Genomic DNA, 144,179 nt, shown 5'->3' with positions numbered 1-144,179 from the left:
AATTGTTCTGCAAAATGATAAAACAATTCTTTTTCCTACCCTTTGCTGAATGAAATCTCTTTGGAAATTCCATTAAACAGATCTGTATGAGCTTTCTTTAATCAGACAAATTGTGGTGGATGCCAAGATGTATTTTTCCATTGACTGCGCTCAGTTTAAAGGTAGAATCACTTTGCCCGGCACCGTACCAAAACAGAAGACGCTGTTACATAAGAAACATGAGGGAGTGGAGTGATGAAAGGAGGATAGAATTCATTCCTGCTCTTTTTAAAACTTATTTGCTTAACTTTGTGAACTAATATTTCAAATCCACTTTGCGAACTAATATTTCAAAGCAGCTTGCATTAAGAAGAAGACTTGAAACATATAGTAATAAAACAGAAAGGTAAGAGCAACAATAAAGTCTTCTGGGAGGAAAATATTTTCAAACAACAAAGGAAGACAGAGGGCTTCCCAGAGACGAAATTCTCTCAATGTGGTTCCACATCTAAGAAGGTCCTGACCTTAATGCCCAGGGATCAGGCCTTTGCTAAGTAAAGACCACAGAACCCAATCTAGTTGAATTGTATGTGTTCTGAACTATGATCAAGGCATCTTCCAATACTCTGAATTCACATATTGTGCTAAGTATTATTGTGGGTTGGTTTTGGTTTAATGTATTGTGTAAACCTAGTCCTAAACCATACTTTACTTGTATTTTAGTGTAATGTACTGTATACAGTATATAGTATAATGACTTTGTCAGTTAAACATAACTAAATCACCCACAGTCTATAACAGTTATAGGAATGTTAACACAGTGAAAGTAATTATGGTTATCTACCTTCTTTACAGTTATGATCAGAAGACATCCTTAATCATATTTTTCTCAATTAACAAAACTTTCTGATACGTGATGCTGAACTGTCAACTAACCAGGTGGACTGGCTTCACACAATACACTAAACTAAAATATTGATTAGTTTAAGGCTCAGTGTATTTATTCTGAATAGAATATCTGATGTTATGTTTCAATGTGATTTATTTTTACAATCAGAGAGTGTCACTGATTGAGACTTAGATCAAATTCATTCAATTTATGGCTGTGTGGGAATTTGGAATTCTGAAATTCCTGAATCTATAATGTCAGAGACTTTTGTTTATTTTTATTAACATGTCTTTGTATGGCTTTAAATGCATGTTGGGTGAAGAAATAACACCTAATGTTAACTTTTTCACTCTATACAGTTCAAGATATTTACAGACAAAACTTTCTAAAGGAAAAATCAGATGAACACAGGACTATGATGGCAATTGTGATACCTCCCCTCCAATGTAAAAGTACAGATTTGATCAATGCTCATATTTCTTCTTAGATATCAGAGCATGATTTTATAGCAAATCAAGTAACTCTGAGATCCTGTCATCTAGTCCAGCGATGGAGGGTCCATACAGACCACGTCTGAACTCTTCAGTCACTCTACCTTGTTCAAAGAAAGTTTCAAAGGACTCTATTAGCATCTTCCATTTGCAACCCTCCAATATTTCCTGTATTTTTCATATTCTTTTTTTACTGAATAGCATCCATTAAAGAAGAAAAAGCAGGTAGTTGTGAAATTCCTACCGATTAGATGCCAGTCCTGGATTCACACATCATCCTAAATTGGAGTGTATGTTAATAACTGCTTGCTGAATCAATCAGAATATGTGGGCTCACAACATACAAAACCAAAAATAAATTAATCATCTCATACTTTTTCTGTAAAAAAATATATTATGTAAATGCACCTGCCCACTGGAATTAACCAGGTTTTGCATATGTGGTTCAGTAGCTTCAATTTGTGATGGGTTCATACAACTTGCTAAATCACAAGGAAATCACAAAATGTTATATGATTTAGTCTTCTGTAAACCCATTCAGTATGGTTTTAAATCATGATTTGTGACTTAGCATCATGTGGGAGTCTAGACCTCTGAAGTTGAGAAATAAACCATTGCTAAATAAACCATGGCTTAACATGCCGTGTGAATAAAATATTGCAGAGAAGAAATGTTAATGCTGGTCCACAAAACCTATCTGAGATCATTCATGAAATGTTAAAACTCTCTTTCCAGCTCATTTATAAAATGAAAACAATAATCAACTTACTTCCAATGTCTGAGTGAGATTAAGAAGAAATTGGTCAACCAAATCAACTTCCATCCCTGAGGCATCTGATAGAAGAGTCACAGAAAGCATCACTCAGTCAGCAACAGGACTGCAATAGCAGCACATTTTGAGGTGAACAGCAGTGTCAGCTGGAAATGACTCTGAATTCTTATGGAGAAAAAAAAATCTTCAAAATAAAAATGGGTTGCTTCAAGCATGATCTGTAAAAATAGTACATTTAATAAATTGTTTTGCCCATGTCTATTTCCATGGCCCAATACTCAGACAGGCCTTTATCCCCTTTTTTTTCTTTTTCAGAGAATTGTAACTTCTGGAAAAAAAAGGTGTGTGTGTGGGGGGGGAGGAAGTTATTATAATATGGCCCAGTCTTTAAAAGGATTTTAATGGAAATTGTATGCTGCATTTTGGAACTTTCCTAATGATTTGTCTCTGGCAGTAAGCAAGAGTTCATTAGAAATGGTAACCATTAAACCAGGGAGATACACATATTATACGCTGAACTCTACCTCCCATCCTTACTTAGATAACTGAAAGATGATAGGAGCTGCAGTCGAAGCAATGGAATGCTTTTCATCAAATAGTCATAGATATTTTCATATGATTAATGTTGGCCATGTTAATAATGTAGGTCATCTTAATAGTGGCACTGGATCTCTTTTCCTCCTTCTCATCTGGATGATCCACACAATCAGATCTGACAACACTAATCATCTGGCTGACATCCACTGCTTAGAAGAACTAATTATGTGTTTTTCTTTCCTTTGCTGAGTACAAGATCCCATTTCTCATCTTTTCTGAATGGGAAGGCAGGAGTGTTTTTAGGGGCAACATAGATTTCCAGGGTTCTGTCATGATTGTGGGAAGGAGCAACTTGATAAGAGTCCATCAGCTAGCAAGCCAGAAATGTCTGCTTTCTGATCTTGTCATTACTAAGAAAGAAAGGGGGGGAAACATTTAAAGGATTTTTTTTAGTAGAAATGTCATAATTTATTTGGTTTGTATAAAAGGCATAATTATTACAAAACCTGTCTTCTTTTGTAAGAAGAAAATATATTATTTCACATCATAAATAAATTCAGCAAGCATACAACCGCTAGCAACCAAAAAACCCTCACAACACTTCTTTGTGCTTTCCATGTCAGTGCTTTGGAAACAGTTTTAAGATGTTTTTGTAGGATTACAGTACCAAAAAAACCCACCTGAGGTATTTTGTTTCTTTAAAAAAAAAAAAGACAAGAAAATGAAAATTCAGACTTGAAGACGAACACTCATTGCAATTACACGAGAAAAAATAAATAAATACAAAGATGTTCTTGTACAAGGGGACAGCATACCGAGAGAATGAGAATTCTGTTGGATTTGCTACTGAAACAGCAAAGGGAAAAAGACAGTAATGGGAATTTTTCAGGAGTAGGAAGCAAAGTCCTTTGTGCTTTGTCTACTTTGTGGGCATCCAAACATTGGTCAAAAATGCCTCTCTGTCAAGATCATCTATCAGAAAGAACCTCGCTTTCTGGAGTCAGAAATGTTGATCTGCTGGTGATTCTGTATTGCTTTGTAGATGTAACAAGAGGAGCCCCATATAAACTAATAGATCTCCTCCTAAAGTTATTGCACTTTTCAGGTAACAAAATGTCAAGTCTTTGTACAGAGTCAGTTGGCACCTGCCTTTCAACAGCTTGGAGATGTGGTGATGGGGCTCTGAAGATAGTTAAGTGCATTGGAAGCAGGATGAACAGGGATGGAAACAGGGAAATTGAAGACAGTTGTAGTGGATGTTCCTCTGTCCAGTGCAGACATAGCTGGGCTTCCAGCCTCTGCTGAGCAATTAGGAGCAAGGACTTGGGACTCAAACTGCAACAGCTGGCCCATGAAGCTAAAGTTAGGGGAGATGATGCTTCTTCTCTGTTTCACAAACTCAAAGGCTTCATCCAGTTTGACTTGGTTGGTCCTCATAAGATAAGCAAGACAAATGGTTGCGGAGCGGGAGATTCCAGCTTGGCAGTGGACAAATACTCGTCCGCCATTGTTTTTGATGGAGTCTGAAACAATGAAGAAAACATAAAGCTTAGCACATCTTTTTCCAAGATGCTTTGGCCTGAAGGGAGAATCTTTCCTAGGAAGGGAGACAGCAATGATAGGTTGGGGATGCATTGTCTGAACATGCAAGTAATTTATTCTAATTGGCCACTTAATTTTTGCTGAAAAGGCTACCTTGAAAATGCTGTCAGCGTGAGAAGGGATCAGATTACTAGCGACTCTTTACAACACTCTCATCACTGAATTCAGTGACGTCACGCATGAAACTCTCAATGTTCTTTGCATGTACAGAACTATTGTCCAAAGAAACTCAAAGCATCAGCAGAAGTAAAGATATATTTTAATTTTTGCTGTCTTAATCCTCCCTAGATATCTACCAAAGAAGACTCCTAAAAAACTGGCACGCGGGACATTATAAATTTGGAATCCAAATGGGACAGCTGCAGAAAGAAAAAGCATTTACCTATGAAGTCAATAGCTTCATTAAACCAGCAACTGATGTCAGCTTTGTGGTTGTCTTCCACAGGGATGCTTTTGTACTGATAATGCCCTTCAAAATGGTTAGGGCAGTTTGCAGAGACATTGATCAAGGCGGTGATCCCCAAAGTATCCAACATGTCTTTTCTGGAAGCATGATAGGCGCTGCCTAAATACAGGAAAGGTAGGATTTCCACTGGACCACCCTGAAAGAGAGAAGAACAGGATCTGTTAAGCCCCAGTTAAAAATTGCCACTATTCCATAATGATTGTTCTCATCATTACGTGCCCTTGTCAAATACAAAACTGAAACAACTTTTACATGGGCCAATGTAACTACTCCACCTACCACCAATACACCCACACCCACACCTCTATGGCCACCTAGCCTCCTTTGAAGGATGTCAACTGACCTGATCATAGAGAGGAGTTCCACAGGAGCTGCAGCTGGAATCGGCACTGCCAGGGGCAACGGTGGTGTTGAGCGGCAAAGTGAGGCCTTTAGGGGCCGAGGGCTTGGTGCACAGCTCAGGGAAGGTGGAAGAGAAGGCTTCGTAACCTCCTGGAAGAAAATAAAAAGAGAAAACCGGGCTGTTAATATATTTGGAGAAACAAAGCCGGTTCCTGGGGCAGGCTTCAGAAGACGGGAATGTGGTGGCAGTGACCAAGTAGTCCCTCCGGAGTCGGGCGTCCAAAGAGGGAGCCGCTGTTAAGTCACAGCTTATCAGCCGTTCTTCTGAAAACTATGGCTTTCCTTTAACTCCAAATTCCATTCGGGTTAGTTCCCCCTCTGTAAACCCGAGGGTCGGGGCCGGGGGAACCCAGAGAGAAGGCGATCTGACTCCGGAGCGAAAACTCACCCTTGAGGAAGCAGATACGGGCGTCCCGGGCTTCCCTGCAGAGGGTGTTAAGAGCCAGCTGGAGAGTGCTGTCCCGTTTGGGCGCCTGGAGATCGGCGCTGCGCTCATCCAGCAGCACCACGGCGCTGTAGAGGCGCTTGTGCAGGCGGGCGCGGGCTTCCTCGTTGGGGAGAATGTGCTCCAAGCCCACGGCGCCCTTCGCCCTCCGCCGCACGATGGTGCTGAGGCGGACATTGCAAGAGCCTCGGACGTGCGAGGAGTTGAAGGCGAAAAAGGATCGGCAGTCCAGCACCAGGCATTGTAAGCCGCGGTCTTGGAGCAGGTCGCGCAGCGTCTCGCAATCCAGGGCGCACACTTGCATGTTGACCATCGCTCGAGTCAGGGCGGACAGCGCGGAAGGGCAAAAGACCCCCTTTGTCCTTTCGGTCTCCCTCCTCGGCGCCTTTTTTAACACTCCTCCGCTTGGCTGGGTTTCTTGGCAAAGCAGCCTGGGATGATTTATTCCGTTCGGGTAATTTCTGTATTTCCCCCTCCCCAATGAGCTGGATCTGAGCCGGGAGGTGAAGCTTTTTTTATCCGGTCTTCGCTGGTCTGATTCGCGCGCTGGTAGCTGGTTGGCGCGTTTTGCTGGCTGAAGTGCTGCTGTTCTGAGGAAGCTTGCTTGCTGTTTGCTTGCTCAGCCGACCGGCGTGGCTTTTATAGGATGGGTGAGGCGCTTCTTTCTTTCTTTCCTCTTTTTTTTTTTTTTTAAAATGAATGGAGCTCTGTCACGTGACCCGCCTTTCGCAGAAGACGTCACCGGCAGACACTCCCAGCTCCGAAGCACTCGCGTCATCGAGCCGCCTGAAGAGCAAAGTCATTTAGAGTGCCAATCCACAAAAGCCCTCCTGCCTCCCTCCCTCGGGAAGGAAACCGACTGATGCAAGCGCGCTCGCGACCTCGCCCCTCCGCTGCCTGACCCCTCCGCGGTTTTTAGAGGGCGCAGCGTGTACAACAAGCGCATAATAACTCGAACAAAAGGCAGGAGCTTTCAAGCCTCTCTGCTTCCCTCTGCGGGTTGAAATTGCAGGAGCCAAACTCCGGAATCTCTCTAATAATAACTATAATGCTGAGGCTAGAAGATCCTCTGACATTAGCGAAGGATCAGCCAGCGATGGTAAACCAGCCTGCTACCTAATATTTTATCTATTTTATTGCACGCCGCGTGGAGTCATGTAAGGGAGAGATGGGAGGCTATATACATCCAATAAATAAGGTCCCCTCCTCAGCATTCTTTATCTTCCACCCCTCTCCCTTCCTCTAATTTATTCTATTTTATAATTTTTGTATCACCAAGTAACATTCCTGCCTTCAGGAGCATTGGATCCTTAAGACTAAGGGTAACATTCATTACCTAGTGGCGTTATTAATACAGACTGATTCTATAAAATTTTAGATTGTCAAGAAAGAAAAGGTGGATGCAGGAAGGGTAGTCCTTGACTTACGACCTTAATTGAGCCACAAAGTTATGTTGCTAAGTAAGACGGTTGCTAAGTGAAGTTTCATTCCAATTTATGATCTTTCTTGCCACAGTTAAATGAATTGCTGCAGTTGTTAAGTGAATCGTTCGGTCATTAACAAATCTGAGTTCCCCCATTGACTTTGCTTGTCAGAAGTCAGCTGGGAAGCTTACAAATGGTGATCACATGACCCCGGGAGACAGCAAATATCATAAAAACATACCAGTTGCCAAGTGCCCGTGCACATGGCGATGGTCCAAAAGTCTGAAAACCAAATCACTTTTTTCAGTGGTGTTGTAACTTTGAACAGTCATTAAATGATTAAATGATTGGCTATAAGTCTAGGGCTACCTGTAGTTACTTTCACAAGACTGGAGCTTTAAAATTAATGATGGGCAGTCTTCATTATGCCTTCTGGGTGCTCAGTCTGAACAATATAAAGCTGCTGCACAATGTGGAGTTTTGTTCTACTAAAGGTGTACTAGAGTTCAAAGCGGATTGTTTTCTAAAAGCATCACAGGACATTCTGGTTTGGACCTGCGTATAAAAGTCACAGTTAAGTAACATCAGAAGTTTGATTTGGTGCAAGGTTTTTATTGTTTTTAATGTTTTTTTTAATGTGTTTAGCTTAATACATTTAAAATGGTTTTGGGTGTTGTTTCAAGTGTTGAACAGAAGGTGCCCAGAGTTGGTTATAAGATGAGCAGCTAATAAATCTTAAATACATAAATAAAATAATAAGTGGATAGCAACTGGATTGTTGAAGGAGAAATTATTTTTCAGTTGACAAATTATTAATAAATATATTCATTTGGGAGCTATGATATGTCATATTAAAGCATTATTTATTTTTAAAGTAGCAACTGATTTTTGAAATAACTGTTATAGATGTGTATTTTTTCTGCAAGAGACAGCAAAAAAAAATTCAAGCATGTTTATGCTGTGATTAAATGGGAATATAGATGCAGCCAACTGAAGTTAGGTTAACTGTAATTAATTTATAGTCTACTTATTTCAGTGAAATTTAAGAAACTTAACTGCATTTGCAATGGAGAGATTATGATTTCTTGGGTTCTCAGAAGACATACTTAAGGAGTAAGATTTCTGGGCATTATTCTTCCTTTCAGAAAAGCATATGCAACTGTAACTAGATTGTTTATGTAATACAAATGGATTGCAACAAATAGATTTCATGTTAGCCAAACTATGTTGGTTGGGGATAATGGGGATTGTAGACCATTCAAAGTTGAAGTCCACACATTTAAAATTGCTGAGATTGAGAAACACCATTTTAGAAGATTGGAATCTGCTAATAAAGTTATCTCTATGCACGAGACCTAGCTTTCCTTGGGTAATGATTTCTGTGTACATCACTATACATTCTAGTTTTCAAAAGACAGGTATTTCCCAATATCTCCCACTTAATCATAGTCAGCAAACCTGGGACAAACCCATGCAGGTTTCCATGAAGTTATTCTGTAATAGCATGTTGTATAATCCACTTCCCCCAATTCCATTGTCATAGCAGTTCTTATGAGACGGAAGTGACAATCTACCAAGCCACCTTTCCACTTGAAAACCTGGCACACAGAAATCATTATTTATTTGATTACTTATATTCCACATTTATTATTTTTAAAAATAATTCAAGGCAGCAAACATACCCAACATATCTTTCTTCCCCACAACAATCCTGTGAAGTGAATTGGGCTAAGAGAGAGTGACTGGCCTAAGGTCACTCAACTGGCTTTCATGGCTAAGGCGGGACTTGAACTCATGGTTTCTTGATTTCTAGCCTGGTGTCTTAGCCATTAGACTAAGGAGACAAAAGTTTATACAAATGGGAAAACAGACTGTCAATGATGTCCACAGCACTTTAGCAAGGAAGGAAAGGAAGAGTTTTACTTAACATTTACTTAACAAATATACTACACCTGAGCCAAAAATAAATCAACCCAGATCTCAAATGCTACTGACATCCTAAAATCCCAGAAGTATGGAACTGTTGAGAAATTAGTAACTTTCTCACAAGGAAGTGTCTTGAGAGACACATTTGAATGCCCTCATCTATCTTTTTTTTTTTTTTGCTCCGTCTTGATTCTGACATTCCCAACATCAATGGCTGCTTGCCAGTCTTCTCTTAGGAAAGAGTCTCGCAACCTTGGCAACTTTTAAGATGTGTGGATTTAATTGAGAATTCCACAGCCAACATGCCAGCTGGAGAATTCTGGGAGCTGAAATCCACAGTCTTAAAAGCTGTGAAACTTTTTTTAAAAAGCGACTTAGGGAATGTAATCCTGAAGTGAAAAATGTCTCCCATGCTACCTTGGATGTCTTAGGACTTTAGCTGTAGTACTTAGAAACATATAGCAAACATATGGCTCTTTCATCCAAATTCAGCACCAGGGTTCAGTACAAAGGGGACCTGGGGGCCCCTTAATATTTTAGGCACTAAAATCCCTTTGTAGTTTTCTACCTGAGCAGGCTGTTCTGTATGCAGCTACTGATTAGAAGACATTGTCTACCAGGTTTATAAAATATTTGTGCATTTCAGAGCATGATGAATATATGGTAAAAGTAGACAGAACTTGTAGAACTTGTAGTATTAGGCATGTTTATTTGTGTTTAAAAATAAAATAAAAAAATAAGCTAAGAGATATTGTACATTACTATAGTTATAAGGAAAATATGAGACCATGCTGCTATTTTAAAAAAATAAAATAAAATATCATGTATGCTATTTGCTTAACAGTATAGAGCACATAAAAAAGCATTTAAAATAATAAACAAATAAACCCTACGTCTTCCTGCCTGGAAAATTCCCTTATCTGGAGATCAAAGGGGAGAGTACATTGAAAAACAGGTTTTAACCACTCCCACTGCAAGCATCATAGCACTAAAAGCTTCTTCCTGTAGACTTTGACTCTTAGTGACTTCATGGCAACACATGACCACATAGTTTTCTACACAACAGTGCGGAAGTGGTTTGCCATAGCTTTCTTGCAGGAGATAGATATAACTTCCTGGTCTACTCCACAATTTAGGGATTTATTTCCCTGTGGTCTCCTATCTGGTCCTAATAGAATCTGACACTTATCGGGTATTTTTTTTAATTGAATTATAACTACTATATCATGATCAAGTAACTACATAACATAGATTCATAGATTCACAAAAAAGTTACAGAAAATATTTAAAAGTCCACTAAATACTTAAGTAAAAACACAGGCATTATATGCATATATATTTACTACATATTTAAAAAATTAATACTAGTATTTTTTTGCTATTGAGATAAATGATACAATGCATCCAAATTTGATAGAATTGCAGTTCCTTCTTTGATATCTTATTAACTGTGCTGTAATTTATTTTTAGTGTAGTAATTGAAGAGGCCTTATTAATATCTCAGTTGATTAATTTGGATTTTTCCAATATTTGGCGATTATTATTTTAGCTGCTAAAATTAAGTATGTAGTAAATTCCTTATCTTTAGCTTGAGATTCAATCCTGTAAATAAATGTAATAAGCCTAACTGAAGAACAGTCAACTCTGCTTATTAATAGTTCTTATCTCCCCCAAATTTTTACTAATTGGTGTTTTAATCCTATGTATACAATGCAAAGTAGCAAAGTAGCAATTAGCTCAATTTTTGACTTTTTTTCAAGAATACAATATAAATGAAGAATAAAGTAAGATGACATGAAGGCAGTATTAAGACAATGCATACATCAGTTGAGCGTGATTTTAAAAAGATAATCACAAATAGCAAGTAAACTTTATTCAGATATTAACTAGCAAAACACAACAGAACTGGATCAACTAGTATTTATAAACAACAAGAAAACAGAAGAGAGTTAGATTATTTGAGAGGTAGATAAAATTTCCTCTCAAATTGTTAAGCAATGATATTACAAATAAGATAATTCTAGAATGCTTCCAAATAAATTGAAAAAATCTAAAGGAAGAAATAGTATTAGTGCAATTAAAGATAATAATGCACAAACAATGACTAAAACCAAAGATATAAATAACAATTTGATTTTTTTAGCAATTATATTCTTTAAATAACCCATCACTGACAAAAATTAATCAATATTTTTAATAGATTAATGTCCCCAGAATTAGCTCCAGAGGAATCTCCTTTCTCTCTTCCCAAAATTTCTGACATTACAGGCTATCCTTGACTTACAACCATTCGTTTAGTGACTGTTCAAAGTTATGATGGCATTGGTAAAAGTGACTTATGATTGTTTTTTATACTTAGGGCCGTTACATGCCTGGTCATATGATCAAAATTCAGACACTTGGCAACTGGCATGCATTTATGAAGGTTGCAATGTCCCAGGATTATGTGATTACCTTTTGCAACTTTCTGACAAGCAAAGACAATGGGGAAGCCAGATTTACTTAACCATGTCACTAACTTAACAGCTGCAGTGATTCACTTAACAACTGTGGCAAGGAAGGTTGTAAATTGGGGCAAAATTCACTTAACTGTTTTGCTTAACAATGGAAATTTTTGGCTTAGTTCTGATCAAAAGTTGAGGAAAAGCTGTACAGAATATGCAACTTGGATTCAGTTAAGCATTTTTCAGTGAAGAAACCTATGTGACCCTCCATTTTCTACTGCTGTACTTGATAAGGTAAATGCCTACATACACTTATTAACATTTCCAGCCTCTGATAGGAAACATCAAGAACCTTTGTTTTTTCATAGGTTTAGAGGTCTTGGTTAGTGATTAACAGAGAGCAGAAGGTTCAGATCCTTCCTCTGAGACTTTTAAATAAGCAATTTATGCAGATAATTCGATTAGGTATTCACCTCTGCTTTTATTTCATATTAACAAGCCTTGACTGCAGATTTGTTTTCTTCCACATTTTTCCAGAATGTTCCAGAACATTCTCAGCTTCATGAGTCTTTCTTCATTTATAATCCTTATACTCTTTATAAAGAGTAAACAAGAATAATCTATTTAAAAGTACTTTATACCCTACACTAAATGAAAACAAGACTTTCATGGCTTCTTTCCAGATTTTATCTTATCAAAAACACTACAAATTTCCAATGAGTAATTTTAATTTATAGTATTTACATTTTACTTTTGAACTTCCAACACACTTCAGTTACAAATATGTCTGTTGAATCATGATGACTAAAATATATCTTTCAGTTTCTACAACATATTTTCTCAGTTGATTTTCTCACATCAAAATTTAAAAAAATGAGTGGAACTTAGTTCTATCATGCAAAGTAAGAATATTTTCTAACTGGCTATGTAATTGTTTCCATTCAGAAACTTTAGTGCCAAAAGTCTAGAAGCGTAACTGATCCAGATTATTTTTTGAAAAATAAACGTGGGCAGGCAAACACAATTTGTTTCTATTTATTTAGCATCATTCTTACTTATAATAACACAGAATTAATACAGACTATGGACCAAAAAAATCATATGCTTTTATTGTATTCTATTCCCATTTTAGCAAAACCATTAGGAAAAAAGCACTAGGCAATTTAGGGGACAAATAGAATCCCTCAACAAGAGCTTTCTGAGATTAACTCAGAGGATATTCAGGCACTACACAAATGTTTCTTTAAAAAAAATAAATCACATGTTGAATGAGCCCCAACTGCTGGATTCACACATCACATCATACTGTAAACAACAATGCTGAAATCATAACAGCTGGGTGTTTTGGAAGAGTTTACTGTGAATACATTCACAATATTGGACTTAATATTGGATTTAAATGTTATTCCCTCACCCACCCACCCCAACTCAGGAATGGGTAGTCCAAAAGTGAAAAACTCAACCTAAAGTAGGGTCATTCTCTTCTTCCCCCAAATCACAGCATAAACATCCCTGGGCAGCTTCTTTTTTCTGCCCCGGCTTGTCAAGTTTTCATCATTTCATCCCCAGCTTCTAAGATAGCCTGAAGTTATCCTTAGCTGTCTAGATTCTAGTAGCATTTTCCTCCTTACTGTGACACTGTCCAAGGGAAAGACATGCACAGTCTGTAAGGCTTTCTCATCATTACAGGGTAGCAACCAATTACTGCAGCAACTTAGATGCTGTCATTGATTGCTGCCTACAAGGCTGGTGGGTGGCACTTGTTCAGTGGTGGGGAAAGATTTGTATCTTGTAACTGGCACTCTTAATTGATAAAGAAAAGTTAAAATGGTCCTGTGGAGTAAGGAAAAAATAAACTGATTTTTTTTATTGAATCTCTACACTTGCTGAATAACTAAAGACTTGTGAAACCTCCCTTCTTAAAATACTGTTTTCTTTTTGTATTCAAACCCACTAGTACTTATTTTGGCATTGTAGTTTACTTCCATTTTGCTCTTTACTTGATATTGGACTGTTCATTTTCCCCATAAAAATGACAAAAAAGATGTGATCAAAAAGCCAGATGTACTAAAGGATTAGAAATTAAAATATGTATTGAATAGAAATAATGAGCCATGTTCCATATTCAGATAAATATTTCCTTCACAAATGAAATGTTTCTTTTTGTATTTTGTTCCATCTTCACTTGCTAGTGCCACCATTTTGTAAATGGCTGACTTTAGGGATCTTTAGTCCTCTCAAAAAGGTCTTGGGTGAAGAATGCTTAAGAATCCATTATTTAATCTAATTGTAATGAACAGCAGAATAAGTACGGTATGTATGATAGCAATTGTAATGAGTTTTCAGCAAGTTGTTACCCTTTATTGCACCATAGATCAGTGTTTCTCAACCTTGACAATTTTAAGGCATGTGGACTTCAACTCCCAGAATTCCACATTGTTGCTGGCTGTGGAATTCTGGGAATTGAAGTCCACATGCCTTAAAAATGTCAAGGTTGAGAAACACTGCCATAGATAGTGCAGTAACATTGGAGTGGTGGAGTGGGGAGGAATACACAGGAATCAGATTGATACAAGACTCAACTCTTTTCTACAGGTATCACAAAGGGGCAAAACTTGCAGTAGGATGTCACAATACTGCTTTTTTCATTCTGAGAAAAGCAAGAATCTGCCAATGTCACTGATTAGGTAAAACAGGGTTTTCTAAAGCCATATTTTTACTTTATGATTTTATGAGCACCATAAAATCCAAAGTCATAGGACCAACAACTAATACAATGATAATATGCATGCCTTTTGAAATAATAGACATGCTTTTTATTTCATATGAAAAATGTGTCATCCTAATTAATCCATTCAAAATAGCTGAGCTTTAGGCTAAATATTGTTTAATAGACTATTTAATGGAAATGTTGATTTCTGAAACTTATCTAATGAACCTGGATACTTATGTATACTTCTTTAGAAAATTTTTCTCAGAATTAATTCTTTTCAGTGGATGATTAGTATCAATTGACTGATATCTTTGGAACAATTGTGATTGCAATGAAGAAGCAATCTGAAGATGACACAATTGACTTTCCAACATTTTTGTATTTAAGAAAGATGCCATCAGACACCTGGACATGCATCATTCTTTAGATTTCATCATGCCTCTGTAGACCTTTTGGGGGCAATGAATGACAGGGATAAAGATTCTTAACTATCTGCTAATAATGAATTGGATCCCAAACCAAATTTAAACAGCAGACTTAAGCTACCACACATTGTTTATTGTCTTAACTGTGGAAAACTTCCCACTTATTAACTTTCTGTGAAGGTTGGTTTATGTAACCTTTAGAAATATGGCCAAGTTATTTTCAGTTCTGGCCAAAATCCCAGTCAAAAGTATGGGTGGGGCAAAGCAGCTGTCAGAAAGATCCATTGTATATTTAATACAGCCAACCATCATCAGTGAGGAAAAACAAACCTTGGCAAAACTGTTCCAAGGTTGGAAGGCCCAGGGTCAGACACAGAGCCTGAGACCAGACTGATCTGATGAAATAACCATGGACAGATGTCAGCTAGTCCTCCCACAAATGTCCAGCTCCCAGTTCATTAGGACACACAGATGGGAGAAAAAAACTATTTGAGGGAGAGGGAAGGGGGGAGAGAGGGAGCCAGCAGGAGGTTTATGGCTGGCAGCTGCTGGTTTTGTGCTCTAAATACAGTTTTTCTACTGTCTGTAATAAAACTTGCTTATTCAACAACAATATTTTGGAATCTTTCCCTGCTAGCCTTTAAGTTTGACTAACAGTCTGGTGAAGCCTGACAACAAGGTCACACATATCACATTGACTGAGCCAAACCCAAGTACATCATAGTATATTTTAGTGTGGTGGCACTTGGTTGCTGGTTTGGGTACCACATTATAGGAAAGTAAAAATTTGAAAATGAGGGTATTATAATTCTTTCTAAGGATATTCTATATATTCAGGGAATCCTGTATGTGCAGATGGTTTTATATTTAAGTATTATCCTCAATCACAGTGACTCAATGATCCAAGTGATCCAGTTTCAGTGGCACAGGGCAGAATGTATGTGTTCCTTAGTACTAGCAAACTTGTTATAAGATGGTCTTCTCAAGCCTTGGGCTACCCCATTATATAGAACTGTTTTTCCTTGCACTTCTGCTGGAAACTGTGAATGATGGGATTTGCAGTTGTAGGAGAAAATATTTCTGGGAAGGCTGCTATTGAATTAAACAGTAACATCTTTCACTTGGGAGCAAAGACTCATTCATAATTACCCCTCTAACAGCTACAAGTTGGATTGGTGGGCTGCTTGCATCACTGAAAATATACTGGGACCTGGTCTTTATTGCAAATATTTAGACTTTGTTTCACAGTCCTTTGAAAAATGATTGCCACTGCCAAAATAAATTCCCAGGAGGTAGGAATTTAAATGCTGTGATGCAGAGCACACTTGCTCTTTGTACAGATTCTTATGCAGCTTCATATGATTGAACAGATCAAATGTGCACTCCACAATAGTTGCAGGGAACTAAATTCATTCACTTATCTTTGGCAACTACTGTTTCTACTTATCTAATATTAGCATTATGTGACATACAGCTTTGCTACTAAAAAATGAGGGACAGGAATTTGGGAATGTACCCCCAAATTTCTCATTCCTATCACTCAACCCCCAAATTCTTAATATTGAGGGAAAACTTCTACTCTTCCATGTTTGAAAGCAGGTGAAGCATGTGGTGTAATAGCTCAGTTTTCTTCATTTTTTTTTTACTGTTCCTTGTTTTTAAAACATCTTGTCTGGGAAAAGTTCTGGAAAATTTAAAAGATTTACTTTTGTCTTGTTTTGAATGATCCTAACAAAGACATTGCCATCTGTGGATGTTGATGAAAGCTGGATTAGCCCAACATCTGAACCGGAATATGTCCTTCAGAACTCCCTGCTCATTATGTGAAGGTTGCAGACTGAAAGGACAGGGTTCAGGATATTGGTGGCAAGCTGCTTTCTTCACTGCTAAACTGAAATGCTCTTCATTCATTTTGGAGTGGACGAATAACAAATTTGTTGCCCCCATTGCCAATATTTATCTTGTTATTATTGCCTCTGTTCCCAATTAACACAGACATTTTGCTTCCCCTCAAGATAAGTGTCAACAGATTTTATAACCTTGTGGCTACCTTTGGACAGAGTCAGTCTTAAAGGAGAAGACACTACTTTAACACAAGTATAGCTTAGAAATTATTTAAGCCGGTCTCACTCATGGGTTTGGGAAGGAGAGGAAGGCAAAATTAATGGAACATAGCAGGAAAAAGATGTTGCCAGATCACATTAGCAATAGGAGGGGAATAACTAAAAATATTCCCACACAAACTCCCCCCCCCCAATACTTCCATCTGCCATTGTAGCAAAAGGTGTTAACAAAAAGAATCTTGGTCTAGTAATAACTTCACTGCTATTTAATGAAGTTATTACTACTCTACTATTTAGTGGAGATTTAAATAATAAGAAATGGGATTTTAGCTAAAGATTAATGGTATCTGTGTTGAATTGAACAGAGCTGACTGAAATACTGTCTTAACAAGTGACGGGCTCTCTTTTCCTGAAATAATTTTAGTCAGCAATGAATGTTTACAAGGGATACATGATGAAGCATCGTCTACTAGGAACTTCCCAAATCTGCAATTGTATCAGTATAGGTTGATGTAAATGAGAAAAAGAGAGGAGGTAACAATGATAGGAAAGAGGAAACATTCTCGTGTCATTTCTAGTTTTTATTTTAAAAATAATTCCTTTAAAATGTTGCAAGACAAAGGCGTGAAACAAAATGTAAGAAAAACCACATTTAAATAATTCCAATGAGTTACAGTAGTGGCCAAGATTGTGGAAGCCTTTTGGGAAAAGTGTATATTTGAGATTTGATGGCTAACTTTTTTTTTGGAGTAGTACCATAAAATTATATATCAATGGAAAGATAATTTAATCAAGAATGTAATGCAATAACTTTTATGAAGGATTTGCTATTAGAAGAGCAGTTATAAAGAAGAAAAGTGAAACACGTAGAAAAAACGAGATATACAAAAATTATCACCATGTCAGCTAATACTTAGTTGGATAACCTTTAGCATAAATTACAGCCTTACAATGTCTTCCCATGGAGTGAACCAAGTCCTTTAGTTCTGCAGCTGTTATAATGTGAAACCAAGATTGAATGATTGCTTTTATTAACTGGGTTTTATTGCTGGGTCGCTTCTGACTAACAAGTTTCTTTAGTCGGCTCCATAGATTTTCAATTGGGTTAAGGTCTGGGCTATTCCCAGGCCATTCCAGCAATGGAATATGATTATCTTGAAACCACTTTTTGCACGCAGCAGCAACATGACATGGAATTGAATCTTGTTGAGATATAAATGCTTCATTGTGTTGGAAAAGATCATGTGTGGAAGGCTTCAGTTTGGGCTCAAGTATTTCATTAATGTATTTTTGGCCATTTATATTCCCATTAATCACACAAATTTCTGCCCACACCTTTTGATGTCATACAACCCCAGATCATAACACTGACTGGGTGTTTCACGGTGCGTTTAATGCAATCAGGATGCAAATCTTCTCCGATTCTTCTCCTTATGTATTTTATGCCATCACTACCAAACAGGGAGATCTTGGTCTCATCACTGCAAATAACACTGTTGTCAATGCTGCTAACATCGGATGTTCTTGCTTTGACAACAGATGGAAATGTAGCCATCTTTTCTCTTTCACTTTTAGAGTTAAATAATGCTGGGAGTGGGGATGTGGATGAGAGTCCAGTTAGTCATAACAACAATAACTCAGCCATGGGAATCAAGGTTATTGGGCCCAGAGCTGATAAAGATTTGGTGGGCTGGAGAGCTGGAGAGAAAGCCTGAGCTTCAAGCTAATTGGGGAATGTGATTTATGACTGTTAATTGGAGGAGGGAATTGTGTTTTGCTACTTTGTGCCAGGGGAGGGGAATGTAGTGCCAATACTTTGTTTCTCGAATAAAAGATTCTTTAAGGTAAACAATGCCTCAAAGTTCTTTTAAAGAGTTTCATCTGTCAGAACCATGAGAACTGTCCCATTGTTCCTCTGTCCAGGTAATATGGGTTTTAGCCCAGTTTAGTCTTTTCAACCTTTGATTGAGAGATAAAAGTGGCTTTTTTGTGAAATTCTAGATTTTAGGCCAAATTCCTGCAGTCTGCGCCGAACAGTCCTTGCACTCAACTTCACATTGCATTGTATCATTTCATCTTGTATACACCCAGATGATTTTCTTCTGTCACGTAGGCACAGTCTCTTAATTCTTCTATCATCACTTGCTGTTGTGCACCTTTTCCTGCCTTTATCAATGTGATTTTATAGTGACTGAGTCTCCTTATACCTCTTCAAAAGCTTAGAAATGCCACTTTTGGTTAAGTTTCCACCAATTTTTCTTGTAATTTCTTTATAACTGTAGCCTTGTTCACTTAATAATACTATTTTACATCGCTTTCTGGGTGACCAGTCAACTCTTTGTACCATTAGTTTAATTTTATTACGTTTTACATGCTCACTAAATGAAAGAACAGAAGAAAACCCAACCAATTTGATAGCGATCACATAACACACTGACAAATGTCCTCCTCTCAGCTTCAATACATGACACCAATAACTGAATCCTACTGTGATTTGATTGGCTCATTGCCAAAACAAAATGACACCTGATTGGCTCTCTAAACACTCATGCTCATTGGCTACAATCAAATGAAGGAAAGCTACCTGATATCAACCTAAGCAAGTTGTGCTTTTTCTGGTTATTTGGCTATAATTTTTCTGGTTATTTGGCTATAATTTTTTCTGGTTATTTGGCTACAATACAGATAATTGAACAAACTTTGTTGCATTACATTCTTGATTAAATTATATTTCCATTGATATATAATTTTATGGTACTACTCCAAAACAAATGGTGTTATTAGCCATCAAATCTCAAATGTACATTTTCCCCAAAAGGTTTCCACAATTTTGGCCACTACTGTAAGCTAGGGTTGGACTTCCTTCCTGACTTAACAAAAGCCAGGAAATGCAAAGCTGACCTGTAATATCTCAAAGAATCAGCCTCTTTCATTTTTTATTCAAACAAGAATGGCACAATTGCAGAATAATTAATCTGAACTAGGTCTAATGTATGAAATATGGAAAGAGCAGTTACAATCACTTTCTCTTCTTCTGAGTGGTAATTATAATAACAATAATGAGAAATAAGATATCCCACCTTAACTATTAGGGTTCAAGAGATGATAAAAAGCATCCCTCCAATTTTATATCTAAAATAATTTTTTCAGGTAATTTGGACTGAGTAATGGTGAGTGGCCCGAAGTCATTCAGTGAATTTCCATCGCTGAAGATGGCTTTGAATCTAGATCTCCCTGAAGTTTTTAAAAAAATCAAAAGCTGCTTTTTAAAAAAATTAACAGAAATCAAGGTTGTTGGAGGCTATCATTAATAGCCTACAATTTCCTGGCTGCAACAAATGAAGTAAAAAATTATATGTGCAATCTAGATATATGTTTGTAATCTTTCTGTTAAGATTTCAGAGCTTAGATTCTATATTTTGTATGTTACCCCTGTGTTCCTTTTTACTGAAATATGACGTGAATGTGCCATACATACATAAATAAAATAGCCTACAAGAATTCAAAGAAGCAGTTAATGGCAGCCACTCCTGATTAAATCGCTGTTAAGTAAGGAAGAATAAGACATGGTTGAATGCTTGAATATTACCGCTACCACCTCTACCTTAGTTCCACTCCAACACTTTAACTGCTAAAAACATTGACTTTTGTTGACTCTACTCTCTAATTCCACCATTACAATCCCCATGGTTTGGACAAGTTGTTTGGATGAATGTTTTAACATCCCAGCAAAACAGAAATATCATGCTAACTTCCCCCAATGAAATATTCAATCCCATTTCACTGAAAAAGCATAAGAATTTGTTCAAATGTTGAGAGTTTACCGTGGAACATTGGTGAAAGTACAATACACAGACTATATTTCTCATGAGATTGATTTGTGAGAGAAATTTGTAATAAAGAGAAATTCATTGACAGCACTTATTGAGACTGAGAGCTCATGCTCAAGTACTTTAATTTAGATACGTTTACATTTTTATAATTTCATATTTTGTCAAGGAAATAGTCACGGCATTGTGATTTATAGTTCATTTGTACAATACGATGAACAAATTCTTGGTGACAGGAGAACCACATGAGCCTAATTCCTCATCGTGTACTCAGAGAAGAAGACTCATTTCCCAGCAAATCACCATGATTTCACAGCTGCAGTTTTACTTATTGGACCATTTCCTGTATAAATCAGTACTGGTGCGATGAAGAACAACCCGGGATTAATTTTTTCCTTTTCCCTCCCCCCCACCCCAAGAAAAATAAAAGAGGTTTCAAAGGTCACAGAATAGTTCATAAGAGTGTGTAATCAGTAACTGATAATAGTAAACCTGTACTGTGGCCAGCATCAAGGACTGTTTGCTTAATAAACTAGTGCCGTTTACAGGTGGCCTCTAAGTGCCTGACACTACTTTCCTTAAATGGACTGTATCCTCTTCCTTGTTATGTGCAGATTTGAAAGGATTAAATTTCAATCTTTGAAAAGGGCTGTGCCAGAGTATGAGGCCCTACCAGCATGTGGCTGAGACCACACCTAGAAGCAAACTGTTTCCAATACTTAAAGGTCCTACTTACAGGAGTGATTCCAATACTGGTAATGATGTTGGGAAAGGAAGATATAGCCTCCCTCACCATTGAAAGACTGAGAATGTGGTCTCTGAGCCATAATGTTTAGTAGGGGAACTTTGAGACAATCAATATCATTCGGTTTCATCTTTCATAAACCTCATATGAAGATAACATGGATTCAAAGGAAAATCATGGAACCTAAGCTGAAGCCCCATAAAAAAGAACAGAGCATTGTTATAAAGTAAATAAAAGAAGTATACAATCTAGATGTATTCTAGATCAGACTGGTGGTCCCTTCATTGCTCCAAAAGTTTTCTTTCCAATTTTTAAAAGCAGCGAGACCCAGTAGGAAAGAGTTGGCAAGGCCAGCCATGGATAAACTGAGAAAATAATTCCGATTAATTTTCTTAAACTATATATCTATAACAAAAGTATTTTAATATGATAACTATTTAGTTCCTAATAATACAAAACCATTTTTAAAGGAAAATGAGGGATGATATTGATAATAGCAACAGTGTTCATATTATGTGTATTAACAATTTATTGGATATTATGCATTACTAACCCGTAGCAGATTGTAACAGAGACATTATTCAGAGCAGTGGTTCTCAACCTGTGGGTAGGGACCCCATTTGGGGTCGAACAACCATTTCATGGGGGTCGCCAAACAAGGCTGTCCACCATTTTTTCCCTTTTCTTTGGCCACGCCCCTGGCACCCGGTGATATATAAGTGGTTGGGGGTCACCACAACATGGGGAACTGTATTATGGGGTCACGGCATTAGAAAGGTTGAGAACCACTGATTCAGAGAGTCCTCAGTTGCTAATTTATAGCCAGAAGTAGTATGCATTTATTCATTTATTCAATTTGTGTGGTTGTCCATCTCAACCAGTGACTATGGGCAATGAAAACATTAGAAAATAAAATAAGTGCAATTAGAATAATGCCAAAATTAAAATACATACCTGCCAAGAATAAACCGTATCATACTCACTAATATAACCAAGAAATGGGTCTCTGCACACTCAGGACCAAAGCAAGTCACAGAATCAGGTTTTTAAGAACTTGCAAAAATCTAGAACAGTGATTCTCAACCTTTCTAATGCCGTGACCCCATAATACAGTTCCCATGTTGTGGTGACCCCCAAGTGGGTGTGGCCACCAATAAGAGGAAGTAGAACAGCTAGGGAAAAGGGAAAAAATGGTGGACAGCATGGTTTGGTGACCCCCGTGAAATGGTCATTCGACCCCAAATAGGGTCCCGACCCACAGGTTGAGAACCACTGATCTAGAACTTATGGTCTTATGATAAATCAAGATTCTAGGATCTCCCAGCAGCAAAATCAAAACACCATCCCAAAAGCATTGCACATCCTCTGTTAGGACAACCCAGGAACAATATTTTGCATAGTTATTTTCTGATTTTGTTTCTCTTTATGATTCAGGAGACAACTAATTTTTGTCCTATTGCTGCTGCCTAGACTTGTTTAGGAAGGCAGGCTGAAGCCAAGGAGCTATTAAAAAAACAAAGTAGTAGGAGACTTATGTTAGTCTATGGTGGCACAAAATATCAGGAATCTAGTAGCATCTTTTCTGACTAACAAATTTTATTCAAAAATTTTCATGAACAGCAGCTCATTTCAACAGATATGTAAAGTGGCTAGAGTCTAGACTAATGTAGGAAGTAAATTGAGGTGAGGTGGGAAGAAAAAGATAGATTGGTTAAGTAGATGCAGGTTACATGTGGGCAGACTGCAAGTACATTATCAATTAATAATTGTAATGTGTTGAAAACCTTTTGTGTTTGTTGAAAGATTGCCTGAAACCTTTTAATGGGTAGAAATTCAGCAATCTCTCCCTCAGTGGTGCACTTAAAGTCTTGCTTTTTCCAAATAGTGAGTATGTGGTCCTGGGAGGTTGAAGAGTTCTGATATTATGGATGTGTCCTTGTTTTTGAGTCCTGATGTCAAACTTGTACCCATTCATTCTTTTGCACAAAGTTTGTCCTCTGTAGAGTCCAGAGGGGGCATTGCTGGTTGATTATAGCATATATCTTTGCTATGGTGGTGACAGCTAGGAAAGTAAAAAAAGGAGAGGCCAGTCAGCTGGAACTCCCATGGGCATAAAGGAAGCATTTTAAATTATGTACCTCTCTTTTAAGTTAAAGACTACAATAGAAGGATGAGAGGGAAGTGACTTCTAAGTGAGTATACGATTTTAACTAAGTTCTGCTCTGTCTCATCTGGCCTACATGTTTTGTTTTTGTATCTTGAAGTCTCCTTGTGTCGTGCAATTTTCTCAGAGCAACCTGGATGCCCTCAAAATGTATGGTCTCTAAATCCCAGAATTCTCCAGCTAGCTTAGCGTTGCTAGGTATTCTAGGATTTGAGGTTCACACTCTTGGTAGGTATTCAGATTGGGACAGTTTACCCCAGAAAGAGGAGGCATAAACTGAGAATCGATCTGTTAAATACCCAGTACTTCAGACCAACCCGTGTGAGTGTTTTGTTTATGCATATATTGTAATACATTTCCAGCTGCACTTTGGTCTAAATCAGGAGGGGTCCAACCTTGGCAACATTTTAAGACTTGTGGACTCCTGGAATTCTGAGAGTTAAAACCAGAAGTCATAAAGTTACCAAGGTTAGACACCTCTGGTCTAGAAAATCTCAATCTGTAATCTTCAAATAGTATTAATTTAACTGATGAATATTTAGACAGGTTGCTTCTTTTTCCTTCTAACAGGACTAATGTTATAAGCTGATGGGAAATCTTGGCCAGCTGCTCATAACAACCCCAATAACAAAATTAAAACCTAGCCCAGCCTACACCCAGTTCTTATGATATAACAATGTCTGTATCTGCAGAGAAACCTGCCAGTTGTCCTTGAATTCTTTCTAATCAAATGACCACATTCACGCCTCTGTAGTTGTGTGGCAATATCAGACTGTTGTGGTACTGTTAAGTTTTTGTGGGAGAAAAATCAACTGAAATAGAAAACATTCTTTCTACTGTGATCAGGTAGTGTTGATTTTTTTTCCCATGTTGGGAAATGTGAGATTATGTGACTGAAATGCTATACGTGCAGTCCTTGTGAGTTACAAAATGTTGAAAGTATGATCTAGGGATTAAGAACTTTCTTTCTGAGAGAACTTTCACCTCAAAATTTCTGTGGAGATTCTCAGTCATCCAGGTCATAGTTTTGTGTGTGCTTTGGGGACAATTGCCTTTTGAAAAAGAGGCGTTTCACCTCAAAACATGTTGCAGAGAATTTTCTTTTACAGTAATGGCTGAGAAGCAACACTTGGAACTCTGGAGATCTGGCTAACTGCAGACCTTCTTCCTTCCACAAATTTATCTCTGTCCATGGTTTCTTTTCTAAGATGGAGCACCTATTTCAAAGGAAGCCTTAAACTGTGAACTCTAAATAGCTGTAAAATCCATTTCTTTCATCTTGTCTATTATACTATTATACTGCCCGATGTGTATTCAAGATTACTAAAATAGACAGTGGCTTCTCCTTTGATCTAGACAAAGATGAATAAAAAGTATCTTAATTCTTAACAAGAAGACAATCATAGGTAGTCCTCATTTAGGGACCACATCAGCCCTCTTAAACTAGACAGGAAACATGACTACATGAGTTCATTCTACTTTATTGTAAGGCTTATAAAATAGTATCTTGCAAGCTGAAAGTATACACTTTTAACTGCTTGATCAATTATTGCAGGTCCTTCTAAGGTTTTTTTCCTGACTGTTAAGCCACTGGGGGCTCTTCCCTGTATTGTTTGATTGTTTCCAAGGCAGCATCTCTTTCTCTCATTCTTTAAAGTCCTCCACATATTCTGTTACACCACAGATGGGACCAGCAACATGGTCATTAAGCAAAGCGACCACTAAGTGAAACCACCGCTATGCTTAACATCTTACTTTAGCTTTCCTTTGCTTTACAAACCTTGAAGGTTGAAAATGTGAGAATTGGTTTAAAAGTTACTTTTTTATTGTTGTTGTAACTGAAAATGGTTGCTAAATGAGGCAATTGCTAAATGAGGATTAATCGTAAAGTATTTTCAGATATTCTTGTATTTCTCAAATAGGTGCCTTAAAGACACTTAAAAGACAATAAATTTAACTGAGTTTTTTTTTTTAGTTGCCCTTTTTTAGGCAAAAGAAGAAGAAGAGGTGCATATGTGTCAGGATTGACTGGCTAAACTCTCTGTGCAAGAAGCCTCAATACTTGTCTTTGGAAAGGCAGAATCCCTCCAGGTGCTGGAAATATTTGGAAGTCTCACTGCTTCACTGGAAGATAGGAACATGGGAGCCAGGAGGTCATAAAATAAGAGGGAAAAAAGGCGACCTATTACTATTTGTAAAGAAGAAGACAACTTGATTCTCTACCCACCAACTCCAGTACTTTGAGGAATATGATTCACGATCAGGCTTCTTGATAGTCACTTAAAACTACTCCAGGGAGAGTGGTTTGAATCACAGATGGGGAATAGGATTAACTCTTTTTCTAAATTTAAAAGCCTCTCCCTGTTCTGTAATGATGCTGTAATTAACCCACAAGGAAGGGGCTGAGAAGAATCCATTTCCCCCCCCCCTCTGTCTTATGGTTAATTATAGTTGAAGAAACTGCTGTTCTTACCACAGGGTGACATTAATCCAAATTAACTCTTTTCCTGTGGCTACGTTTTACTAAAAGGAAAAGTCTTAGAGAAATTTGAAATCAAACCGCATCGCCTTCCCTTTTCTTTTAAAAAAAAAATTAAGTTCGCCTTCAGTTCTCCTAGATACAGCAAACCTCAAATGTAAAGAAAAGATTTTTGTTCTTCTTTTTTAAAAAAGTGCTGCTATATACTTTTACATTCTGTTAGGAACATTTAAGATATTTACTATTCCAGATCTAATTGCAACTAAATGTTTACTGGGAAGATGAATGAAAATGTAATATGTAGCATGAATTAGCTTAGATGTTTTACAATTATTAATGACAATGTTTTCTAATAAAAATTAAGGATGTTTTCAGACAAAATAGAAGAAAGTACATTTGGGCTTTCTCTGATTTTTGTATACCATGCCTAAAATGTGTTTCTATGAGAGGACATCTAGAAAGATATTATGCTTCTTGCCTAGGTAATTTGTTAATATATTTTCAGATGAGAACATTCTCAGGAAAAAAACTATCACTGGCACCATTTACATACTGCAACCATATGAGTCTTTTATTATGCATTATATTGCATTTATGAGGTGTAGAGGGAAATGGCTCAAGATAACATGGTTTTCAATTTGTTTTTCTTATAACTTCTTCTAACCATGTACAAATACACACTCAACCACCTGAGAAGGAAACTCAGACTGCAGTTTGAATAGTGCTTTAACATCCTTCCAGATGTGAACACCCTCCTCCCATTTTTCTTCCAGAATCTAATACATTCCACTATGTGACCTAGAAATATTTTGTCATTCTCTATTTATAAAGGTACCCCAGTATCAGTAAACACAGAGATGCTTATTCATTTTTTCTGTAGCGTAAGGACATTAAAATGTTTGTAAAAGGACATGACTGGTTCATGTGACTGATGAGGTGAGGCCTGGGTTTCATAATGAGAGGCAAGCAAAAATACAGCATTAGTCATGAAAAAAGGGGAACAATGCTTGGCTGTTCTGAATCTGAAAGGCCTGAGGCTGTGGAAAGTCAAACCTTGTCCCACTGTGTCAGTTCCAGAAGTACATCACAGGGTATATGGACTGACTGACTCATACAGTGTGGAGCTACATGTACTGAAACAGCGTAATGCCTCTCCTGCAAATGGGAGGATTTGCTCATAAGATATACCAACAGTGTTTCTGTCACCTGTCAACTATCAATGCTACTTGGGGACTGTTCACACATTTCAGTTTCAGACTCACCATGACTTAGGTTTTTAAGTTATCAGCAAGAACTGGCAGTGTGATTAGTAATTATGATTAATGTCAATATCAGAAAAAGGTCCTGTAATCTGTATCAGTATTGTATCTGTTCAATGCTGGGCTTCAGGGAAACTAAGGTGTTGCCTTAGGCATGGGAGCCAGATGGGTGCCTTGGACTTTTCCTTTCAGTTGCTTACCTGTCGCAAATATACAAAGACTGAAAACAAAGAATTATGACTTGCTGTTACAAATCAAGTCCAATGAGAAGAAACTGGAGAAAATCACAAAATATAAAGACCTGGAAACAGAAATAGAACAATTGTGATAAAAGAAAAGAAAGAGAATATCAAGAGTAATAGGTGTCATGGGTGCAGTGAAACATCTGGGGCACCACTTGAACACCACTGGAATTGACAAACTTGCCATAAATCAATTGGAAAAAGCAGCTTTACTTAGAACAGCTTATAACCTGTGACAATATGCCTAATATTATTTTTAAAGATCTGCCTACTCCAAGTCCTTAGGAAAAACTCAATATATTAGTGAAAAGGAAGAAGTGGTGAACATTACGAAAGGCCCAAGCAGATTCTGAAACTAAATAAAAAAAGCACATGAATCATCCTTGTCCAGAAATGACGAGGAAGACAAAAAAGATAGCAATTTCTGAGACAAAACCGTTCTTCTATTCAGTAGCAGGAGTTCTGTGGACTTAAAATGACTCATTAGAACATCATAACCACATTACCAGCATAAGCCCTAGAAAAGTCCCACAGTACGAAAATTCTGCTGTTATGAAACAAAGATGGTAGAAGGTGAGATAGCTTCCAAAACACAATGTCTTAACTAATTAGACCATGTTCCAGATAGGAAAACATGACTGTAATAACAACACACTATTATGGAGAGAAATGAGCCTAGTTTTAATCACAACAAAGATATGATTCGAGGTAAAGAATTAAACTTACTTTTGGAGTCACAGTGTGAACTTGCTGAACTATCTATGTATCCTTGATAAAATGTTACATTTTTTCTACGATTTGTCATTTATTAAAAATTATTCCTATATGAAAATGCTGATACATTCAGTCTTATCAGAGCTCAGTCATTAGTGCATAGAAAAGTCAGAGCTCAGTTTATAAGTCTACCAGTCAAAAGATACTGGGCAACTATTCTAACATTCTCTCCTTCGTAGAATTTTGTCATAAGAATAAGTATGGGGAAAGCTAGGAGGACATAGGAGACATTTCAAATGGAAAAATATAATTATCTGCATCCCCTATAAAAGTTTGTATTTCAGCCAAGAGGAATGCATAATAAATGTCTCCTCTGGAAATGCTTTTCCATGAGAAAAAAGAGAGAGCCAGTTTGTTCTAGTGGTTAAGGTGCTAGCCTAAAAACCAGGAGATTGTGAGTTCTAGTCCAATTTTAGGCATGAAAGCTGGATGGGTGACTTTGGGCCAGATACCCTTTATTAGCCCAACTCATCTTGTTATTGTTGTTATTGTGGGGAAAAATAGGAGGAGCAAGGAATGTTAAGCATGTTCACCACCTGACATTACTTATAAAAATAATAAAGGTGTGAAACAGACAAACAAAAAGAAGGGCAATTTATCTAACTTGCTACTCTCCAAGTATGTCTACTGCAAATTCCATTGTTCCCAGCCCCATGGTCATCAGCTACATTGGCTTGGAATGGTGCCTAAATAGCCAAAGGCATCTGAAGAGTACCAGATTTATTGAGGCTGTTTTAGTATAACAGCTCTAAGATAATAGCCCATTGTTCATTGTATAAATAAGACCTTAGTATATTACTTGGTCTCTGTCCAGAAAAAGTTAGCTCACCCCTCTGAATATAAAGAAGATGAAGTTAATCATTGCCAACTTTTCCCATTGATTTCAATCATGAATGAATATATTCCTTGGAATTATTCGGATCCTTCTGTCCTATGATGTCTTTAGAAAAAAGGATAAATTAAAAAGAGAGCAATCTGGGTCAGTCACGGGCATCTTTAAAAATAGTTTTAAAAGATGGCTTAGCAAAAAAATGAGTCAGAGTGGATAACTAATCGGCAAGAGTTTTTTTCTCTCTCTCTTCCCAGCAGGTAAGAGGAACAAGCACTGTGCAAGCAGTTTGTGCTGCCTTTTCAACTTACTGGTAAACTTTGCTCGTTTGAGCCAAACTATGAATCATTTTTGCTACCTCAGATCTCCTGCTAGTCTATGTTGGCTTAAAATTCCTCCCCTGCTCTCCTACTTCCTATTTTTTAATTCAAATCATCTAGTCCAGATGGAGAGAAAAGTCATTTCCAACACTTGGTCCACCTACACTCAAAACGTAACTGCGTTGTGGGCACAAAAGGATAGTTTGGTTGCAAAGTGGGCATTTCACAACTGCTGGCCTCCCTCTTAATCCCATCTTAATCATTATCAGAGCAACCAGGCTAGCCAACCAGTTGAAAAAGCACAAAAAAGTAATACATACCATTAATAATAATGACAACGTAATAGAAAATCAAAATGCTCTGGCACTTTAGAATACAAACAGACAACATAACACCCCAGATCTAATAATTGACAATTGATAAGAAAGACAAAAAAAAAAGTCTGTATAGTGGACCTGGCAGTACCTGGGTACAATCCCAAAACAACTGCAGGACCACTTGGAACACCATTGGCATTAACAAGCTCACCATCAGTTAAGGCTGAAGAAAATAAAGGTTTTGATTTATTAGAGGGGATTTCATATTACTAATTAGAGGATTGAATATGGTGGAAAATAGATATTTTTTAGAAAATAAAGTAACATTATAATTGAATAGGTAAGATGTGTAACAAGACTAATAGACTTTGGTATGAAAAGGGAAAAAGGGAGAAGTTGAGATAAGGGAAATTTTGGTCACCTAAGATAAAATATTTGGAAACCAATTGAAAGTAAGAATTCTGTTTGCCCATTATGAGATAATAAGATATTACTAGAAAAAGAGAGGGAGTATTTGAGCTTTTAAAAATTAGACCTAAATGATATGTATGTATGTATGTATGTATGTATGTGTGTGTGTGTGTGTGTGTGTGTGTATGTGTATATATATATATGTATATATATATATATATATATATATATATATATATATATATATATATATATATTATTAAGAATATTAAAAACAAAACAGTGATTCCTGGGTAGACTCATATTAAACAATAAAATATACGAACACCAGGAAGTTATAAAACTATAAAAAGTTTTAATAAAACCAGAATAAAACCAAGCTTTCGCTGGCATCTGCCAGCATCATCAGGGTGGTCTCCAGTCGATGGGAGAAGCTATTTATAAGTGTGGCGTTCTTTGCACCCGGCTTCTTGACCTCGTCATGGGTCCCAGCCAATCCACCTGCGTTTTGATCGTAGTTTCTGTGTTGCAAGCTGTAATTCCGTCACTTTCCTTACTTGTGCTGGTACGGCAGCTCTTCCTCCCTTCTTTGCATAACTTCTTTGCAGATGCCAGCGAAAGCTTGGTTTTATTCTGGTTTTATTAAAACTTTTTATAGTTTTATAACTTCCTGGTGTTCGTATATTTTATTGTTTAATATATATATATATATATATATATATATATATATATATATATATATTACTGATTTATTGGTTAACTCAGACAATACATATAATTTACTGTATTATTAATTAGATGGTCTAATATGGTGGAAAATATATAACTTTTAGAAAACAGAACAGGACTATATTCAAATAGATAAGATGTGTATTTAGAATATTAGATTTTGTTATGAAAAGGGAAAAAGGAAGAAGTTGAGATAAGGGAAACTTTGGTTACCTAAAGCTTGGAAATTATAAATACCAAATATTAATTTGAATATTGATGGGAAATTAAAGCTTGGGAAAAAAGCAATAACAGAACATTGATTGTATTTAAGGATTGAATGCAAACACAATTAAGATATATATAAACTAAAAATTATTGATATATGTAACAAAGATGTTTTTACTTAGTTAATAATAAGAACTGTATTAGCTTAATATAAGATAGTAGATATTAAGGGGAAAAGAGAGGAAATATCTGATGTTGTAACTTGAGATTTATACTAAAGATTTATGTATGTTATTAAACTATTGATTAACCCAGTCACCACACTGCTTTTTAAATACTTAATTGTAAAATTAGAAAACTAATAAAATATTATAAAAAAAACAAAAACAAACTTACCATCAGTCAATTGCAAAAGGCAGCTTTACTTGGAACAGCTTACATCCTGTGACAATACTTATAACATTATCAAAGAACAACATCTGCCTATCCCAGATCTTTGATAGGTGGATAAAAATGCCAAATGCAGTCTATGCATCTAACTGACTGTGCAACAAGCCATAATAATATGTTACTCTTCAAACTCAGAATTTTTAAGGGTGGATTACAAGAAGCTAAAAACAGAACAAATTGAAAACTATTAAGCTAAAGAAAACAGAAAAATTAGAATGCACATTAAAACAATTGTGCAGCAGTCTACTATACAGTATCTTAAAAATTAACACATGAATTGATTCAAATGCTTATGACAATAAAATATATATTTGCCTCATGTCAACATGAAAATAAACTTGGTACTTGGCATTCTTAATAAAGGGTAAGGTGTTCTAGTGACGGGGGAGGCAGATTTACATAAAAAAGACCTATCCCTTTTTGGATGCCTCCGTACCTCAATTTGGAAGGGCATCCAAAAAGGTTGTCTGAAACACATCTAAAGGAATATGCAAAAAAAGAGCATTATTTCAGATACAGTAATTCCACATTATCAGACTTTATTTAAGGATTGGGATGGGAGGGAGAAATTTGCATATATTTGACAACCTAACTGGTTTGACAAAACACTTCAGATTTTTTTCCTCGTCTTTTTACACTGAACACATAACTTTGCTGTATTTATGAGGAGATATCAAACAAAAATTCCTGCAAATTCACTTAGGCCACTGCTTCACTTTTTGCCATTTGCTTTATAATATTCCAGGGACAGATCCCTGAACTTTGTTGAGAATCTTCTTTACAAGGACCCAATAAACATACATACATACATACAGCTTTGCACCTGTATATGCCAATGCAGTCATTATGACTATCTTATAATATTTATATATTATAAGGGCACACAAGGGCTTGTGTGAGGAGGAAGGAGATATTCAAGGGATTCAGTCTGCCATGGAGTCCGAGAACATTGATAATGGGGTGAAAGAGCAAGTAGATGTCAGACGGAATGGCAACGACAGAAACGGAGTTTATGCAGCCAAAGAGAGGGAAATGGAAAGCAAGGGATGGGGAGAAAGGCTGAGAGTGAGCCCCCATAGAATGAGGGATGACAATTGGGGAGCAAGTAAAGATCAGAAGAAGGAGGAAGGTATGAGACATGGAGGTGTGAAGAGGGAACAACTTAGAGATACGAATGACCAAAAAAGGGGAGGAAAGAACCTCCCTAATTCAAGACAGTGGGAGGTAGAGAGGAATAATGACACACCCACAAGCAGTAAAAGCAAGAAAAGAGGAGTCATCAGTATGGAAGCGGTAATTAAAAAGCAGTTAAATCAATTAGGACCTACAACAAGATCTAGGAGCCATGTGCAAATGACGGCTCACCTATAAAGGCCCTCTCCCACAGACCAGCATTAACCCTGACGATGTCAGAAGTATCTGACGAAAGCTTGGTGATCGGTGATGGTATTAAACTTTTATAGTTTATTATATTCCTGGTGTTCACGCTTTATTGGTAATTGACTATATATATATATATATATATATATATATATATATATATATATATATATATATATAATGTTTATACTGTTATTTACCATATAGGAATAAAAGAGAGCCAAGTCTTATTCAGTGGGTTTTTAGATGAGATGGCAGTCTATTTGCACCATAACAAAAAAACAAGCAAGAGGAAAACATGGAAAGAAAAGTAGGATATATGTGTTAACTTAGAATTGGAACACCAATTGAATTATGCTGAAATTTGCTGATGCTGATTAGTTGAGTAACTTTGCTCCATTTAATTTAATAACTAAAGTATGTCCTATGTCCTTGCCAAGCTAGCTAAATTTTCAAGGAAAAGACACTTGCAAAACAGTATGATATACAGTCTGTAATGTGCACATATATACATCACAGATGAACTGAAGGTTTAAGATACAGCAAAGGCAAAAAAATAAAGTTAAGAAGCATTTCAAGAACTACCTCCAGCTGTTGGAACACACTACAGTGAAGTCATATATTAAGAATGCAGCCCATCCCAAGCTGCAGAAGGTTCCTATTAGTGATTCGAAGACCACCAAAGCTAAAAATATTCCAGTAGTGTTTTGAAAAGAATAGGACAGAGGCATTTTTGTTTGTTTAACTTTATAATTTGTTATGCCTTGCATAATTCTGTAACATAAACATCATTTGCATGGGATGACTTTGGGGGTAATGGTTGGATTCCATGGCAAAAGAGTAAAGCTGATGGAAGTAGAACACATATGGAAAACATTGGGAAAGTCTGAAATAAGTCATGTTTATTTCAAACATTTGTATCCTGTCACTCTATGAATGGAGCCCAGTATTCTTACGACTCATTTAAATAGTTCAGAAAGGGGAATATATCAAAAAAAAGAATAATCAAAATATCAAGACATCTGTATCAATGTGTCTGTTTGGCTGATTTGCTCAGGAGTTCCAGTGGCATTACAAGGCAGAAAAGAATCCTAGGCAGATTTTATATATGTATAGGTTTATGTATTTTCTCAATCATTTGTGGGGTGATAGGCAGTTGAATACAAGTACAGTTTCTCAAATAGTTTATAGAACAATAAGCAGCTTGAGAGAAATCCAATTCAAATGTCAAGTATATTTCCTTTTCATCCATTTTAGTATTAAATAAGAAAGTAAAAAGCAAAATTCTCCTATATTTAGTTTGATCTTACTTTACCACCAGTCCTCTCTTGGAGCACTCCATTTTATATTTTAAAAGTGAAGCACACTGTTTTTGTGATTAAGGTACCCCTAATTAATTTAATCATGGGTCATTCAATGAATTTAACTCTCTCAGTCTATACAACATACAAGGCCATAAACTAAGTCATGAGTCATGTTCTTATTATACCCTACAAGTTTAAATGTAAGTGCCTGTATTGTGGTTTAATGGGTTGCATGAACTTGGTCATTAGAATCACTTTTTAAAAAAAAATAGAACTATTTCCATCTAATGTGCATCATATTCAGTATATAACTTCTATATTTTCTTCAGCTGTCTTAACAATATGGTGGGAAGTTCCTAAGACATTGCTTGAAATAACAGTGTGAAAAACAATCCAGAAGGCAAGGGGGGAGGGAAAACAAGTATGAGATAACTCAGTGATGGCGAGCCTTTTAGAGACCGAGTGCCCAAAAATTGGCCCTGCCCCTGCTCCACTCCCCTTGCCCTGCCCCCGTTCTGCCCCCATACCCCACCCCACCTGCCCACAGGACCACTCACCGCCTTCAGGGCCCACCGCAGATCGCCCAGGCAGCCCAGCAGCACTATGGCAGCCACACCCTCTGCCTGCCTGCAACATCAACTGCATGATGGAGTGTGAGGGCAGAGTCTTGTCTACGCTGCCTGGCTGTGATGTCCTTGGCTGCGCTGCTCCGTGTGGGCCATGCTTGGGGGGCGACTCTCCTTCAGGGGGGCTGCTGGAGAGGAGGTGGTCACGGGGGGAGGCAAGGCTGGGGCAATGGCACGTGTGCCCACAGAGAGGGCTCCGAGTGCCACCTCTGGCACCCGTGCCATAGGTTCACCACCACTGAGATAACCTCTTCATCTAAAGCTCTTGGAAACTTGCATGTGCAGAGTTTTTTATACTGTCTCTCTCCAACTCGCTGACTTTAAAGTAGGAGGGAATTAACTCCAAAGCAGCCTGGAGGCCTTGTTTTCTGTACATTTCAGGAAAATGAAATGTTCGGGACACAGGAGAGATCTAGCATTGCTTTCATCCTGTCTACGACTTCAGTCCTGTAATGTTAAACCCCTGTGGATATTTCTGTGGGCTCCCTAGGCATTTCTGTGGTAAACACTATTTTCCTTTGCCAGCTGAAGCCTTTCAAGACATTGACTCAGAAGCTTAGAATTTGTTCAATAGCTTTATTTTATTTGTTTAAAATATTTACAGTCATCCATCTTATGATTCACTATCCTGGGCCTCTCACAAAACAATAAAAAAGTTTTTTTTTTAAAAAAAACACCTTCAACCACAATGAAACTTCTACCACTCCTTTTAAACTTTTTGTTTTGAGTAGTGTTTGAGAGCTAGAATGGGCACAGAGAGAAGCAATGAAATAAACAGGTCCATTATAGTAACTATACAGATATCTCCTGTTTCTCCCATAAACAAACTGTCAGCTGTCAGTATATTAGAGGACACACACAAATATATGGAATCTTAGTTTGCAGCAGCTGGTTTTCGGTTTTCTGTTCTAATTATGACTTTTAAATATCTGTATTAAAACTAGCTTATCAAGAACTGTGGCTTGTCAACCTTCCATGGTCTATTTCCCAGATGTTAACAGTCACTTCCCTTTCATAATTTTGGACCATTTTGCAATGTTAATCAGAGTAGTGTTCTGAGCTGTAGCAGTAAATAGCAATTGATGGCATTTATGGAGAACTGTCTTCCTTCAAATGTTCTGAAATATAACTTTCAGAAGCAGAAGCAGAGATTATAGCTGAGCTACAGATGTAACAGGAATGGTGGGAACCATAAGCACACTTCACTGTCTGTTGTTGATTCATGTCCAACTAAATTAAGCATCCTTTCCTTATCTCCTATCCTTGAGACAGCACTGGATCTCACCATCCCTGTCAAACAGCAGCCATTTTAGAAGAGGGGTCTTGAAGAACACTAAGGATGCCTTCTATAGTCTGGTATTTTGCTAAATAAGAAGTCTTTTGGCTGATGCAGCTTCTTTATTTGTCAGTTCTAATCTGTCAGTCATCAGGGATCATTCATACAACTATTTCCAGCTGATATATGATCTGCTTTTACAAAGTTATAGGAATAAGTAACAAGATTTATTTTGGCATTATAGTTTGTTTTTCCTACTAGGGCTGAACACTATAAGGCACAGGAGTCGTTTTGAAAGGAGATACTTACTCTTTCAAGATGAAAGGAATTAATATTAGTTGGATTTATCTTAACCACCTCTTGACCCTTCATATACAGGTAGTCCTTGACTTACAACCATTTTTAGTGACCATTTGAAGTTACCATGGCACTGAAAAAAGTGACTTGTGTCCATTTTTGAACATATCCATGGTCATATGATCAAAATTTGAAAGCTTGGCAACTGGCATGTATTTATGACAGTTGCAGTGTCCCAGGGTCATGTGATCCCCTTTTGCCACCTTCTGACAAACAAAGTCAGTGGGGAAGTCAGTTACAGTATACTTAACTTAAAACTGCAGTGATTCACTTAACAACTGTGATAAAAAAGGTTGTAAAATGGGGCAAAACTCACTTAACAACTGTCTTGTTTAGCAGTGGAAATTGGGGCTCAATTTAGAACTACCAGTAGTTGGGTTTCTGATAGCAGGCTACAAAGGATATAATGGTCAGAAGGCTGTAAAGCTTCCAGGTGAAGGGATGAAGTTAAATTTGGGTTGTTATATTTTCACCCTAACTGGCAAGCCTTCCGTCCCCTGCTTCAGCCTGTGTAATATATATGAGCTGGAAAGCTACAGGACAGCTCTAATATCTGGTACGAAGTAAGGAAATGAGGTAAGCCAAGACTGTGCAAAGCCACATATTTGGGTATGACTTCACTGACAACCCATATGCAAAGCCATTTTTGAAGGAGAGAAAAATTTAACTCCAAAGAAATATTTTTTCTTGTTGAGTCTTGTACTATTCAGATTCTTTTGATAGCCCTCAACTGAGGACTCTGTTTTTTTACGTCCAAATTCATAGTTGGAAACTTGAAGTGGAAGCCAGAAACTTCCTAGTTTATACTTCGACTTCAGGATAAAAACCGTCTTTGAATAATGCCAAGGATATAGGTCAATGTGGTTTGTCTAATATTTATGGAAAACTTTACACTTACTTTCAGAAATTGAGAAAAATCTACCTGCATATTTTATACCACAAAGCTTGAAGCATATTGGCAATAGGCATGAAATAAAGAACCTTGAGCAAAATCTTGAATATAACTATAACATTTTCCTACTTGATACCTATAGGGATAAGATAAACTTCCATTAATCCCATCTATACATAATGTCCAAAATGCATTACGTATTCAAGATGCAGAGGTTAACAATATATCATTATGTAACATCAGTTTGGGTTTTCCCTAAGACTAGCTGTAAACCAAAAAGATTATTTGTACAAATTATCATGACAGACCTACCGTACGTTAATTATTCAAACAGTTAGCACTAGTATTTGCTCTCTGGACACTAGCCAAGGCGCAGCACCCTGTCAGGGTCTAATGCTGAACATTTGCCCTCATCTATTTTGGGATTGTAGAGCTAGGTTTGTATGAAAATAGATCTTGGCCTCTCTCTACCCTTCTCTCTTCCCTATATATATAGCTGCAGTTCATGTGGTAATGACTGAGATCTAGTTCATGCTCACTATCTAAGACAAAGCATATAGAGAAAATTATATAATGAAGGACAGAGAGAGAAAAAGGATATGAAGGGAAGGGACGTGGTAGAGAGAGAAAAAAGATATGTGTTGTATGAAGATCTCTGATCCAGTTGTAAAATACAAGATGATGTTTTTTTTCTTATGTTATTTTAAATTATGGAGATAATCCTGGCTTCTGTATCAAATGGGGTTAATAGCCTTCAAGATATCTGAACATAGAGAGGGATCCCAGAATAATAGGAACTATGGCATGATGCTAAGAATATTACAGGTTTTGCTGGTGAGCAGTTGTGACAATGCTGTCTTCACCTTTTGATAATACATTTTGGAAAAGTTGTGGGTTCAAAATAGAAAATTTATCCCATTTCACAATGATTAACTTTTATGTCCAATTCATTTTTTAAATACTATATGTTTATTTATAATATGCATTGCTTCTCAAATTACATTAGAAACTAGGCAGTGTTTACGTATTCAATATTCCAGGAAAACGGGCATCTAAAATGCTTAACATCAGGGTCATAATTAAATTCCATAGCAAAATGAAAGTATTTCTTCCTGTTTTGATTTTTTTAACAATATACGTCAAATGTATTTTTGAAGCCATCACTAAATCAAGCCAGGGGCTGAATGAAGATGAAGCCAGGGCTTCTGCCACATTTGACTATATTTCCAAAGAAATGTCATTTCCACTCTGAACTCCAGAAGTACATGCTTTTTTAAAGGACACTGTCAATATAATAAATGGTCAAATTTTCCTGGTATGTGCTGTGAAAGAACACAGCATCCAAACCCTTGTGAAAGAATTCAGAAAACATGCAAATTCTGTTCTATCAGTAGCTCTTAGTCATTCTGCTAGAGGAAATTGCTCTTGCAGGGCCATTGCTTCAGTACATCATGTACATTGGCAGTTCTACATTCTTCACCTCTTTCAAGCCAGAAGAATGTTCAAAACTTTGTCTCTTTTTTTTTTTAAAAAGGGGGGTGACTTAGCATAGCTGGAAGCAAGCATTTCCATTCCCTTCTACTCAGCACATTGCAATACTCCATATGAGCTCACTGCATTCAACTTGCCTAACAGTTGAGATAGCAGAGTAGAGGAATTTACTTTCGATCAGTAGTACTCCGCTAATTAAGCCTATATGCCTTTTGGACAAGGAGATAGCAAAATTGGCTTGGAAGGGAGGTGGAAGAACCTGTGATCCCCCCAAATGCCCAACCAATTTACCAAGGGAAGCAGGTTTATAATATGAAGAAAGGCAACCTTTCCCTTCGGTTAGCTGTTCTTTTTCCAAACCCAATCCTTATTTCTCTGTGAGATGCTGCACACTCATACTACTACTACTAGCAATCATTGTGCTTCTATGGAGATTTTCATTATTCTTTCTCTAATATGGAAAGGATCCAGTTCTTACTGACATCAGTTTGCATAGTCTTTACTGTCATGGTTCCGATAGATGAGACCAATTAAAGCAGAACTCCGGGGCTTGAATTTTCCTCTAAGAAGATGTTTACTGGCTATAAAGTATCGGCACGTTCAAAAGTGAAACCAAGACTAAAGTTCCCTCCAAAACGTAACAATATTACAAAGATAAACTTCACACCCCAGAAACTATACAATCAACTACATTTTCCAATAGAATTGTTTGGCAGGCTTTCTAACATTAGGCTCAACGCCCAGTCTAACAAACAGAATTGACCTTGGTTCCCACGGGACAGAGAATTGTTTAGACTAGCATAAAACTCTCCATCCCTCTCCCCAATCTTGTGGCAACCGAAAATGAGCAAGATGGCTTCAGCCAGGTTTGTTGCAAGGTGACATTTACGTTTTCTTACTAGTGTTTTTATCTTCCCTTCTTCCTTCTCAAAATCCTAGAGCATAGAAATAATAGGGTTGGAAGGGATCTTGGAAGTTTTCTAGGCCAACCGCTTGCCCATGGCTGGAGATTCTATATGATTCCAGATAAATGGCTGCCCAGTCTCATCTTGAAAACCTCCAGTGATGGAGCACCCACAATTCTGCAAACAAGCCATTCCACTGATTAATTGTTCTCACTGACAGGAAATTTCTCCTTAGTTGTAGGCTGGATCGCTCTCAAATAATCTTCCACTTGATACTCTAAGGACAAAACGTGGAACACTGGTTATCAACAGCTCTGTGGGCAGAATCGCCCTTATTTCTTTCATTCTGTAGAAGCATAATACATATATTTAATGTGATTTCTATAATACATAAATATACAATTGTACCTGGATATGTTGTAATATATTTTCTTCAGGAAATTAAACATCTTTTAAAATCCCTCCATTTTTATCAGATCAATATTAATATTATTCCTTCCAACCTTCAAAAAGATGTAACTTTTGGGCACATATTAGCTGCAAAGGCAAGACTGATCAAAATCAGTATAATATGCATATTGTTACTTTTTAGTGTAAACTAGAAATGGCATTAAATTCTTTTCTCTCCTTACTGGTCACTTTTTGAAAATCACACTCTAACTCCAAAGTGATGAATGCACAGATTGATTTTTTTTAATAAGTCTGTCCTCCTTATCAATGTCATTTTTATTTAAATTTTTAATAGATTGACTGCAAACACATTCCAATTAAACAATGGATTTGACTCGCCTGGTTTAGAACTGGAATAGAATTTACATGTAGGTTTACTTGACATACTTGGCCAATTCTGGCATAAATTGTAGATTACTGTTCATCCACTTTGTGACAGAGCAGTATAACAAAGCACTTTCATGACCACCAGCATTTTCAGCCTCAACTTCTTTACAAAACAGTCTGAAACTAACCCACAATAATCTTCACTTCAGCCTGCCTCACCATGCATCGATCTGCATCATCTTTTTTTTATCTTGTTGTCAAATAGGAAATAGAAGGCCATTCACTATACAATTAGTCTCCTGATCCTTTGAATATCATCAGCTTTTCACACATATTCCATACCAAAAGAAATTAAATAAAATGCTAGAACACTGTCCTCTGTATAATTTTCAGTAGGGCTTTTTTGTGGCACATTGTCTGATGGTTTACCAAAAGATGTGAGAGCTTACTATGTGATGGAACATCAGTGGTAAAAAAAAAAATACAAAAATTTACAAAAACAAACAAGCAAAGCACTTGAAATCATCCAGAACAGTGTTTCTCAACCCTGACAATTTTAAGGCATGTGGACTTCAACTCCCAGAATTCCACAGCCAGCATTCTGGGAGTTGAAATCCACATGCCTTAAAATTGTCAAGGTTGAGAAACACTGATCCAGAACAATGTTTCTGAATCTCAGTAACCTTAAGATGCATGGACCTCAACTCTCAGAATTCATGCTGTTTGGGGAATTCTGGGAGCTGAAGTCCACACATCTTAAAGTTGCAGAGGTTGAGAAACACTTCTGTTTCTAAAAGCTCCCAGCAGCCTTGCTGCTATTTCTTTATGGCATTTAAAGCCCTGACAGTTGTGATGGTGAAATGCCAGCATGCTAGCAATTTGGGAACTAGGTAGTCTTTCCAAGGTGTGAGATGACAGATAGTTCTTGACTTATCACCATTTGTTTAACAATGTTTGCAGTTACACTAGTGTGAAAAAAAAGTCAGTTATGATCTATCCCAGGGGTCTTCAAACTTGGCCCTTTTATGACTTGTGGACTTCAACTCCCAGAATTCCTCAGCCAGCATGCCTGGCTGGAATTCTGGGAGTTGAAGTCCACAAGTCAAAAAAGGGCCAAGTTTGAAGACCCCTGATCTATCCTCAGTGTTGTGATCATTGTACTACCTCCAGGATCATGTGATTGCAATTTGGGATCTTGGCAACTGGCTCACATTTATGATGGTTGTGCCATGCTGCTGTCATGTGATTGCGATTTGTAACCTTCCCAGCTGGTTTCCAGCAAGCAAAATAAATGGCAGAAACGAAATTTGCTTAACAAACGGGGTAAAAATGATCATAAAATCAGGTTCACTCACATGATGACTTGTTTAATGATAATATTATTTAGCAACCGAAATTCCAGTCCCATTTATGGTTCATAAGTCAAAGACTGTCTATAGAGGAGCATGTTGCTACAAGAGAAATGTTCTAAACTTAAAGGATGCATTTTTAAAAAAATATAAAAATGATCTCTCACTGGATAGAAAAGTAAGTTTTTTAACAAAAAAAATCCTAGATAAAACTTGAAAATGTGGCCCTACAGTCTATATGCTTGTGGCTGAGCATAGCTAAAATGTATTTTTAACTTTTAGAGCTATTTGTTTTAGTTTATAAACTCTGTAAATGTATTCTAATCTAATGTTTGATAAACATTTGTAATCTTTAGTGCCCTTGTCACAAGATTTCATCCAGAATGTGTTGCTCCACTAATAAACATTTCTCAAGAACTTTTAAGGTTTATTTCTTCTATTTTTGGTTACTCCATGAGCTTTTCCCCCAGTCATGTAAAAGAGCAATTTGATGTGCACAGAAGCCATTTATAGTGGTGAAACAAATCAGGAGAAATTGTTTAATTCCCCCTTTTTGAGCCTCGTTCTTCATTTCCCTTTTTTAAAAAAATGAAAACAAATAAATTGTAGGTTCAGTTTATGGAACTTTATGTATCGTCTAGTTTGATCCTTAGTTATACTATCTCAGCTTTCTGTTATAGCGTACATAGGAATTATCCACTTTGATTACCCATAGCATGAATAATGCCTACATGTTTTACATCAGTTCTAAAGAAAAACAAACTGATAGTGCTTAAAGATTGTATGAGTAGTGTTTTATACACTTGCATAGACCACAAATACTGGGTTCTGTTTGTTTAGCAGGAACATGAAGCGGTTCTTATCTGAATAGTATTATTTGCATTTCAGCTGAACTTTTCTTTCCTTCACTGCTCGTTCTTTACGTGACACAATGTTCTTTGTCAGCAATAGGAGATCTAGTTTCATACACTCTGGAGTGTTCTATATGTTTCAGTTACCTTAACAGGAATGAATCCTTTCTAAATAAAAGCTCGTCTCATTGGGATAATGGCTTTTTTTCCGTTTCACAGACTTGGCTCTAAGCCTGTTTATGTGAACCTATCCTGGCTGTCTCTGGGGGAAAAAAAATTCTTCACTGTTGAAAAAAAGAAGGTGCCTTTATCTGTATAATATAACTGCTACAAGAATAAAGCATTTGTAAGTTTTATGTGAGCTTTTAGTCTGAGGTAAAAATTGTAGGTTTTATAATGAGGGCAAGTGTAATTTCTTAGACTCTGGAATTAAAACTCCATTCACCTATCTTTAAGTTGGCAACAAACAAACAAACCCCAAAACCTACTGGCATAAAATTAGTTGTCCCCACTGCTGATCCCTATTTTGTTTCTCTTGCATCTGATCTGAATCCCCGCTGAGTGGTCCTAATTTGAGAGTGGGTCATTCATAAAGTAAAGTAAAAGGGTTGGTTTTCTCCTCTCCTCTGATTTTGTGCTGTGCCTTTCCGTCACAGAGAAAACATTTGCTAATCAGGGCCCTGCAGCAGGACTGAGGCAGGTCTCTCTCTCTTTCTAAACCAGTGGTTCTCAACCTTTTTAATGCCGTGACCCCCCAACCGGTCGTAAATCGAGGACTAAACTGGTCATAAGTTGAGGACTAAACCGGTCGTAAGTAGAGGACTACCCAACCGGTCGTAAGTCAAGGACTTTCCCTGCCCGGGAGCGCCACGCATGCGTGGTGCCGCTCCCTGCGCCGGTCGAGGTGTAGCTGGCAAGCGGCAGAGACGGAGCAGGCCGACCACCGGCTGGGCCCCAGCTGGCCCAGCCCAAGGGAGGTAAGGCACCCACCGGAAAAGGGGAAAAAATGGTGGACAGCCTTGCTTGGCCACCCCCGTGAAATGGTCGATCAACCCCAAATGGGGTCACGACCCATAGGTTGAGAACCGCTGCTCTAAACTGACTGACTCTTCTTCCTCTCATGCCACATTTTGGCATTTAAAATTGCACAAAGTCAATCTCAGGGCAGAAGGAGCCCCAGGGGCCAGACAGGCAGACCCTACCCAGGATTATGTAGTTCACTAGGTCCTCCATGGCTAGAACCTGTTGTGGGCAGCAGTGATTTAAACTGACAAATATAGGGAGAGTAGCAAATAAGGGATATGCACTACTTCAGTAAAGTACCGAAGTTTTGCTGTGCTGCCCCTACCTGCTGAGAACCTGGTGTCAAAGAGGAAGGGAGAGAGGGAGGGAGGAAAGGAGAGACAGAGAGAGGGGTATGTGGAGGGATGGAGGGAGGGAGGGAAGAGGTGATAAATCTGAAAGTTATTGAGAAGAACATGGAGAACGCAAAGGCTAGGAAAGCAATAGCTGAGGTGGAAGTCAGCTATTGATCACAGGGAAAAAACTTCTCCAAATTATGCCTACTACTGGGCTGGAGACAATATAAGGATAGCATAATGGGGAGTTTTGTTAGCATTGATTGTCTGGGGCATTCTTGAGGTACATAAAATCCATACAGATTTAGACACCATTACCTTTCAAGGAAATAAGAGGCTCCTTAGAGAAAAGAATGATATAATGATAAGTAATCCTGGCATTATGTCAAATAAAAAAAATGTCTGATTAGCACTATAAGTCAGGGAAAGGCCCTTTCCTGAGCCTCACTATGTCTGGTTCAAAGTTTCCAAATAAGAATGTGAATCTCAGAAAAAAACATCCTTATTTAAAAATGCACCCATAGAAACCGTTGCAGAAAAAGAAATGAGGAAGTTTAATTTTCTGTTGACTCAGGCATGGATGAATAGCATTTCATCTGAGTTATAGAAAAAGACCCAGTAGCAAAATATGTTTATGTTATAGTGAAGTAGAAATGAACTAAGAGCCCTAATGAGGCAGTGGTTAGAATGCGGTATTGCCAGCAAACTGTCCCCATAGCCTGGATTTTGATCCTGATGGACTCAAGGTTGACTTAGCCTTCCATCCTTCTGAGGGTTGGGGAAATGAAGACCCTTATTGTTGGGGGCAATATGCTGGTATTTGTAAACTGCTCAGAGAGTGCTGTAAAGCAGTGGTTCTTAACCTTTTTGAACAAATCGCCCCCTTGAGCCAACGAATTGCCCCCTTGAGCCAATCGCCCCCTCCCCCAATGTAACCTCTCAATCACAACATAGGAAATAATTCTTCAATTTATGCAAACACTTTTTTTGTTTAGTTTTTTTTTCTTTTTGTATATGTGGTTTTTTGTTATTGTATTGTTTTGTTCTTTTTGTAAAATTTATAAAACTTTTTAATAAAAAAAAACATAGGAAATAATTCTTCAATTTATGCAAACACTTTTTTTGTTTTCTTTAAAATGGTCATCAGGACATATCGATGCAAATAATTTATTTCCAGTCTTTTTCCCATATCTCCCATATTCTGGCCAATGGCACGCCACTGTATGGGTAGAGGCTGCTGCGCAACGCACATGAAGATAAGCGATGCATATTCACATATGTACGGCGTTCTGTACTGAAGCTAGCTGGAGGAACATTTGAAAACACAATTCAATCCACTAATAGCGATCATCTGATGTTTTTGTATGAGAGATATACAGCGATTCACTGTACGAAAAAGTCTCAAAAGTGTCCCCAAAACTTCTCGCTTCATTGCCCCAATATCGCCCCCTTTTCGTTCCTTTGCCCCCGCGTCGCCCCTTTTCGTTCCATCACCCCTCTGAAAAATGAAATTGCCCCCTGGGGGGCAATATTGCCCAGGTTAAGAACCACTGCTGTAAAGCACTATGAGGCAGCATATAAGTGCCATTGCTATTGCTAAATGAGGAAAGAGTTTTAGGCAGATTCATTACCACCATGGTGATAGCTAATTTCATGTATCACAATAAATGTACGTTTCTTTTAATTCTGGGGTTGGGGTTTTTTTGTTTTGGTTTTTGGACAAAGAATCCAGAAATGAACCAAAATCACACAAATTTTGCATGGCTGGTTATTTTTCCCTTGCTTTTCAGCTAATATTGTTTTCCAATTCTATAAAACTGTCACTGCTTCAGCAGAGCTAAAATCAAAAAATAAAGTTGGGAGATTATTATAATCTTGTTCACATTCCACACTAAGGCTAGCAATGAACCATAGTTTCAAATCATATTTTACTATTCTAAAATCAATCATGTTTTCAGGTATAAATCCAAGTTGCATCTCTCACTAACTAAGAAGCAATCTCTTCAGTATAATGTGCAAATGATGTGGACAGATAAAGGACACAGAAGTCTTCAGAGAGATTGAAAGTTTTAGTTCCAAATTACCTTGCTTTGTTTTGTATCACCCTGACAGTTTCGTTCCACTTGTTTTTTTAATGCCATTTGTTAGATAAAGGAAAATGTGTGTTCCCCTGCTTCCATATAAATAAAGTTTGCTCCAAACACAATACCTCTCATCACACCTGTATCCCTCACTAATTGTTTTGGTCTTTCATCATAAACAATCACAAAGCAACTGAAGGCAGAACGAGAAGCAACGGATGGAAACTAATCAAGGAGAGAACTAAAGAGAAAATTCCTGACAGTTAAAACAATTATTCAGTGGAATAACTTGCCTCCAAAAGTTGTGAGTGCTCCAACACTGGAGGTTTTTAAGAAGCGATTGGACAACCATTTTTCTGAAATTGTATAAGGCATCCTGTTTGAGCAGGGTATTGGACTAGAAGACCTCTAAGGTCCCTTCCAACTCTGTTATTCTGTTGTGTTATATTCATTAATTTGCCATGAATATGAATAGAGTTCTGCTTAAACCATGTGTTTAAAAGAAAAAGAGCAAGCTTACTTATGCTTACTTCATTCTATGCAGCCTAGGAATTCTACAGTAATCTAGAAATCATAGGCTGGTATCAACTAGAATGCACTGAGGTGTATTGCCATATAGTCCAGAAAGAAGTGTTCATGTAAAGATTACTATGTGCAAAAGGAAGCAGATCTATTCTTGCTAAAACTGAAAAAGGATTGAATTTAAAACAAAAGGGCATAAGGCTGAGAATTATGAAATTTTTCTCAAGGTAAAAGTTATTAAGTAGTAGAAAAATCCACTTAGTAAAGTAACAGACTCCCATTTGATTGAGTTTTTTAAAAAGAGATTGGGAACTGAATAGCACACAAATTAAATAGTAATAACAAAAATTGCTTAGTGTACGCATATATGTGTGTGTGCATGTATGCATAATCAATTGTATATATTTTGATTATACATAAAAGACCCATGGTGGTGCAGTGATTAGAATGTAATATTGCAGGCTAACTCTACCGACTGCCAGCAGTTTGATTCTCACCGGCTCAGCCTCTCATCCTTCTGAAGTTGGTAAAATGAGGACCCAGATTATTGGGGCCAATATGCTGACTCTGTAAACTGCTTAGAGAGGACTGTAAAGCACTATGAAGCGATATATAAGTCTAAGTGCTATTTCTATTATGAACACACACACACACGCATAGGTAGTTGTAGTCCTCAACTTACAATCACAATTGAGCCCATAATTTTTGTTGCTGAACAAAAAAAAAATTAAGTTAGTATTTACAACTTTTCTTGCCATGGCTATTAAATGAATCACTGCAATAATTAATTTAGTAACACAGTTGTTAAGTGAATCTGGCTTGTTCACTGACTTTGACCCCCAGATACTGCAGCTGTCATAAATATGAGTCAGTTGCCAAGCATCTGAATTTTGATCTTGTGATCATGGGGTCGTAAGGGTGAAAAACGGTTATAAGTCACTTTTTTCAGTGCCATTATAACTTCGAATGGTCACTAAATGAATTGTTATAAGTTGAGGATTACTTGTATTTATAATAAGCAGAGTATATAAATTGATCATATTATGCTAAACTATAAACCAGAACACTGAAGAAATTGCAACAGAATTTCCTGGTATTTCTCTGGTGACTGAGATAGCATACAAATCAATCAATAAAAATAGATAAAATATTTTTATTTCTATTCCACTGCAATTAATTTAACTTAATTAAAAACTTACCTTTTTACTGGATTGTTCTGATATAATAACATGATGTACAGTGGTGCCATAAGCAGAAAAGTGGGAAGAGGTAGCTGCTAGAAAACAGTTTGAGATTAAGGAAACAGTGGAGGTTAAGTATAGGAGGAGGAAATCCACCAGAAATCTAGATTTAATGCTGAACTTGGGAATGACTATTTGATATTGAACAGTGATATCAAGCAGTGCCCATAGGTAGATCTTGTCTTCACTAGGTAGTATAAGCATATGTTTTCATACACTAAGAATCTGAGCCATAGTGTCTGACTTGACATTTAATTTAAACTTTCAGCCATGCCATATTCACTTCCCTGCCCTCATTCCTGTCCTTATCATGCTCATTCTCTCTTGCATTATCAATGTTAAAGCAGTCCAGTTTGGTGGCTAGTTGCTATAAGCACCCCAAAAATTTCCCTAGAGACCAGAATTCCATAATCATCACCATCATTCAATAAAGATATTTAAAGAATGCCCTATTAAACAATGGAGACCAACCTCTCAAAGTTCTGCCTGAAACAGCATGGGGTTTCTTTGAAACCTGAACAACACGTAATAGCAGCATGATAAGTTCATTTATATTTTTAATTTGCCCAAATCAAATTCATGCCTATGGGAAGACAAAAAATAAACCCTCCTTATTTAGGAAGTATTCTGCTTCAAATAGCTTTCTGGCCTTAATAGATTGTTACAGAGTTATATATTACTCTTGAATTGTGTTAAATACTCCATTCAGTTGCGAATGATGACTCAACATGGCGAAGTTCAACAGCTCTTTATTCCTCTTTTACTCACTACTTCAACAACGAGCAACAGGCGCGCAGGCCTCTTTTAAGTGACCAGAGACCCAGACAAAGACATAACAAAGTAGCAGGCCATTTTTGCGCCTTGCGCATGCGCACAAGGTCGGCGCCACTCAGTCTGGTCCGGGGCAGCTTTTGAAATGCCCGGGACCAATGCAACATCCCGAGCCTGCTTTTGCAGGCTCAGGACACAACAAATTGGATGAATGCTAGTCAGAAATTCACCAATCAAACCTGCAAGAACGTTGGGTCTTGAATGTTTATATATTCCATTTCTGTAATTCTATAATTAATTCTTATTGTATGAGGTAAATACGTTCCCGATTTCTAAGCAGGTGCCTCTCTGGGGTCTGTAAAATTCACTCAACCACAAGTGCTTTAGTTGCTACCCCATATCAGCTGACTAGATGCATAGAACATGAGTCACAGGGATGATGCACATCAAACACAAAAGCAGGAAGAGTGGTCAAAATCTTTCAGCCTGATTTGTCTTGTGTCTGTGCCATGTCAGGGTGACTCTAAAAAGGCGAATAAATGATATGGCATTATGTTATAAAAAGATCTGGCTTTTTGCTTTAGAATTCGTGTCATTTGTTGAAACATTATCATGTGATATGGTGTAATGATTTTGTGTTTCATCCTTCTTAGGATTGGCTAGCTTTCATTCCTTGTGATTATAAAAGCTGCCCTGGATAAACTGTGCTGGGATCATCATAAAGTGACACATAACTTTAAATCATTTTCCAATGAGGCTTTTTTCTTATAATGGTTCAAAGGACAAGACTTTCATAAGCCTTTAAAATAGGGCTCTCCAAACTTGGCAACTTTAAAGCTTGTGGACTTCAACTTCCAGAATTCCCCACTCAGCCAGCTTGTGGAACTGAAGTCCACCCGTCTTAAAGTTGGTACGTTTGGACACTCCTACCTTAAAGTGAGACAAAGAACAGTTTGTTCCCAGGGCATGGCATACTGTAGCTACAACCCACAACTTCCCCTTTTACATTTGTGCTTTAGAATTTCTCAGGAACTTCTGCATTCCTTACCGCTCAAATATAATCCAGTGTCAACTCACAAACTAGCATAATTAATTCAGAGTTCCACATTATTAGATTTTCTTGCTTCTCAGAGTTTGGGATGTGACAGAATGGCTGAAAAAAACCAAGCCACATTTCTGTTGTGAAGAAAGGAAGGACAGTTCTACCTAGAGTAACATATCTCAGAGTAGAGATGTGGGCAAGCAGAGGAAATAGGAAGTGTCAGAGAAGGTTTCTTATCTATGTATAAACACACTTTCATATTACGTATATACAGCTTGCTACCCTCAAAATCTTCTCAGTGACATGAATATCATGTGTTAATCACATGTTTTTCACCTATCTGACCCCAGCCAGTAGTTTCACTAGTCCAGAGTTCCTATCATGAAAAAATATCTACAATAGGAAACAACAGGAGAAAAAAAAATACTTCATGTGATTTTTGCTATCACTTGGCTTTATTATTCCAGTAGACCCACTATAAGTAGACATCAAAAATCAAGTTATATATGTATTTTACTATGTGTTGATTCGGAATTTGTGTTATGAGCAGTTCTGAATGATGTAAAAATTGCCAAGAGTATTTCTGTTACACTGCATTTGAATATCCTTATAAAGATTGTTTCTCCAGTGTTAACTTTTCTGAGAACTGGCAGAAAGAACTTGACAAGTTGGTTTGTATAATTGCCTATAAAAGAAGCAGAGTAAGCTTACATTGCAAGTATAACGAGGATTATCTCAGCAAAATTGGAAAGTTCTGTGAGGCAGATATTGCAACAGCCATGTTAGGAGTTATGAGGAAGTGAGAATATTGTAGAAATTAATTACCTACTCCATAACTGAGTCAGAAGCCCTTGCTCAGGTGGGGCAATTTTACTATGCAGCTAAGAGAATAAAGTCATCAAATGTATATTTTTGTCAATATAGGCATTTTGTATGATTTACAGTTGTAGAACATTACAGTCTAAATGTATCCCAGGACATACAAGTTTATTTTGAAGTTCTTTGAGAGATAGGATGACTGCTGTGTTTTAAAATGTTTGGTTTTGATTCTCTTCAGCCAGTAATATCATCGTTGTGCCAATATTTTTGGGGTGCTGAAAGAAAGGCTGATATTTCTTTGTCATTTCAAAAAGAAAGAAATGAGCATAATGGATTAGCAACTGTTCAAAGTTATGACAGACCTCCTCGGGGCTACTTATGACCCAGTTTCAAAGTTAAGACAGCCATCCCCTCCTCTGTCATCACATTATTGCACTGTTTTGTACTCTGCTGTGCATCGACATCTATAGGTACGTAGGGTAAATGTACTGAAGCAGCCATTTGGATAGCACTTTCAATGCATAACATTCTGTCATTCTTTGTGGCAAACAGGGACTCTTTTTGGGAGAGTTGGAAGGCACCATTTCCATCAATGTTATGGCCAAGAAATAGAGAATGGTGTACAAAGCCTGCATTTCCATTCTGCTGGCTGAGAAAAATCAAATTGCACCCTTTCATTGGTGTTCTTTTCATTTCTTTTTTTTTAAATCAGCACTTAGAATCTGATACATGTCACTGTATCTACTTACTATAAGACTTCTAGAGTTATCCTGCCCCATTATTTTTTCTTAGTGTTCATGTTAACTTTTGGAATAATGTACTGTGGGATAGCTGACATTCTGTTCAGTAGGATACACATACATCTTTTCATGTTACATCTGAAGCAGTATTTTTATTTCCTGGGAAGAACACCAACCAATGTTATCTTTTATTTATATTATCATATCTTCTAAGATAAGAGGAATGCATGGTAGGAGTCCTGGCTTTACTAGAAGTTGCTGAAGAATCTTTCCCTTCTCTTCTGATTCATGTGTATATAAACTAATTAGAATAGTGTATAAATTTGCTAATACAACTATAATTATATTAGTATATAAACTAACCAGAGCTTTGAAGAACATTTGGCGCTCTTATAGAATAATTAACAATGCCAGCATGCCCAAAGAAACCTTTCATTTTAAATACATTGTATAGTCCAAGGTGCTTTATGTCATTTTAGAAGAAATTTAGGATTTGTTGTACTTTCATTTTTATTTTTATGTAAAACTCACACTTGTTGACAATTTGGATAAGAAATGTTAAATTCACACAAGCTCAAAATTTGAGAGAAAATTTTTATAAAATGTTCTATAGATGGCACTTAGATCCTAAAAAATTATCTTGTATGTATTCCAATATACAGCCCAAATGTTGGAGATGTGGCAATAATGATGCGACATACTTTCATATTTGGTGGAATTGTAAAAAAGTAAAGGCTTTTTGGATTATGATTTGGTGGAACATTCAAAAGATTTTTAGAAAAAAGATAAAGTTTACTCCTCAACTATTTTTACTTGGTATTTTTGTTGACTTAAATGAAAAAGAAACTACTTTGATGTTGAATTTATTAACTGCAGCAAGGTTACTAGTAGGTTTATATTGGAAGAAAGATTCCTTGCCTACTTTAGAAGAATGGATATTTAAAGTATCTAGTTTTGCAGAAATGGCAAAAATTTCTGCTTATTTAAAGGATCATACACAAGAAAGATATATTATTGTATGGGGAAGGTGGATAGATTATATTCAGAAAAAGTATGGAATTAAAAAGTTTCATTTATTTTATGAATGAATTTTAAATATTATAGAGAATTGTTTTATAGGTTATGGAGTTAAAGGTTAATTATGATATTTTTTTCTCTCTCTCTTTTTTCTTTTTTTTCCTTTTTTCTTAATTATTATATATTTTTTTATTATTAACCCTGTATTCTGCTCTGGGAAGTGAAGGGAGGGGGGGTTGGGTGTGGGAGGGAGGGTAAGGGTTTTTTTTTTCTACTTTAAAATTTTATTGTATTTTTATAAATGATTGTATGTTTTAAAAATTAAAAATTTTCAATAAAAAAAAAACTCACACTTGTTGTATTTACAAAACAATTCTGGATAAGCATTGCCCTCTGAAATGGCACCCTGACCCAGGATTGCATAAAACAGTCTTTCAGGTTGCTGGCACAGGCTGGCTGTAAGAAAACATTGATGATTATATTTATATCGTAATATTACCATTCTTGCTGGAGGGAGAATCCATTTCTCCTAGAAAAGTGACTAAGAGAGAAGAGTTCAGTCTTATCAGATTAATGACTCACAGAATTCATCACTTTGCAAATGTATGACTCTTCCTTTTTGATTCATGGATTTTTCATTCTTTTCCTAGAATGTAATTTGTAACATGTGGCTAGGCAGTGACACATACTGCATATTATGCTATGCGGGCTTAATATGTAAAGAAACACTCCCTGAAAAACAATATAAACTCATATTCTCTGACAGATATTGAAACGCTCCAGTTCAGATAGCATTGGCTTAAAAAGATCAAATGAGACATAACTATAAGATGATTCAATGAATATTAAACTCCATTATATGAGCCTGGTGTTAAATACGTCTCTCCCAGGTGCTTTTATGTATGTATTCAGTCAATGATTGAAAACTCAGTAGTTTGATATATCATCATCCTTTTTTCCTCTGGCAGTGCTTCTGCATGATATACAAAGCAAGTTAAGAAGAATTTTCTAATATGGAGGAGAAGCTATATGAAACACCTTATTACTGAGAATTGGAGTATTTATATAACATGTTCAGATTGTAAATGTTGATGTATAAATTATAGTTATTTACCACTAGATCTTCCACTGTTTTTTTTCTTTTTACCATGGATTATTTTTATGCCTGTAATACATACTGCTTCTTGTACAAAAACATCTTGAAGCTGTTTACTAAACATAAGATGCATAATAAAAACAATACATGAAAAATAATATTCAGTAGAAAAAAAGAGGGAAAGGAAAACAAAATCAGAAAGAAAAACAATTGATCCAACATTAAAACAGAGCAAGCCTGTACCTGGGTTTTCAACAAGGATCTAAAAGATATAACAGTTAGCAACTCATTGATTTCAAGGGAGAAAATAATCCAGAGCAAACTAGCTTATAAGCAATTATTAGATGATGCCCTGCTATTCTAGACACATGTAATAGAATCTTTCTTAATAATCACTTGCATCTATCAGATCTATAACCATGAATGTTATTGATGAAGTATCAGGTCCCAAATTAGTTAGATTCTTATAGATCATAAGCCAAGACTCTGGCTTGGAAGCTAATTAGCATCCTGTACTGTTGCTTCTACTCAGTCCACTCAACAACTTAGACACCTTTTGCAACATCTGTACTAAATACACAGAAGATTACACAAACAGCAGTTTACAATAACCTAGGTATGAAGTTGCAAGTGGATGGGCATTATAAGCTGGACTGTTTCTGTGTAGGAAAGTTTGTAATAGATGTTCCTAGTCATGGGAATGATTGAAGCTTCCAATGGTGCCCATAGGAGGGAGATCAAAACGGTCAGGATCATTGCTCTGACATGTCTCTTCAGATGTTCATGTGACACAACACACACATAAAAGGGATAGGGCTTTGATTGCACAGTTGCAACCATCCTGACTTTTTAAATCTACCCTGCAGACTGCTGTGAATGAACTTAGGTACATTCTCAAACTAGGTATTAGTTGTTTCTGACAGTGGTTAATTCCCTCAAATACAGGCGTATTTCCCAATTTGTGTTCTTGTGAATCAACCATCATAGTTTCTCCATCTTATTGATTCATTCTCAATTCATTGGTTCTCATTCTCCTTACCACTGCATCATTTATAGTTCATTACATCAGTGTCTCTTTAAATGAGTTGAAACACTTCTTCCAAGTTGCTAATCATTTCGGCTAAGTTGCTCTTTATGAAATAGGTTGCCAATTGCCTCTGTTTCTCAGTTGGTGGTATTAACTCTCCTTCCATTCATTTTCCCTTCTCCTCCTGATGGTCTCTTACTTTTACTAAGGTAAAAGTAAGGTAAATAGCATGTTTTATCTAGAGTACTTTCCTTCCACCTCTTTTTATAACTTGTTCATGGGGCCTCTTCATTCTTCTCAACTTTCTCAGATCTCCTGACCTTCTTTTGTTTTCTCAGATTATTTTTTGTCTTCTCCAAGCATTTTAAAAATCATGACAGAGTAAGATAATGCTGTGCCATCACACATCTCAGTCAAGCACTCTAATTTCAGGCAAAAAAGCAGTAGAAATTATGATCAGTTGTATTCATAGTCATGTAATCATATATGAAAGCACAATGTAGGTAGATATCAAAAAGAAAATCTCATTTTATGGCCTTTAAGCCAATGATATATTGTTAAACACAGTGAAGATGCCTTGGAAAAGAATACCTGCATTTTGCTTAAGGCTAGGACAAATTTAAGTAACCACTAAGTGCTATATTTTTATGAGTGAACATTTAAAAATGAAATTATCCATTTGCAACATGAAGCAATACAATCTAGAATACAACTATTTTGTTCCTAGATTGAATCTAACATTTGGAATACTAAACAAGAAAAAAAAAACTTTACACGGGTGATAAATTAAAGTTTGTGGGAAATACCCTGATTCTGGTTTAGAACAGATTATAACTGGCCCATAGACATATACATTAGCTTATGACATATTTAAGATTTTAAAATATGAGAGAGAAATTCAATACTCAGGTGTTTAAAAATAGAAGGTTTTCAGGAATTTAATACATGTGTACATAAATGGAGGCAGAAAAGAGACACTCTGTGACCTAGTTCACACATTGTACCAATCTAAGATATGATTTGTTTTGTTCTCACATTCAGTGTTTGTTAACTTAGCTATTTAGGCTTGTAAACTTGGTTTATGGCTTAGAATTTTGAGCAATTCAGTTAATATTTACTGAGGCAGGCATTTCTCTGCTTCATTTTCTTCATTTGGCAATATCCCTTAAAAGAATGAACATTACTCTATTAATGACTTTCCTGCCTTAATCCTTTTTCCAAGTAGAATTTATCGTCAACTTTAGTTCTAATTATCATTTCCCAATTTCCAGAATACTGATTAGATTTTGCTTACCTCATTTAAACTCTTCTTAATGCTCATTCTGGCACAGTCTGTAATGGTTTAAAGAACTGCACCCGAATGGAATGCAGGCAAATTCCTGTTTCTTATCTCATACTTCCTAGACAACTCATGTTACTAAACAATGTAATGACGGAGGGTCTTATCTCAGAACCTTTTGCTTCAACAGGATAAAAAAGGGAGCCAAATCAGTGTTCTTTTTGTGGACTCATTAGTTTTTGAAGAAAATGACCTTTTATAAACAATCTTTAAACCTCATTATTTTACTTCCTAAAAAAGTTTCCCATATCATAAAATAACTCAACTTGGAGCTCCAAAAATGGGCTGAAAAATGTAGAAGTTGTTTTGAAAACTCATTATTTTTAATCTTTGCTCTGCAATTGGTTTCCTACAAACTCATCCCTACAATCCCATTTTAGAGCTAACTGAATCCAGATTATAGTCAGGTGCATGATCTCTCTCGCTTTTTGGTAACACAGTAGCATTAATTTAAGGTTGGAGATCCTGAAGAAAGATAGTACTGGCATTCTACTGTTACCAGGCAGAATTTTAGCCACATTATATAGTCTTTCAATCAGGAGGATCTGAACATTGAATTTCTTTGATAAATGCGTATTTAACTTTCTTATTCAAATCACTAATAATAAATTATTTACTTTCATGTCAAACCTTGTGCATAGAATTAAAATGAAAACTGAATTTTAATGGTTTTGGTCTGGACAAATGCTAATAATGACCATAATTTTAATAATGTTTAGACCAAATATCCAGCCATTCAGGTCTCCCTCCCCTATTATGTTCCAGATTCCCAAAATTCTGAACCAATATATCCTTTGAACATACCCACCATATCTGGGATAGGTCTTGGAAGACAAATCTATCAGTTTTAAATTCTCCTACTGAAATAAAGGATATTTACATAATACTGTGGTTCTACTGTAGTCCTACTGTATCTGCTACCTTGGCATCTCATTCAAAGACTTACCAGTTTTACAAAGGCAAAGTGGAAATCCGGGGGGGGGGGACAGCATTTTTCCTTCCTTCCTTCCTTCCTTCCTTCCTTCCTTCCTTCCTTCCTTCCTTCCTTCCTTCCTTCCTTCCTTCCTTCCTTCCTTCCTTCCTATTCTGCTATTGCCTTTCATGGTAAACATTATTATACAGAGTGCAGAAAAGAAGTCAGATTAGAGTAATCTTAAACCAAAGAGTAATATTAAGCCAAAGAACTTAAGACATGAATATCTAGGTCTGAGTCACACTATTGCCATTATTGTTCCATGCCGTTCTGTCCTTGGAAATCATCCTTGTTTCCATCTCATTCAAACAATGCTTCATTGTTTACATTTTGCTCTTTAAACTCACCTCATTCTTTTTGAGAATCTGATCAACTCTATGCCAAGATTGAATTGCTATGAGACCTGCTAACTTTTATTGCTAATCAACTTGCCATAGAAAAGGAGGGAGCAGTAGAAAACACAGGGAGGAAACGGGATTCTAAGAACCCATTCATGGACCGTGAGAGCCTGCAGGAATGCAGGTACTTGATGGAGAAGTGAACTGTTCTGTGACTGAAGTTCTGTGACTGAACAATGGGAGCATCTGGTGGGTGGGGGGCAAGGGAAGCTATTGCTTAACTAAGCAATCTTTTGCACGGGAAAACCAGAGCTTGTTTTGCTTCTTCAGTTCTGAGATGTGTATTCAATAAAGTTTATCTTTTATGGCACTGCAAAGCCTTGAAGATTCCTTTTCTTTTCTTTTCTAGTCAGACAGGTGACACTCTGTCCAGCCATGATACTCTTAGTTTTTCCCTTTAACCCACAACTCTTTCCTCACATACTGTACTTTTTTGCAATTTGATTCTTATTCACTCTTTTTCTATAAAATAATCACCTCAACATTTGAGTTAGTGACGGTTGTTCTCTTTTGTATTCAATTCACATTCTTTCAGCAACCATACATTTTTTACTTATTTCTTCCTATTTTTACCAAAGGTACTTTTAGACATCCAATTCCAACTGCTTTTAATTCACTTGTATGTATCTCCTAATATTCCTAATTCTCACTTAAGTATAACATAAGCAAAATAGAGCTGACATAGTAGCATCATTTCTTCTTCTTCGATAAGTCTTCATTTCCCACAACAAACTACGTGGCATCTTTTCCTTTCTATTGGCAGTTCCAGAGCCTAAAATTTCTTCAGTCATTTCCCATATTTAATAAATATTATGACAACATTATGACACTATAGCTCTATGGCATTTTTGGCAAAAATATAGAAGTTTTAATCTATAATGCTCCATTTCCCTATCAAACAGAGCCACCTAGTTCTTTGATACAGTGAGGAATATGAATCTGATTAATCTGTCATACAATCTATCTCACATTTGCTGCAAATCATTTGAGTTCTCAGCTAACAACTATGGCGTCATCTGCACACATAGATGCACGTACATTTTATCTCCAATCACATCTCTATCATCACAAACATTTCTTAGATAATCTAACTAGAAATACATTCAATAATCAAAGGGACATCGCACATCGCTGCTTTATTTCCTGCTCAACATCGAGTCATTTCCTAAATGGTTGCACTGTGAGAGTGCATTTAGGCTGCACTCTCTGTTGTCTTTTTTCTTATTGTAGATTTTAATTGTATTTTTCAATTGGTTTTCATGGCTGAATTTAGTGATTTTTAACTTCTGACACTGAGTGTCACATGCAAGTGAGAATGGCAGCTATATAAATTAAATAAACAAATAAGCATTCTTTTTATTAATCATTATAAAATAATGATTTTATTTAATCATTTACTCCCTTATTATACCACTCTCACTGCATTCAGCAACCAGTCTTCAATTCCATGTTTGTTCCATAATTCAAATTTATTCACTTTGTCATATACTTCCTCTAAACAAAAAAATGTACTTTTTTTTCCTCACATTGAATAACCTGCTGAAGATCAAAAATTTGGGTACTTCCTCTGCCAGGTATAAAACTGTATTGTACTTCCCAATTTTGCATACGGTCATCCCTCCTCCCTTTTCAATTTACTTGTTTAACAAAGTAATCCCTTGTAGCTTCTGCTTTCACTCTTGCCACATCCCAATAATTAGGAGATGCAAGCAGTACACTGACAAATATTCAGTAAACTGGTGGCTGCTGTGTAACAAAATATGGTGTAACAAAAAAATAACTGTCATCTGTTAAATATCATGAATAATTTGCATATTCACAAAGGTATTCCCAGAATACTTTTGTAAATTTAATTGTTGATGGTTTGTAGTTGGACCAATAAAGAATAGAATAATAATATGATATGCAATGCATACATTTGAAATGTGTTGCTTAATATTCTTAATTGGGCCACAGGAAAATGTTTTATATTGCTGAGTGACTTTGGGCCAGTCATTTTCTTTCAATCCAGCCCACAGGGTTGTTCTTTTGGGAAAAACAAGAAGGAATCATAGATATGTTTGTCAGTCTGTGGGGCCCTTGGTGCTCTCTGAGCTTGGTTGTTTTCTTGCAGATACAGTATTTCATTAGCAAACTAGGTAACATCATCAATCTAGAAGAGAGTGAAATTGTCTCATATATTAGTGGCTGGCCCTCTCAGTATTGGTGTGAATGATCTTGGTCATTCCTTGATTTGACTGTTTACTGTTAGCTTGTTTGTCTGAGTTGGTAGTTCCTTGATTGGAGTATTATTTACTTCTTGATTGTTGGTCTAGTATTAATTTTGGTGTTAATGTTTGCTCATCTGCTGATTGCTGGTGAGAATGGGTTTTGGTCTTTTTGTTTCCTTTTTTACTTTTTCGATTGTCTCTTTTAATTAATAGATAGGTGTTATTTATCTCTATGTGCCTGTTGATGGCCTACTTGTCTGACTGCCAGACTTCCATAAATTCTCTCAATATTTTTTAGACTTGTCTTGGTCTAGGATGCTCATTGTTTCCCAACTGAAACTATGGTTAAGTCTGTCCATGTGTTGCCAAATTAAGGAGTTTTCTGACTGCTAGGTGGTGTTCATGAATGCTCGTTGCAAGTCTTCTGCCCATTTCTCCTACATGGTGGGTATTGCAGTCCTTATGCTGTAGATGACTCCTGTTCGTTTCTTTGGGCACTGCTGGGTTTTTTGGTGTATATTTTGGAAGGCTTTAGTTGGTTTGTATGCTACAATGATGCCATGAGGTTATAATAGTCTGTTGGTGGTTTGAGGGATTTTTTAATGTATGATATTGTTGTCCTTTTCCCAGCTTGTGTTGGTTGTGCTATATCAGGTTAAGTGGTTTAGGCACTTTTTGATGAAGTTGTGTAGATATCCATGTTGTATCAATGATGTTTCCTCTTTTGATGTTCAGGGTTGCTGCAATGTGTTTGTGCACATCTAAATAGGGTTACACAGCTTCTCTTGTGGGAGGTTAGGTCGTTAGAGCTGGTAATGGGTTGGCATGGGTAGTTTTATGATAGACTTTTGTTTTTCATTTGCCATCACTGCCTCTGCTGATGAGGCTATCCAGGAAGGGTAGCATATTGTTTTCTAATTCTCTTGTGAATTTTATTCCTTTGAAGATGTTGACAGCAATGGATATATAGACAGACAGACAGAATAAACATATGCTATCCTAGAGAAGCCTATGCTAAGCAATTTTCAAGGAACATATAATATGCTAAATCACAGATTAATTAAATCCGAATGTAAAGAACAAAAATGTGGTTGGCTAGCTTGTGGCTGAGTATGTTGTGCAAAGCCCCAAAATGTGGTTGAGTAAAATTATAGGTACTTTAACTAGCTTAAGGGATCTTGCAGATACAGCCATGCAACTAAGCGTAAAACTGCACTCTTGTGAAAAATAAAGTTATTGTTTGCCACCATTTTCCCAGTGTGCATTTTTGTGTGAAAAGCCAGGTTAAACACTAGATGCTCTAGTGTTATTTCAAATGTGCACACCAAGTTTATGAACGAGCAAAAGAAATTACTGAAGGGTCTTTGGTGCTCTCTGTGCTTGTTTTCTTGCAGATGTTTCAAAGTAGGTAACATCATCAGTGGTCACCAGCACTGATGATGTTACCTAGTTTGGCTAATGAAACATCAGCCTGACCTCAATACCTGGGAAGATCCTGGAGAAGATAATCAAACAACGAATCAACGAACACCTAGAGGCAAACAAAGTCATTACTAAAGAGTGCTTGCACTCAAAGCGGTATACAAGTCTCATAAATAAATAAAAGCCAACATGGGTTTGTCAAAAATAGATCATGCCAGACAAATCTTATTGCGTTCTTTGACCAAGTGACAAAATTAGTGGATCAGAGGAATGCTGTGGACATAATTTACTTGGACTTCAGTAAGGCATTTGATAAAGTAGATCACAACCTACTACTCGATAAGATAGAAAAATGTGGGGTAGACAGAACCACCACCAGATGGATCCGTAGCTGGCTGACCGGCCGTACTCAGCGAGTGGTCCTCAATGGAACTGCATCTATATGGAGGGAAGTGTGTAGTGGGGTGCCCCAGGGCTCTGTTCTGGGCCCAGTACTCTTCAACATCTTCATCAACGATTTGGATGAAGGGATAGATGGGGAACTCATCAAATTTGCATACGACACCAAGCTGGCAGGAATAGCCAACACTCCAGAAGACAGGCTTAAGATACAGAAGGATCTGGACAGACTTGAACACTGGGCACTAACTAACAAAATTAAATTCAATGGTGAAAAAAGCAAGGTTCTACATTTAGGCAAGAAAAATGCACAAGTACAGCATAGGTGGCACCATGCTCAATAGTAGTAACTGTGAGAGGGACCTCGGAGTCCTAGTAGACAATCACCTAAATATGAGCCAGCAGTGTGCTGCAGCTGTCAAAAAGGCCAACACAGTGCTAGGCTGCATTAACAGAGGGATAGAATCAAGATCACGTGAAGTATTAATACCACTCTTCAATGCCTTGGTAAGGCCACACTTGGAATACTGCATCCAGTTTTGGTCACCATGATGTAAAAAAAGATGTTGAGATTCTAGAAAGAGTACAGAGAAGAGCAACAAAGATGATGAGGGGACTGGAGGCTAAAACATATAAGGAACGGTTGCTAGAATTGGGTATGTCTAGTTTAACGAAGAGAAGGACAAGGGTGGACATGATAGCAGTATTCCAATATCTCAGGGGCTGCCATAAAGAAGAGGGAATTAAGCTATTTTCCAAAGCACCTGAAGGCAGGACAAGAAGCAACGGGTGGAAACTCATCAAGGAGAGAAGCAACCTAGAACTAAGGAGAACCTTCCTGACAGTGAGAACAATTAATCAGTGGAACAGCTTGCCTCCAGAAGCAGTAAATGCTCCAACACTGGAAGTTTTTAAGAAGAGACTGGACAGCCATTTGTCCAAAATGGTGTAGGGTTTCCTGCCTGAGCAGGGGGTTGGACTAGATGACCTCCAAGGTCCCTTCCAACTTTACTATTACTAATACATTTGCAAGAAAACAAGAAAGCTCAGAGAGCACTAAGGGCCTCTCATTTCAACCCTGAACTACAAATATTCTTTGTTAGAAATTACTGATTTAGTGGGAGCTATATTAGTGTTAATGCACACACATACACACAGAGGGAAAGGGAGAAAAACAGAAACCCAGCCTTATTTCTGAAATTCGTGCACATGGTTCCACAGCCATATAATCTTCTAAAACAGTTTATTTTCAGGTTCTGTCTTCAGTAGATGACACCAGCCATCTATTAACAAACTCAAAGAAATAGTGCAAGATTGAAAGATGTGGAGACATCTTGCCCATAGAATCGACTTAATCATCATCTGCAGATGAAAAGTCGCCTATATCCTTTTTCCAACAACGAAAGTTTATTTAAGTACCAGTCATTCCCCTTATATCTTTTAAATTATATTTTTAAAACTCCCCTTTTAAGTTTAATTCCCCGCCTCCCCCCCAAACCCTTCCAACGTATGGAGACAGGACTCATTTAGCAACGCTGCAAGTTCTCTGCGGAACCCCTTGCAAAGCACCAGCAACCCTCTTCCCGCGCGCCCCTCGCCCGTCTCCTTTAACTCGGCGGCGGAAGCAGCGCGGTGCGCGGGTCCGCCGTCCAATGAGTTTGTGCAGCGCATCCTCCGGCTTAGCTGAGTTGGGTCCGTCACTTCCTGCCCTAGGAGCCGGCACGGCTGAAGCCGAAATTTTGGGCAAAAGGGGGGTGGGGACGTTGCGTTGCGTCTGCCACCAACATGCCCTTTGATTTCAGGAGGTGAGTGCGGCGACCCCTGGAAAGGGGTATGTGTGAGTGAGACCCAAATGAATGAAGGGCTCCCCGACGCCCGGGCAGCGTCCGTAGACTCTCCTCCCATCACGCCTCTTCAAAGCTGCTTAAAGCGGTGACCTTTCCCAGTGGTGGGTATAGCCCCGGTGCCCGGGATGAAACGTGCTTCTCAGCACAGAGAGGATGTAAGAAGAAGCGGGGTGTGTGAGCAAGCCTAGTAACTGATGGTTAGGATCGAGCGGGTGCCTCGGGGAAGAAAAGAGGCACGTCGCGTAGGTAGCTAGCTGACCTTTAGCATCCCTACCCCAGGGCTGCCCCCGTGGTTTGCCTTCCACCCGCAAACATTGTGATGAAATGGGAGTAGCGGCGGGCGGATCCAGGTGTGGATTTGCCTTGAAGAAACCTGTGCTTTCGAGCGCGATCACCAGCCTGAAGACAGTAGCTATAGGAAAACCTGGGCAGTCACTAGAAATATTAGAAGTGGCCCATTTGTGCCCGAGTCTCTCCTTGGAGTTTTATTAAAACTTTTGGTTATTTAGGATTTTGAAGGATGTGTTATACTATCAAGTGTCATATTTCTATGCATACGCTTGCATCTAGAACAATATGGGTATGGGTTGAAAGGGAAAGCTGAATGAGTAAAAACCTCATAACTCCAAGATATAACGGCATGCATTTGTATTCCATGCTAAGCCCCCATAAATAAATTGGAGAGCTAATATGGTGTACTGGTTAAGAGTTAAATTAGCGCTTCCCACCCAATTTTCTTTTGCTGCTATTTTTCATTTTCTTCTGATTCTATGTCCTTCATTCCTGCCTCCTCCCATTTTGTTTGTCTTACCATTATTGTTACTTGATTTTTATTACACTCCTTTTTATTGTGCTGTGATTCTTATACTTTGTTAAAAAATGGTTCTACTATGGCCAATTTCTTTTATTGTTACAATTTGATCAGTGATACAGTCATAAAAGATTCTCATTGTACTGTGAAAGACGCAAGGGTACAGCTTGTTACAATAAATAACAATTTCTTCCCTGGTAGGCGGTAGAATTCTGAATTATTCCGTTTATTGTAGGAAAGTGAGCTGAAGCATTGAGGTTCCCAGATGTTCTATGGTAATAGAAGTCTCTTTTTGGAGAGCAGCTTCTGGTTGCTTCTCTCTGTGAGTTAAAATGGTCCACAACCAAACTTGAAGCCTCAGTTGTCCTTCTATCATGATAGTATATTTCCCAGAGTATATTCTTTAATTTACTGTATTTTTATCTCATCCTGAAGGAGAGAAAACTTCTGAAATTGCCCTTCTAGAAAGAAATCTGCTTTTATTATGTAATAACAGGCGTGTCAGCTGTATTGTGAAGTGTGACATAACCAAACTCAGAAACAGCAAGGCTGAAAGGAGGGAGGGTGAGGTGGACCCAGAATGGTGGCATAAAAGGTGTGTAGAATTTGGACATAATTCTAAACCTATTATTATTATATAATTTTATGTTACCCTTCCCTGGAGGTGTGGGAAAGAGAAATCAGAGGGTTTTCTTGAATAATTTGTGCTGCCTGCAATAAATTGAAATGAGAAATCACTCTGCAAGAAGAATAAAGAAAGCAGAGTTGGAAGGGATCTTGGAGGTCTTCTAGTCCAATCTTCTGCTCAAGCTGGAAACCCTGTACTATTTTAGACAATAGTTCAGAAGATGTATGCATATATGTAGGAAGCATACCACAGTAGTAATGGGAGACTTCAACTATCCAGATATCAACTGGGAAACAAACTCTGCAGAGAGCGGGAGATCACACATATTCCTAACCAACCTAGCCAACAACTTTGTCACCTAAAAGGTGGAGGTGGGAACTAGACGTAAAGCTATATTGGACTTAATCCTTATTAATAGAGAAGAAGTGATAGAGAGAATTGAAATTGCCAGAACCTTGGGTGAAAGTGACCACGTCATACTGGAATTTAACATAATGCAAACACTAGCAATAGAAAACAATCCAACCAGTGTCTTAAACTTCAAAAGAGCTGACTTTAACAATCTCAGAGAGAACCTAGGAAAGATCTCATGAATGAAAATCCTAAAGGGGAAAACAACCCAAGAAACATGGGAAACTCTGAAAAATGCGATCATAAAAGCCCAGACCACTGAAAAAGAAAAACAAATTCAAGAAGAAGCCAGCATGGCTGTACAAAGATCTCTCTGACAAACTAAAAGACAAAAAGGACAAATTCAAAAAATGGAAAGAGGGCCACATAACTAAGGCCAATTATCAGCGGACAGCCAGAACATGCAAAGATGAAGTCAGGAAAGCAAAGGCTCAGAACGGATGAAGACTTGCTACAGAAATCAAGGATAAAAAAAAAAAAGTTTCTTCCAACACATTAACAACAAGAAAAAAGTCAAGGAAACTGTAGGTCCACTAAAGAGAGACGATGGCAAGGAAATAACAGGCAACAGGGAGGAGATGGCAGAACAGGAGACAGCAGAACTGCTTAACTCATACTTTGCATCAGTCTTCACACAAAAAACAAAACTATAGCCCAACATACCCAAAAAATCCACTGCAAAAGACATACTAGAAACAAAAATTAAAATAAGCAAGAAAATGGTAAGAGAACACCTATCCGACCTTGATGAGTATAAATCACTGGGGCCTGACAGATTACATCACAGAGTTCTGAAGGAGCTGGCAGATATTATCTCAGAACCATTACACCACATCTTTCATAAATCCTGAAGCACCGGGGAAGTACCTGAGGATTGGAAAAGGGCTGATATGGTTCCCATCTTCAAGAAATGGAAAAAAAATGGACCCAGGAAACTACAGACCAATCAGTTTAACATCAATACCTGGGAAGATCCTAGAAAAGATAATCAAAAAAACAGATCTGCGAACAACTAGAAGCAAACAAAGTTATAACTAGTAGCCAGCACAGGTTTGTTAAAAACAGATCATGCCAAACCAATCTTATTTCATTCTTTGATAAAGTGACTAAACTAGTAGACTCAGCAAAATGCTGTGGACATAATATACTTAGATTTCAGTAAGGCATTTGATAAAGCAGACCACAACCTACTCCATGGTAAGCTAGAAAAAGTGCAAAAGACAACATCACCACTAGATGGATATATAGCTGGCTGGCAAACCGTACTCAACAAGTAGTCCTAATGGCACCACATCCACATGGAGAGTAGTAAGCAGCGGGATACCACAAGGTTCTGTCATAGGCCCAGTACTCTTCAATATCTTCATCAATGACTTAAATGAGGGAATTGAAGGGGAACTCATCAAATTTGCAGATGACACCAAATTGACAGGAGTAGCCAACACCTCAGAAGACAAACTCAGGATCCAAAAAGATATTGACAAACTTGAACAATGGGCCCTATCCAACAAAATGAGTTTCAATGTGGAGAAAAGCAAAGTTTTACATTTAGGCAGGAAAAATCAAAGGTACAAGTACAGATTGGGTGAAACCTGGCTCAAAAACAATAACTGTGAGAGGGACCTTGGAGTCCTAGTGGACGATCACTTGACTATGAGCCAGCAGTGTGCAGCAGCAGCTAAAAAAGCTAATACAATCCTGGGTTTTATAAACAGAGGCATAGAATCAAGATCATGTGAGGTATTAGTACCGCTTTATAAAACCCTAGTAAGACCACACCTTGGAATACTGCAGCCAATTTTGATCACCATATCACATAAAAGATAATGAGAGTCTGGAAAAAATTCAGAGAAGAGCAATTAAGATGATCAAAGATCTGGAGACTAAAACATATGAAGAATGGCTGCGGGACTTGGGTTTGGCTAGACTAAAGAAAAGAAGAAATAGCAGTATTCCAGTATTTGAGGGGCTGCCACAAAGAGCAAGTCACATTATTCACCAAAGTACCAGAGGGAAAGACAAGAAAAAATGGTTGGAAACTGATCAAAGAGAGAAGCAACCTAGAATTAAGGAGAAACCTCCTGACAATGAGGACAATTAACCAGTGGAACATCACTGGAGATTTTAAAGAAGAGACTAGACAGTCACTTTTCTGAGATGGTATAGGTTCTCCTGCTTGAGCAGGGGGCTGGACTAGAAGACCTCCAAGGTCCCTTCCAAATTCTATTCTATTCTATTCTATTTCAGGTTCTTCTTAAGAACCTCCACTTCTGGAGGCAAGTCATTCCACTGATTAATTGTTCTGTCAGGAAATTTCTCCTTAGTTCAGGTTGGTTCTCTCATTGATTAATTTCCATCCATTGCTTCTTTTCTATAGGCAGAACAAGAAGCAATGAATGGAAACTAATCAAGGAGAGAACCAACTTAGAATAACATTAAATATAAATAATAATAAACTAGTAAGAATAGTGACCCGTATCTTAAAGTTGGCAATGAAAACATTGAATGGGAGATTTACTAAAACAATAAAATTAAGAAATAGGCTGTAGATTAGCATTTGGTAGAGTAGCAATGACCCCTTGGGAAAGATATTCAGATACTGTGATGTGCTCATACCTAAAAAGACCAGAATTATACATCCTACAGTTTCTTTGTGGCACTCTATGGAAGTAAAAATAAAGCATGAATATTTTGTTTTGTGCGTTCTGATATGTAACGGGTGCCATATTTTTACATGCTTTTTACAAGAAGAGTATTGGTGATTTCTTCAATTGGATCCTCTGTATCCCATTGCTTTTTTTCCTTCCCCTTATTTGATATCTGTCCTATGAACCAAAGTAACTGACTCCTGCTAAATATAAACAAGGTTGGAAGTTGGCAGTAATTTTATTGTCCAAATGTTAAACTCTTCCTTCAGGACTTCTAAATGATGTCATTGTTTCCAGGATATGGTTTTGCTAACATCCTGCAAATCTAGTTATTATTGGAAAGGACGTGAATGAAATTACTGGTTTGTACAGTATACAAATAAAATATTGGCACTTGCATTTATTCATGAAAAATAGCACATTGTCTTTTAATGGTCTTGAGTTTTAGGGGTCTAACAGGTGGAAAATCTCTTAAATTTTTATCTTGTGTTGATGTTGCTCTCTATTCTGTTTTATGATCAGTTGTCAAAGAGTTTTGAATGCATAGAGAGAGCGAGATACCATAAAGATAGATTGTAAAAATATAGAGGATGCATTGTTAATTAATATGTTATTTAAGACAGTGGCCTCCAACCTTTTGGGCGCCAGAGACCAATTCCATGGAGACAGGTTTTTCCACGGACTGGAGGGGGCTGCCTGCATCCTGCAGATGGGGCTTTGCTTGTTTGTGTGGCCTGGTTTCTGCCATACTGCAGCCCGGTGCCAGTCCACGGACTGGGGGTTGGGGACCCCGATTTAAGATATTTTTGTAGCACATCAGCAATTAGACTGTTTCAACAATTCTCAGCTGCCTGAACTGTTGTGGTAGACCTTAATTTGCTTTGTCAAATACATTATGGAATTGTGATGATACATCAGATATTTTGGAATTGACATGAATATATCAGAATTATTAGGGTGATACTTAAATAGCTGTATTGATCAGCTTTTTAGTAAAAGACAAATCAAACCGTATAAAACATTTTATTTTAGACACCTAAATCATTATAGATAGTCCTTGTTTAGCAACCACAATTGGGATTAGAAAATTGATTGTTAAGCTAAGTGGTTGATAATTGAAAAAATGACTGAGCTCATGATCTTGCTTCAACTTTCTTTTGCTTTGCAGACCTGCAAAGATAATAAATGCAAAAATCAGTTGTCAAATTACTTTTTCATCACCATCGTAACTGTGAACAGTTGTTAAATGACAATTACCTGTATTAACATGCAACATTTCTAGTAGTCACAAACAAAATTAAAGAAAGAAAGCTGTTATTATATTACATTATGTAAGCCCAATTTTATGGGATGATACTGGGTGGATAGTTATTACTCACTACTTTTCAAAAGGAACAGAACTAAAAGATTGTAAAAACAGTGTAAATTTTTACATTGGCATATGAACAAAGATTTAAAATTATTCTCTTCTATTGGATTTAAAATAAATATTGAAGCAATATAAATATATTTAAGTTGAGCTTTTAATCACTTCAAACTGAAGATTTAGGATGATTTTCCTTTTCTATTTAAAACTCAAATGATAGGGAAAATTTGACTTGGTTATTCATATGATCAAGAGATAACTTATTAGCTAAAATATTAAGTTGTCATTTTACAAATAAGAGTGTTCCTGCAGTCCAGTAAGTAATTTGTGATGGTAGAACAGGAAGTTCTCCCAATGCCGTTTCTTATACCACGGAGATCATTTCTCAGACTTATATAGCAGATTTTTAAAGATTGTACAGAGCTGAAAGGAGTATTAAAAGATATAGTTTTTCCCTCTCCCCAGAGGGTGCATCCATTAGTACCGTTCCATATGTGAACAATTCATAAATGTGAATAATTTCTGTCTATCCACACTTTTATGTTTAGTAAACTATTACTTTATAAAAATATCTGAGTGTTATTCAGGCTGAAGGAACTTCCTTTCTTTCATGCTTGTTGCTTTCAAGCAATTCTATAGTAACATCTTATTTCTAGCATAAGCCCAATGTCTGCCCTTCCTCTGCTCTTGTTTTTGCAATTCAGGAAATAATAGAACTTTAGGCCAAGGCTAAAGTTTAGGCTTTATTTGTGTTTTGCTATGAAATAAATTTTTGTTGTATGTTTCTCTTGAATTTGAGATATAAGTTGAGACTTTTCTTATGACTGACAGACTAGTATTTTAATATTTTTATGATTAGCATTAGATCCTCCCATGGTATGTAGCATATCAGGTAGAAGTCTCTTAAGAGGGAAAAGATAAATTTATGAATCCTATTGTTGAGTGGGTTTGAAGTGAAACATATGAATTAGTTGCTTACAGACAGTATATAAATGTATATGTGATATCCAGTTATCACTTAGGCCCTGCCAAAATAAAATCAAGATTAAAACAAAAGAGATTTTACTGGCCTGGGGCAAACCTCAAAAAGGCTTTTGTTTTCATTTAAAAAAAATTCCTATTCATTTTTCCATATTTTGTTAATCAATTAAATAAAGCAACAAAATGATATTCAGATAAGGACAATTAAGGGTAGAATGCTGATCAGTTGATTGTTTATTAGTTTACAAACAATTTTTTTTCAACCAAGGAGGAACAAGGAACCTCTTGATGTTTGGTGTATTTATTTCTTTGTTTCATTCGCAATGAAACAAAGTTTTCACTCCAAAAACGGGTTGGTTTCTTTGAATATCTCTCCTATTACTTGAACATATTTTTCTGGGATGATGTGATTGTATGACAGAAAAGGGGAAAAGAACCAATTTTACGGATACATATTTTTATTCTTCTGGGCTTGCTGCCTAATTGAAAGGATCACTCTATCATCAAGATTAAACTGAACTGCAGAGTTCTGTGAGTTTCAGATTACAGTAAAGCCTGATTATATCTTTTTATTTTTTTCATCCTTTTTATAGTTTGCTTTGATTTCCAAGTGAACTCGGAAAATATTTTAATAAAGTCATTGGTTAAGTTCCTGTAAAAAATTCAGAGCAAGAAGATTCTATCATCCTTGTCCAGTATAGATTTCAGATGGAACTGTGTTCCCTTTACAGCCTGGGTACTTCCACAGAAGTGGTAGGACTTCCAGATGTTTTGCAGAAAAGTTGCAGAAATAAAAATACTTTGATTTGATGGAATTTGAAAATAACCTACAAATTGAAACATCTCCTGGGCCTTAATTATGAACAGCTGATGAAATATGACCTAGGAATCAAATGGATCAAAGACTGCATGGTTAATTGGCTGTAGCAATAGGTATGCGGGTATGAGAATTTCAGTGGAAGAATATCATTAAATTTAATCTGAACATTAAAGAGAAAATTGGTGTAAGATATTTTATTGTTGGGATAGATTCAGTTACAGCAGCAATGAGTGCCCTGTTGAAAGACCCTCTTTAGGGGCAGATTTTAAATTAAACCTTTTTTTTTCTAGGATTACACAACAGTTGCAGAAGGTAGCCTTCCAAGCCCAAGAAAAGATACAGCTATTTTAAGACTGATGCCCACATGTCTCCAGATCGCTGCACACTCTAATTAGTAGATGGCTATTGTATTTGGCAGCTTGGTGAAACAGATTTTACTGATTGTTTACACTATGAAAGTTGAATAGGTTTATCATGCCAAGGCCTTAAGAGGACAGAGATTAGGCAAACACAATAGAGCGTGAAGGAGTTTTTTATTGTTTTATTATAAACTTGGATAATTAAAGATAGCATTTTAAGAGTACATGGTGATCTTATTGATATTATTTCTGTCTGTCCCTGATTTTTTAGAATTGAATTCCTTTGACCAAGCATTACTTTTAAAATATCCCTTCGTCATTGTTTCAGAGCATTGATCCAAGGAAAGGCTGGGCTGGAACACTGGTTATTAAATAATTTGCTTTTCAGCCTGCTTGATGTTCAGGAAGGATTAACATTCTTTATTCTCAAAGATACTGAAGGGTTGAGGAGTGAATTTAATTTGTTTAGGTTTGAAAACTGTTTTCAGTTACAATGGTTTAACAACAGAACATATAAAACAGTTACTGTTTCAAAGCATGTGTAGGTTGTGCACTTGATCTATCAATAGATGATTGACTACTGTTAGGGCTGTGGGGGTTAATTTCTAACAGAAAGAGGGTGAACTTCCTTTATTTTTGAAGAATCTATGTGGGTTTGTCTATGCACTAAGTATTGCTTGTCAGATTGACAATGTTTATATTGGGCAAAAAGTATAGCTGCAAAATTGAATATGCAAAAATTCCTGGCTTTTCCTCCTGCAAAGTGACACATTTTAATTTGTTATCTTTCATAATTAAAGATATTGATAGTGAAGGAAGTCTGAAAGTATCATCTAATCTGCACTTAAATAAGAGGGAGTAGACGCTCTCTGCAGCCCTTGGCCTGGGGGACCTTTATATGCCTTCCCAACATTTCCCCTGATTCCAGCAGTCATCAGAAAACTATTACAGAGCTGATATTTGTGGCTCCACACTGGCCGAGGCGACCATGGTTCGCGGATCTCGTGAGCCTCGCCATAGCTCCTTCTGTGGAGGATTCCTCCAGAACGGATAATCCTGCTACAGAGGGTCATACGACACCCAGACCTGCAGTGGCTCCTGTTGACTGCCTGGCATCTGAACACCAGTTCCTGACATGGGGTTCATACTCCTCAAGAGTGCTCTCAATGATCCAGGCCTCTTGGCGGCCGGCGACAAATCGGATCTACGATGCCACCTGGCGGAACTTTTGTCACTGGTGTTTGTCCATTTCTTCTGTTACTATTCCGAGGATACTCGAATATCTCTTGGAAGGCGGCGGCTCTTTCACCTGTGCCAACTCCGCGCCGTTGTCTCAACACATGAGGGTTCAATCCTTTATCATGGGGGTTACAAACAGTAAGCTCTTGTAGTCCATTGTTACCCCACTTGGGAGTTACCATGGGTTCTTCAGGCTCTTACAGGAACCCCTTTTGAACCCCTCAGATCTTGCACTCTGCGACTCTTGTCCCTTAAAGTGGCCTTCTTAATAGCAGTGACATCGGCAAGGCGCATCTTGGAATTAGCAGCTCTTTCCGTGAGGGAAGACCTATGCATCTTTCATCAGGACAGAGTGGTCCTACGGTTGGACCCCTCGTTCATTCCCAAGGTTAACACCTTATGCCATAGGGCACAGGAGGTTGAAATACCGGACTTTTGTCCTAACACATCACACGACTTAGAGAGGTAATGGCATGCTCTAGATGTACGCAGGGCCCTGCGATATTACATTAAACGGACAGCTGCCTTTCGTAGATTGGAGGCGCTCTTTGTATCTTTCCATCCGGCCTCTACAGGTCAGAAGGTCTCTTCTTCTACTATTGCCAGGTGGATCAAGGCCTGCATCTCGGAGTTGTATCAGGTACACTCCCTGCCTGTTCCAAGCCGTCTGACAGCACATTCCACATGCAGTGCCTCTACATCAGCTGCGTGGCACACTCAGGCTTCTATCGTTGACATTTGTAGGGTGGCGACGTGGTCTTCGCCTTCCCCCTTTATCCGTCATTACAGGCTTGATAAATTTGCCTCTGCAGAGGCCTCCTTCGGTTGCCATGTTTTACAACAGATGGTTCAGTGAGCATCGACACTTGACCAGCCTGTTTCCCACTCGTAGGGTCACATGGGCTTTGGTATGTCCCATTCGTGGATTCTCCATTCTTTTCCATGCTGGAGAAGGGGTGTTGTCTTACCTGAACGCCTTTTCTCAGCATGAAGAATGGAGAATCCACCCTCTCCCCTTTTTGAAATTCACAGTCAGGTCAGTGTCAGTAGCTGGGAGCCAACACGTCACACAGTTTTTAGCTTTGCTCTTTTCGAAACTCGGGTTAGGTCCAGTCCAACAGGGGCGTGGCAACTTGATTGATTTGGTCTGATTGGGCTAGAGGACTTCTTTAACCCATTTGTGGATTCTCCATTCTTCATGCTGAGAAAAGGCGTTCAGGTAAGACAACGCCCCTTCCAAGCTCCCTTTTCTATAAATTCCTTCCTTTCAGTCCTTTTATCTCAATAATTGCCCTTAGCTAAGAACCATAGAGTTTCAATCTAGTACCACAGCACTGCCCTGTTTGTTCAGATCAAGCCTTAAATGGATTCTCTTTGTATCAGAAGAAAAGTCTCCATTCTTATCAATGGAAGCTGAGGCTTGCCCCTATCCCCCAGATCAGGATTAGAACAGGGATCAAGAGGTTGAAGTCATTTATTTACTTTCAGGCATTTGCTCATTGTGCAAGTAACTCAAGGCTGATGTTGCCTATAGAGCAGGAAGATAGCTAGGAGGTACAGGTTATATTCAGATCTCATTATAAATCAGGATTCATGACATTCTAGATTACTTTTAATTAGCAGCCTGCTAGTAGCCATACATTTTTTGTTGTTGTTCACGGGTTATTTCTGTTTGCATAAGCAAAGGTAAATAATTTTGTATTGATAATATATTTAACCAGGGTACTGATTTATTTTATTGCCTGACTAATTCAAGATCACCACAAGGAACAGCTTAGTTCAAGCATGATGCTATGCTATCTATTTCTGATGGATAAAAAGTTGTATAGTCAGGAAGAGTCAGACAAGAGCAAATGAACTACATCTGCAATTAGAACGAAGCTTGATTTAGAGTTGATGCCTTAGAGTTGCTTGCCTTTAGGCATCGCCAAATACCTACGGTGCAAAGGGCTTGATGGGTAAGCACAGGCTGCAGATGGCTGCAGACAGGCCAATGCACACACCTCCCAAATCCCAACTGTGCGTTGTGCAGAGGTGCACATCCTACATGTTGATTGGTTGATTCCTGTTCTGTGCTTTCCTGTTGGAGTGCCCTCTAGCCAGAATGTTACATTTGCAGAAATATAAACAGAACACCTATGCAACCATCCACAAATGACAGACACATACGATATGTTCCTTGACCTACAGTACTGGAGAAGTCTTGACTTGCTCAACCGTTAAGCTCACGTGTTTTTTTTGTGACTACTAAGGCAAGAATATGATTTTCTATGTTAATTCGTTGAAATGTATTAAAAATTGCTAAATTTATCTTTATCTTTAAAATTGTTAAAGATAAAGATAAAGCTTGTATGATGACCTACATTAAATAAAACATTTTTTCAACAAGAAATTGTCATATTCACCAAGATTTTTTTTAATGTAAAATGAAAGATTTGGATTCAGCTCTTTCAGCTGAATTCAGAAATAAATGTCTTTTTCTTTTTTAGAGCCATAGTTAAAAATAGTTTGTGTTTAATGTCTCTTTTGCTGCAAAGGGAACTTTGTCATAGATATAAAAATCTGAAATGTAAGGGTACCTATAGTTAAAAAAAGAACAATGGGCTGTTAGTTCAGGAAATAAGTATACATTTTGTACCATACATTAGTCTTCTGGGCCTTTCTCCATGCCCCCATCTCAGTTTTATTTGGGAACTTTTATTAGCCTTTTCAGTGACTCACCAGAATGAATCACTTGTATGTGGAGGGAGAAATGAGCCCGAGAAGGCAGTTAAGCAGTGTGCTGGATTCAGATTATCTAGTTCTAGATAGCAAACATACAGTCCCATGAGCACTTTTAGTTCTATCAGCTGTCCTTCTTAACATCTTGTGCATCAGTCTGATGACCTGGTTGCGTGTTATGCTGGCAGATTTGTTGATTATATTTTGGAGATATGGGCTTCAGGAATTCGCAAAACATAGCAAGCTACAATGTATTATGCCTTAGCCCAGATTTTTAAGTGTTGTTCTTTTTTTTATTATTTAAAAATACTGTATTTTCTACTAATATGAAACAGACACCAACATTAATTTACTATATGGAAATATGAATAATATTGCCTTATTGAAATATGTGATTTTGTTTTTTTCAATCATCAATATTTGTCAGAGTTTGATGAAAGAGATTGTTTGCCTGTTTTCCACCTCCTAAGGCTTATAAGGCTCCCTCCCTTACTTGTACTGGTATTCCTTGATTTACAACTACAACTGAGCCCAAAAATTCTGTTGCTAAATAAGACATTTGTTAAGTGGGTTTTGCCCCATTTTATGACATTTCTTGAGACAGTTGTTAAGTGCTGTTGATAAGTTAATAACCTGGTTGTTAAGTGAATCTGGCTTCCCCATTGACTTTTCTTGTCAGAAGATTGCAAAAAGTGATCACATGATCCTGGGACACTGCAACGGTCATCAGTATGAAGTGGTTGCCAATTGTCTGAATTTTGATCACATGAGCTTGGGGATGCTGCAAAAGTTGTAACTGTGAAAAGGGTGATAAGCAGTGGTGGGATTCAGCCAGTTCGCACCACTTCTGCAGAACCGGTAGCTAATTTTTTGTTGCCCAGGCCCAGAATGGACTTCTGGAAGCAGCATCCACACAGAGAACCGGTTGTTCACATATTTGAATCCCACCATTAGTCATAAGTCACTTTTTTCAGTGCTGTTGTAACGCTGAACGATCACTAAATGAACTGTTGTAAGTCGAGGACTGCTTGTATAATGCAAATTACTAAGAGTAACTCTGATTTAGGCTACGTGAGGCATTCTTCATTATCTCCACTTGCCACTATTGGCACATGAAAACAAATAATTTTCTGAGTATGAATCTTGCTCTGCTACAATGGCACCATCTATGTATAACAGCAAAGTATAAGCAAGCTTGATGAACTAAAATTATCCCATTCTGTTTAAATCCAGCCAAAATCAGTACAGCTGGATTTTGTTTCTTTCATTATGTCATTTTTTTGCAGATTATTTAAAAAGCTCTTCATTTGTTGATTAATCCAGTTTTTCTCAATATATAATACCAAATACAGCTAGCCTTAGTTCATACTTCTTTTGTGAATAGACTTAGTAATACACAGTATTTTCTTTGTGATTATTCATAATGCAGCATTTTTATGCATTTCCCCCAATACAGTACTTTGTATAAATCAAAGGCAATAGACATTACTGTAGGCCAATTTCATATTGTTTATGGCGGACTGAATATGCTTATTTGGCATGGAATCTTACTAATTAGAGATGAAATTAATTCAATAGTAGATCTGAGATTTATTTTATGTACAGATATTGTTAGCTAACCAATAAGATTCAGTCTCCTTGAATAATTATAATTTTTAAAAATTGTTCAGAAAGCCTGTCATATTGATTATTTAGCTATTATTGTTTAGTTTTATCTTCTTTTTGTAACATTTATTTTCTACATTTTAAATAGAATTCTGGCTATAACACTGTAAGGAGATGGATGACTAAAAACGGGGAATGGCTGGCACACTCACTGCCGGCTATAGCATTTTACAGAATATTAATTATAGGATTTATTTGTTCTTGGAGGAATTTAATTCATTTTGTCTATGCTTTTCTTTTCCAAACAAAAAAGGGAAACCCGGGATAATAATAATGCATATAGTGATACAATAGTCAACTTTCAAAGATGGTTCTATTGTGCCTGTAGGGATGATCTACTTCCAATATGATCAGACCACACAGATGTAGGATTCTAGTTTTGATAGCGCCTTAAATGTGAAATGCAAGGCTAGAGCAACAAGAAGGCAACCTCTACTAAGGATATGTGCTTTAGCTCATATTTCTGTATTTTTTCTCTCACAAAAATCTAGTGTCTTCAATGGTATCTGAGCCACACTGATAACAGCACAGAAAAATAATTGAAGAATAAATGAAGCCATATTGCTGCAAAGAAAAGTGAAGTGCCAGTAACTCTGCACACCCAGCCATCTTAAAATTATTCCAATACGGATCTGGCATTTCGACTGATGCACAGCACAGAGAAACAGAACTTATGCTAATTTAATAATGAAATATGTTTTATAGCAACACTTTGTGTTTCTTTTTTTTGTCTAGTATGTCTAGTATGGTGACATTTAGTGTAGAATAATTTTAAGTTTTAATTTAAAGGTCTTAATTTAACAAGGTCCCAGATGAAGTTGCAATATCAATTGATAATCAAGAAAGGACAAAAAATTCACTATGCTCCAAAGCACAAAAAGATTTATCTATATTGCAGTGTGTCAATCATTCATTTGAACAGTGTGTCCAACTAAACAGGTTTCTCTAGCTTAGTCCTTCTGAGTTCCGTGGTACTGTTTTATCATTTATGATCACAATGTTAAGATATCTGAACTTGAAATCTATTCAATGACTTTTCCTATAACAGTTCAGCAGTGTCCAGTGCATATTGTTGTGATGCTGAAGTGATGCACATGCAAAATTTTGTCATGCAAATGCTACAAGTTATGTACGTGCGGTAGACATTGAGATGCAATATTTCTATTATATCATGAATTGTTTATCATTCCACCCTAACCCATTACGCAATTTGAAAGTCTGATTCTAACTTCTAAATATTATCAATTACAAGTTTTGTATGCCTTAAAGCCTAGCTAGATTTTCAGTGAAAAGCAATAGCAAGATTTGGTTTAGCTAGCAGGGCTTCTTTATGTATGTTTTTTAAGTAAACAGACAAATGAAGTGTGTCTGTGTCTGTCTGTCTGTCTGTCATTACAATTAATACATTCCCCACTCCAAAAATCCAGTGTGTTTTTCCTGGTGACATTCTACAGATAAAAATCTGAGATTATTAAAGTGAAAAATACCAAGAAGAAGAGACTATGTGCCAAAGAAGACAACATTTTTTCTTTTAAAATCACCACTTATTAATCCAGAAACATTAGCACTATTTTTAAAATTTTTGCAATAGATTGTCTCTTGCTCAAAAAACATGCTTCCTTTTATAGTGTCCATATGGTGTTATTTTTACTGCTTTCAGCCTAGAGCTATTTCCTGTTTCCAATAATTTAGTTACACTCCAAAGCGCCTCTTTTCTTCTTGGCTTCCTCACCAGGTTTACTAAGGCATTATTGTCATTTTAGTGAGAAGACGCCAGTGTTGAGGTTTTAATGGGCTGTGAGCAAGAAGTTCAGCTATTTCCTCTGCCTATGAGGCCATGATGTCATAAGCTGCTATGAAGCTCTTTATCATATGTTGCTGTTACCGTGGTCTGTGTAGAAAGAATGTAAACAGTGCTTTCCAGATGTTCCCAGGGAATCTGCAGGCCCATAAATGGGCTATTTTATGGAAGAATATTATTTTCAGTGAGAGGAAAGATGAATCAGGTTGTACAAAATGCAGTATATAGCTTTGATAATGTCAAATGTCAAAAGCTTTTGTTCATATGTATTTGTCATGTGGTGACTCCAGGTTTGCATGCATATGTTTCCATAAATACTTCCCCAAATGTCCCTCCCATCTCCTGGCAAAGAAATGTGTCATATCAGAAGTGCAGAAAGTTATATTTTCTCCAGGCGAATTAATAAGCATTAAAAGGCACTGGATCTTTTTTTTACATAAGCATTCTCAAGGCAGCATGCTTAATCTTCAGAACCTTTTTGTGTTACATCAAGATGATGTCCTACATATTGTAACTAAAATTGTCTTTTCATTTCTCACGTGCATATAGGCCTTGCATAGGTAGCTGGGCATAATTATTTCTTGTCATATGCATGTTTTGTCATGTAGGATTGCTGGCTTGGATTTGATGACTAAATTTAGGCAACACAGCATTTTGGCGTGATGAAGAAATATAAATCTTATTTTTAACATTTTTAGTTTTTCATTTTTTTAAGTAAAGGAGGTTGTCAACTATTAAAGAATTATCTGAGTCATACACAGTTTATAGAATTGTACAGTAGACATGTAGTCAGTCAAGATGCTGGCCTGTTCATAGAAAACCAAATGATAGTAATCCATTGCAATGATTATCTCTTAAACCTAATATAAATTATATTATAAGTGTATGGAAGACCAGAAATTTATAGAGAAGGAGAAATAGAGACATAAAGAGGAGATTGAAGAAAAGCAGACTTTTACCCTTCAATATCACTATCTTAATTGTTTCTGAAACAAATTGGTTGTCATTTTTTTAAAAAAAAAACCTTATCTGTTGCCTTTTCTGTTTTTATTTTTATTTTTATTTTTTGCCCATGAGTAGTTTCGATTTTAACTGCTTTGGAAAAAGGGGTTTTTCACATTTGATGGTAACTTTTTAAGGTACTGCACTATATATGCCAGAGATTCTTACAAACAGCAATCCATAATTGTTATACTGTAATTGGTTCTCAACTTTGTTTTTATTCCTTAATTCCACACTCTAGTGAGATTAACTGGGGCCTTCTTATTCCTAGGGGTCCTTGTTTAATAAGCAACTGTTTCTGGGGCCCACCACCTCAAACTTCAAGTGGAGAATGGAATTTCTGAATGTTCCCCAATACAGATTCCCTATGGAAATAGAAAGTGGGCATTCTTAGGGAGAAACATTCTCCTCAGCATTTCAGATTTCTATGAACCAAGTAATAATATTCAGTCCAGTAAAATCTCATCTGCAGGGATACATCCCAGAAATAGGTTGGTTCATTGCCTTATGGGGCGCTTAAGTGGTAACTTGCAAATTGGCTGAGATCACATCCTCAGTATTCAGCAGCAAAACAACCCATTTGGAGAAGTGTTCATTTTAAAAAAAAGTTTTGAAATGTAAGCAAGCAGGCCTTTCTGGAAGTAAATTGCTCCTTTTTTATCCTTAATTCCTCTCCAGTCCCCCTCCCCCATCTTCCCAAATGGTCAATAATCATGCCTCTGAAATTCTGGTGATATTATCACATCAATGGAAATTATTCTGTAGCCTCTAGATCAGTGGTTCTCAATCTTTTTAATGCCGTGACCCCCAACTGGTCGTAAGTCGAGGACTACTCAACCGGTCGTAAGTCGAGGACTACTCAACTGGTGCAGCACCGTTTGCAGAATGGGACTTTTGGCGGGCTCAGCAGGGCAGAGACAGCCTGGACAATTCCTATTGGCTTTTGAAAGCCAATAGAATTAGACTCTATTCAAGAGAGTCTATTCTATTGGCTTTCAAAAGCCAATAGAATAAAAGGGAGTAGCACAGCTAAGGAAAAGGGGAAAAAATGGCGGACTGCGTTGTTTGGCGACCCCCGTGAAATGGTCGTTCGACCCCAAATGGAGTCCCGACCCACAGGTTGAGAACCACTGCTCTAGATAGACAAGGAAATGAACTAAACCAACAAAAAGGTTTGCCCAGCCTGGTCTGCTTGAAAGAACTCATAATGGAAATACTGTAGGTCATCTGAAATGGGGCCACATGAATAACAGGCTGGTAGAGACCTCTTGGTGGCTTTTCTTGCACCTTATATAGTAGTCAACTAACTCACTAATAAGCACAATTAAGGGGTCTGCTTCTAGGCTTAATGCGTGAGTGCGGAGAAGCAGAAGGAAAAAATGGCATCTCTCCATTCTCTCTCTCCCTTATTCTTCTCATAGATGGAATTTTTAAAAAATATGGTTGTTCCCTTACACGAGAGAAAAAAAAAGTGGTGAAAAATGAATAATTATAATATGGGAACCATTAATAGAAATATCTGTGGTATTGTAGACTCTGAATCATGAAATGTTCCACCTGTTTTATAATGTTTGTGGATATATTTTTTTGGTATGTTTTTCAGGTTTGATATTTACAGAAAGGTGCCAAAAGACCTTACCCAGCCAACCTTTACAGGAGCAATTAGTAAGTATCTCTGTATTTTTTTTTTTTTTTTGCCTTTGCAAATTGGAGTTTTTTCTGATCTTTTATTTAAAACCATGAGATGATATACAGTAGCAATAGTACAGGTAATTCAAAGCAGTATTGTGGGCCTTCAAATTGCATATTGGCCTTTAAAGTGAGATCTTGCTGAATCCTCCCACAAGGATAATATTTGACATATTTATTTCCTCCAATTTGGATGAAGAATGAAAGTGAATACGGCTGCTTTCAAGTAAATGAATATGAATGTTTTTTTTGCAGAATCTTTATTTTTATCTTTCTTTGTTGCCACAAAGCATAATTTGAGAATGATTTTTATTATTATTTGGTATCTTTACCCCTTCATTTCTTCTTTGTAAGTTTTAATTCTATACCATCATTTCAGGGCATTGCATAGAGTACATGCAATCAGAATCATTCTTTATACCTAATATTACATTTGTCTATTGTTACATACATATTGTTTCCTGTTCCTTTGTTTGACTGGCTACTTCCCACTAATTGCGTATCATCTTCATTAATTTTTGACCCTATTTCTTTTTTTTATTTTTCTACATGTACATCTTAAGCATTACATTCCTAACACATTCTATTTCTTTGCTTTTACTCATGTGCCTTGTTCTTAGTTCCATATAAAAATGTGGGCATTATACATAGCCAATTTCTCTTCTTTCAATCAACATTTATTCCTTGTAACAGATCCTATACTATCTTTTACCTTTCTACCAGCATTTGCACATGTTAAAACTTGTCCATCCATTTTAGTAAACTTTATACCTAGTACATTGATTAATCTATATTGTCTAGTTTTTGTTGTCATTTATGTATTATTTGCAGTTGTTCACTCTATTTTTCTTAGTCTTTGATATGTTAATTTTCAGATCCAAATTCCTCAACTTCAATTTGCAGTCTAAGATTTGCTGCAAATAATTCACATTTTCAGGCATTCCCATTTACATTCTGTATATCATCTATATACTACTAAGTATACATGGATCAATACATCCCTAATATGAGCAAAATGTTCCTTTTCGATGTATTCATAAACACATTAAACAAGCAAGTGACATTACCTGTCTTCTCTTTCATTCTTCAGTATGTTGAACCATTTTCTAAGTGTTCCATTTAGTCTCACGTTTTAGTTTCATCATAAGCTATTCTTAGCTTATTTAGTAATCAGTCTTCAACTCCTTATTTGCACAAAAAAGTCCATAATTCAAACCTATTCATTTTATGATATACTTTCTAAAATCAACAAATGACAACAGAATTTTCTTTTGAACATGGATACATTTCTCAGTGAAGAACAAAATGGTCTGTATATCCCCGTCCCTCATAAATCTTCAGTGTGCTTCTAAAATTATGCTTATTGACACACCTTATACTTTTTCAAACAGAATTCTAACAGTCATCTTCATGTGCACAATTTATAAATAAATTCTCCTGCACTTGTTGCACTATGCAAATAACATCTGAACTGGTAGTTTTTGCACTTACTCTTGCTCCCTTTCTCTTTGTGTAGGGAACATTTATTCAATTATCAGGCATATATGCAGTCTTCAAATACATGTTAAACAAGTTGCACAACTACTCCATAAGCAAACCACATTCGTAATGTAAGATTTTTCAAGTTACACCATATATGGAATTGTGATGGTGTTAAACTGTGGGGACTGTTGTTGCTAAATGATGTGGTCGCATTTTACAACTGCATCACTTAGCTACTGAAATTACGATCCCTACTGCTGTTGTAAATGAAGGACTACCAGAACTACTTTAAAGTTATGAAGGATTTTATGTGTTGCATCTCTTTGAATGCATGAGTATTCAGAAAGATGAATTCATTCATGCTCCAGATATAAGGTGCATTAACTGCTATTGATTATGTGCCATAGTTGTTTTCAATTTCTAGTGATTGCATAGATCTTCTCCATGACAATCTGTCCCTAACCTAGTTTTTCAGGTCTATCAAGATTGCACCCATTTCTATTGTAATTAAATCCAGCCTGCTTCTTCAAGGTCCACTTTTCACCTCTGAAGAATATCATAGAGAATACTACGATTGCACAATTTTTGTAGGTATAGACACACCTCAGCATTCAATTATCTTTTCCAAGGCCATTATGCTGCTCTACTAAGTGCTAATCTTCAGTTTACTATTTCTTGACTGCTTGTTCCTTTACAGTTCATAATTGATCCTAAAAGGCAGAAGCTATCCACCACTTTGATATCTTCATTGCCAATTCAATTGTTCTATCTGTTGTCATTTGTTGTCATTAAATCTATCTCCCCATTAAACATTTGAAGCCTTAGCAATCTAAATTTTAATTGTTCTATCCTGTCCTTAAAAAATTCCTTCTTACTGTCTTTTGGTTGAATATATATATTTTTTGCATACATGCCCACTGTATTTCACTGAGTAAGGCTACTCAGTATAGTAAATCTACTATATTGGCATTGTCTACAGTCTTGCCAGGCAGTGGATCATTCAAGGTTTCACAGAAAAATCTTGGCTTACCTGTATCAATGAATTATATCTACATTCCTTTTTCATTATTTGTCTGAAGATGTAGAGCTATTCATTAAAAAGGTGATCTAAATCTACAGTTCTTGGCTTGAACAAAATTTACATAACCTTTCAAATGATTCCGGGTAATTTATTAAATATCTTTTCTAAAAATAAGGTGTATTAAATCAGTTTATGTCAGCTGATGGATGGTTTTGGATTGTACTGTAAAGTGTCTACCAATAGCTGTTCCAAGCTTACTGTCTATCATCATGCCAAACTGCCCATGTTTGGATAAGGTTGCCGTGACATATGCTGTGGCATATGATAGCTAACAACCCATGGCACAAACTAAATGACATATTGATAGGAAAACACTCCAGACAGCTGCTCTGTCACTCCCCAGCTCTTCTGGATGAACTGTATATATTCATGACAACATTGTGCAAAAATATTGTAAAGCTTTGAAGACAGAGGATTCTAGATGCAAATGGAAAATGTGTGATTTATGACATTAATAATGTATGGTTTATATTCCTAATGGACCAAGATATTTTTGTAATAATGCTAAGTGGAACAATTTACATTAAAAATATAATTTATTGAAAAACTTTGTATTATTTTAGGTGCCCAACCCCTTCTATGCACCATAGAGAGCATCTTGCTCTCTCTATTTAAGCCTTTCCTCTCTTAATTTTTGGATTGGGGTACAGGAGTGTAGAATCAGGGTCTCCAAGTTCCATTATAGCTAGTTGGGTTAGATGACACCCTTGGAATCCCTGATCTGTTATGGCTGATCCATTGCCACCATTTGAGGAGGTATACTATCTATATACTATTAAAATTCACTGTCATGACTTTTAACTGAGCAAAAAGAGTGCATCAAAGGGCGACCATTTTTAAACCAGGGTACTTCAAATGAGCTAATTTGCAGAATGTGTCCAAAATCTGGGACCACTGACTCCTGAGGGAATGAAATTTGGAAAGTTGTGGCTGTTTCAGTGGTACTGGCTGCTGCTGCTGCTGCAGTCATGTGGTCTTCATTTTCAGTGTGACAGTTTCTCAGTCAGACTCACAACGTCTCATTCCATTTCCCACCCAGCAGCAACCATTTACGTGCCTGCTGGAAAGGAAAGGGGAGAAAGGGAGAAGGAAGGAACCCTCATGCACTCTTTCAGGTCAATGCCACCCCCCTGCACGTGCTTCCCCGACTCCTTGCACACTTCTGCCAACCCTCCCTGATTTGCACTGCCCCCTGCATGCCTTCCCTGATCTCTGCATCATCTCGTGGGCAGCCCACGCACATTTCTCTTTTGTGCATCTTCTCTCACCCATGTGTTACTTCTTGGGCACCCTCCCCCACACCCTTCCTGATCTATGCTGCCATTCCCTCGTGTGCTGTCCATGTAAGGCACCTCTTGCACACTCTTAAGCACTCCCTGGCATCCTTCCCATAGGTCATTCCTGATTGGCATGGCACCTCTGCAACCCCCACAAGCATTTCGTGACGTGTGCCCTATCCTGTGCCCCTACACACTCTGCATAGCAACTCTCATGCATCTCCAGGTACTCTTCCCAAGTGTTACGAAACCTGTCGTTCACCTCATGTACTATTTTTTGCCTGCACTCCACAGACACCCCCCCACTCTCTCCCCACCCGGCAGCAGCCATTTACCTGCCTGCTGGACTTGAAACTTCCGGTGGCTTCCCCAACAACTTCCTTCCTTTAAACAAAGTACATGGGGAAGCTGGCAGGAAATTGAAGGAGGAGGGAGGAAGATAATGACAGAATGACAAAGAGGGAAGGGAAGGGAAATAATGACAGAATGATAAGGAAGGAAGGAAGGAAGGAAGGAAGGAAGGAAGGAAGGAAGGAAGGAAGGAAGGAAGGAAGGAAGGAAGGAAGGAAGGAAGGAAGGAAGGAAGGAAGGCAGGCAGGAAGGAAGGAAGGAAGGAAGGAAGGAAGGAAGGAAGGAAGGAAGGAAGGAAGGAAACATCTAGGATTCTCAGCCTGCTTTACTGACTGAGAGTTCTGGATGTATCTGGCATAAATATTCATATAGCTAACCTTCTTGTTCCAACATAAAAATAGTTGTGTTTATTTATAGGCTGGGAAAAGGAAACCTGTTCCTTACACCAGGAAGGAGAAGCTGAACTCAGCTTTTCCTTTCTTTAGCTTACTGTGCTTCATTGTTTCAAGCAATTGACTCCATTCCTCTAACATTCTGGGTGGGCTAAAATTATCCCTTTGCATCTAGTTTGCTTTTTTTCCCTACAAAAATATTTTTATTAAAATGCATGACTTTTGTTTAAAGAAAGATGGAGTTAAGGATTTTCCAGGATGCGATGTAGCATGTCAACAAAAGTAAGAAAAAAAGGATGATATTGGTAGTACAGTTCTGAGAAAAAGAACTGGCACAATAATCTAATAAATAAAATAAACAGATTAAAAAATTTGGATGAACAAATCTCAGTACATGTTGGTATAATGAAATTATATTAAAATAAGAGAGAACAGATACAGCAAGAATAGTCAGTGGGCGTAGGATAAAATGCCTACTAGTAGAATCAAGCAGATTCTTGTATTATTACAGTACATAGGATTTGGCTAAATTTCCTTTGGAGATGACACAGCATCTCCTTTTTTTAAAATTCTGGGTCAAGAGCTGTCATCCCAATCTTTCTAATCCTAGGTGTGGGAAGACCTTGATAAATCAGTTTGTGCAATCTAATGCTTTTTCCAAACTAGCTTGAAACAGTCTGTGCCTTTATTCAGGTACATGGATACATTCTTAGCAAAGTGTCTCCATATGCCTTTTCCCTTCTTTGGGTGGTTTGTCAAGTACTTAAAACAACTTTTCTTCCTTTCCATCACTTCTGCCTCAAGCTTGATAACATTCTGATTTCTTTAAATCATCTATAATATCAGCACAGTCATTCTCTGGCTGAAAGAACTCTCACACTTTGATCCTATTCAACTGGATTCTTTTAAAGGGGTGTTAGTTCCAAATGTTTTACCACAGAATAATTTGTGGAAGAGTGACATACTTTATCAGGCATTTAGTTCCCGGAACAGACCATTCATGACAAAAAATGTTACATTCTGACTCTTGTATTTCCTAGCATTTATGGGTGATTGGCTTGTGAGAATTATTAAGTTGCTATCATGTATCATGTATTTTTCTTGGTTTAAATGGTGTGATTTCCATTTAAATAGAAATTCATAGAATATATACCACCCATTACAATACTGTTTCTTATCTCAGGTTTATTAAAGGCTCTTGGCTGTGGCTGTAACAATTATGAATATGCCTCCAATTAATTTTTTTTTCTAATGGATGGGTAGACCAATTGACCTAAAAGTGGTTGCTGCCTGAATCAAGAGGTCATGCAACTCAAAGCACCCTATAGACAAACATTACAAACCTGCCTCTCCAGTTCCATGCATGACATACTGTGAAATAAGTGGTCTAGGAGTCTTCCTCTGTGCATGGAGAGTTGACCCAGGGACTTCCTCTGTATTCACAAGTACTCTACATACAAGGAAGATTGGAACTCTCACAGCCATCTTATTTATTGTATTTTGATGTATCCCGATAAGCATACACAAAACAGAGTGGTCAAAAGCTGTATGGCACTACCCTGACACCCATTTTGTATGACAACTATTGCCAATATTTGCTAAAGAGACATTTGAATTTCACCCAGTTAAAATCTCTTATCATAGCCCTTACAGCAATGCATGGTATAGCCTTACAGACAGGAGCACAACATAGATGTTTTCTGGAATTACAGTGAGGGCATGTTGTTGGAACAATAAGATTTAGAATAATAGGAGTTCTTTCAAGCTCCAGGATGGGAATGGCTATGGCTATGTGCTATGTAAACGAACCCAGCAACTTGCTTCTGGTCTCTAACAACCATTGAGTAAATGCATGGAGGACAATATTGATGCACAGTTCATTTAAAATTGTGCTTCTTTCTTAATCTGATTATTTTTAAGACAAATGTTCCATAATGATTTAAAAAGGGCTGCTGCAATACAGAGAACACTTCAGCGGCAAGACCTTGTGGTGATGAAGATGGATATTGGAATGTCCTGGCATTGTGTCTGAAGAATGAATAAAGTCACATGGTGTTTAGATGTTCCCCTCCCTCAGTACTGTGGCTTGAAGCATTTCTTCTTTGCCTATTCCATGGTGATTCAGAATGGAGTCAATATGTGGAGAATGTTTGCTTTAATTCATCAATAAATATCATCTCTGCCTCTTTCACTTAGATTAACACATACGGATTTTGCCACATCCTCATTGCTTTCATTTGAGTCTGCTTCCTTCATTCACAGTCATTGTTCAGTGACTGTTTTGAAACATATGGAGGTATTTTTAAAAAGATTTTGTTCATCCCACCGTAATAATAACTCAAGGCAGTGAACAACTTAATACTCCTTCCTACTCCTACCACCACAACAACCTTGTGAGGTGAATTGGCCTGAGAAAGAGAGTGATTGGCCCTAAATCACCAAGTAGGCGTTCATGCCTAAGGTGGGACTAGAACTCACAGCCTCCTGGTTTCTAGACTGGTGCCTTAACCATACACCAAATTGGCTATATAGAGAGATGTCTAATAGAACACCAACGCTGGTAAGAACCCCAGAGATTTTCAGCTTCCTTCTCAGCAAAAAGTGTTTATTAAATCCAACTGTAGACAAATACAATTAAAGGAAAATTGTAGTGATCTTTATAATACTAACTTGGGAAGAACTGTGATACAGAGAAAGAATCTAGTCTCATTTTTTACTGCTTAATTTTGTGGAAAAAAATAGCACCTAGAGCTTCATTAGTTGCTGAGGCATGTTCAAGAAATCCTCGCCTCCCGCTGCATAGTGTGAGCATTTGCCTGCCTGCAACCTACCATCCCCCGGTCAGGCAGGGATGGTAGGTTGCAGACCCAGACAGTTAAAGAAATCCAACTGGTGGTGTCTAGGAAGAGAGCCTTTGCTGCCATTGTCTCTGTCCCATGCAACATTCTGTCCCTGGAGGTAAGGCAGACCACGACTCTTTTGGCCTTCTAAAAAGGAGTTAAAAGATGGTTTAGGGGTCTTGAATAGGGAGCTCAAAGGAGCATGGAATTGTGGGGCTGGTTGGTGCCATAAGAGCCTTCTCTTCGGATTTTTAAATAACTTTTCACTAATGTTTCACTGTGTTTTCCTTTTAAAATTTTAATTCTAAACATTTTAATTTTATATTGTGAGGGAAAAAATTACTTCATTCCCTGTTGATTTTGTTTGCCCACTGACGAAGAAATGATCAGTCTATAATTTTAATGGTAGGTTTAGTTAGAATAACAATAAAAAAATCCAGAAAAATGCATTTCAAAAAAGTTATAAATTGATTTGCATTTTAATGAGTGAAATAAGTATTTGACCCCTTCGCAAAACATGACTTAGTACTTGGTGGCAAAACCCTTGTTGGCAGTCACAGAGGTCAGACATTTCTTGTAGTTGGCCACCAGGTTTGCACACATCTCAGGAGGGATTTTGTCCAACTCCTCTTTGCAGATCATCTCCAAGTCATTAAGGTTTCGAGGCTGACGTTTGACAGCTTGAACCTTCAGCTCCCTCCACAGATTTTCTATGGGATTAAGGTCTGGACACTGGCTAGGCCACTCCAGGACCTTAATGTGCTTCTTTTTGAGATAGAATCAAGATCACGTGAAGTATTAATACCACTTTACAATGCCTTGGTAAGGCCACACTTGGAATACTGCATCCAGTTTTGGTCACCACAATGTAAAAAAGATGTTGAGACTCTAGAAAGAATATAGAGAAGAGCAACAAAGATGATTAGGGGACTGGAGGCTAAAGCATATAAGGAACGGCTGCTGGAATTGGGTATGTCTAGTTTAATGAAGAGAAGGATGAGGGGGGACATGATAGCAGTATTCCAATATCTCAGGGGTTGCCAGAAAGAAGAGGGAGTCAAGCTATTTTCCAAGGCGCCTGAAGGCAGGACAAGAAGCAATGGATGGAAACTAATCAAGGAGAGAAACAACCTAGAACTAAGGAGAAACTTCCTGATAGTTAGGACAATTAACCAGTGGAACAACCTGCTTCCAGAAGCGGTGCATGCTCCAACACTGGAAGTTTTTAAGAAGAGACTGGACAGCCATTTGTCCGAAATGGTATGGGGTTTCCTGCCTCAGCAGGGGGTTGGACCAGATGACTTCCAAGGTCCCTTCCAACTTTATTATTATCATTATTACTATTATTACTATTACTATTAACCCATTTTCAACGCCCTGGCTGAGGGAAGGAGGTTCTCACCCAAGATTTGATGGTACATGGCCCCGTCCATCCTCCCTTTGATGCGGTGAAGTTGTCCTGTCCCCTTAGCAGAAAAACACCCCCAAAGCATAATGTTTCCATCTCCATGTTTGACTGTGGGGATGGTGTTCTTGGGGTCACAGGCAGCATTCCTCCTCCTAACATGCTGAGTTGAGTTGATGCCAAAGAGCTCGATTTTTTTCTCAACTGACCACAACACTTTCACTCAGTTCTCCTCTGAAACATTCAGATGTTCATTGGCATACTTAGATGGGCCTGTATAAGTGCTTTCTTGAGCAGGGAGACCTTGCAGGCACTGTAGGATTTCAGTCCTTCACAGTGTAGTGTGTTACCAATTGTTTTCTTGGTGACTATGGTTCCAGTTGCCATGAGATCATTGACAAGATCCTGCCATGTAGTTCTGAGCTGATTCCTCACCATTCTCATGATCATTGAAACTCCACGAGGTGAGATCTTGCATGGAGCCCCAGGAAGATTGACAGTTATTTTGTGCTTTTCCATTTGTGAATAATCGCACCAACTGTTGTCACCTTGTCACCAAGCTGCTTTGTGATAATCTTGCAGCCCATTCCAGCCTTGTATAGGTCTACAGTCTTGTCCCTGACATCCTTGGACAGCTCTTTGATCTTGGTCATGGTGGAAAGATTGGAATCTGATTGATTGATTGCTTCTGTGGACAGGTGTCTTTGATACAGGTAACAAGCTGAGATTAGGAGCACTCCCTTTAAGAGAGTGCTCCTAATCTCAGCTCGTTACCTGTATAAAAGACACCTAGGAGCCAGAAATCTTGCTGATTTATAGAGGGTCAAATACTTATTTCACTCATTAAAATGCAATTTATAACTTTTTTGAAATGCATTTTTCTGGATTTGTTGTTGTTATTTTGTCTCTCACTGTTAAAATAAACTTACCATTAAAATTATAGACTGATCATTTCTTTGTCAGTGGGCAAGGGTACAAAATCAGCGGGAGATCAAATACTTTTTTCCCTCACTGTATATTTTGACTTTTTATTGTACACTGCCCAGTCCCTCTTTGAGGGAGATGGGTGGTTCAGAAATGTGAAAAACAAGTAAATAATAAAAAATGTAAACTTAATCAAAATTGGCTTAGAATCACAGTGTTTCCATTGTAACTCAGTTCAAAAGCTGGTATTAATAGGCCTGTATCACTCAGTATCATCTATCAAAGTTTTACATGCTTGTTTCAACATCAAGGGAGTATACATGTCTCTCAATTCCAGTTGATAGAAAACATGGATTAGAAAAAGTGTTTTGTTCTGATCTCTTGCTTCTGTTAGTCATCTTGATGTCCAAAGAAAAATGCATTGGTTATACATCTGAACAGCAGGACTATTTCTTTGGTTTATATATTTTCAGAACTGGTTTCCTATCACCATGTCCATCTCCCAAGCTTTTTGCTTACTTGTCCACTACTGAAATAGTTATGATGTCTCATTTCTGGAATTCACTCACCAATGTAGCATGGTGTAGCATATTCCATGTTACCTCTTAGGAACCAGCAAGAACAATTCTTTGTATTTCTCTAGACTTTTTGATTAACTATTTTAATATCTTAATTACTATAAATACCAAGTGGTTCCTGTACTATTTCACCTTTGCCTGGCTGATCAGTTTTATTGTTTTGTTACTTTTAATGATGTTAATGGAAACCCTCTTGGGATAATTTTGATGAAAACATCTATACATTATGAAAACAAAAATATTCTTTTTGCAGCAAAGACATTTTTCTAATGGGACAGCTGCAGCAATAGGAAGCAAAGGAAATTGGCAAAAATTACCTGGAAGAGTGCAAATATCTCCCTGAGGGCAGATTAGTTCTCTCTCACCCTTTTGGGGTTGGATGTCTATCTATATTGCATCCTCTGGTGTCTCATTTTTTGTGCCTGTCATTCACATTGTGGTGATGCTCATATAAATTTGTTTAATAAATAAATAACAAATAATAAGGACTTTTGGTTTAGCCCTTTCAAACAGAAAACAAGGTTGGTTAGAAATAAGAGTGCTCTAAATGGAGCAAGTTCTACTTTTTTGAGACAAAGAATTGTAAAAGAAATAGGTAAGACAATTGCAGTGGGCAGAGAATAGTATATGAACTTGACTTTAGCTCTTTGCTCACTTAGCAATCATGTTTTCTGTTTTATTTTAATCTTTACATTATAAAAGGTGGTTGTAAGGAAAAATGGAATAACTTTTGATTCATATTAAGAATATCCAGGATGGAGAAAGTTGAATAGCTAAATAAGAACATCTTAGAGTTAATATTTCTTAGTGCTGATTTCATGGATTAAGCATCTGTCTTTTATTATCCTGATGATTGTCTATTTTTAGTCTGTTTATATAATATACTATTTTAAATCTGTTTATAGTAGAATGTTTAAAAAGGGCTTTTTATTCATGTTTCTTTGGGTGCCGGAATGTAGTTCTAAATTATCTGAGAGTGCATTTTTCATGCAGCCAACGTAAGACTCCTGTTAACATTGCTTTTAATACTTAACTATACTAGTAGGAGAATGATTTCTATCAGCCTTGGGGATTCTGGAGGTGGGAAAAATCCTTAGTTTTGATTTTTATATACATTGGGGTTTGGGGAAGTATTTCCATACAGCAAAGCAATATTTAAATATAGAAGAAAAATTGAGATCTAGGTTGGAAGAGTTAGGAAATATTTTTAAAAAAAGACTCTAGTAGCATTCAAACAGTTGAGTGATAACAATGCCACTATGGAATCAGGCTGGTTGGGGGGGGGGGACTTTTAGATTTTTGAGGGAGGAGTGAATTTAACTTTTATTCACCCATTTCTTTTCCAGTTTCTATTTGCTGCTGTTTCTTTATATTGTTTCTATTCCTGTCTGAGCTCACTGGATTCATAGCCACTGAAATGTAAGTACAAGCCATTTTTCTTGGCACTTCTCATTTTTAAAAAAAGTATATAATCTTTTTATCTGATGGTAAGGTGTGTATCTGAAAGCATCCATCTAAATACTGATTCTTGTCTGCCTTCATCCTGGCACCAAAACATTTTCCCCTCCCCTCTTACTCCCTGTCTGGGCTCCTGACCAGCCTCCCATTGACTACCTTCTTTCAATCAACAAACAAGCCTGGGAATTTTGGATTAGCCCAATTACTTATAAGGGCAAGCTAGAATTCCTCTGAAGGCACTCTGACTACAATGCAGAAAGCTTGGTGAATAGAATGTGAAGGATGTGTGTATATAATGTATGTTTTTACTTGTGATTTTTATTTGTGTATAGTGTGCACTGTGGACAGCACTTAATTTCGTTGTGAGATACACAATGCCAATAAAGATTATTCTATTCCAGCGATGGCGAACCTTTTAGAGACCGAGTGCCCAAAAACTGCCCCGTCGCCTGCTCTGCCCCTGCCTGCCCACAGGGCCACTCACTGCTTCCATAGCCCACTGCAGCAGATCGCCCAGGCAGCCCTGCAGCACCATGTTGGCCACGCCCTCCACCCGCGCCCCGCAGCATCATCTGTGAGCGATGTGTTGCAAGGGCGAAATCTTGTCCCTGCTGCTTGGCTGCCATGTGCTTGGCTGCGCAGCTCCATGCGGGCCACGCCCAGGGGTGACTCTCCTCCAGGAGGGCTGCTGGTGAGGAAGGGGCTGCGGGGGGAGGTGGGGCTGGGGTGACAGCATGCGTGCCCACAAAGAGGACTCCGAGTGCTGCCTCTGGATGCATGCCATAGGTTCGTCACCACTGTTCTGTTCTGTTCTATTCTATTGTTGCACTGAAGTGTCTCTTGCTGTTCTTGAAGGTACATCAGAGCACGATAACAGCTGCTTTGCACAAATTGGGCTGAACAAGCTAGACAACATCCCAAAGTTTAATCAGTTTTGTAGAGAGTGGAAGAACTTAGAATGACAAAGTGGGAATCAAAGAATCTCAGAGTAGACAAGTTCATGTTCTTAACATAGTGCAGGTGTTCTCCAGATTCCTGTTTGGGGAAAAATTAGGAAAAATATTATTGTGACTGGGCCAGATAAAGCTCACCTTGAGAGGGTGGCTAATGTTTTGGTTCAATCATGCCCATGTGACCTCTTCCCTCTCATGGCTATATGAATTTGATAAATACATTTTAAACCCTGGAGGCACACTTCATATTGTCTTTTACATATGCACATGTGCATGTGCACGTACACACACAGAGAGAGATTCCCATATTCTGTAATAATTGATCTTTACATATTACAAATGTAGCTTTGATGTAACTATGCTCAGTACCTGAAGATTCTGCTGTTAGCTAATTCCTAGAGATGGTATTGTAGTTAAATTGCGCTGGTGGAATCTGGCAGGATCTGGGAACAAGCAGATCTACATTGTACCTTTTATATTGACATATTGCAAGTCCATAATTATTTTTCCTGTGTCTGGTTTGTGTTCTTCTGTTTGTTTCTTTGTTTAAAACAGTTATACTCTTCAGTGCAAAAAACGTCAGAGTGATCAAAACAAAAGAGACCTTACAAGAGAGAAGGCAAAGGGACTGGAAAGAAAAATCATAAGAGAACTCAGCCACAAACTTTTAAATAGTTGATGGGCTGTTTAGGGTTGCCCAAACATTCTCCATTTCCTTTTAAAATCAATACCATTGCTGATCTTCTTCCAAAGGCAGATTCTTAGGCTACATAGCTGAAATAATGTCTATTGCTGGAGGCAGTACACAGTCTATCTTAACTGATCTCCAAAAGAGTAAATAGTGTTGCACTTGATAAAGGGTTTGGATTAAGGTCACCAAGAAACATTTGGGCTATAGACTTGAATAAAAAGTTGAAAAATATTTCAGAAGGCAATAGGAAATCCATATTGTTGCCATAAAACAATATGTAGATAAAGTCAACTTGAGGTTGGCTTTACATGAAATGAAATGATAGAATTTCATTCCAAATGCTGCAATAACCTAGCGAGAGCCTTTTTCTTTCTACGTTGATGATCAGTGGGTAGTAAATTTGGGTGTACGTTGGGGATGGAAAATGAGTCAAATCAGCCTCTTTGGCTAGATACTGTGGTTCCACAAAGCAAAATAAGATCTCTAGCAAAGGATTCAAATCACCTCTAAAGAGCTAAAGCTACAAGATCATGAATGACAGTCCCCAGCTTTGAGTTATGCATAAAAAAAGAAAGGCCCTCTGTTAATTGACAGTAATGAAAGTAACTGAAACATTTATGAATTCCTCACATGCTTACCTGATAATGTGAGCATTATATTATATAATTGAAAAAAGTACATTTTATTTAATGATAGTGTATATTTTAATCTGTAATGTTCTAAAGCTTAACATATAATTTGCATACAAGCTAATTATATTTTATACTTAAAACAATTCCTATTTTATACACATACATATACACAGAGAGAGAGAGAGAGAGAGAGAGACAGACAGACAGATAGACAGACAGACAGACATTGTATCTTTCCTACCAATGGCTGCATCAGTTTTGACAAAGTGAGGAGCATATGAGTGAGTGTACAGTGTGGAATTTCATCAGCAAGAGGGAGAGAAGGATATCCAATTCCATTGTGCATATGTATGTTTTTATGTAATTGCTGATATAAATTCCTTGAAAAAGACCACATAAAGAGTATAAAAATAGTGAAATGGAAAAATGAAGAAGTGTGCATGTCCCCCACAATCTCTCATTTTTTTCTATAAGTGGAATTTTAGAAACAATTATTATAATAAGATACAGGTAGTCCTCAACTTACAACTACAATTGGAACCGGAAAATTCACAGTTAAGCTGCACGGTCATTAATTGAGGCCTCTGATTTTACAACCTTTTTGCTGCAGTCATTAAGCGAATCGCTGGGGCCATTCAGTAAGACATGTGATTGCAGTTTATGACTTTCCCTGCCAGCTTCCTCATTGACTTCGATTGTCAGAAGCTGACTGGGAAGGTTGCAAATTGCAGTCATGTGATTGCAGGATGCTGCAACCATCGTAGTGGTTGCCAAGCACCCAAATTTTGAGCATGTGACAATGGGGTTGATGTGACAATCGTAACTTTGAGGCTGGGTCGTACATCACTTTTTTCAGTGCTGTCTAAACAAATTGAGGACTACCTGGATAAAAAAGCCTTTACTGGGATAATAAGCAATCATTCAGCATTAACATCTGAGCTGTTGCTGTCCATAGCAAGCAAGGTTATGTTGGAATAGCTTCCTCAGTTATCTGATTTTGACTATGATGAGTATAATATTCCTTATTGGCATGTATCTTACAATTCTACCTCTCCCTTTTCTCCCCACAATTCATCTCAGTATAAATCTCCATCAGTCTAGCCCACAGGTGGGCAACCTTGGCTCTTTTATGACTCGTGGACTTCAACTCCCAGAATTCCTGAGCCAGCCACACTGAGGGAAAAGGGAGTTTCCAAGCTGAGCCATGCTGGCTCAGGAATTCTGGGAGTTGAAGTCCACGAGTCATAAAAGAGCCAAGGTTGCCTACCCCTGGTCTAGCCAGTCTCTGCGATTGGAAATGGTGCTATCAGACGCCAGATTTTTTGGCCACCTTAGATTTAACAAATATAGCAACTTGTAGGAAATTAGCTCCGTTATTTTTAAAACTGAACAAGACACACGGGGAATAAAATTACTCCTTCTGATTTAAGGGATAGGTTAATATAAAATAGCATTTGTTTTTCTCTTGAGAGAAAATAAATCAAATGTTGTATTTCAACATTTCAAAGATATAAATAGTCCTGTTGGCAAAAACAATTATTTTGCTGTATTACTGATTTGGTATTGCTAACTTTGGATAATCAAGAAACCCTATAATGGCAGAATGTCAGGCTACAGCTTGGAACTATTTGATTTTGGAAAAATTAAGATCAGAGGCAAATATTGGTAGATCAGGAAAAAATGGAATAGGTTATGCATAATGAATTTTCTAGTTAGCAAAATATAAAACATGGGCATTTTTCATTCCAGCTACTTGCAGTGAAAGAGATAGTATTAATATACTATCCATACTTTATGTGCAAAGCGCTATTGATTACCCAATAAGGGATGTGCTACATTATTGTTTACAGAAGATAATATTAAATCACTGACATAGTATCCATATTATAGTAAGACAGACAATTTTCACCAATCTGGTAGTCTTCAATTGTGTTAGGATTAAAACTTCCACCTATTAGAAGTTTTAATTTTGTTCTACTTACTTGAGTGTGTTGATCACATTGTGGTTTTAGAATTGCTCTCCAAATTGTTGCTATAAACTAAATTGTTTTGGATATATGATAAAATTTTGAAATGGATAACAACAACAACAACAAAGTTGGAAAGGACCTTGGAGGTCATCTAGTCCAACCCCCTGCTCAGACAGGAAACCCTATACCATTTGAGACAAATGGCTGTCCAGTCTCTCCTTAAAAGCTTCCAGTGTTGGAGCATTCACCGCTTCTGGAGGCAGGTTGTTCCACTGATTAATTGTTTATCGCTGTATGTTCTTCTCAAGCTTTGTATTCAGCTACACACCAAATAAAATAATAAAATAAAATAAAGTAAAATAAAATAAAATAAAGGCTGTTTCCTATGATGGTCATATTGAACTAAATTATTTAAAAATTGTTTGACAAAATAAAATCATAATTTCTCCAGTCAGTAGCAAATGAACTTCTTCCTTCAAGTTTCTACAAAGCAAAAATCAGTTTTAATTAGTGACACTTAAGATGAACAGATCAAAGCCTGGGTTATGAATTACTCACTGGCATCCGGCCTAGATCATGATTAACTCATAGTGTTGCCCATGACATATAATTTTTTAGGTATTAAGCATGGGTGACTTTCTCTTGAAAAGAACATTTGAATGAATAGATTGTGGCACCAAGTCACTGAGAGATCCTGCTTCTGTTGGGATTTGATGATGGCTGAAATAAACAGAGGCAACCTTGCCTGTGTTTTCTGATTTTCAAAGACGTTTTCTTTTTTCAGATTTATTTATATTTTTTAATAGATATTTTGGGGATTACAGTTCTTACAAGGTTTTTTTCATATTTTTCTTAAATAATTCTTATATCTTGAATCTGACTCATCTTATCTTCAAACTTTTCAGTGCTTCTCTTTCCAGAGAGCGCTAGAGAGGTGTGAGGAATAAATATTTTGACATACTAAAAGTGTATTTAGTACAACATAGTACATTATGTGGCATTTCAAAAATTATTGTATTATTTTGATAATAATATTTTAGTCGTGCTCTCAATGAATCTTGCTGGATCCCTGATGCTGGTTGTTTGCACTGATTGGAAAATAAAGTATATCTTGCTTCATATTGTTTTTGAAAGACACAAATTGCAGATGTGTGTGTGGCAGGAGAGGAGGGGAAACAAGTCTCTCTATCTCCAAGCTATGGTCTTAGGTGGCACTAGCCATTCCACAATCTTTTTTTTTTTTACAAACGAAATATAAAACAACACTGCTTTATAGTTAAGGGTGGAGCTATGTAATTATTATCATACGTAGTCTGGCTCTAAGTTTGGTGAGAATAGAGGAAGCATTTCCTGATGTAAAACTTCCTGTAAATGTATTGTCCGAGGCCTGTTGAAAACACAGCAGTTCTTTATCTCTTAATCAGCAATTTCTTCCTTAACAATAACACCTGAGGAAGCATCACATTTCTGCTGCAGGTTTCCCTAACTAAATGGCAGCATCAGAAGCTTCCAAATAGACACTTTATAAGTCGTTAAATTATCAGCAGATTCCTGTTTGATTAACTTTGCATCTGTCTGAAAAGCTGGATGTCAGGAATACTGTACGAGTATTTTTCCAAAACGAATGTGTTTTTCCTTACATTTTCTGTCTGCTTGAGTCAATCTGCTGATTGGTGAGCATGTACTTTTGGGTACAGTAAAATTGCTCATCCCTGATATGTAGTGCTTTGGGGCATTCTGCTGATAAACCAATGAGTTGATGGCTGGAGAGAATAACAAGGCATCCGTGCCCAGGGCCAAAGGGCACTGGGTTTCTAAAAGTCTGACAGTGTTTCAGATTCTCTCTGTCGCAGGGAGACACTTTAGCCAGGAATTGTACAACATCATCATCGTTGTTGTTGTTGTTATAGCCTCTGAAGCCTAAAAGAGGAGTGGTAGTGATGTTAAGTATATCACTAGAATACTTAATATGTGATTTGTAAGGTTATTTTATTTTTAAAAGGGGAAATGTATTGGGTCAATGTGCAGCAGTGCGATCTTGGATGTTGGAGGAGGCAGCCAATAAAGGACATGGGATTGAAACTTGATTTAGAGTTGCCCACACTGTGCACACGCATTGCTGCATGCCTACACTGTGAAGGGATTGATGGATAAGCTTAAATTGCAGATGGCTGTAGCTTAAATTGCAGATGGCTGTAGATGGGCCAACACACATACCTCCCAAATCCGTACTGTGTGTTGTAGGGAGCTGTGTGTCCTGAATGCTGATTGGTTGATCTAACTTCCTGTTTTGTGCTTTGATGTTTGAATGCCCCCTAGCTTTGAGTGCCCCTTAGCCAGAATGTTACATTTGCATAAATAGAAATGGAACAACTAAGCAACCATCCCTGAATGGCTTACACATATGTTCCCTGACATGCAGTGCCGGAGAAATCTGCTCGATCCTCGAAGCTTCCTCCTTTATGATTGTCCAGCATATCTTTAAAGGATGAATGAATATTGTCCAGCATATCTTTAAAAGATGAATGAATCTATCCTTGGACCGTTACAGGTGTTACTGGATTAGCTTATTGCATATTCCTCTAGGAAACTACAGTACATTATTTATTGATATTCAGACTGACAGATTAAATGAAATCTAAGTGTAATATATTCAAATTTCTATAATTTCCTTCTTTGGAGTACTTTTGGGATAAAATGAAATAATGTTATCCTTTCAATTGCCCCCCTCCCTTTTTTAAAATCCCTCCTCCTTGCAAGTTGAAATGTCACAACTCTATTCTTCTCCTTTTGCTGGAGAAATAAGAAAATGGAAACTGATTAAAATTTCAAAAAGCACACAGCGTTACCCTTCAGAGCTCTGTTTTTTTTAAAAAAAAAAAATTACATGTAAAAGAGCACATTAAGGCAAGGAAGAGAGCTCTGACTCCAAGAACAAATAAAGGAAATGAGGTCAGTGTTCCATATTTGGATTTCTTTAAGGTTGACAGTCACAAACAGGTACCCTAGTCCACTAAGTGAATGACTCAAGTGGTTTGGAGAATTAAGCCACAAGTTAAATGCCTTTGGTATTTCCTGGGCAGGATTAGTGGTAGGCTGATATACCTCAGACAACATTCATTGTAATTTTTAACGGCTTTCTCTACCTCATCTTGCTGATACATCATAAATAATCTCTTTCATAGGTAACCCAGATTTGTAACTAGTGGCTACCATTATTGTAATGATCTAACTGATGATATAATCATCATCCACCTTTTGACCTAATTAATACTATGTAGAAATGATGTTGAACTTTTCCATATATTCTCCAATTAAGGAAGAATGAAGTAATTAGTCCAATTGATGCCACAAATAAGATAGCAAGGATATGGACGAGTTTACAGAGTTGCAAAATATTGCCAAAATAATGCAACTTTTTAATATCAAGAAAACCTATACCTGCAAGTTGTACACTTGCATTTATGATGGCTGCAACATCCCCTGGTCACATGATTGACAATTGCGACCTTCACAGCTGGCTTCCAACAAGCATTGTCAGTGGGGAAGTCACAGGTCATGGTCATGCTTAATGACTGCTAATGATTTGCTTCATGATCATAGCCAGGATTGGCATCATACGTTCAGTGCAGTCATGTGATGCTTCACTTTATGACCATGTCACTTAGTGATGGAGTTGCTGGTCTATTTCATGGTTACAGGGCTACATGTAATTCAGCTCTGGAGATGGCCTTATTCAACTGGGGGAATGGGAATAGGATGGAACTTCTATGTTCCAGGTGGATAGACCAGACCCAACAAGAGTCTTTCACTTCTAGGGCCCTAGGCTGTTATGCTTGACATGATAGACCATTTCTTGCCTTATTTGAGCTCTTCTTCAACATATTAACAAATCTGATGCGCCTTAGTTCTCTCACTGTGATTCTAGCAATGGAGAGAAAGGAGATCTGACTTTGTGTGTCCTTAATATGGAGGGCAGCTAAGTTTCTCTTCTTGATCTTTGTGATAATTCTGGAATTTAAATTTAAGATTGATGCTGATGGCATCATGTAGAGCTGCTCTGGTCATCAAAAGATTGCTAATGTTGAAGCAGCCTGGAAGTTCAACACATTGCAGAAATGTTAGATGCTTATGCTACTTGTTACTCTGCTCTCTTTGGATGTTTTTTCTGATTCCTGGATTGCACTGGTCCATGAGAACTGGCATGTTTTTTGATTTAGTACTCCAATCTTTAGCTGTAACATGGCTTCTGGGCTGTAGCCCCTCTGACATATGCCAATTACACTATCTATAATTACTGGAGTTGCCATCGTGGCTAAGTGTGTTTTCTTCCTCCTCGTATCTAGGTGAATTGGTTGTAACTCTTTCCCATCAGCTCCCTTTTTGGTGACTGAGAATATATATATGCCTGCCATTCCCTTTTGTATGACACAAGGCATTTGGAGGTGTAATTTTGAAGGCCACTTTATTTTTGTTACCTATATGGAATGAGCATATGCTTTCTGTTACCTGTATGAATGAAATGTATATCTGGGATATGTCATATACCAGATCACCCCAACTTGGGAGCCTTCAGATATGTAGATTTCAGCTCTTCAGCTCTTCTCTACAATGACTAATAAATTCTGGGAATTTATCCTCATTTCTGGACCATGGCTAGAATGAGAAGATCTCTTTTTGCCTGTACATATTATAGAAAAAGACAGTACTGGTGGGCAAGTTTTCTTATAGAGAACTTTTCACCAGCTCTAATATTCAAAGTTGAAAAACCTCTGGAAAGATTTTGAAGAATTCCAGGAGTCTCTAGGAAATTATTTGAAAAGCACTGGCTTAGAGCAAGTGTTAACTATTCTAATAAGGGCAGTGTGATTTAATTGTTTGACTAACTGGTTCATTTGTCCCTGGTTTGTTTTTTCAGTACTATGACTGGCAAACATTTGACGAATAATCTTGCTTGTATTCCTTATTATGCTTTGCTTTAAGTTGAGAATCATATTTGGCTGTCTACTTCCTCCACTTAATTAATGCTTGCTCAACACTTTTGAGATACTTTAATGAAAGGTATTGCAAAATTGTTGAAGTGGTAAGGTTACACTGTTTATCCTCATCATGTATGTGTGTGGGTTAACAGGAAACAGAAGACTGAGTGCTATAGTGCCAATTATTGTGGCTGACTCAAATGAATGTTGACGTCTCTAACCTCCATTTTATTTAATATTGATTTGAAAGCTGCTGTTCCTTCCATAGTAGGCCAGTATACTTTGCACATTCTTGGGTCTGGTCAAAGAGGAAGTGACAAAGATGTTGGGTATATCTTAAATCTTAAAATAACAAAGCAACATTGTATCCTTTTTTAACCTACATTTTGATTACTTCAGAAGTTGAATCCTTCTGGTAAACTGTTAGTGAACAGAGAATCACAAGAGCAAGTACTAAGAAGTTGAGGTACTAAAAAGCAGGTTGAAGGCAGTAGCAGCAGGGCTTAACCACAACGACAGCAAAAAGATGTTACATACAGTATTTGCTTCTTAATGTCTGGTCCAGATATAAATTGCATTTGTACAATGATGTGATGCATGTTTCTCTCTCTCTCTCTCTCTCTCTCTCTCTCTCTCTCTCTCTCTCCCTCCCTCCCTCCCTCTTTCTCTCACAAACACACACACACACACACACACTTCAGGAGCACACAAAAAGGAAGAATAGAGGGAATCAGTAGGAAGAGTTTAGTTTATTCTGACTATGTAGGAAGTTTGATCTAATTTTTATCTCTACTCCCTTTTTATTTTTGGTTGAAATAATTATTTTTAATTATATTTCATTAAAAGTATTGTTTTTAATTGTATTTTCTTCTGAAATATGTGGAGTGAAGGTTCTCCTTTGTTGGAAGAAAGATCAATTGAATATAACATTTCTAAGGCATTCCCTAATCTACTTCAAACTCCCCTTTTCTGTCATTATTGGTAGAGGAGCAGTGGCAATATAGCTTTTTATTATGATGAAGCATCAGGAGACATGCCACCTTCTTCGCCTGAGGACTTCTGCATTGGTGAACAGGAAAGCTTGTGTTATCTCATAGTACATATTACCATCATTTACTAGAGCTTCAAATTATTTCAGTAGTAATTTACGCATATCTTCAGATAAAAAGAGCATAAAAATTTGAGGAGAAAGAAGCACAGTCTATCCTTGCTCAATTCTGTGGACCATTCCTTCTGAAGATACCAGCCATGGTTGCTGGCAAAACATCTGAAAACTAAATCCTGAAACTTAGCACTGCCCAATAGATACCAGCCATGGAAGTCTAACCAATCTATTGTGGCACTTTGTCAATGCCATTTGAGAAAGAGGAAGGGTGACAAATTAGGATATAATTAGGTAAAATTGGAAGGAAGTTTTTTCTCCTCTTTGTTCTTAAAAGTGGTGAAGATTTTTAAGGCCATATCATGAAGAAGAACAATGGTTTACTAAGGTCGCCAGTTAATTCTTTTGGGTGGGAGCAAATAGTGTACTTACAGCAGCAGATGAGATGGAGATAGAAAGCTAAGATGCTGGAGCAACAAGATTAGCAGCTCTGCGGGGGAGAAGCTCAAGATCCCCCTCAAGCATAGTATTACCTCTTCCCAAAAAAGAATAGTAAAGAAATAAAAGGTTTATACTGTGTAGTAAAGAACTACAAATCAAACCTGTACTATTAGCCCAATCTGCATACTTTTAGAGTATCTTCTACAAAAAGCAAATGTTTTTTGTCCTAAAAAGGATACCAAGGTTGTTTTGATGCAATTTTTTTCTTCAAGGTACTGTTAGTATAAAACCTGCAAAGCTTGACTGTCTTTGACAGCTTTGTTTGTTTCCCAGATTGTAACTGACAGGATAGGTGTGTCTCATAGATCCAGGAGGAGATGGGGAGAAGGGCACTGAGCCCTTGTGATGAAACAGGCAATCTCCTAAGCTGGCATACCTCAGGAAGAACTACTAGTAAGGATAGGTGTACTGCTTATGAGGATTTATGCTTCTCTTGACTGAGATCATTCCTGGGAACTTAGACTATATTACTTAATCCCAAGTAACTATGTAATTAGTCAGTGATAAACTCTGTGGAAAGCTTAATTCTGCCTGTTAGAAGCAACAGCTGCAATGAAGGAACATGAAACCAGCTCATCCATGAGTAGACATGTTCCTCCCTTCTGCATCATATTTATGAATCATCTCAACAAAGGATTGATTAATGCTTACCATCTGCCTTATGGATCAATTTTAAGGAAGGACTGGCAAGCAATAGATTGAATGTGGCACATTGTCTTGAAATGCAGCTATTCTGAACTTGCTGATCTGACACTTTACTGTCTTTCAGGAATAGCGTACAATGTGTTGCTCCATCTGGAATGTACCATCCAAAAACTAAAGGTTATCCATGTAATCTTAGCATCTGAACATTACACGTTTTTCTGAACACAGAACCTGTGTTCTGTTCCATTATATACTTGCTTTCATGTGGTCTATCTTGAGCTCACTTGCTCCAGTAAAATATTTTCCTGATAATGTTGAAAAATCATGCTATATCTTTCTACCAAGAATCTGAAAAGAAAGGAAAATGCAAAACTGTTAGAAGTGAAAAAAGAATGAAGGGAAGGCAAGCACTTGCAGAATGAGCTCAGGAATTAATTGCTGAGAAAGAGGTGTGACTTGAATGAATTGAATGAGAACTAAACTTCTTGACATGCGCTGATTAGTTATCCTTTATGCTAAGCATAATGTTCTTTATGCTAAGCATAATGTTCTTTTTAAGCAAAACATTCACACATTGGATTAAGTCAAATAATATCTGATGATTCCTCCTTTTATTGGGTGTAAGTAACTATACTAATAGAAAACTCCACCCAGGTGGGGGGCGGGGCGGCAGGCGCAGCAGTTTTGGGGCACTCGGTCTCTAAAAGGTTCGCCATCACTGATATAGGGTCTCCTGTTTGAGCAGGATGTTAGACCTAAGGTCCTTTCCAACTCTGTTATTCTATTAATAATAAGAGTGCGGCCATTCTGTTTTAATTTAATGTGCTAATACAGACTTTGGTTAACCTTCAGTGTTCTCCTTTATATAATGATATTAGGTATATTATTAGTCATTTATAGGATTATGTGAGAAGCGTATCACTTGCTTCTTGCTATTGTTAAAGTAAATTTGTATTTTATAATAATAATAATAAAGTTGGAAGGGACCTTGGAGGTCATCGAGTTCAACCCCCTGCTCAGGCAGGAACCCTACACCATTTCAGACAAATGGCTGTCCAGTCTCTTCTTAAAAACTTCCAATGTTGGAGCATTCACCGCTTCTGGAGGCAGGTTGTTCCATTGGTTAATTGTTCTAACTGTCAGGAAGTTTCTCCTTAGTTCTAAGTTGCTTCTCTCCTTGATCAGTTTCCATTCATTGCTTCTCGTCCTGCCTTCAGGCGCCTTGGAGAATAGCTTGACTCCCTCTTCTTTGTGGCAGCCCCTGAGATATTGGAACACTGCTATCATGTCCCTCCTCGTCCTTCTCTTTGTTAAACTAGACATACCCAATTCCAGCAACCGTTCCTTATATGTTTTAGCCTCCAGTCCCCTAATCATCTTTGTTGCTCTTCTCTGTACTCTTTCTAGAGTCTCAACATCTTTTTTACATCGTGGTGACCAAAACTGGATGCAGTATTCCAAGTGTGGCCTTACCAAGGCATTGTAAAGTGTTATTAATACTTCACGTGATCTTGATTCTATCCCTCTGTTAATGCAGCCCAGCACTGTGTTGGCTTTTTTGGCAGCTGCAGCACACTGCTGGCTCATATTTAAGTGATTGTCCACTAGGACTCCGAGATCCCTCTCACAGTTACTACTATTGAGCAAGGTACCCCCTATACTATACCTGTAACATTTGGTTTTTCTTGCCTAAATGTAGAACCTTACTTTTTTCACCGTTGAATTTCATTTTGTTAGATAGCGCCCAGTGTTCAAGTCTGTCCAGGTCCTCCTGTATCTTAAGCCTGTCTTCTGGAGTGTTGGCTATTCCTGCCAGCTTGGTGTCATCCGCAAATTTGATGAGTTTCCCATCTATCCCCTCATCCAAATCATTAATGAAGATGTTGAAGAGCACTGGGCCTAGAACAGAGCCCTAGGGCACCCCACTACACATTTCCCTCCATGTAGATGCAGTTCCATTGAGGACCACACGCTGAGTACAGCCGGTCAGCCAGCTACGAATCCATCTGGTGGTGTTGCTGTCTAACCCACATTTTTCTATCTTATCGAGTAGTAAATTAAAAAATTAAAAAATATAGTTCATTAATCAGAAGCTTTGCATATCTGTGACCTACTTTTTGCTAAGGAAATGTCTGCATATTACTTAATCCTAGAGCACTTGCATATTTGTGTCCTTTTTTTTGCTAAGAAGAAACATCTGCATATTACTTAATCCTTGGACTTATGAGAACAAACATTAATGATGTAACATGTATGAGAACATGAACATAAGGGAATAGGTTGAGTCCACTTCCAGTTCCCCTGCCTGAACATAACTGGAAATCATAAGTTTGAGGCAGGCAGGACCGAGCTGTTTCTTTACTCCATTCCATTCACATACATCAAGTGCATAGAAGGGTCTTTCTCAACCTGAGGAACTTAAAAAGAACTTTAAGTAGTCTGCTGGCTGAGGAATTCTGGGAGTTGAAGTCCACACATCTTAAAGTTGCTGAGGCTGAGAAACGCTGAAATGGACCTTCTTTGAAAAAAATATTAATTGTGCCACATTTCAACTTTTAAATAATGTCCTTTTATTTGTAAAATTGAATAATGAAGATCTGTTTAAAATTGACTTACTTAGCCTAAATGAATGAAATTGGCCTGGAAGCAAATTGTTCACATTTGGTCATCTAATATAAAAACTGCTATTTTGAATAGTTTTGTTAATTGGGAGCCAAAAAAGAGAATCAACTTCCCCAATTATGAACATGTCTAAGCTTGAATCTGATTTCTATTCATTGTGAGTATATTTTATTTTTTATTGAGAAGGTACACACTGTACTTATTATTTAACTGATTAGAACCTACTTTTATTTGTGCCGTTAGGAATCTTTCATGTTACTTAATAGAGTTAGCACAATCACATAAAAAAGTGCATCTTTTCTCTCAACCTAAGTATGTTTCCTTTGAAATTATTGTTAGATCAGTTGTTCTGCATTCTGCATGTTCTAAAGAGACAGCATGAGTATTTTGAAGAGTGGTATAATTATTTTTCTGAACCAGTATAGCTCAGTCCTACAGTAAAGTTTATTTCTCTTTTGATACTAATGTCTTTGGCACATTTCATTAAAATAAAGGCTTGTTTTAATATCTCCTAAAAATGATACCACCTATTTTCTTCTCCCTTGCAGTGTAAATGAACTCTATGTGGATGATCCAGACAAAGACAGTGGAGGCAAAATAGAAGTAAATTTGAACATCAGCTTGCCAAGCCTACACTGTGAATGTGAGTTTTCCTTATTCAGCTAAGTTTACAGTTGTGATCGCAGAACTATGTTAGTTTCATATTTCACATTCAGATTCCTATGAGTAATACTTGTTCTTTTCTTGGAAAAAAATACTTTTTATGTAGAATTATATTCTTTTATGAATGACTTTTCTGGTGTTGCTAAATATTTATTTAGATAATAGTGTACTTGTCACTGTAACAAATGACAGGGCACTTAACAGAAAAGAGAAATATTTACTGAACACTCTTTTCTTAAAAAGGGCATGAGGAGCCAATTTGGCATATAATCTCATGTTTTCAGTACTAGGCAAAGAGCTTTTATGAAAAACAATGGTTTCAAAATGACTGTAAGGCTGTTGTAACTATTTTTACAAATGATGCGAGAGTCTGGATTTTCTAAGTAGAATTTGTACCACCAGCTCATATGTCATTGGATTTCTCTCTTCTGTTGTGAGAGAAGAACACAAAGTTCACTGAAGTGAATAGATCTGATGGCAATTGCTGTGCTTGTTGACTGGCCTCCTAAGTGCATCTTAAATTTTTGGAAGGCAATTAGTTACTAGGGAAATAGAAAGGGAAAACAAGCATCATTTATATCAGGTATTAAAGTATCACAGCTTCTGGGGATCTTAGCAATTAATACACATTTCTCACATAAATCTCTTGGGCATAAGCTCCTTTTTTATTTGAACTATTCCCGAAATGACTGAGTAGGATACAGTAATCATTTTCAGATGTTAATGGAATTAAAATTATAGGAGGGGCAAGCTATACTGCTATGTATGATACTAGATGTGATTTTTTTTAAAAAAATGTCTTATTTTTAATGCAGTCTACTGGTTCATATGTTGCTTCCTCTGATGGAGAGCTTCACAGGAGAATCTTATATATCATCTTTTTTAGCTTTATTATCAATAGTGTAATGGGAGAGAGGCATGTTCTTGAACATATATCCACTATGTTCAAGGAGAACCGCAGGAATTATGGAATAAACTTAAAAGAGGTTGTTAAAGATGAATGAAAGGAGACTGCCAAAAATACAGAAAGCAAATTGGATGTCAAAGGTAATCATGGAAATTGCCAAGAAGGGAAGCCAAAGTCAAGAAAGACCAAAACCTCAGAATGGAACTTAACTAGAGAGCTATTAAAAAAGACAAGAAGCAGTATTACAATAACATCTATAAAGGCATTGGATGTGGAAGCTGTAATGGAAAAACAAGGAAAGTCTTATAAAAAAATCTCTGTACCCAGAAAATTCCAATCTCAAATTAGTATGGTAAAGAGTGCCAGTAGATGTAACCAATTCAAAGGAAATCAAAGTAAAATGGAAGGAGTCTAGTAAAACACTATACAGTAGAGATGTCCATATCCAAGATTCCTTAGAAGATACTATTTACTTTCAAGGACCTCTGGTACGAGTGGATCAAGTTAGTTCAGCACTCTGGCCATTACCAAATTAGAAGGCTACAGGAACTGATGGAATAGCCTCTGAAATATGGCAAGCAACAGAAGAAGATTCAGTCAAGATAATCAGGTGGATGCCTTAGGTGTCCCTAAGCTTGAAAATAAGAAGATTGTTTTCTAATGGCAGAGATGATATATAGCGTATTCTATTAACTCATTCTCTGAACAGCCAAATTTTAGTTGTCTTTTCCTCCCATAATGTACTAGCAAGACAATTATACATGAGTCTTAATGACAAAGCTAAAAACCAAAAAGGAATACAGCAAAAAAAAACCCAAAACACAACAAAAACAATTTAAAAAAGATTACAAACAATAAAAAATTATATTAGAAAGGCTTTGGAGGAAGTACAAGCTATATTCCATTTATTCAGCTCTCTGTGAATGGGTTAACTCACAGGTCGGCAACCTGCGGCTCCGGAGCCGCATGCGGCTCTTTGAGCCTTCCCCTGCGGCTCCCAGCCTCCTCTGCCTTTGCAGAGAGAGACAGAGACAGAGAGAGGAATTGCGCTTCCCTGCTTCTCTCTCTCTCTCTCTCTCTCTCTCTCTCTCTGTGTGTGTGTGTGTGTGTGTGTGTGTGTGTGTAAAAGAGAGTGCACTCACAGTATTCTCCGAGGAGCTGAAAAGCTTACTGGGCGGAGCTCCTCCCTTTGCTGCGTCTCTGCAGGAAGCAGGAAAGGCAGGAGAGAGCTAGCTAGCCCAGCTAGGCTGACTCAGGAATTCTGGGAGTTGAAGTCCATGAGTCATAAAAGAGATGAGGTTGCCTACCCCTGATCTTGTTGGACAACAGCCTGAAGCTTGTCAGGTGAGCAGCAGATAAGAGAGGGGGGGAGAAAGAGAGAGAGAGAAAGAGAGAGAGAGAGGGAGAGAGAGAGAGAGAGGAAAGAGAGAGAGAGAAAGAAAGAGAGAGGGGGAAGAGGAGTGGCAGACCAAGGGCAGATAGAGAGGGAGAGAGAGAGAGACCCTTTTGACATCTAAAATGAAGATAACACTGCATATATCCTTTTTTACCCGTGTGTGTGTGTGTGTGTGTGTGTGTGTGTATACATACATACATATACATATACACACACACACACACACACACACACACACACACACACACACACAAACACACAAGCACACACACACCTATAATAAAGGTAAAAAAGGATATATGCAGTGTTATCTTCATTTTAGATATCAAAATGGTTTTGCGGCTCCCAGTGTTTTGTTTTTGGTGGGAAATGGGTCCAAGTGGCTCTTTAAGTGTTTTGGGTTGCCTACCCCTGGGTTAATTGATCAGATGCTTTGGGGAGCACTATTGAGCCATATCAAATACTAGAAGCTTGGCATAGCTTACTAAAGAAGAGTTGATAGTGGCATTCTAGCACTGACTCACTGAGTACTTCTGATAGTAGTAATCAGAATACTAAATTCTATGAGTTCATAAAACTAGGGGGAAATTAAATATTTAATGATGATTATTTTTCTATCTAGTTTCACTTTCATATAAAAATGGGGGAAACAGTGGATATCTTTGTGAAGTCATTTACAATACATTCTCTCTTCCTCTTTTTGATTCTGGTCTTTGACCTGTAGTGATTGGATTGGATATTCAAGATGAAATGGGAAGACATGAAGTTGGCCATATTGATAACTCAATGAAAATTCCTCTGAATAATGGAGATGGATGCAGATTTGAGGGTCATTTCAGCATCAACAAGGCAAGTAAAGCTGAAACCACAGGGGAAATGTTGAAAAGCTTTGAAAAAGAAACTGCTTGTATGTCTAGAGAGTTCAATGTGCTGCAAGAACTATGATTTAGCTCATATACCACTGCGGAAGACATACAGCTGTTTTAAAGTGGTCCTCATATTGTAAAGGAATGAGATATAAAATTTGTCATTTATGAAGAAGAAACAGGTTTGGTGTTAAGTTTTCCCCTTAATGGCATAGGTATGTGCAACTGTTTCTTGATCATAATAAGAGTAAGAAGGTATTACAGAAATAAATAATGAAATCGGAACCTCTTCCTGAATAAGTGCCTAGTTGACAGTTTTCATATAGCTTTGGTTCCTGGAAATCAGACTCTTGTTAAAAAAAATTGTTTTTATGTCTCTGTTCCATGGAATGTTTCGATGAGATAAAGCAATCTACAGTTAAATACACTTTCCATTCTGCTGTTTCAAGCAACAGTTGGAGTGTTTAGCAAGAAAATATCCCATCCTTATATTTTTGAAATAACTTGCTAATAAACACCATTCATTTCCATGCTGATCTTAAACAATCACTTTTCATTTTTGTATTCCACTTTGAAATATACTTTCCAAAATCACTGCCAGTAGTAGTTCCAGTTTATTGGGCATTAGTCAGATCCTATTTTAGGTACCCTCCAGTCTAAAGTCTAGGCATTGCAAGATTCAGACAAACTGAATAAGGTCAGATGAGGGAAATATAGTTCATCAGTGAAGAGTAAATTGGAGGAATTATGAATGTTTAGACATAGAAAGAGAAGACTGAAGAAAAATAAAGTAATACCATTCAAACATCTGAAAAATTACAGGGAAAAAAGTCATGATCTGTTCATCATAAATGTAAGTTACAGGAAAGCACACTTCAAATGCATTTTAAGGGGAAAAAACTATTTAAGACTTGAAAACTGCTTCTGGACTTCATGCTGTAAACAGGAAAAAAATGAAACTCTGATTTTAGGTATTGATGATTAGATTAATTTGTTTTTATAGGAATGGCTAGTACTCGCTAAAAAGATAAAGCAAAAAGTTGAGGTTGTAATTGTATTTTGTACCCTACTGCACTGAAAAAAAAGTTGGAAGTCACCCCCTTGTTTTTCTTTACCTCTTACCTTGCACACCTTTCCCCTTTCTTTCCCCTATTCCCTTATTATATTTGTCTCTGTTTTTGTTTTACGTTATAATAAATATCAACAACAAACTAATTAAAAAAAGGACTATTTAACAGTAAGAGCAATTTGATGGTAGAACCAGTTACTTATGTAAGGTGGGGTTCCCTTTACTGGATGTGTTCAAGCAAAAGTTAGACTGGAATGCTTTAATTTGGATTCGTGGATTAAGCAGGGTTAGATCTGATGTTCTGAATGGCTCCTTCCAACTTTTGGTTCTATAATATGTACACATGATTTCATAAGGAGAGGCATGGTGGCTCAGTGGCTTTATGACACTGGAGATGGTCTCTGCTGCCGATAGTCAGTTTGAGCCCTAGCACTGCCACCTTGCAGTTCAAAAGCATGTTCTATGCGAGTAGATAAATAGGTATCACTTCAGTGGGGAGACGAGTTGGTGCTCCGTACAGGCAGTCAGATTCCTGCCAATTCTGAACCTTCCCGATTGTGATGCCCATTTACAAAGTGGCTCTGGGGAAGGTGGGGCTTGAATGACACTGCAGGAAGAGGCACTTGTCTTTCTTTCTAGTGCGAAGCTAGCTTGTGGTGCACTGTAAGAAACGTGCAGGTGTGTACCTAACAGAGCTGGTAAACAGGCAGCCAAATCTTCAATAGCATTGTAGTCTCCTAGCTACTGTAACAACCCCATACTCTAATAATAATAATAATAATAATAATAATAATAATAATAATAATAATAATAATAATAATAATAATAATTTCATAATTAAATGAAACTAGTTTTAAGACTAGTTTAAATCGCAGCAGCAGCAACAACCTGTTACTGACACACTGTCACAATTGGAACTGTTACCCAGGGATGTGCATACAAATCACCAATTTAGAAGAAAAAGCTTGCAGTTTTTCTGTTGTCATAAGTACATATGCAACCAGACATTGCTGGAGAAACATTCTTTGTTCTTTCTGAAAAGAGATAAAAAAAATTTTTTAAAGATTTTTTATACTTCCTGCAGTTTTATAATTGTATGCATTAAAACAAATACTTTAGAAAGGGTATTGTATAATGAATTGTAGGACACATCTTTAATCCATTAAACTAGACATTTATTTTGACTAAATGCAGCAGGCCAAATTCTCAAGGAATATAGGAAAGAAAATTGAATATAATATTTACTGAGGCAAAGAGCATGACAGAAAGAGGAAATAGTGCTATATTGATAGATTCAGTTTTTGGTTCATCAGTGATAGGATTATTGTTAATGTGGAATTTTAAAGTGCTTTAGAGTTGATTCTGTCTTTCTGAAGAGCATAACAAATCTGCATGTTGCCTTTTCTCTTTTCTCATGAAAACATTGTATGCTCTGGCACAAGGCAAAGAACTGTAGCCTAATGCAGTACAATGCTGCCTTCTACTCCAAGGACCTCTTAGCTAATAAAGAATGACACCCTGATGGGACGAAACATCCTGATGTTAAAGAGTGAGGATATTCAGTTCTCAGGATGGGAGTAGAGCCAAAGTTTCACTTGCTAGCAGCCATGAAAAACCAGACCTGCTTCTCAGGACGGGTGTGGTGGCATTAGATAATCCAGCCATATAAGGCCACCTGTGACTCCACAGGGTGGAGCAAAAGGAGCGTGTAGCATGTTGTTGGTAAAATCAAGATGTACAGCCAACTCATTGCCTCCTGTTTGCACCACAGGCTATGAAATTGTACTGCCTATTAATTCAGGTTAGAATATGCCTAAAAATGGTGTGCAATCCCTCTTGCTCATTTTGCCATGTAACTATTTTTCTCGATAGAATATGATTGTTATTTTCTTTACAATGTTCTTTCATATTAGCTAGTTTCTTTGTTGACTAGTTGCAAGACCTAAAAGAATCCAGTGCAGGGTTTTGTTTTGTTTTTTGTTCTTAAATTCTAATTATGAACATTTAAAGGGGGGACTTAATTGTATAAGCCAGTGGTGGCGAATGTATGGCACGTGACATTTGGAAGTGATAGGGCAGGAAGTGAGCAAGCAAGCGGCGTTGGCCCCCCAGGGATGCCCCGGAGATGGCGAGGGAATGGCCCTGGCCACGCTCACCCAGTCTGCTGTGACCACTGCAGCCACACCCACCCAGTGGGCCACCTCCCCCTGATGCAGCCCTGGCACTTTGCCATAAATAAGTGGGTTTTGGGCACTTGGTCTCTAAAAGGTTCGCCATCACTGGTATAATTATTTCAGGCATTTCCAGGCATGGCTTAGCCTGCATCTTCCAGGTGTTATAAGTGTTTTGAAGTTTTAAATTACACATCAGACATTGATTGCTGATGATTTTACGCACAACAGAAACTGAACTTTGCTTTCTTCTAGGTTCCAGGGAATTTTCATATATCAACACATAGTGCCACTGCACAGCCTCAGAATCCTGATATGACACATGTCATCCACAAATTGTCCTTCGGCGACAAACTTCAGGTGAGTTCCGAGAACTACAGCTCTCAAGAAGGTTGTCCATCTTGTTAAATAGTTGTATGTAGCAAAAAGCAAGGCATTTCTATTCAATCTGATATGCTGATTTATTTCTCTTGTGACAAGTGAATACATCAGAAAAAAAGGCTATGTATGGTCAATTCCTTTCAAGCTATGAGATGGGTGCTTACCAACGTATGCATACTACATAGTTGGAAATCCATTTGTTTGTAAATGGCAAGGAGTTGCCAACTTGTGCAACACAGCCAGTAAGAATGAACTCATCTGTGCATGTCTCTTTTGTCTACTAGAAACAACTGCTAGGAATATCTAATGCAATTATGGGATCTATGTTTACAATTGAAAAGAAATATTGGTCGGAAATGAAAACGAAACGAAACAAGTTAGTTCAATGAGAAAAACATAATCTTATGTAACAGGATGCTTTCTGAATGTTATTTTGCAGCCTGTTAAAAATAGGCCTTGCTAGTATTAAGTCAAGTTTATTCTTTAAACTATAAAAGCTCCAGTTTGGAATTATTTGTTTGGTTATTGATTCCTATCCTTCTTGGTCCCCAGGAATTGCTTATTTATGGGAGTTCTTTAATTGCATTGGCCAGTGGTGACTCGCTATAGTTTTTTGTACCTTTGGGGGAGGGGGGGGAAGAATGCAGTGGCAACAATATATTTGGACAGATACTGTGAATATTTTATCTCACACATAGTTTCCATAATAGTTCTCAACAGTTTGTGCTCTTTGTTATGACTAATGGAAGTCTTGAGGGATTATTAACACTTTGTCTTCTCTATAAATGATGGGTGTGCTACAAGATAAAAAAAAGGTTATTGAGTATTTTTATTTGGTATGTGATTATATCTAAGTGTAGTACAAGACATATCTTCACTTATGCTCTATCTCAGCCTAGCCCAAGCTAGCATCTTCCAAATCTGATTGGAGTGCAACTCCCAAAGTTTTGGGAGTTCCATTCCTAACATAGTTAGAGAATGACAGGTTGGGAAACATTGCACAATCTGCAACACAGAGGTGGGACTGGGGATCTTATATCAGGATAAGTCCAGAAAGAGAAGTAAACATGGTAATGCACTAGTAAAGCTAAACTGCTGGGGATCATGGAAGTTTTCTAGTTTACTCCTGTTCAGGACAGGAATCTTCAGACCATCCCAGACAAATGGCTGTCTGATCTTTTCAAGAAAACCTCCAGTGATGAAACATCCTTAAGTTTAGGAGGCAGGCTGTTCCACTGCTTAGTGCCTCTCACAATGAGGAAATTCCTCCTTATTTCAAGTTTGGATATCTGTCTGTAATTCTTCTATCCCTTGTTTCTTGTCTTACTGTTAGGTGCTATATAGAATAAATCTTCTTTGTGTGACCTTCCCTCATGTATTGGAAAACTGCTAGCATGTCTTCACCTACCCTTCTCTTTACATGAAGCACACCCAATTCCTTTAATAACTCTTTGTAGTATTTAGCCTGCAAGAATCTTAGCATCTTTGTTGTTGTCCTCTGCATGTTTTCCAGTTCCTCAACGTCATTGGTGACAGAACTGGACACAGTATTGAAAGTGGTGCAGTCTGATCAGTGCAACATAGACCAATATGAAAAGAAGTTAATATATGTTGCTCAAGGTTCAACGATGAAGTCTTTGATGCTCTCTTAATTGGTTTTTTGCTTGCAGATGTTCCATTATCTGACTAGGTAACATCACCATTGCTTGTGAGTGTGTGGGGCTTGCTCTGTTTTTATACAGGAGCTTGCCCTATCAGTATTGGTGGAGGTGAGCTTTTATCATTGCATTTCTCGATTAGGATTTTCTTTTTGTTTGTCAGTATCAATCCCTGTTTATATAGGTGTTGGCTGCCAGAGAATATTATACTGGTCTTTTCATTTCTTTCTTGGATTTTATTGTCTAATATGAATGGTGTGTACATATGGTTTAGCTCTATGTGTTTATTGATGGTTGATTTGTTTGAATCTTCCAGAATTTCCCTAGTGTTTTTGGATTTAGCTTGGTCTAGGATGCTCACAGTTTTCCAATGAAACTATGGTTGAATCTGTCCATGTGTTGCGAGGTTAAGGATTTTCATTGTGTCTTTTCATTTCTAGTTGGTGTTCTTGAAATGTTCTCGGGCTCGAAAAAAGAAAACTGCCTTAAAATTGGTATCCTCAAACTTGAAACTAAATCAATCTTCTCACTGGTTTTATATTTCAGTCCAGATCATGAAAGTGTTTTGTCTTTGTAGTGTAATGGATTCACTGAGCTCATAACTTGGCATTAGCTCTGTTTTTTTTTTTTAAAAAAAAAATGCTGCTTCTCAATGAGCTGTTCGGATGACACATCTATGAATGAAGTTCTGTCAAAAACAGAGCTGCAGTCATGTTTCTGCATAATCTTTCAGTAGATGCTGTGCCACTTGGTGCAGGGCAAATCTTTTAGAGTGTTAATAATTTGAATGCCTCTTTAGAAAACCAGCTGCACCATCCTTTTATAAGTGTTATCCTTGTGTCAGTTGTTGCTTTTGTGTAAAGCACAAGACTTAGAAACCTTAATTAATCAAAGTTGATATTTTTTAAGCATTTTCATTTAAAAAAAATCTTATTGAAGTATGGTGAAACTCTTTGATACTTCACTTACCATTGTATGCTCAGAATTTAACTTTATAAAATTAGCTAATATATGCCAAGTATTGTAGATATGTTGAGATGCTTCGACTGCTTTAAGATACTTCGTTTATAAGATCTCTGACAATTAAAAAAAAATTGTTTCTGAGTAAGGAGGAATGATGACATCAATATAAAACTGTATGAAAATTGAAGAGGTTTCTTCCCTTTCACTTCCTCTTCTTCTAATCTCTGTTTAAGGATTATTTTATTTGTCTTTGGAGAGCAGAAAAACACATACTTAATGCAAAAATATATTCTGTGATCTTTGTCTCTTCAGGTCCCGAACATTCATGGAGCATTCAATGCACTAGGGGGAACTGACAGACTCAGTTCAAACCGTATGTACAATTTGTGGTGTTCAACTTATCTTGTATTAGTATAGAATTCATAATTGGAGAACCTTAGAAAACTAATTTGTATCATTGGTGGTCTTAAGCAATGAAATAAATTTGGGATGGACAGACTTGATTACTCTGGCTATAAAAGAGGCCCAGATCAATTATCTATAACAGCTTTCTTCAGTGTAGTAGTCTTCAGAAACATTTGAAGACAGTACATAATTCTCAGCCAGCTTAGTGACTTGGTCATGTTGCGAATTATACATGAGTACATCTGAACAGAACCAGGTTGGGAAAAAAATGGTCTCTTGGTGTTTTATATTAGTGATGGGTTCTGCAGCCAGGGGTTTGTTGGTTACTGTGGCTTCTTAGAGATATCTGACACCTGAAGAAGATACTATAAATTTGTCTCTAAGAGCAACTTCAGAAGACTTGTTGGGATTGACCTTCAGAGGTTAGCTGCAATTTACAAAAGCTTATGCCTTTTAATAAAATTACTTAACCAGAAAAGATGCTGTCAGACTCCTTCTGATATTTTGCCACTACAGTCTTGCACAGATCTACCTTTGCAAAACTTCCATGTATGTCCATGTATGTTAGAAGGAAAGAAACAAAGATAAAAAGAGTTGGTGCAAAGAGATGCAAAGTTTTAAGAATCATGTATATCAAGAAATGAGTCTAATCCTTGCCAACATCTTTCTGCTTGGCATTTCCTTCCTGTGTATTTACTTACAGGAGGTAATAAATTAGACTACTTTAAGGTAACTGTAATTCTGAACTACATTATTCCATTTAGCTGTTACTGAAAGACTAGTTCCTGTCCTACAGAATTTCTGTCTTTGCAATGAGATTATGTTTCAAAACCCCATGATGTATCTGTCCAGTTTCCTCTCAAACAGTCAGATGATTTCTTCAACTTTAAATATGATTACCCTTCATTGGTAGTAATATGACCCATGACATAAATGTAATGCTTTTTTTAAAAAGTGATTTGAATTTCAAATGGGTCAGACTGAACGAATGGAAAATTATATACTATCTCCAAATTACGTTAGTATTGAAAACTTTCTAATGTATATAATGATTGAGAGTTGCAAATCGGAATAATATTTCAATATCTGGTCAAATTAGATTTTTGTTTTACTGGAAAAATTATTGAATGTGTAAAAGCATCTGGCAGTGCACAAAAAAAAAGGATTAGATATATTCTTGTATATTAAGGAAAAATTAGGACAATTAAGTGTGTATTATTTTCAGTTGGAAATAATTCAAAACAGATTAATCCAGGTTCAAGACCAGTACTTATACGCCAGAACAGCACTTCTGTTGTTTTTTTGGTTTCTCAAAAAAGAGGTATATTCTGTTTACACAGCCCTTGCTTCTCACGATTATATACTGAAGATTGTTCCTACTGTGTATGAAGACATGAGTGGCAAACAGCGCTACTCATACCAATATACTGTAGCCAATAAGGTAAAGATATTACATCCCTTTCTAAAAAGGCTTGATTTAATATTATTTTCCAGTCTTGTGTCCAAATTTGCTCTTTCAATATGTATTTGTTTAAACAATTCAAATAGCTCCCTCTCCTGGAAGACTAGAAAAAAGAAAATTAAAAAGTAAAGTTGAAGTATTTAATTGGAATGTATTTCAGTCGGTCAATCTGATAGGAATGGAAAATTCTGTTTTTTAAAGTTCCCAATTTACAGCTCAAAAACACACCCAAGCCCATTGATGTGCTTAGATATGAATATTCAAATATATATTTTTCAACTCCATGCAATGAAAAATATTATTTGCAGATTAACATGGAAAAAGGATAGATATACTTGATAAACTGCCATAAACTATAAATTGATTGACCAGTCATTGCTTCCTGCTTTGTGAGTAACTGTCTTGTATAATTGAAGCATGGCTGGATTAATGAATTTTGAGATAGATCCTTCCTATCCGTTAGGTATATTTTTCTCTGTCCAGAGTATTGCTTCCTTTTACAAAAACTCCTGCTTAAACATTCCTATAGTTCTCTTCAGCCCTGCTAATCTCATATAAAAGAATTTACTTTTACACAGATTTCCTACTACATGACTTCATAATGCTATGTTCTGAATTCTTTTAAATTATTATTCCTATTGCTTTCATTGTTTCTCAAGATCTTTTTAATATGCACTTCAATAGAAGTTTATGACCTTTTGAACTTCAGGAATTTAAAATCACAGGATCTAAAAACATTGATTTTCTCTCATAGCCCAGAAAGTTGTAACTGCTACTTTACTGCACAAGAGGTGTTAATTTTGTAATATCCATAATTGAGTTAGATCAAGATGTAGTCATACGTGGAGTAGGCCCTGTGAAATTAGTATCATAAAATCATTACTAGTTTAAGTCCAAATGATTTTGAAGTGCCTGCTCTTTAAAGTTAACTAAATCTGTATTCCATTAATCATCTTACAGATTATCAGTATTTAAGGGGAAAGTGAGTAGGTGCATGCAGACTTCTTAAGTGTCTGTTATATATATATATATATATATATATATATATATATATATATATATATATATATATATATATATATATATATTTATTCTCTGCCATGCATCCTTTTTTAGGAATACGTAGCATATAGCCACACAGGTCGCATTATTCCAGCCATTTGGTTTCGCTATGATTTGAGCCCTATTACAGTGAAGTACACAGAAAGACGACAGCCTTTGTACAGATTTATCACGACCGTAAGTAACTGTTACCCTCTTGTCCTTGCTGATTCATAAGCTGAATGTATATGCTAGAGATTTAAGTCAGAAAAGAGCTGAAATGCTGAGCTCTCCCAGACGCATCCAGAAAAGAGAAAATGGTTCAGATAGGAAAATGGGGAGGTATTGGATGCTTTGGCCTAAAGGCTGAGACATGGAGTGGGGAGTGTAGGGGGAGGGGTTAAATTGTGGATTTTTAAATTTGATTTTAATGTTGTAACATTTAATGTAGCATTTTGTAAAAGATTCTCAAACTTGTATTGCCACAGTTATATTTTCAAACATCATCATAGTATGCAAAGATTTTATTTTCATCACACACTGTAATCCTGCCCTAGAATGCTAGAATTCTAATATTGTAATATTTAATTAATCTGTATTTGTTCTCAAGGAATATCTGCACATTGATGTTTTCTTTGCCTCCCCCTCCACCTCCCTCTCCCCAATACCACATCTTCCTGCTGAAACTGATTAGTGCTTACTAAAAAGTAATTTCAACTGCCCTTGCTAGTTTTGAGGAAACCTTTTGTTGTACCAGATGGGATCGTCCACTTTACAGTTCCATCTAAACTGTATGTTTTAAGGTGGATTCCAGTGTAACGAAGTAAGAATTTCAAAGATTGTTTTGTACTCCATTTAGCTTTAACATTTAGTTAACTTACTTTTAGTTTCTTCCTTCAGTCATGGCAGAGTTGTGAGAATGTATACAACAAATTAGCACCTTCTGTTCTCCAGCCTTTGCATTGGATGGAGATATAAATAGTGGCTGATAACATAAAAAAATCAAATTAGCAAGAAGTTGCACTATATCAGGGAATTGCTCGGCTATGCTTTCTTGTACAGGTAATCCTTGACTTATATCCGGTCGCTTAACAGAATTGCAACTTACCTAGAAAAAGGGAATTAGGATCCAGATTCACAGTTCCACTGGTTTCCCCCTCCACATACTTCGGACAGTCAGCAACATTACTGTATTTATAGCCGTTTGCAGTACACTGCAATCATGTAACCACATTTTCTAATGGTTTTGCCGAAAACTGGAACCCTATCATAATGAACAATGGGTTCACTTAATGACTGCATCACTTGTTTAATAACCATAGGTGGAGAAACATGGTGGCCTAGTGGTGAAGACACTCACATCCCACTCAAAAGGTTGAGAATTCAATCCTAAGTGCTGGTAGATGTTTCTCTCCTGGGACGCAAAGAAAATAACATCTGCTGTGAACTCTGCGTGGCATCAGGAAGGGCATCCGGCCAGTAAACACTCAACTCCATCCACTTTACCCTAAATTAAGGGATTACAGAATCATAAAAAGGGAGATGTTTTTGAGTGTTTGTTTTACAAATATTGTGTTTTCATAATGACGGCCACAAAAATGATCATAAAATATGAACGGTCATGTGACCAACCCAATTTACGACCATCATGACATATAACCTTAATTGGCAGGCTCCTTTATGGTTGTATGTACTTTAGTGAAACATTTTTTTTCTTTATTATATCTTTATTATGTTTATTATATCTCATTACGCTAATACATTATGCTAATACAGTAGAGAGAAATGTAGTTTGTTCGTTATGAAATCATGACTTCATGGAACTGTAGTTATACAGCATCTGGAGGGCCACATATTACACACTATTCCGATACATCATTCAGTACAAAACAGAAAAGTAAATGTAAATTTATGTTTTCAGGTCTTCTTTTGTTGTAATTTGTGGAATCTTTGAATGCCAATTGGCTTTTTATTTTAGTACTCTTTTCCTATTCCTTATCATAAGCCTTGTCATTTGCCCATTTGTCCTGGTTTCTGATCTGTTCTATATGTTAATAGCAGCTTGCCTATTTTAGCATTCTTCCTTTTCTGAATCTGCTTCTTTGGCACCAGGATCCAATTGAACTTCTCACATCTTGGCTTGTTTTCTAATGCTAATAGACAGAGTATGAAGTCAACAAACAATCATGTTCCAGATTTAGGTCTAAAGTTCTTCATGGAAGGGATAATGCCTGTTCATATGTGCTTTAGTGATATCAGCCTTTTTTCTATTATTATTAGAAATTCTTCTTGTAAATACTGTCCTTGCAATTCTGTTATGTTGAAATAACCAGCCTCTTTGCTAGGACAAAAACTAGAGTAGGCTCGTAGGACAAACAACAACAACAACAACAGAGTTGGAAGGGACCTTAGAGGTCTTCTAGTCCAACCCGCTGCTCAGGCAGGAAATCCTATACCATTTCAGACAAATATTATCTTAGGCTTTTCAAACCTAGCAGAGTTACTCTCCAGCCCATTACCATTTTTGCTGTCCCAAGTCCCTACTGCATCATGATTGACCTGGAGTTGAATTGGAGTTTTCATGATTGTAGAGAGGGCTATAGCCTTCTGGCCCCACAAAAATTATTCATTGGCTCAACATAAGAGGAACTAGGGACATTATTTATATTTTTTGTGACTCACATCTTCACACAGTTCAGAGTATTCTTCTGGCCTTGTCCTGTTTATTGACTGTCATATAATCATGAAATAGTGACATTTTGTGTAATAAATGTCCTAGCTCATTCATTGTTGAAGTGAAATGGTGGCTGTCCTAAGAAAACCAGTTGTTTCTACAGGTTCAGAGAATGCTCTGTATGTGGGGGTGTTTCATTTTTTAAATAGAAGTGGAATTATATTTTTCTTATGTTTAGAAATGTGAAGTCATACTTTCCTGCTTCGATGCATCAAGTATTTCTCCGTTCCCATCTTGTGGTTTAAAACCTCTTGGGTCAGCTGATTTGTATTGATTGAAGTTACCTAACTCATTCTGTTGTCATATTCCCTAAAAAGTAACTGTGCATCACTTTTGGTAGAAGGCAGGGTACATGAACTAAGAGGAGTAGCTGGGAAAAACATTTTACTTTGCAAAAAGAAAAAAAATGTAAAGAGATCAGTTTCTTCCATTTCTTTCTGTGGTTTTTATTTCCCAGAATTTTAGCTATGCTTTGAAAAATGCATTAACTTATTTCTTTTTTTCACGGAAACATATTTCCATGTCACTGAGCTCATTGGACACAAATATCTGAATGGAAAATACACACAGAAATTAGCAATTCCTTCCCCACTGCTTCTGTTACTGTTATTGAAATTCTATATATAGGTAATCACGATCACCGTTGAGCCCAAAATTTATATTGCTAAGTGAGACATTTGTTAAATGAATTTTGCCCCATTTTACGACCTTTCTTGCCATAGTGGTTAAGTAAATCACTGGAGTTGTTAAGTTAGCAACATGGTTGTTAAGTGAACTTGACTTTCCTATTGACTTTGCTTGTCTGAAGGTTCCAAAGAGGATCATATGACAATGCAGCCGTCATAAATATGAGTCAGTTACCAAGCGTCTAAATTCTGATCACATGATATGGGTTGTAAGTGTGAAAAATGGTCATAAGTCACTTTTTCAGTGCAGTTATAACTCCAAATGATCACTGAACAAGCTGTTGTAAATGGAGGACTACTGTACCTGTAATCTTATTCCTAGTTCCCTTTGCAATGGAATAATTATTCTTTTAGGTAGCAATCTCAGTATTACATGTCCTGTGTACAAGAATAATAATGTTTTTGTCAAATTTAGTATGTAGCCCAAAAAGATAAACATCCTTCCCAACTTAGTGTTCTGATGGCTGCAATTAGCATAATGCCCAGCCAGTTAAGGGGATTGAGGCCAACATATCTGGAGGGCATCCAGTTGGAAGAAGGCTGCTATAATGTCCATCCAGAAGTAAATTCCATTGAAGTCACTGACAGCTAATGTTCACAGGATAATAGTCTCGCATCGCCGAAATCCTGTACATGTATATCCAGACTGAGTTTAGTCAGATATACTCCTAAAACAGTGATTAAAGAATGCTACTCAAAATAATCTGAACAGCACTAAACAACTGTAACTAGAAGCAACCACAACAGAGGGAAGAAAGGAATGGAGGAAGGCAGAATGGGAAGCAAATGTCACCCCAGTATATTTTACTTCATGAATGGGGTGATTAATTGGGAAGATCCTTAATGCTATACTGTACTTAAATGACATGATCTCAACCCAGTGTGATTCTAATGTAGCCAGGAAGAATGAGATGAAAGGTAGAAAAAGAGTTAAGAAGCACCCAATTTTTTAAGAGGAATATTTATGAAGATGTAAAGAACTCAGAAAAAGAAACCAACCACAACACTAAGGAGTTTTATACTGTATTTAAGAAAAGGCTCAAATTTTTATTTAGTTCATGGATTAAACTTACATTAACTGCAACTAGTGTGCCTGAGGAGATCTTTCTGAGGGTTGTGGGGAAGGAAATTGGAGGGGAGGGCAGGGAAGGCAAACAGTGCTCAACGTTTCCTTCTTCTTTATTCATTTCAGATTTGTGCCATCATTGGTGGAACATTTACTGTGGCTGGGATTCTTGACTCCTGCATTTTTACAGCCTCTGAAGCCTGGAAGAAGATCCAACTAGGAAAGATGCAGTAACAAAGCAGTCTTCAGCCTAGTTGTGTGTGAAGAAGCATACAAGAAAAAGCCCACAGCTATCGACTTTTCTTCGTATCATTTCAGTTGACACATGTCACACAAGCCGTTGGAAACATAAGGGTGCAGAAAGAAATAAACCTCCCGAACAACCAATCATAGTCTTTGAAAGTTAGCATCATTTGCAAGGGAATGTGGTTTTATATGTACCATTGTCAATCAATGTTTTTTTTGAAGTTTATTATCATTTATGATTTAAGATTAGATCCAACAGATCTAAAGGGTATAATTATGTTTTGAAATCTCGAAAGGTGACTTTGGATCAAGATTTTTAGTTATGTAACTCAGATTTTATCCAAGAATTACAGAACTCGACAATCATACAGCACAGATAGTCCTCGACATACAGCCAGTCATTTAGCAATTGTTTGAAGTTACGACACATCTACTTTGGGGCTACTTATGACCCATATTCAAAGTTCCAATGATAGGGTCTCCCCCTGTACTCAGGTGACCAAACTTCGGGCATTTGTTGACCACATTTGCAGCAATTTGTGGCATCCGCATTTATGATGATTTGGGGCAAAAACTGGAAGTTATTTTCAATTTTTGGCAAAACTACATTGATAGTGAACCACTGGTTTGCTTAATGACCATGGTATTCTCTTAATGACCGCAGTGGCTGCTTTATGACCACAGCATTTGTTTTATGACTCATGATTTATGACCGTGATGACCAGGCTCCATTATGATCATAACTTAACGACTACCTGTACTGTTTTTACTGAACAATAATATTGATTTCAATATTTAAACAATATTTCATTTTGTTTAAAAAAAACTAACCCAAATGTTCAGAACAGTCTATTGATCTTTTTGCATTATGTATTTTCCAGATGAATAGAAACAAAGAACCTGTGAACTTGTTATCTTTTTGGCAGCTGAGAAACTTTTCCTGGGTGATGGTTTAAAATGGGTCCGCAACCTGTGCATGCACTCACCTTTACACACTCGTGCTAGCGCCACCCTGAGCATCCCGCCAGCGCTAGTGCCGCCCCGCCCCCAAACTTCCTACTGGCGCTAGTGCCACCCTGAGCATCCCACTGCTGCTAGCGCCGCCCTGCCCCACTCCTGAGTGTCCCACCGGCTCTAGTGCCGCCCTGTGCATCCTGCCAGCGCTAGCGTCGCCCTGCCCTCAAGCATCCCACCCATACTAGCGCCGCCCCAAGCATCCCGCCGGCGCTAGCGCTGCTCCGCCCCAGAGTGTCCCACTGGCACTAGTGCTGACCATAGCGTCCCGCCAGCGCTAGCCATTTGCTAGCGCACATGTAGTGGTGCCTGCCTCCCTTTCCGGGCTGCCAAATCAAAAAGGTTGGAGACCTCTGGTTTAAAAGGTTTAATCTTCCCAGGATTTGATTCTCTAGCAGCAGAAAGATGATAGTAATACTTTTATTCTTCTGGAAGGTTGAAATATTTGTACTTATTTTCCAACAATATTTGATCAATAATAGAAGTGGCCTAAAACAATAGAAACAATTAGAAAAAATAAGGAGTATAAATAAGTCTCATTTGTAAATAAGGCAGATTATATGTTTTTGTATTTGTGAGATTTCTCTCTTACTTTTTGAAATACAGATCATTCAGCTGCCTAGGTCAATATTTTTAATTTAAAAGAAAAGCGATGAAGACAACACTCCAATTGGTCAATACTCCAATAGGTTAGAAGAGCATCATGTTAAAATAGAGGAATGTCTTCCATAAATACTGAAAATACAGGAAGTTATCTTTATCTTTTGGAAATCAAGTCATTGCACAATAAGATGCTCATCTTTGAAATGTTAATTTCCAAGAAATTTCTACTTTGCTGATTCTTAAGAGATAAGTACCACACTGTATAAAAGGAAACACATTTTGTACGTGAACATTTTCTTCTGTATCTGTTCTGAGTATAAAATAATTTTTTATTCCATTCTGCAGGGAGTAGGGAGACAAAATGATAAGGCAAATATTGTGCATGTTAATAATTTTTATATGATGTTGGCATTGATTTATAGGGACTTTCAATAGAACCCACCAATTTTCATAACTACAAATCTTTTGATATACAGCATGACTCATAATTTGGGAATGCTTTGTACATTTTATAATCACCTAAGATGGATGCAAATGATGTATTCTCTAGCTTTTCTGTACCCTTAAAAAGAAACAGTAAGATTACTGATACTACAGTTTGGAAACAGTCATTATTTCCTGTCAGAATAATATGTGTGATCTTTTAAGGGTGACCTTTTAAAATTTGAAAGTATCAAATCAATATGCTCTGATTAAATTGCTTTGGGCCAGAAATCCTTTATCTATTGTTCTATGGTTCTTTGTTTTGGAAGTAAATCCCATTACTTCAGTGGGACAAACTTGTAGAAATGCATGCTCCTCCAATTTGCCCAACGTGTCTATTTTTACTTTGTTGCAGGTATAGAAAATGTATTTTTCTTATCTTGAAATTCTTGCTGATTATTTTACCTTTTCTTTCTTGAATTTTCTGTAAAACATTTAGAAATTCCCACAATTTTTCCTTAAGAAATTATTTTTCTTCTGATGGATTTTGTACTATTTGCATGGATTTTATATATTTTTTCCATTTGTAAAAACATGAAAACAATGTACACATAGTAATTTCTGATTGCCTACGCTTTGCTCCTGTGGAAATGAAGATGAATCTTTTTGAGGTGGAAGGTTTTGTCTGTCGCATTGTTGTTTTGCTTCAGATTTTGTTTTTTATTAAGAAAAAAAGATAAATGCAAGATAATGCTAAATCAACAGAATATTGGCTTAAGTAAAAAAAACATAGAACACCTAATATTAAGAAGACCCACTGAGATCTCTTTTTTTGCTAAATTTTCTTTATTTTGTTTTTGAACTCATGCAGTAGTGTGATTAAGTCAAATAACATGTCTGTTAGAGTAGCAGTGAGTTTTAGATTTCCCTATATTGGGAGAACAACATGTATTTCAATGCTAATTCTGCAGGAAAACGTTAGTTACATGTTGTGTTTTTAAGTACCACTGTTAAGAGAAGTTAATTTGTTCAATGTATGATGCCTTTACATTAGTCGGGGAATTATTAATGAACATTCCTAGTCTCATGTATCCTAGTCTCTGTCAATCATCTCCGTTTTCATTCGTTCTTGGTTAAAATCTGTATGAAAATGCAGGGGAGCTTTTCCTAGGACAGTGGTGGCGAACCTATGGCACTGGTGCCAGAGGCGGCACGCAGAGCCCTCTCTGTGGGCACGTGTGCCGTTGCCCCAGTCCTAGGCCTTCAGCTGGGTTTTATAAAACCTTTTCGTTTTAGGCCTCCGCCACCATGTGCAAAAAAAAAAAAGGTTCAATCAGTCAATTACAACTTCTCGTGGGGAAAAAAAAAGATCTTGCAAAGTTGGAATTGACTGAACTTTTTAGTCCCACCCAATCTGCCATTACCACTACAGCCATGCCTACTCAATGGGCCATGCCCACACGGCACTCGACGATGCATAAGTGGGTTTTGGATTGCAGTTTGGGTACTCAGTCTCTAAAAGGTTCGCCATCACTGTCCTAGAAATTAGGCAAGAACTCATGCCAAGTCTGCATTATAGTAATCGTGCATTATTTGTACAGTCCCTTCACTGCACGCTTGCCTCCTTGGAACCAGTTCAAACTTTTCTCACTCCCAAAGAGGAAAGCAAGCATAAGTAAATACGATCCAATTCAAACGCACAGAATCACTTAAAAATGCCTTGCAATTTGAGAGGGGTCGTTGCTATTTCTTTAGTTTTGCGGTCTATTCCATTTCATTACCACTAAAACAAAACAAAACGCGCGCGCGCGCACGCACCCTCCAACGAGAATTTTTTCTGAAACTTTGTGTCCTATATATGGGGGACGTTCAAACGAGGGGACAGTCAAAAGAAATGGGCGACGGAAGAATGGAATGAATGAAAGCTTTAACTTGAGTGAATAAGTAGGACGCGGCTTTTGCGAATGGAAAGAGAAAGAACGAACGGGCGAATGTGATCTGAGCCTGAATCAAAAAGGTGAGAAAATGCATTGATAATACGGGAATTGAGACGCCCAGCGCCACTTGCTATTACTTCTTTGCATGGACGCAAGGTGGCGCCGACCCACATCTTTCTATTCAAACTTTCTCAGAGATGAGGCAATTCTCGCGAGATCTCGAGGAAAACTCACTAGAACCGGCGGAAGTAGAAGCAAGCTCTTTCCGGGCGGCCATAGCCGATTAAGCTGCAGGTAAGGATTAAATGGAGGAGTGGACTTTTGTAATCCGCTGTCATCCGTTCGTTGGCGGTTTATTCTCCGTTGTGATTTGTGAAGAAATGCAAAAAGTGGAGAGTCTTTCGTTGCCGCTCCTGTATTTTAAGCAGTAGAAACTTCAGAACGTCATTTCTATGGCGGCCCTTCTGCCCGTCTATCTCTCCCTGCTTGGGGGCCTACTAATATCTGATGGGGCCTGTAAAATCTGCTCCAGGGCATGTTGTCTTCAAGCTGCTGCTAGTGTCTTATTTGAATGGCAGTGTAGACTCGAGGGCTATTTGTTCAGCCTCCGCAAGATGAGAGCTTAGAACAGTCACTTAAAATCGTTCGGAGTTGGCTTGCCGTTTTTCATTTCAATATTTTGGTCCCCCTGAGTTGATATTGAAGAAATGAACTCTTTTCAAAATTGGTCTGCTAGTCCCCCTAATGAAAGTATTAAAATTATTTATTTGGGGATCGTTATGACTGTTGCAATATTTCAGTTAATATCTTACATAAGTTTGCAAAGAAATAGGTATTGTGAACATAGTGAAATTTAGGAGTACTTCTGGTTTTGACAGTTTTGACAGGAATTTTTTGACAGTTACATTCTTTGTTTTCAGGTTACTAACTGAACTTTTTACTGACTTTAAGAGACATAATGGCAAATATACGTAGGAAAATGGTTATTTATTGTAGGTAAAAATATACAACCTGACAGGACTATAAGCTCTCACGGTTTTATTGGTTATGTTGGTATTTAGAAATACTACACTGAAGATTCATAATCTCGGACCTATATAGAAAGTATATTGTTAGAGGAGGAAAGAAATAAAATGTGTGTATGTTTTATAAACTGGCATTTCAGTTGTCATATCCCTATCCTTATGTCCAGAATGCAAAAGTAGCTTGGAATTCCCATAGATATAAGTGATGTTACCTATACATTCTGACAATAATATACTCTTGGCCTAAAAAAAATACTACAATTATATCTGCCTAGTTCTTACAATTATTTCATTTTATAGCTCTCCATCTCAAGTGATTTTACGTTGCATACATTCTAAAATGTAGAAACAATCAGTTTAGATATCAGTATAGATATAATTGGCCAATTAGAACTATTGCCATGGATGTTAATACAGACAAGAAGAGGCCACACTTTAACTCACTTGAGATCCTGAGTCCCAGGCACACAACCAAGTCTTCATGATCTTATGAAAGGTCAACATGATTGGGTTCATCTTGATTTCTGAAGGGAAAATATTCAGAGATCAGGAACTATGGCGGAGAAGGCACATATCCTAGTTCACAACAACTGGCATTCCTTGGCAGATGTGACCTGTAACATGCCCAACCTGCTGGGCCAAATTGGATGGGTAGAAACAACTGGGAGAAGACAGTCCCTTAAGTAACCTGGTCCAAAGCTATGAAGGGCTTTAATAGTGATAATCAGCACCTTGAATTGTGCCTGGAAGCAAACTGGCAGCCTGTGTATAGCAGTTGCAATCTTAATATATTTCTCAACGAATACTTAATTATATAATGTGTGTTTACTCCAGTCAAAATGAAGTTCAATCCATTTGTGACTTCGGATCGCAGCAAGAATCGCAAACGGCACTTCAATGCTCCATCTCACATTCGGAGGAAGATCATGTCTTCACCCCTGTCCAAAGAATTGAGGCAGAAGTACAATGTTCGCTCTATGCCCATCCGAAAGGACGATGAAGTTCAAGTATGTGAAGCTCTGTGTTTCTTCTATGAATAATAATGAAATCCATAGCAATTAAACTAGTACAATACAAGGGGAAAAAATAACCAAAGCGGTACATAATGAGTCCATAAATCACATAAATTCAGCTTCTCTACTACTTGGGGAAGACCCAAGTTTTAACAGCCTTCTGGGAGGCTAAGGTGGTTGGAGCTATCTGAATGTTACATAGGACAGGAACTTCAGCAGAGAAAGTATAAATTTATTTATAGTGAACTCATTACAGCGGAGTCTCTGAGTTAAAATCTTGCTTCCCAGGTTTTTTGTTAGCTTGGGTTAATTTGCTATGTTAAGACTGCTAGTGGACTCAGACCTTGTATCTTTATTGTTTATATCTGCAATCACTTCCATTCCATTCCCAGCTTCCACTATCTCTTTCAGTCATAACTGCTTTAAGGAGCACCTGAAGGCAGGACAAGAAGCAACGGGTGGAAACTAATCAAGGAGAGAAGCAACCTAGAACTAAGGAAAAACTTCCTGACAGTGAGAACAATTAATCAGTGGAACAACCTGCCTCCAGAAGCAGTAAATGCTCCAACACTGGAAGTTTTTAAGAGACTGGACGGCTATTTGTCCAAAATGGTGTAGGGCAGCGGTTCTCAACCTATGGGTCGCGACCCCATTTGGGGTCGATCGACCATTTTTCAGGGGTCGCCAAAGAAGGCGATCCGCCATTTTCTCCCCTCAGGGGGCGCCTGCGCAGCGCGCAGGGGCGGCCCCGCGCATACGCAGAACGTTTGTGTGACGGGGGTCGCCGTCACACAAACGTTGAGAACCACTGGTGTAGGGTTTCCTGCCTGAGCAGGGGGTTGGACTAGATGACCTCCAAGGTCCCTTCCAACTTTACTATTATTATTATTATAACAATAAACTGGCTGACACATTTGCTCCATCTAAAGCATACAGTATTCTTGTGTTCAAGTCTTCATTGCTTCACAACTACAACTAGTGTGGTTACTATATTACGAGTGTATGAACTCATGTTAGGATGCTAGGTTCATTCATAAATTATTCTTGCACTTCCTGCTGTTAAAATTAATATTTTAAGAATTGTATTAAAATGCAATAATTTAAAGAATAACAGAGATATCTTTATTTCTAGGTTGTTCGGGGCCATTATAAAGGACAGCAGATTGGCAAAGTAGTCCAGGTATATAGAAAGAAGTATGTTATCTACATTGAGCGTGTACAGCGTGAGAAAGCTAATGGCACAACTGTACATGTGGGCATTCACCCTAGTAAGGTGAGTTTTAATCAGATGATTATTTACACACATTTTATACTTGTATAATGTTAATTACTAATTTCAAAAATGAATGCATTGAAATAGAAAGTTTACAAAGGCATAATAAACTATAATACGGGCTTGTTTAATCAAATAAAATTTGGGACAAAAATTAGATCACTGAAGATGGATGTATTCATTTGCTCTCCCTTTGCTAAACAAAGAAAGAAAATGCCAAAATTGAAATGGTTTCCAACATTTACATATTTTGCCAGCAGTCCTTGATTTTGCATAAACATTGATTGTGTAAGGCAAAGAGCAGATGGAAGAAAGATAATAAAGTTGGTTTAGACCATTATTTAATTTCTAGAGAATTATTTTGGTTATCATCCCTCTCAGAAATGGTTTGTAAAATGTAACTTTTTAAATTTACAATTTCTGTATTTAAAAAGTGTGTTTCAGACAGAGGCCCTTTTTGTGATGAGAATTACTACTACCATTAACTAAACCTTATTTCCTGGGCCATTTCTTAATAGAAGTAGGATAAATTAATCTTCCCCTATATTTTCAACAAGGGTTTGCTGGCTAGGAATTCTGAAGTTCATATGTGTAAGATCACTTGTAATTATGGCATCTATCTTTCAGAAAGCTGGTGTAGAACAACAGTTAATTTCTCTAAAACAATTTTCTTAGTATTAGTCAGGCAGTTATTCTATTTGGGATTTATGATTGTACATACTAAGTTGGGTTTCCTAACCGGGGGTGTGAGACGATATTCCAGAAGGTGGGAAAACTTGGGTTTTCAAATTTATAGTGTATAATTCGTTGAACTTTTTTAAGGGGTGCGAGAATATATCAGAAGCGTTCTAGGGGTATGGGGTGTAGAAAAGGTTGGGAGCCGCTGTACTAAGTTCTGAAATTAGGTAAAGTTCTCCTCTGTTAAGCAAGTCCTGGGTAGTATTTGGATGGTACCACCATCAAGAAAGCCCAGTGGTGTTAATTAGACCTAGAAGACCTAAAAACATTCCCAAAGAAGGCAGTGACAAACCAGTTCCATACTGCTGCAAATACATGTCTAAAGTCACCAGAAACAGATTTCTCCCAAAGGGGCTGATGGTAACATTTTATGTCTTAGGCTTTCTCTTTTTTATGTTGAATATGTTTTGAAGAACGTGCTGATGTGTGTTTTCTTGACTTAATTTATTAGCAGTGTATTATTCCTAGAAAATGTAGTTAGTAAGAACCAGATAAGATGAGACTGTATCCAAAAGGCAGCAGGCAGAATTTCTACCAAGGAACAAACTGACTAATATGTTCTGCCTCTTGATGCTTGTGTGGGTGAGAAAGGGCAGCAAGAATATATTTTTTGTTAATTTATTTCTGTTTATAGAAATTATAGTGCCCTCATTGCACCGACATATTTTTAACCAAATCATTGTATTGCTAAATTTTTCTGGATCTGTAAACTAATGTCATCTGATTCAAATCCCATTATAAGAAACTGAATACATGATTCAAATAACAGCAAGAGAGTAACAATAAGCTTACCAAAAATGCCACTATTTTTGGTCTTTTGTGATAAAATAGGAAGAATAGAAACAGTAAATTTATTACTGCAGTATTCCAGGAACTATGCAAGCCTAACATTTTAAGAACTGCTATATTCTAAAAACGTTAGCATTGTTTGAAATAGTTATGACTTATTTAAATGAACTGTCAGTTTACATGGTTTGTGTCATTCTTTTTTTTTTCTTCTTCTTGGAATCGTACTTTATAATAAACATTTGGAATAAATCTCTTATATGGTCATCAGATGTTGAAAATAATCATTCCGTATATTCCCTAAGAAATTCATAATTGAGAAATTTGTTAGTTCCAGACCATAACATGCTCAAGATTCTCCAAAAGGAATAATGTATTCTTGTCTTTTATGTGACTTTGTTTGGATTCATTATTTCCATGTTTTGTTCCTCGACTAAATATTGATCTACTTCTGCATTTCACTTAATTTAGCTTTCCATCAAGTGCATTATTTTTAGTTCTTAGAAACCTGGCCAGGTGTGCCTTCTCAGCAGTGGGAAAAGATGGTATAGATTGGTATGAGTGGCACGGTAAGTGGTGGCAGCGAAGTGCAGGGCAATCAAAAGGGCAGAGATGGAGGGCAGAAAGGCAGGCATCCTACCATCTGCCATGCCATCTCAGTAGGAGAAAGAAGACAGTGAAAGTCTGCGGAGACAGTAGAATGCAGGGTGGCCAAAAGGACAGGTGGGGGAAGTTGAAGGAGCAGCAGGGCAGAAGAGAAGTCTTTGCCTAAGGGTATAAGTGGGGTAACCAAAACTGCTGTTGCTAAGAGGTGCAGTGGTGTTTTACCTAACAATTGCTTTGCACAGCAGTGGAAATTTTGGTCCCGATTAGGATAATTAAGCTGAGAAGAAAGCAAGGAATAACCTCTGAGACAAGCTATAATGCAGGGCATAACTGCAACATTTTAAAAAATGGGCAACAAATCTATTCTGTGCTAAAATAACTTAATGTAGTGAATTATTCATACTGAGGTACCTTGAAAAATTTAAGGAAAAAAATATAAATATTTGCTTTGACTCCATAGGTGGTGATCACAAGATTAAAGCTGGACAAGGATCGCAAAAAGATTTTGGAACGCAAAGCGAAGTCTCGCCAAGTTGGAAAAGAGAAAGGAAAATACAAGGAAGAAACAATTGAGAAGATGCAAGAATAAAATGGACTTTTTGTCAGATCCATTAAAATTTCAGTAAATTGTATCAGTATTCTTGTTTTTATAACTTTTATAATTTGAACATAGTAACAAAAAAAGCAATATATTGCAAACTAGAAAAAGATGTAGATTATAGATAATACATGTAGAGTATTATAGAGAAATGCTTGGCCATACTAGTGTTTCCTGTGATGCCGGTAGTATGTTTATTGCAGAAAATTTGTAGCAGGGAATTCATGATTGAAAGTGAAAACTATGTTATTAGACTAACTTCCAAGACTAACTTTTCAAATCATTTAAATTAAACAAAGAAATTAGAGAGTTACCATCCTGAGGTCCTTAGTTCATAAATGAATAAGATAGAGTAATTCGCTAGTAGGGATACAGCATTTCTACAAGGAGAAATCTAACTACAGCAGGGGTGTCAAAATCACAATGTCACATGACATGTCGTGACATTGTGACTTTTTTTCCATTATCGGCAATGGGGTGGGCATGCTTTCGCTATGATGCATCCGGCCGCAGGTCGGCAGTTTGACACCCCTGAACTACAGCATCCTTTATAACAGTGATTCTCAGCCTTTCTAATGCCGTGACCCCATAATACAGTTCCCCATGTTGTGGTGACCCCCAAGTGGGTGGCCACCAATAAGAGGGAGTAGGACAGCTAGGGAAAAAGGAAAAAAATGGTGGACAGCATGGTTTGGCGACCCCCATGAAAAGGTCATTCGACCCCAAATGGGGTCCCGACCCACAGGTTGAGAACCACTGCTTTATAATGTTTTGTGAGCAGAGTATATACTGAGATACTCAAGGGTTATTTTTATTGTTAAAATCCTAATTACAAACTGGTCTGGGAATGGAAGATTAATACAGATTGCTGCCCAGACCTGTGTTCTTTATTGGTTAAGGTACAAAGTCTCTTGTATTCAGATAATCTGCTTTAAAAATTGAATTTCAAACCAGCTCCCCTCTGTTTAGCATTGCCCATTGCTCATCCCTACCTATTGCCTTAGATTTGTAGATACTACTGTGAAATGCACTATTAATCTCTGCCACTTTTCATGATCAGATTAACTACCTAACTTCCCAGTTAACTTTTCTGGACATTTTGCTGCAGTTCGTGTTGTAAGATGGAAAGGAAAATGGGAAGTAGTCTTTAAACAAGAGTAGCTTTCTTTTCAACTCTTATATGAAGGGGAGAAATCTTAATTTTCAAAAGTAAGTATTTTGCTGCGAAATATGTTAAACCTTAAGACAGCATAGTAGCTAGAGCAGGGGTAGGCAACCTTGGCTCTTTTATGACTCGTGGACTTCAACTCCCAGAATTCCTGAGCCAGCATGGCTGGCTCAGGAATTCTGGGAGTTAAAGTCCACGAGTCATAAAAGCCAAGGTTGCCTACCCCTGAGCTAGAGCTATAAATAATACAGCAGTGATCACGTGGGAGGCTGTGAGAGTAAGGTGAGCCACAAAGCTAGGTGGTGAGTTGCGGGCCACCGGGGCTATTCGAGGAAAAAACGTCCTTCTCCGTTTGGCCTGATGACCTCGCTATGCAACAGGTTGAGGATACTGACCAGAAAGCCGCGCTCTTCACGAGAGCAACGAGAAAGACCTCGGCTCCTGCATGAGAACTCTGTCCAAGGATGCCTTCCGCAGACCCGCCCTACGGTTGCTCTGATTGGCCAGGACGCCAAGGCAGGCGTGGCTATAAAAACGGGGTGTCAATCGGCCGTCGCGTTGGTTAGAGCCGGAGTCGGTGGAAGGAGGCAGCTATGGCGTACGGCGGCCTACTAGTGCCCATCATCGTCATGAGCGTTTTCTGGGGGGTGATCGGGGGAGTTTTGCCGTTTTTGGTTCCCAAGGGCCCTAACCGAGGGTAAGTGACCGAAAAAGAAGACCTGGGGCGCGCCGTGGAGAAGGGAGGCGAGGCGAAGACCCTGCCCTCCCCTCCCCCGCTTTGGCCTGGTTGCCTACCGAGAACGCTTGTCACGGGCTGCGATGCAAGAAACGTCTGGTGCTCCTCTTCCTCGGAGAACCCCCGCAACGCAGCTCTCTTCTCTTTTTTCCCGCTTCGCCCAACGTTGCCGGCAGGCCGCCTGCTCTTTCCCGGGTTGGTGCTTGAGGGTTGCCTCTTAATTATGATACACCCCCCCACACACCGAGGGCACCCCACCCTCCGGGCGGAACTACTTGGGCTTGGGAGGGGGGGTCCTGTGTGTCGCGAGACCTTTCCTTGAAACATCAACTTCCAGGGAGGCAGGCCGGAAGGGGGGGGGCAGCCCTGTCAGCGCCTTGTGACGGTTTATTTTTTCAGACAGCTTTTTATTTAAGTTCCTGTTCCTACTCAAAGGGGCATGAGACAAATGTTCCAGTTCGTTCTGTCATTATAGCCCACTTTTGTAACACTAATAATTGAATATGAATGGCATTTTAGGTAACTTCCTTTTATATTATTATTATTGTTATTATTTCATTACTTTTATACAGCACTGATATGAAATCAAAATGTGCTTATTACTTTACTTTTTTGCTTATTCTATTTTAAATCTATAAAGTGCTTTTTTATTAAATTGCTAAGTGGAGATGGATGGAAAGAATGGAACAAAAAAAGGAAACTGAACGGTGCCTAGGGTGATTTGAACTCAAATTCTCCTAATACTCTCCAAGAGGTGGTGGTGGTGGTTGTTTTTGTTAGTAGTAGTATCAGAAGAGGTTGTAGTTCAAAGGATCTTGAAGGTAAGAGATTGCTGCTCCCTACAATTAAGCAGAAAAAGAGCACCATTTGTAGTAGAGCAAAATAGATGTGCAAATTAGGAAGCAGTTTTGCCAATAGAAGGCAGACTTCTGAGAAAGGAAGTTTCAAAATTAGGCTATTTTGGATAAGAAGACTACTATTTCTACAGTTGGATTTCAAAAGAAGATAGCATTTGTAGCAAGATCTCCTTGTCAGTTCTCAAAGAAATAGGTTCTGAGGTATTCTGACCCAAAACTATCTGGGTGTTTTGCAATAACTTCAATTCAGAAATATAGTGTAAATCAAACAATACAGAGTTGCATACTTCTAACCCAATTGCAGTTTCTGAAGGACACCCGATGTACTTCTCAAAATGATGTTTGAGTAAGGGATGAGTAAATGTCCTGATTTGCCTTCTCCAAGGAATATGTGAGCTGGTCTGTGGGGTACAGGAAAGTCTTGGGATTATTTAATTGCACTTCATATGTTGCACTGGATTTAGTTACATTGTTCTTAAGTGGCTTTGTATTTCCTTGAACTTGTAGAATAGGAGTCTTTGTATGCTAAATTGCCACATACAACAGAGTTTCATAGCATAGATAGGTATATTGTGATCACTTTTAATAAACATATCAATTCTATGTGTAACTAGATTTTATTAATAGATAACACAATGAATTTAAGAAAATGATCCAAAGTATAACAGAATAACAGAATTGAAAGAGACCTTGAAGATCTAGTCCAATCTCCTGCTCGGGCAGGAAATCATATACCATTTCAGATAAATGGTTATCCAATTTCTTTTTAAAAACTTCTGGAGGCAAGTTGTTCCACTGATTAATTGTCAGGAAGTTTCTCCTTAGTTCTAGGTTGCTTCTCTCTTTGGTTAGTTTCCATCCTTTGCTTCTTGTCCTGCCTTCAGGTACTTTGGAGAATGGGTTGACTCCCTCTTCTTTGAGGCTGCTCATAGATATTGGAACACTGCTATCACGTCACCCCTGGTCCTTCTTTTCATTAAACTAGACATACCCAATTCCAACAACCGTTCTTTATATCAGGGGTCCACAACCTGTGGGCCACAGGCCACTATTGGACCATGAGGGGTTTGCAACTGGACCGTGGAAACGGCCGGCAAGTGCACACATGTGCATCCTCACTCACATGAGCAGCACACGCACACTCCATTTCTGTGAAACATTGGGGAACTCTGCTTTATATTATCCTCTTTTTGGCCCAGAACATATATAAACTTCCAAAATGGCTGTATTTCTGTAACTACTTCTCTATCAGTGCCCTGACCTTCATAAAATTTGCTTGAAAACAGTCATCATACTTAACAGATTAAAATAATTAGTTTAGTGTACAGTGTTTTCTTTTTGTCTTGAATAGAAATTAAGTTCTCCAGCTGAGTCAACTGTCATCTGTTCTAACTGTAACCTAATTCATTGTGAGGATGATGATTGTATACATGCTTGGCAGAAATAGTAAGATAAATATATTTTTTTTAAAAAGGAAAGCAAGGATAACTAGCCATACTAGTGGTTCCCTGGTCTTTTATTTATAGAAAATCTGCAAAATTTCATTTTCATTCACTCATAGGGAGTATAATTTAAACAGATTTTTTCCCCCTGAAAACATTGTTCTTACCATTGCCATGGTGCCTTTATATAGAGTACTAAATTCCTTGTGTTAAAACCCACAAATAGCAATAAGCTTGGTTCCGATCTTTGTGGTAAGAATAGCTTCCCTTTAAAATTGCATAAATAATTTATTGCCTATAATGAAAATACTGATTTTGCAACGTCTTCTATTTAGAAAAACATTTTTTAGGTCCAAGTGCCAGATGTCGAATAATATTTGCATAAGCTTCATGAATCTGGGAAAAGAATGACCAAATGAATGGTGGTTCTCAGGACATATTTTGATGCCCTCTATTCTGAACAAAGTCTTATTCATTAGACTTTACAAGCAGTCTTTTTTTATGTAATTAGAGCTTTGATTTTTTTTTTTTTTTTGTCTGATTTACTAACACTACTGGAACAACAGCCAAAGCAAGTTTGGTGCAGTGGATAAAACATCAGGCTAGAAACTGGGAAACCATAAATTCTAGTCCCATTTTAATCACAAAGCCTGGGTGGCCTTGGGCCAGTCATTCTCTCTCAGCCCTAGAAAACAGGCAACGAGAAGGCACTTCAGATATATTGTAAAGCTGCAAGGACTTATCCAGACATTTGTAGACACTGGGATTATAAAAGATAATGTCTGAATAATGCATATTTTTAAAATGTATATATAAATTCTTATATGAATGGACAGTATTTTATTATTTTGGGTAACTTATTTTACTTTAGTTGGGAAGGTCAGGCAGCTAACTCTGAAATATATCTACCTGCTATAGTTCCTGAGAATTTATCAGCCATAGGCTATGGATGCCTTTAGCTTCTCATGGTGACTTCAAATATGAAAGGTACTTTTTTTTTTTTAATGAGAATAAGGAGTAGAGGCAGAAGAGGAATGAATTTGGAATGGTGACATTTCATTCTTTGAAAACACAGCTGAAAGATTGAGTTGTGGATCTAAAGGTTCCTGGCAACAGAATGGAAACTACTGATGGAACAGATTTCCCATTCTATCCCAATGATCTGGATTAGAGAGTTTGGAAAGAAAAGCTTTACACTTTCATTTTACATTTCATACAGGTTGGCCGTATCCTAATGATTCGCTCTTATTGTAAATTTACTGTAAACATGGCTTTGTTTACTCTGAACTATGACTATAGTACTGACTTATTCTACAATAACCTAATTTAATCTACAGTATCCTACATATTTTAACATTTAGGAACACTTTGGAAAATTATTATTTAATGAATATATCAGTATCTCTAGCTTGTGTATAATAAGATTAGAAAAATACCTTTTTCCCTTTTTTTTTCCTAATGCCAGTTTGTAAATACAACTTCCATTTTATTAGCCATCTTTCTTCTTTCCACAGTGTTATTAATACAATGCTGGTGATAACTGCTGTGTGCTGCTACCTATTGTAAGTATTAATGTTTCATTCCATATGTGGTAAAAATCTATGCTGTAACTACAACATATTTTGAGTTTAGTGTCTTGATTGTGGAATGGGAAGACTTGCATTATAATGGATAATGCAAGAAAATATGTACATGACATCTAGGATTGATCTGTAAGTGTTCAGACATGTATTTTTTGTCATTCAGTGTTTTAGTCATAAAAAGACAGCATAACATTGGTGGGAAATGCATATTTATGCAACTTGTTCATCTTTTAATATTTCCTACTTTAGTATTGTTTCTACTTACTATTTTTATTAAGTTAAACTATTTTAGTAGGGTACTTACAGGAATCAAGGTTAAGTGCGTTTTTGTTTTATGGTGTTAAATACTTTGCAACAATCTATGCATTTTAATAAGCTATATCTTCTGCTATTCTTTAAAATCTCTGAATAGTTGCAGAAATAATATTCCTGAATACTGTGATAGTGAAAACAGAAAAAACAAGCGACTAATCTGAAATATCATTGTGTACAGCAAGTTTTCTCTAAGCATTGGCCTTCATTTTGTCTTTATAAACTGTGAGTCACATTGTTTATTCCTAAACAAGATTTAATTTACTATAGCTTGAAGTGGCCTAGGAGACAGAAGTGCTATGTAACTTGTTTTTTGTACACATGTTGTACTTATTTATGGTTCAACAAACCCAAAGACTCATAAATATGAAGCTATGACCCTAATGACTTTTAAAAATGCTCTGCATCATGATTTCTCTTTATTTTAATGTTGCATTGAATGAAAGTCCCTGTATTCCTTAGCATCCGCTCTTAACAATTGTAGATTAATGTCTGAAGGATCGTCGCCCCCCCCTCCCATCTTTGAAGTAGTTAGGAGATTTCCAGGCCTGCTTACATCCATATTCGCATAACATACACCTATAGTAATAATTAGCCATTTTTATACATTTTTTCTTTTAGGCTAGCCTGTTAGCAAAATAAGGAAGTTATATTATCCTAAGTTCTTGGCTTCCAATCTGTTAGATAATATTTTGGATACAGCCATCCATAAAGTACTTTGGAAAGAATTTTTCACAGTGTTGAGAGATTGTGTCGGGCATAAATTAGAGGTTAATAAACTTGGAAACACATTGGAAATGTAAGTTTCAGAAGATAAGTGTGAATTTAGCATAGCTTACACCCACATACCTTGGTAGTCACCAAAGCTAATATCTTTCCTTCTTCCTTTTAGCACCTAACCAGTTGACTATGAGATTCCTGTGATTGTTAGTCTCCCTTCTTGCTTGCAAGTGAATTTACCCAGTGGCTTATCCATTGGAAGGAAGGAGCTGTTGCATTCTTGAGCTGGTAGAATGCCAATATAGAGTAACTTTGTATGAGGGGAAAATGAGCACCCACCCCCATTTAATTCTCCCCCCCCCCAAAAAAAAAAATTACTTATCTGCAACAATGGCAGCCAGTGCCTAATATGTCAGTGAGAGTATTCAGTTACTCTGCCCCTCATCAAAAACATTTGGAGCCAGGTCTGTTATTTGAACTTGACTGTAGTAAGTGGTGAACCAAGAAGGTCCATGAATGGAAAAAGGTGTCTTTATATCAGGGGTGTTAAACTTGTCACGTCATGTGACGTGTCGTGACATATCGCAACTTTTTCCATTGCTGGCAATGGGGTGGGCACGGTTTTGGCATGACGCATCCGGCCTGCAGGCCGGCAATTTCACACCCCTGCTTTATATTATACTGAGCACAAGCATCTGCTTTAAACTACAATATCAAAATGATAAAACATGCATCATGGCACAACCCTCTCACTATTCATACTTTCATTCCAATATTGCGTGCAAGTACATAAATCACAGGGTGTGTGTTGTATTATCACAAGGCATTTTTGTTAGTTACCCACCCCTTGCAGCCTTCCATGGTGACTCAAGATATTGATATATCCATCTGATATTATTGATATTGACAGCTTGTTTCTATTTATTTAAAGTAAAACTTCAAAATGCTATGAATGGAACCTTTTATATCCAACCATGTATAACCTTTCATCTAAAACAGCGTTTCTCAACGTTTGTGTGACGGTGACCGCGGCGCGCATGCGCGGCCCCCCATGCGCAGTGCGCATGCGCGGCGCCACTCCCTGAGGGGGGAAAATGGCGGATCGCGTAAAATGGTCGTTCAACCCCAAATGGGGTCGCAACCCATAGGTTGAGAACCGCTGATCTAAAACATCTCATTGCCAAGAGCTTTGAGCAGAATTTTTCAGCATATGGTAATTGTGCTATCTGTTGAGAAATTTCAAGATCTACAAAACAATACCCTATTATATAGTGATTCTGCAGAATGGGTTACTTGGCCAAAGAAGTAATGTATTTATTGTATTTATTTAGCAAATGTATATAGCTGTCCATCTCACAAATGAGACTCTAGGCAGCAAACCACAACAAATATTTAAAACAGGTATAAACAACTATTACTAAAGACAATTAACAAATAGAACTAAGACTTTAATAGTAAAAAAGGAGAAATTACATTGATGGAAAACATTCTGAGGTTTTTCAGATTAAAGCTTTTCTTTTTTCCCACACCACCTGTTTTTTTTTTTTCATTTTATCAATGTGTTCTCTACATTAATTTTATACTTTATAATTTTACAAGTAGAAGTCGTCATAGCTGATTTTCATTGATCCCCAAAATACTAAGCAGTGTTGGACTTAATACTTGGGAAGCAACCAGGAAAGTCAAAGCTTGGCTAGCTTGGGGAATATACCTTCAAGAACTTTTTAATCAGCATTTTTATTTATCAGAATAAAAGGATAGTTATTATCCTTGACTGTTCATAATCACATTCATTTCTTTTATTTTTCCTGATACTTCTAAACAACCATGTTATACTTAAGCATCTTACATAAATAGCATCTCAGTATATATGTTTATTTAAGTTGTGTGAATTGAAGAATTGCAGCACAACTGTGAGTGGAAGTTCTTTCTAGCAAGTGATAGTAAGGGATGAGATGCTCAGTTTAAATCTTCTTTGATTATTCTATTATTAATAAAGCATGTAAACATATCTTAGTATAAAGCTTAGGGTGAAGAGCTGCTTAAGAGTTGAAATATAATGGTCATGCAATAATTTTATGTCTTTCTAACAGCATTTCCTGCTTCAGCTTGCCAGTTGCGTAATTAAGCGCACTTTCTATCCAGTTGCCCATTATGTTATTCAGTTTTAGCAGATAGCATTATTAGAAGATGATTGTAGCAGATTTCCCCTTTCCCAGTATTTCTGCATGCTAATTATAGTTCATAATGAATACATGACTTAACTTAATAATCCTAATGTTTGTACTTCCAATGAAAAATGCAGTATTCAAACAACAGCTTTGAATGTCACTGTTACTGTACTAATGGGGTCTCTATTGTTGCAGCTATAACTAATTATTTCAAAACTTATCCTTGCAATAGATGGATGAGTGAAATGTTAAGCAGCTATTTTGCTGTCAAGGGCTCAACTTTATCTCCTTCTGATGTTTGTCTTTAGAACTTCTATTTTATATCAAAATAACAAATCAGATATTCATAACAAATTCTTGCTTTTAGTTTATATGCAATATTCCAGCAACTGATTTTTGAGACTGGTAAAACTGTTTATCTTGTTAATGGAAGCAAAGCCTTAACCCGGCATAACTGACATAATGAGTTCTTCCTCTTTTCTTTATATTCTGGGCAATAAAAGTCTGTTGGAATATACTGAAGTGAACTCACATGAAATCTGCAAAAGACAGTACTGACATTGTCTGGAATTGCTCTATTTGCTGTGTGAAT

General features: G+C 37.4%; 4 protein-coding genes and 2 long non-coding RNA genes across 7 annotated transcripts in view; 4 read left to right on the top strand and 2 right to left on the bottom strand.

Annotated features, from left to right (window-relative positions):
• Positions 1-3,111: 3,111 nt before the first annotated feature.
• DUSP1 (dual specificity phosphatase 1) lies at positions 3,112-6,186 on the bottom strand. The gene is made up of 4 exons (XM_039352139.1): positions 5,527-6,186; positions 5,080-5,228; positions 4,653-4,872; positions 3,112-4,191 (listed from the first exon to the last, which is right to left on the bottom strand). Exons 1-4 carry the CDS (start codon positions 5,894-5,896, stop codon positions 3,821-3,823), a joined length of 1,110 nt encoding a protein of 369 aa, XP_039208073.1. The 5' UTR covers positions 5,897-6,186; the 3' UTR covers positions 3,112-3,820.
• Positions 6,187-6,350: 164 nt separating this feature from the next.
• Positions 6,351-26,179, top strand: LOC120312004. Of its 2 annotated transcripts, none has more exons than XR_005557771.1 (2): positions 6,351-6,682; positions 25,293-26,179. It is a non-coding gene; the product is annotated as an uncharacterized LOC120312004 (long non-coding RNA). The 2 variants fall into 2 exon arrangements; XR_005557772.1 differs by having other exon boundaries at positions 6,351-7,580.
• A 36,467-nt stretch (positions 26,180-62,646) lies between these two features.
• ERGIC1 (endoplasmic reticulum-golgi intermediate compartment 1) lies at positions 62,647-126,918 on the top strand. Its single transcript, XM_039352152.1, has 10 exons — positions 62,647-62,802; positions 80,900-80,961; positions 92,662-92,734; positions 107,417-107,511; positions 110,559-110,683; positions 114,196-114,300; positions 117,255-117,315; positions 118,688-118,788; positions 119,926-120,048; positions 124,463-126,918. The coding sequence occupies exons 1-10, from the start codon at positions 62,783-62,785 to the stop codon at positions 124,568-124,570; spliced, it is 873 nt and encodes a 290-aa protein (XP_039208086.1). The 5' UTR covers positions 62,647-62,782; the 3' UTR covers positions 124,571-126,918.
• LOC120312012 lies at positions 68,350-85,298 on the bottom strand. Its single transcript, XR_005557774.1, has 2 exons — positions 82,053-85,298; positions 68,350-68,512 (listed from the first exon to the last, which is right to left on the bottom strand). It is a non-coding gene; the product is annotated as an uncharacterized LOC120312012 (long non-coding RNA).
• A 1,818-nt stretch (positions 126,919-128,736) lies between the features above and the next one.
• RPL26L1 (ribosomal protein L26 like 1) lies at positions 128,737-134,632 on the top strand. Its single transcript, XM_039352167.1, has 4 exons — positions 128,737-128,853; positions 130,419-130,591; positions 131,730-131,870; positions 134,461-134,632. The coding sequence occupies exons 2-4, from the start codon at positions 130,424-130,426 to the stop codon at positions 134,587-134,589; spliced, it is 438 nt and encodes a 145-aa protein (XP_039208101.1). The 5' UTR covers positions 128,737-128,853; positions 130,419-130,423; the 3' UTR covers positions 134,590-134,632.
• A 1,673-nt stretch (positions 134,633-136,305) lies between these two features.
• ATP6V0E1 (ATPase H+ transporting V0 subunit e1) overlaps positions 136,306-144,179 on the top strand; it is a 14,552-nt gene continuing 6,678 nt past the window's right edge. The window contains exons 1-2 of the mRNA XM_039352179.1: positions 136,306-136,463; positions 140,316-140,363. Coding sequence (XP_039208113.1) covers positions 136,360-136,463; positions 140,316-140,363 — 152 coding nt within the window. The 5' untranslated portion in view covers positions 136,306-136,359. The remainder of the gene's footprint in view (positions 136,464-140,315; positions 140,364-144,179) is intronic.

This window comes from Crotalus tigris, unplaced genomic scaffold (assembly GCF_016545835.1).
Source record: "Crotalus tigris isolate CLP2741 ecotype Arizona unplaced genomic scaffold, ASM1654583v1 scf7180000017568.12009008, whole genome shotgun sequence".
Taxonomy (NCBI): Eukaryota; Metazoa; Chordata; class Lepidosauria; order Squamata; family Viperidae; genus Crotalus; species Crotalus tigris.
The sequence above is the reverse complement of the archived record's forward strand: the minus strand, read 5'-3'. Positions and strand labels throughout refer to the sequence as shown.

Bases quoted from the DNA above. Each gene is read 5' to 3' on its own strand.
- ERGIC1 (XM_039352152.1), top strand. From the start codon at position 62,783: ATGCCCTTTGATTTCAGGAG. The intron at 92,735-107,416 runs GTAAGTACAAGC...TCTCCCTTGCAG, and splicing joins GGATTCATAGCCACTGAAAT to TGTAAATGAACTCTATGTGG. The intron at 118,789-119,925 runs GTAAAGATATTA...ATCCTTTTTTAG, and splicing joins AATATACTGTAGCCAATAAG to GAATACGTAGCATATAGCCA.
- RPL26L1 (XM_039352167.1), top strand. From the start codon at position 130,424: ATGAAGTTCAATCCATTTGTGACTTCGGATCGCAGCAAGAATCGCAAA. The intron at 130,592-131,729 runs GTATGTGAAGCT...CTTTATTTCTAG, and splicing joins GAAAGGACGATGAAGTTCAA to GTTGTTCGGGGCCATTATAA. The intron at 131,871-134,460 runs GTGAGTTTTAAT...TTGACTCCATAG, and splicing joins TGGGCATTCACCCTAGTAAG to GTGGTGATCACAAGATTAAA.
- DUSP1 (XM_039352139.1), bottom strand. From the start codon at position 5,896: ATGGTCAACATGCAAGTGTGCGCCCTGGATTGCGAGACGCTGCGCGAC. The intron at 5,229-5,526 runs GTGAGTTTTCGC...ATTTTCTTCCAG, and splicing joins CCGTATCTGCTTCCTCAAGG to GAGGTTACGAAGCCTTCTCT. The intron at 4,873-5,079 runs GTCAGTTGACAT...TCTCTCTTTCAG, and splicing joins GAACTCCTCTCTATGATCAG to GGTGGTCCAGTGGAAATCCT.